The 107,966-nt window shown below is 48.0% G+C and overlaps 1 protein-coding gene across 5 annotated transcripts; it reads left to right on the forward strand.

Moving 5' to 3' along the window:
- Positions 1 to 8,072: 8,072 nt before the first annotated feature.
- NFIC (nuclear factor I C) lies at positions 8,073 to 88,927 on the forward strand. 5 transcript variants are annotated; one of them, XM_078378849.1, is made up of 12 exons: positions 8,073 to 8,348; positions 34,342 to 34,873; positions 57,223 to 57,297; positions 57,408 to 57,482; positions 58,712 to 58,835; positions 59,115 to 59,239; positions 61,868 to 61,993; positions 64,990 to 65,174; positions 65,466 to 65,681; positions 74,847 to 75,003; positions 80,203 to 80,285; positions 88,755 to 88,927. In XM_078378849.1, exons 1-12 carry the CDS (start codon positions 8,346 to 8,348, stop codon positions 88,770 to 88,772), a joined length of 1,719 nt encoding a protein of 572 aa, XP_078234975.1. In that variant the 5' UTR covers positions 8,073 to 8,345; the 3' UTR covers positions 88,773 to 88,927. The 5 variants fall into 5 exon arrangements, with proteins under 5 accessions (XP_078234975.1, XP_078234974.1, XP_072834225.2 ...); XM_078378848.1 differs by lacking the exon at positions 8,073 to 8,348 and adding an exon at positions 14,885 to 15,151; XM_072978124.2 differs by lacking the exons at positions 8,073 to 8,348; positions 74,847 to 75,003 and adding an exon at positions 14,885 to 15,151 and having other exon boundaries at positions 65,466 to 65,538.
- Positions 88,928 to 107,966: the final 19,039 nt, after the last annotated feature.

Genomic DNA, 107,966 nt, shown 5'->3' on the forward strand with positions numbered 1-107,966 from the left:
TCCAATTTGGTTACTAAGTTCTTGTGCCAACTGGTGTAAGGGAACGCCACCACCAGGGGGCATGGTTGCTTCCTTCCTTGCTTAGCAAAACTGCATAATTCAGGAGCAGTCTATCTGAGTGGTGAAAAAGGTTGAAGTTCATCATTTGATTTGAACCGGCAGCAATAAAGCAGTTGCTTATTTTGTTTGATACGTTTATACTAACGGCACCATCTAATTTATGCAATTGAGGTATTTGCGGCATGTGCATCTGGTAAAAACATCCAGGTTGTGTACAGGCCCCTCCCGCTTCCTACTTCAGCTTCACAACTATCTTATCATGTAAGTCAGAGACACACAGAAAGCTTTGGGCTGTAACACATTGGCCAGAACATATGGTGGTTGTTGTGGGTTTTTCGGAAGGTTCTTCCTAACCTTTGGCCGCCGCTTCAGAGGACAGGAGTCAGAACTCTGTCTGTGCTCTGGTGCAGTTTGTTTGGATAGCTGAGTATTTATAGCTGTGGAATCAGCTTTTGTCCTTTTCAGGAGATTGAGTGATTAGGCTGATCAGCGTGTTTTTCTTATTGTGGGTGTATTGTTATGATAAGGGGGAGAGATGATCTGTCACTGTGATTGAGGGGTGTCCCTAGCTAGTCTTTTGTGTGCAGTGATCACCGGTCCTTGTGGCTGGGTCGAGTTCGTTGACCTTTTGCAGGTTGTATGTATTTTTCAGTGCTGGGAGCCAGGCTTTGTTGAATTTTAAACTTTCTTCTTTTCCATTGAAGCTCTGCTGGTGTTTGTGGATTTCAATGGCTTCCCTGTGCAGTCGAACATAATGACTGCTGGTGTTGTCCAGGACTTCTGTGATTTGAAATAGAATTTCATGTCCAACTTGTTTCATGTCCAGAACATACTGTACGTATTCAAAAGCAATTATTCCCCCCCCCCCATCTTCAACGCTGGAAGGCCTTTTTGAACTTGACCTCAACGAACAAGGGAGCATTTTGTCTCTGTCCATGATTCAAAGATTTTGCCCAATTTTTTGGAACAGTCTAATTATGATGGAAAGAATTTCACATTAAAAAAAAAACAACTGAACACAGGAAAAGGTAAAGAATTCAGGGGTTGAGGTCTCTGGCTGCAGAGTCAGAGAGGTTGGGAGTTCAAATCCCCCACCGGGCCTCCTTGGCAGGGGGTGGACTGGATGATCTCTCGGGTCCCTTTTAGCTGTGCAGTTCTAAGGTTATTATTATGAAAAGTAAATGTTCTCTTCATCTCTCCTTCACTCTGAAGTGGTCTCCCTTCCGGTTGGCTCACTGGTGCATCTTTTCAATGCGCTGTTGCCGTTCGGTCGGGTGAAATAGCCTTGTTGATCTTAGATCAACTGCTCCAACGGCTACGAGGAGTGACCTCAATTCTGCTTCCCGATGCCCCCTACGTAGGCCATTTCGGGTCCGTCCGAGAAAGAAGGCTTCCTCTCGTGTTCGGCTAAGCTTAAGAAGCAAAGCAGCTTGTGCCGTGCCAGATGCGAAGGCACCAAATCCCACCCCCGGAGCTCCCTGCGGGTTTAAAAATAGCCGAGGGGCTCAATGGAAGAAGCCAGTCACGCCAGCGCTGGGGACAACGGACAGAGACCAGTGGCTCAGAACCACCATAACAGAACAGAGGATGAGAGAAGGGTGGGAAATAGAGAATTCAGTACCAGGGACAGCTCCACGGTAGGGCAGACGTTGTTCTGCTGTTCGGAGGACTGACACCAATAAATAATTCGTAGTTTTATAATAAATACTACTGTTGGGTTGTAAAGGTTTGATGTTATGGTAAGTTTAAAGATGCCAGGAAAGAAGATTAAGGCAAGTCATGGGATTTGCTGTCAAGTCAGAGTTGGATTCAACTTGGATTTCACTTGGTTCCGGCTCCCCAATTATTCGAACTCGCCTTGCGACTCAGAACCACTACCCCTTCCTTTTACCCTTTTAAAAATTTGGAACCACACTCATGAACAATCTGGGGCCCCACCTTGTCCGGTTCAGGGTCTGATATCTTGATTGCACACGTAGCAGGCATTGAGCCCCATACAGTGGTGCCCCGCTAGACGATTGCCTTGCAAAATGGTTTATTCGCTAGACAATGAGTTTTTGCGATTGCTATAGTGCTTCGCAAAATGGTGTTTCCTATGGGCGATTTTCGCTGGACGATGTTTTGATCTGTGCTTCGCAAGACGGTGTTTTTTTGGGGACCGTTTTTCGCAAGATGACGATTTTGATAGCTGAGTCTGCGCTTCACAAAACGGGTGTTTTGGGGACCGTTTTTCGCAAGACAGCGATTTTGACAGCTGATCCGCGCTTTGCAAAACGGTTTCTCTATGGGCAGTTTTCGCAAGACAATGACTATTTTTCCCCATTGGAACTCATTAAATGGATTTCAATGTATTCTAATGGGGAACCGCGTTTCGCAAGACGATGTTTTTGCAAAACAGCGATTTTCGAGGAAGGAATGAACATCTGTTCGGGGGCCCAATCAGGTCTCTGTGTCCCTCTGTTTCTTGATGTCCCCAGGTTGTGAAGCTTAGTATCTCATCCTTCCATGCTTCATCTGTTGGTAGCCGTCTTCCTTCCTCCTTCTCCACTCGGATGCTCCCTTGGGGTCTGGACCCATCTGGTGTCACACCATTGTCTCCTCCTCCCGGCAGCTCCCAAGGGCCAAAGAGAACATCCCGTCGCTGCAGAAGCTGGCCTTCTTGGTTACTACACCCAGACACAAAGGGAATCTTTGTGTGAGGCAGATCCTTGAGGGATCATCTGGCCCAGCACTGCTGGACCGGTGTCCATGGCAATCCAGAAATATCAAGAGCACTTGTTACTGGATTAATTAAAGAGAGTCGGGGCCAGGAGAAAACTAGAGGAGAGATGGCAGGCATGTATGAAAAGGTACCTTCTTGGCATTTAAGATCCTCAGAGGAGGCCCTCCGGTCGGTCCCATGGCCAGTGCAGGCATGGCTGATGGGGACACGAGACGGGGCCTTCTCTGTGGCAGCCCCCCCCCCCGGCTATATGATGCTCTACCTTGGGAGATCAGGATGACCCCCGTCCCTTTTATCCTGAGCCATCTCTACAGGCAGGCTTTTTAATATCACCACTGAGTCCCTGAATGCCTTTTTAAAAACATTAAGATACTTTTTTTAATGTTGACTTGCTTTGGATGAGTCAATTGTATTTTAATTAGCATAGAGTCTGTTTCTTAATGTTTAATTTGTTTTAATTCTATTCTCCTGAATGTTGTGAGCCGCCTCGGGTGTTCTTATTGGCACAAAAGCGGCCAGTAAATGTCTTTTGATGGTCTCATTAGTCTTATATAGTGTATTTTTCTTTACAGTTGTGTTGTTTTTATGGCTTTTGACTGCTTACTGTTGTTTTATTCTATGCCAGAGCGGCCTTCAGCCAGATGGGCAGGATATTTATTTGTTTGTTTATTTATTTGCTGGTTTGCAGAAAGAGTCATTCCAAACATAAAATAACATTCAGCATATAAAAATATAACCACAATAAACAACCACATATGAAAACATTAGATATTAAAATATTTTAAAAGGGCGGTGCAGTATGTAAATAAATAAATAATCAAATAAATGGTGTGGAGAAGGCAATGGAAAAGGTTTTCGCACTCTTATAAAATATGAGAATCCAGTAGGATCATCGGTTCAATCTGAATGATGCCAAAATCTGTAGTACCATCTTTAGTCACTAGATGGCAGTCCTCAGTTTTGGGGTTTTTTGAAAAAAACGTACTGGTGGATCTGGGATGTTGATTTTTTGAGAGGGCCTCTAGGCCGTTCCAGGTACTGCTTACCTCTGCAGGGGATGCCTGGAGACCACAAATGGCTCATGGACAGGAAAAAAAAAAGAGCAAGAGAAAACAGCCAAAAACTGTTAATGAGAGAGTGGGGGAAAGTGGGGGAAATCAAGAGCAGAGGAAAAGAAGAACGGCACCTGACGGGAGGAGGCTAAGAGGATCCTGACATTCCCATTTTGCTAGATTTCAGTGAGTGTCCACAGGATCCCAACGATTTCCTTTTTTCAATTAGATATTTTGGGTACCCAGGCCCTCTGGGGGTGGTGGTGGAAGGAGGGCAGGCTAAGAAATTCAGGCTTAGCCAGGTTCAAGCCATCCGAAGGCATTCGTGCATCTCACAGGGTGTCTGTGTGCCGTTAAGGGAAGCAGTAAAAGACGGCTTTTTGGGGGGGGGGAGGCTTGAGTGTGAGAGCACGCCTGCATTGAAATTACCTTGTAAAAGAAATCTAATGGGATCGCATTAAGATTCCTGCTTCCCATGTCGCAGGACCGGTGACGCTTTGAAGAATAACCGCATAGGGTTGGGGGTTTTTTTTGTTTTGTTTTTTGCTGAGCCTGGCAGTTTTAAACTTCAGGCTAAGTGGTTTGTGACACCATAAATAACGCTGAAACCTTCTCTCTCTCTCTCTCTCTGTTCCCTTCCATGCTTCCTCCCGGGCATGTTTTTTTTTAAATGAGCTTTTCCCCAGCCTGATGGAGACATGGCCTTCCATGCTAATTGTTCTAGAAACCTGTTGCCAGAAACTCATGTAAACGTTTATTTTGCAAACGTTTCTATCCTTCTCCTCCTCTCTTCCTTCCTTTCTGGCCTTCACTCATCTCCTGCCCACAATACGGAGCAGGACAATAAAGGCATTTATTTCTATCAAATGTTGCCATGGCCACCTTAACACTCTGTTGGTGAGGACACCCCTGAACCTTCTTGCTGACCACGACCAGGAGCAAAAAGCTGGTCTAGATCATTGGGTCCAGCCCCTGTCAAGGAGGCTGAGTGGGGGAATCGAACTCCCAACCTCTGGCTTCGCAGGTAAGCCCAAGAGGGTATCCTGAGTAGACCATCTTGACTTTAGAGCAAGAAGGGATCCTCTAGATCATCAAGTCCATCCCCAGTCTAGGAGACCCAGCTGGGGAATCAAGCTCCCAACCTCTGGCTCCGCAGCTTATTGTCATAAATTATGATGATCATCATCATCTTAGAACTGCAGGGCTAGATGGGACCCTATAGATCATCCAGTCCAACTCCTGTCAAGGAGGCTGAGTGGGGGATTTGAACTCCTATCCTCTGGCTCCACAGCTGAACGCAAAACAGCATCCTGTATACTATCTTAACTGCTGGCATGGGTCTTGCCAACTCTGCCCAAGGGGGGGGGTTGTTGCTCTGATCGCAACAAATCCATTAATCACCTTTTCCTACCAAGGGAGAATAAATCATCTTAGAATGGCAGAGCGAGAAGAGACTCCTAAGGATCATCTAGTCTAGCCCTTCTCAAGGAGGCCCAGTGCGGGATTCAAACACCCAACTCCTAGCTCCACAGCCAGAGACCTCAAACTCCTGAACTATCCAGCAGTTCATAAAACCACCTGGTTTTATGTTCCTGTGGGGAAATAGGTTGGATTTCGAACTGTGCCTGGGTACGATCCATTTCCTGGTGATCTCATCATGTATGGGGAAACGTGTTCTTGCCCAAACCTGGCCTATAGGGACACCACCGTTGGGGGCTGAGTTAAAGCAATTTCTAAGAAGGATTCCTTTATGGGAGACCACCTTGGCATGTTCTTGGCATGGAACTCCCAGAATTCTTGGCCGGCACAGCGAACAGTGAAGGTTTCTGGGAGTTGGAGTCCAAGAACCCCTTGGGGACCCAAGTCTGGGAACTATGGCGTTTTCAAAACCCTTTCCAATGTGATTCCGTGCACACTGTTACATCCATCTGATCACACCCAAAGTGACTGTGTTAAGGCTATCTTACGTGGTCCTACAGCCAAATTAATCTTTAAATTGATTAAACCTCAGAATTTAGATGATGATGATGATGTATTATAGAAAGCTTCTTGGAAAGAGTCGGAAAAGGAGGGTCCTTTTGGTATGACAAAACAATATGTGGGAAATGTCCAGAAACCCTTTGCTTCTATGGCAAATGTGCCATGGATCAACAGGGGGAAGTTTTAATTGTTGTTCATGGATAAATTCAGGAAATCAAAGAAAATTAAACTGTAAAAGGAGGGAGATACTGTGGCCTTTTAAAGAAAAAAGGAGCAAGTAATTCCAGTGACTCTGTATCTATGGATTCTGGTCAGCGAAAAGCTCACCCTAAAATAATGTTCTTAATTTTTAAAGGGCCATGAGAATTTGGAATCCTCCCCCCTTTAATTTTGCCAGTACGTACGGGGAGGCAGACAAACCCTTGCTTCAAAAATGTTTGCTTTTAATCTTATTTTTTGTAACATCCCTCACCGAGAGAGAGAGAGAGAGAGAGAGAGAGAGAGAGATTTCTCATGCCTCCCTCGAATGCTCCAATCACCACATCACACCGGCTCCTTGGGAGGATTTCTTAGTGGCACTTCCGGATCGGGCTAAGCCTGGTTGAAAACCCCCAAGCGCTGTGGCTGCCAACCAGAGCTGGCCATCCCAGACTGCATGAAACAAGGATTTTTTTTAAATTCCTACCACTTGAAAGTCAAAGCATGTCCAAGGTGGGAAGCTATGAAGCACCTACTTGAGTTGATATTCGGAGACTGTCCTTCTTTGGGCCCGTCATGAGGAGGAAGGATTCCCTAGAAAAGAGCGCCATACTGGGAAAGACGGGAAGCAGTAGGAACAGAGGAAAGGCCAAACGTGAGAGGGACAGACACCCTAAAGGAAACCACGACTTTTGAGTTTGCAAGAGCTGGGCGGTTAAGGACAGGGCATTCTGGAGACTGTCAGTTTTTCTGGGGTCCCCAGAAACCAGAGAGGAGACCATGGCACATAACCACTACCGACTGCCAGGAACTCCCAGCCGGGCCCAGGCAGAGCTAGGAAAGGATTCTGGCCAGCTCGAGCTGCCACTCAGAGTTAACAGTCCTGGGAGGGACGAGAACCAGGCTCTGCTTGGGTTTCAGCCAGCTCCGTGATTCCTCCTGGAAGCCAAATTGGCCTTTAAATTCAATTTCAAGGCAAGCTCTTCCCATCAGCCGTTCACCAGCTGCCTTCTCTGCAATACAGAGTTTTCCGATTTAGAGATGCTCTTTCATTCAGCATCCTTCCTCCCTCCCCCCTCCCCTCCAGTGCTCCATATCATCTTTGGCCTGCATCCTCTCTCTCCCCCCCTCCCAAATCTGAGCAGCTGGAAAGGGGGGGGGAGAAAGCAGACTGCAGGGGACTCCGAGATCTTCCCCCCCCCCAGCGAGTCACCTCCCGGATCCCCCCCCCCGCCCGCCCGCCTCAAAAGGGAGGAGCCAGAAACGGCTCAGGGAGGGAGGGAGGGAGGAGGCAAAGAGAGAAAAGGGGGGGGGTCGGTCATGGGTACCGCCGGAGATCAGCTAGCTAGGAAGGGGAGGGGGGGAGAGGTGAGGGTATTCCCCCCCTCCGTATTCTCTTGCCCCCCCAAAAAAAGCCCAAGGGGGGGTGAGACGGAAAGCGACTCTCGTGGCGGTGCGTCTTCTGATCCGGCTCCTCCTGCCTTGAGCCTCGCAGGCATCATCCTCGCCCTCTGTTTTGATCCGCCGCCCTGACTGCAACCAGCAACCAGAAGCTGCTAAAGATAATTTAAATTTTAATACCTCCCCTCCCGGTTCCCCCCCCCCCGTTTTCCCCAGGACGTCCCACCCACCTAGAGGCGCCCTCCCGGTTCTCTTCAGCCACTTCTCTCCATCACTTGTCCTGCTGCCCTGTTTGGGTATCTTCCCCCCCCCCCGCGCGACCCCCTAAATTCAGATCTCTCTCTCTCTCTCTCTCTTTTCCCCCCGCCTTCTCCCCCACCCACCCTGGAAGAACTCACGTTGAAGCACCAACTAATCTCAAGGAAAAGAAAATATATTTTTTTCCCTTTGCTTCCCCCCCCCACACCACCAAAAAAAAACCCAAACAGACGAGCGGATTTTTTTTTTAAAAAGAGAAACAAACAACTTTTAAAAAAACAACGGGCCCTTCTCTTTACATCTGGGGACGGCGCCTAGCCCTTAAAAAAAAAAAACACCAAACCGCTCCAAACCCCCCATACATAAAATACAAGCGCCCCTCTCTTTTTAAAACAGAAAACAAGGATGCTAGTCCCTCGGAAGAAGGGGTCTGAGAGATGATCCCAAGACGCCCGGTTTCCGAACCGCTGCCTCCTCTCTCTCGAAAAAGAAAATAAGCTGAAGCAGCAGCAAGAACTTGGTGGGACTTAAAAATCGGGTGGTGTGTGTGTGTTTTTAAGCACCCCCTCCCTCTTTCTCTCTCTCTCTCTCTGTTTTCCCTTCTCGCCACCCGCCTCGGCTTCCTGTTGGCATCCACGCGCCGCTTCTCCGCTCTGGTCAATTTCATCTGGGTGATGGTAAGTTTCACGTCAGTTTCACCCCCCCCCCGGTCTTTGGGGCTTACTCGGCGGGCTGTGAAGGGAGGCGGGCGAAGTTTGGGGAGGGAGGGGGGAGGCACGTAGAGGAAAGCGCCGTCCCCCCCTAAAAAAACAGGTGGGGGTGTCAAGGGTGGGAAGAGGCAGAGAAGACCCATCCAGAAGCCCAAGGGAAGGAACTAGATCCGAGCGGTGGGGGAAAGGCAGGACGAATGTTTGGCACAGTGTCTGGATTTGGAAAGACGCATCGGTTGGAGTTCACCCCGTCCAGATCCGGGGAGGGGGCATCTCTTCCCCTCCCCTCGGTGCAAACGTTAGTCAGATCGGAGGCAGGCATTAACGGGATGAGAGGAAGGGGGGGGGAGTCAGGTGGAAGATCTTGGCACGGGAAGTCTGCACAGCGCCGGCGGCGTCCCCTTCCCGGCCACCCACCTCCCCAAAATCTTGATGCGCTTTTACGCATGGGCTCGGGAAGGGAGGGAATGCGTAAGATCTGCGGAGGAGGGAGGGAGGGAAGGAGGGGAGGGCGACATCAACCTTCCTCTGGCGCTCTCCTCTCCTTCTCCCCCCCCCCCGTTCCACCTCTCTCCTCTCCTCCCCCCCCTTCCCACTCCGCAAGCCAACTCAGCAAAGGCGCCGGGGAAAATGGCCGCTCGGGCGAGGGAGGGGCGGGCAAGGGGGGAGGCGTGTTGAACTTGAAAATGACGCTCAGCGGAGGGGGAGGGGAGACAGAGCGAGCGAGCGAGAGAGAGAGAGAGAGCGAAAGAGAGAGCAAAGGGAAAGACGCGAGGGGAGGGGAGGAAAGGAAGGTTTCCCCCTGCTTGGTGGCTTTCTTTTCTGCACGGATCGGGCCCGTTCGAGGTCCAGAGGCGGAGCCCTCACCCCCACCCGGATCCTGGATAGGGAGATCTAAGCGGATCTCCCGGCCTCGGCTGATCGCTCTCTTTCTCTCTCTCTCTGCGCCCGCGCTCCGTGCGTAAAAACCCAGCCCGCTCCGGCGCTCGCTCTCCGCCGCGAAGGCTGCAGGGCCGCGGCCCTGCGGCAAACACAGGCCGCTTCGTCAGCAGGGAGAGCCCCGGCCTTGCGGCGCAGAAGGTGGAGGGCGGGTGTTGGGAGTTATTTGGGGGGAGGGAGAAAGAAGGGGGGCAACCCAGGCGCTTCCTTCTCTCCATCCAGACTCGGCCGCTCCCATCTCTTCCATCTTAAACCTCCCCGTCCTTAAAGCAACCTTCGCCGTCCCACCGGCTGATTTGACTCCCGAGTAACGCTTCTGAGATCAGTAGGCCTTCCTCCCGTAAGCAGCGCCCGCAGGACTTTTAAAGAGGGCCGGGTGGATTTTTCCCACGACCTATCTTTCTCTCGTGTTTCTTGAATCAAGTTGCTTAAAGTGTTCTCACACCTTTTTTTGGAAAAGCCACCAGCGTCGTCCGGATCAGTGGGGTGTTACTCGCGAGTTGGTTACCTCCCGGGATTAGGCTTCCTGTTCTGATGTCCGGACCTTCATCATTCATCCACAGGCGTTGCTGTTAGAATGAGTTCTTTGAAGACGTGATCGTTTCTTTTTCTTCTTATTATTGTATCTTCTCAGCCTGGCTGCTTAGGGAAGGGGGACACCCGGGGGCGAAGCCTCCAGCGTAGGAGTCGAGTCCTCAAAAATTTAGCGGCGAGGTGTCACGTGTGCAAAATCACTGATTTTCAAATTAATTACAGGAGGTGGAATTTGGGGTAGGGAAAGACCTGGCCAAATTCTTCCGAGCGTGAGAAAGTGGGCAATCTGCTTAAAAATTCCCGAAAGTTCCTAGTTGCTTGTCTTTGGCACGTGGGAGTATGCCCATTCTCAAGTTTCGCTTTTTTCTACATACACCCCTATTTTTTTAAAAGTTTTTCCGTCTGCTTTCGAAGATCGTCAAGTTTCCTTTCCTTGGTAAGGCCAAAGTTTCACTCTCTTCTCCAGGGAAGATGCAGCCCGCTTCTCTCTCTCTCTCTGTGCGAAACGTTGCGCATCAACCCGACTTAAAACAGCTCCGAAAGAGGAAGGAAACTTTGAAAAAGTTTCTGGAAGGTTGTGAGCTTGGGAGAGGCGGCCTGAGAAAGCGAAAGAGGCTGTTCGCTTTCGCGATGCGCAATAGCCCAGGGGCGAGGCAGTGTGGTGCAGTGGATAGAGCGTCGGACTTGGGAAGTTCGGGACCTGGGTTCAAATGCCTCTTTGGGTGGCCATGGGGAAGCCTCTCCATGAACTTCTCTCGTGTGTCAAAAAAAACAAAACAAAACCCACAACCCTCCTAGGGTTGCCCTAAATTGGATGAGACTAGTCAACCCAGTTATCTGGGAAGGACTACATCTCCCATCAGTCTTGCATACCCTGTGGTAGAGAATGATGGGACTTGAAGCTCCCCCGCCCTTGTTGGAGGAGAAAGCGCCTCGTTCGGGTGGGGTGCTTTCTTCTCTAACCCCATTAAAAGACAGCACCAAAGTGGGTCTTAGGAAATAATAACCCGCTCCGTGGGGATCCAGATTCCGGTTTTTGCGCCTGCCCCGTGTGAGGCCGAATATCGCGGTTTGAGGAGCCCGGGGTTCAAGATGTGAGCGCAATCAATCGATTAACCCACTGGTCAACTAAGCAATTAATCAATCAAGGCCTGGCTATTAGAATCCGGTCTGGAAAGGTGGGTTGCAGGCGAGCGGAACGGAAGGGAAGGGAGGTGACCCTCCCCACCCCTGAGTGGCTAGCTTTCTGCTTGCAGGTAATGCGCAGATAATGGGCAGCAGGGCGCGTTTGGGGCTCCGCAGGAGGAGGTAGGTGAGAACTTTCTCCCCGCTGCTTCTGGCACAAAGTACCAACATTTCTCTCTCCTTTGTCTTGGGCGGTAAAATTGCCCATCAGTTCGACGAGAGGGTGTCTCGAAGCGGGGGGGGGCACCCGGCGGTTGACTTAAAAATGTGATTTATTTTCAAAGTAGGGCTTTCTCACTTGGCGTTTCCCCGACTTTCCCTTGGCAACCCGCCGTCAAACGTCTGCCGCCCGGCTAGCGAGGAGACCCATTGAAACCAATGGCTGAAGGGGGAGGCGAGGCGTCGGTCTTACCCGCCTTGTGTCCAGGGGTCTCTTCCAGCGGGAGGTTGGCGAAAGATGGCAGAAACTCCTCCTTAACTCAGCCGGCGGAGGCGCTAGTCCTCATTAAGGAAGACCCAGAGGGACCCCCCCAGCGTGAGCTAGGCGGGTCGAAGGACGGGGCGGTTGGCCCCGTCGAACCTTCAAGCTTCCCACGAAGCGACCTGTGTAGCTTTGGGCCGTGTAGGGCGGGGGTTTAGGGCCATGACAGGGCTCTTAAGCTGCCTGGACGCCCGTGCGCTTTTACGCGCGCAAAATTGCAGCTTTTTGCGCGCTTTCCATACACACATACACTGGCTACATAGAGCCCGTGAAATTGACCGATGGGGTCAATTTCACCTGTTTTGATCAATTGTCTCTCCATAGGCAGGGCTCAGGCAGACTGTTCTGAGGGGCGGCACAATTAGAAAGCAGTAAAAAAACAAGAACCGAGAAGCATCGGTCTAAACCCAGACTGAGATTTAAGAGCTGACACCTAATACTATTATCCACCTCTTAGCTCTTTTGGGGCACCGAAGCCCAGGCTGCTGGGTCTGGTCCCACCCACCCCCCTTCTAAAAATTAAGATTACACTGTATATCATTTTTGGTGATAGCTTCAAGGGGGTGGGGGGAAAGTCACGTTTAGTTTCTTTTTCAAGAGGGCAAATAAGGAGGTAGAAAAAAATCTCATTGAAGGTGCTCCCAGAGGGAAGAGGAAATGATCTAACTTTTTTTTCCCCATGAAGGTTTCATTTTGAAACTTGTTTCGGTGCCTCCGACTCAACCCCTTCTGCCAGCCCATAATTCCCCATGAGACCCCCCCCTCCCAACACACAGAAATTAAGGCTAAAATTCTGTGCACCCCAACCTTGAGAATAAAACACAATGGGGGTAGTAGAAAGTTTCCCAAGAAACTTTCCCAAGAAACTTGAAACTCAGCTGGGAAAACAGAGTTTCACTTTGACTTTATGTCCAAGCGGTGCCTTAAAAGTTGGTTTCAAAAGCATCAGGACCACCTCATTATTCTGGAGCTGGAACTGGGTGTTTTTGAGAGGGTTTACCTCCTAAATAGGGTGGGGGGAGAGAGAGGAAAAAACTCAGCAACTCTGCTGCCTGTTTTGGGGCTCGGAGACGGGGTGTGGTAGAGAGAAATCAGTTATACTCAGTTTTTTTATTCCTTGTAAGCACCTAGACATCGCCTCCGGTGGCTCTCTCTGGGAGGGTGTTCTGTGGCCTCTTTAAATTCCATATTTTTGAAAGGAGGAGAGAGTGGATTGGATTTTGGGGTGGGGTCTAAGGTTTCTGGAGACTTTAAACCCCTAGAAAAGAAACTGCCCAAAATACAGCTTAATGGGAACTCAAAGACATTTGAAAGAGCCCCATATTTTGGAAAGGATAAGGATAATACTGTAAAAGCATCCATACTGTGCTGATATTTAACAGATGTTTATGTTTTCGGTTAAAACTGATATCTTTGAGAAAATGCCAGTCCATTTTTTAAAATAATTTTGATTGAATAAACCTGGTGTTTATAATAATAATAATAATAATAATAATAATAATAATAATAATAATAATAATAATAATAATAATAATAATAATAATAATAAATTCCCCTTTCCTATAAACTCCTGAGGGAGCTGCCCCCCCAAAAGAAAAAAGAGATAATGATGATTCAAAACCACCAGGCATGGTCAATCAGAACTATAAAAACTATTATTGCTATTATTGTTCTTGCAGATTAGGGATCGACCAATATTATCCTCTCTGCTCTCCTCTGCTCAGTTTCGTTTTCTGATTCTTCGGGAAAACCAGAAAAGTGCCTTCTGTGTCATCTTCTCTCTCCAATAACACATCCTCTCTTTCCCCCTAAGTCGAGTTCTGCTCTATTTCATGTTACTCTTCTGGCCTTTCCACTTTTCAGGGCAAAACTGGAATCAAGGATTCCCTCCCTGATGCTTTTTCTTCATCCGAGGCTCTCTCGCGGTCCCCTGGCCTAGGCACAAAGGCAGGCGGATCTGGGATCTTGAGTGTTTTACCTTGATTTTTCTCTTTTACTTTCTGTCCTGTCCTCTAGATATAAGATAGTATATATATATAAAGTTTGGCCTTGCTTTTGCAGTTTATAAGCTTTGGTACCTCTTTCTTTAAAACAAAGTTTGGGGTGTGTGTGTATCTGTCTTGCCTTTTTCCACTTTTCTCACTATGATGTAGCTTGATTTAAAAAAACCTGAATTCTTCAGTTTGATTTCAGCCCCTCTTTTAAAACCTCTGTGCTCAATGCCCCTTGGTGCCCTGAAATACAGACTCCCCCCCTCCTGATTCCAACCCCCACACCTCGTCTTTGGCTTTTGGAACTGGGTTGTTCCTTTCTGGGGAGGTATGTGATTTTCTCGCCCCCCCCCCCCCACGGGTCCCCCTCTCCTTTACAAAATGAAACAAAGCAAAAAAAAAAAAAAAAAACTTTGATGGGAGCCAGGATGTTGCCTCCTCCCTTCTTTCCCTGCAAAGTAAAATAAAGTAATAAGTTGTTGTTTTTAAACTTTTATGGGCTCCACCATGTTTACCCCTTCCCCCCCCTTTCAATGGAAAATAATACATGCATGCATGCATACATACATACACAAATACATACATACATGGATTCCATAGTTACCCCCCTTCCCCCTGTAAAGTAAATAAATAAATAAAAACTTCTATGGATTCCACAGTGTTACCCCTTTCCGCCCCCTGTAAAGTTAGATAGATAAATAAATAAATAAATACTTTTATGGATTTCACAATATTACCCTTTCCACACACTCCTGCAAAGCAAAATAAATAAATAAATAAATAAATAAATAAATAAATAAATAAATAAATAAATAAATAAATAAATAAATAGATAAAATAAATAAATAAAACTTGCACGAACTTTACCATGGTACCCCCCTCCTCTCCCCCCCCGGCCAAAGGAAAATAAAGACATAAAAACTTGTGTGAACTCCGGGGTGTTACCTTCACCCCCCGCCAAGGAAAATAACTGAAAGTTGCATTGGATTCCACGGTTTCTGATCCGCCGCTGTTGTTTTCCTCCAAAGTTGGTTCTGCAAACTTTTTTGGGGGAGGTAGAAGAGGGAACCCCCCCCCCTTTTGTGCCCCATCTCCTCCCTCCCCCCCCAAAAGGGCTTTCTTTTCCCCCTTCCTCGTTCCCCCCCTTCAAAAAAACGGCTTGAGGCCGGCAGGGCGCAGGATGGAAGCCGACTCAAGGATCGGAGAGAGAGAAGGGAGGGGAGGAAAAAATTAAATTAAAAATGACTATAAATCCAGGCTGCGGCTCTTAGGGAGGGAGGGTGAGATGTCCCTGGTTCCCCCCCTTTTTTTTCTTGCCTTGCTCTGGTCCCTCCCCCTCCCTCCCTCCTGCCTCTCTCCCCCCCCTCCCCATCATCATCATCCTGATCCATCGCCAGGAAAGGGAGGGAGAGAGGGAGGGTTAGAGTAACAGCAAAGTGTTCCAGCCGCCGAAATGACTCAGTAACTTTTGCGTTACGGGGCTTGGCTTTTTATTTATTTTATTTTTTTAATTTTTGGACACCTCCCCAAGCGCTTCGCCCCCCCCCCGCCCCATAACAGGAACCCTCTCCCCGGATTCTCCGCCGAGGGGTCCCGGACACTTTCAGGAAATGTACTCCTCGCCTCTCTGTTTAGCCCAGGTAATTATGAGCTTGCGGGTCGCCGTGTGTTTGTGCGTGTGTGTGTCTCCTCTCTCCCCCCCCCCCCCGTTTTTATTGCATTATTTTTCTGTGCAGTAACTAACACCCTCCCTTCTGGAGCCGTTGGTTTTCCTTTTCCTCTCGGCTTCCTCTTTTACAAACGGATTTAAAAAAAAATCCAAGCGGGTTGGCGGGGGGGGGGGGGGAAAGAGAATCGTTGCTGATTTAATGTAATTTTTTTTGGCCACACTCTGCTTTCGGAAGCTTGCGGGGGACCGCGATCGTTTGCTCCGTTGCTGTGCGTCCTTGGGGGGGTTGTTGCTACTGCAGTGGGCGCTATGTTGGGCTGCGGGTCTCCTGCTTTCTTCCTCTCCCTCCCCAGGCTTGACAGCTCTGTTTCCTTCCTTCCTTATGGGTTCCCCCCCCCGGCTTGAACCCCCCCCCTCCGTTTCTCCTTCGCGATCGGCTCTGGGAGGGGTGCGTTACCGCTGCTGGTTGGGCTCCTCTTGCGTGCTTGCCTGGCTGAGCGCAGGAGGGGGGGGTGTCCGACGGAGGTTTCCAAAATTGTGTCTTTTTTTTTTTTAATGTGAGGAGGGGTGTTTTGATGAGTGAGCTGAAAGGCCCCTCTCTTTCCTTTCTGGGCCGTTTGGACGCTGGAAGGCTTATCTTGGCTCCCTTGACACGTGTGAATGGGCCATCCTGTGCGGGTTGGGGGGGCACATGGGCGGGGGGGGGGGTGTCCGACGTTGGCAAGGGAAGGGGAGGGTGGCTCTCTGTTCTTCCACGCCAGCTGAAGTTTGCCAAAGTTCCTGTGGAGGAGCAAAGCACAGGCCGGAGAGCTTTTGTGTGTGCCAAGGTGGCGCATGGGTTCATGTGGCCGCCTGGTTGGGTCGGTGCGGCCCTGTCGGTCTCTGACCCCCGCCAGGCCGCGGGAGGGAGCGGGTGGTGTTTCAGGATGCCCGGCTGGCGTCCCTGCGTGGTGCCCACACCGGGGGAATGCGCAACTGCAGGAATGTGCTTCCATGTGTCCAAGGCTGGTTGTGGAAGCATGCAATGGGGTGAACGCCAAGGGGGGGTGCCCTGTGAACGCCAGGCTGTGTTCAAGGCTGCGCTGGAAAGTTATTTTTCCTGGGCACACGGGGGGGGGGAGGGAGAGGAAAAGAGCGTGCATTTGAGAAAAGCGGGTGGAAGGGGAAAGTAAATTAACAACTAGCTGGCTGCGGGCAGCCATGCGCGGCTCAGCCGGTGCACAGTTCCCCCGCGAGAGGTTGCAGGCCTTAGCTGGCAGGCGTCCCCCTCAGTGCACCGCTGTGGGTCAGGATCATTCCCAGTGTGCCTCTGACTGAATGCCCTCGGTGTCTTGGCATGCTTGAGTGTCCCTCGTGGCCGATTCACCAGGACTGCTGCAGCCATAAAATATTCACATGTCACGGTGGATATTTGATGTGAAAGCTGCGGGTTGGGTTCTGCAAGATCTCTTTAATTGGGCAGAGGGGTGGCTTCACTTCGTGGCACCCCAACTCTTCACTATGTGCCTGTGCGCACACAATGCCCCCCACACACACTGGCATCAGCTTACCCCGGGATACAAACCCACATACTGCATTTTGCTAGGCCTGCGTTGCACCTGCATGGCTGGGCTAGGGCATACCAAATTGTGCATTGCATTCACTGGGGATATTGTGTGTGTGAGAGGGGTTGTGATTCCCTGGACACCATGTGTACACGCACAATGTTCCTGTGAGTTTGTGTGGTACACTTCCCCCCCACCCCCAGCATCCAAAGTTTGAAAAATGTTCCATCGTTGTGCGTTGGAAAGGGTCAAACGGTATCAGAGTCTCTTTCCAAAGCTGTGTAACATAACTCGGGGCTTGGTTATGCGGCTTGAGTCCCTCTAAGAGTGGCTGCCAGTTGATTCTTTCCTTATCAATTCTTGATATTTATTTAATTATTGAACGCCAAGGCCCTCATTCGCCTTGATCGTGGCTAACTCTTTCCTCGCTACCAGGCTTTTACACTGTATGTCTGTAAGAACGTGGTCTGCTCATCTCTGGGGTTTTGTGTGTGTGGGGGGGGGTGTGATGGACAAAGTTGGTAACAGCAAAATTCACAAGAGAGCAGGCGGGATGGTGATCTTGATATTTTTGGGGGGGGGGATGGTGGTGGTTTGAACAGCCTGGGTTGATTTTGGACCACCCCAAAGCATGGACAGATATTTGGATGAGAAAGAGGGAGAATGTTTGTTTTGAATATCCGTATTGATTCAACTCAAGAGAAGCGTTTGGCCTTTGGGGGGCAGGATGATCGGCGCCTTTGGCCTCCCAAAGTGGGAGGAAAATGGGCTCGGCGCCAAAATTCGGTGGTTTGAATTCTGCATCGCTTTGCCTGGTTTCGTACAGGCGTTTGCAGTTCCCCGGGGTGGACCCCAACGTGTTAAATGCTCCCCGTGAATGGTAAAAGACCCAAGCTTCTCAAAAGCCAAAGGGCTCCTGGAAATTGTGGGCTGGTCTAAGGTTTTGCCATAGCAAAGGGTGGGTGGCCTAAAGCCGAAAGGAGCAAATGCCCAAAGACGAGATTTGTACGTATTTCATTTTTATTTTATTCCTCGGTCTCTGAAGCCGGTCTTCCGAGCTGGGGCAAGGAGTTAAATCCCAGCCGGATCATGGCTTCCTGATGAGAGTCGGGTTAGTTCAATGGGCTCCTTACAGAAAGATAGAGCGCACGGCTGTGATTCAGAGGAGGGTGCCCGTGGTGTTTCTGTATGAGTTACTGTTCTGAGGTTTGTTTTGGCTGGGAAACGGTGTCAAAACACACCGGGGGGGGGGGGAGAAACTCCCTGGAAGTGGCTTTTCTCATTTTAGAAAGAGCAACTTTCATTTAAGCAAAAGAAACAAACAAACAAACAAACAAAGTAACTCTCAGGGATGATTCTTGCTGCTGTTCTCCTCTGCGGCTTCTCCCCATCTTGATACATCTGGAAGCAACACAAAATTAAGAAGGTTTTTTTTTTTCAAAGGGATCAAAGCACATGCAAATATAGTCTTGAGATCTGGGAGAGATTTCCTGGTCTTGATTGAGAAAGTTTTGGAAATCTGGAAGATGTTTTTGTGTGCTTTTTTTTTGCAACACCGGCCTGGTGAGTGATGGAAAGGCGGCTGTCTCTTCGTTAAGCTGCTTTTGCGTGCAGGGGATCCCGCAGGAAGAAAACTGGTAGTCGGTCTTTTTTTTGGGGGGGGGAAGAGCTGGGGTCAATATCAACCAGCGTCTGATGCTCAAAAGCTGTCAAGAGGAGTGTGTGTGTGTGTTGGCAGGCAAGCACAACTGCAAAATGGGCCCATTTTGCAGGCAAGCACAACTGAGGCTGGGAAAATCTGCCCAGGGATGTGATTACTCAGTGGTAATCCAGGTGGGGTGGAAACGTATGGTTTCATGTCACTATGGATCCACTGGATTATCGGCTTCTTCCGTAAGGTTCACGCTTTATCCTTCTCTGCCAGTCACAGCAAAGGCACATTTTTCCAAAGCGGATTTCCTGATACCACCTCTTGAAGGCGTCTCCGCAACTTTGCCTGAGCCCACGATTCGGGCTTCCTCCTGTTCTTCCCAGAGATCTCGCAGACCCCCTGGCTAAGGTTGAGTCTGGGGGCCCTTCGCAGGGCAGAGACTCCAGCCCAAGACGTAAAAGCAGCCCAGACGATGCGGAGGGGGAAACTGGATGTTGCGGTATTACATTGCCCATCCTTCCTCATCGCAAGCTGTGTCGGCGAGAGCTGGCACAGTTTGACAACAGTTCGCTAACTTGCATGGAGGAAAGGGGGGGACATAGGAAGTGACAAGGGGCCATGGGAAATCAAGGAGGGGAGATGGGAAAGGACACCGGGAAGCATGGGAAATGATTTTTTTCAGTGGTTTATTTTTCTAGGCGTCCTGAACTCCTTTGAAGTCAAATCTTTCAATTTATTTTTCTGCCCAAAGGGTGCCTGTGACCGTTTTCTGCCTCTACAGAGATCTACTCACCATGATCCGGTGAGCTGCTGGATCACCGGACCCTGGCTCATCTTAGTACAATATATCCATTGGGATTTTCTCTAATGTGGTTGATCACTCTGCCTTCCCAGAACCTGGACTTCCCCACATGGCCTGTGATGGGGACAATAGGCACTGTAGTCAAGAGCTGAAGAGCTGGGCTGGAAAGCCTCCAGACAGGAAGGAGTAGTTGGGGACCCTGTGGAGGCTTTTGAATGGCGTTTATTTGATTCATTTAAAATTATTTGTATACATACTGTTTGTAGCTTTTAATTCCTCTGTTTTTTGAACGTTCTAACATGCCTTGGGTCCTTTTTAAGCAGAAAGGTGGGTAAAAATATTTCAAATATATAAATCAATGCATTAAATACAGCCCTAATATTAAACATGACCCCCTGACCCCAGACCCGAGTCCCAACCCACATTCCAATCCTAACCCCTAATCCTAATTCCCTTGCTAGCCCTAACCAGTATCGCCAACCATAAGAAGTTATGGGATTTGTAATCCAAGTCATTCCCCTCCTTTTGCTGCGCCCCATGCCTTAAATATTTTGGGCTGATTCCACCCTGCAGATGACGTTGGGCCATTTTACCGAGCGTGACCCTTCTTTTGAAAAACCACCAGCCGGCATTCCTGTTATAGAAAGAGTGCTCCTTGCCCACACCCTATCTGGTTGAAAGATCTAGAACCGAAGAGAAGGCGATCGAGAACCTTGAAGCTGTCCAGGTAGCTGCATCTGGATGTCAGATACCTGCCTTCTCCGTCTGTCCTATTACGGTTGTGTTTTAGCGGTCAAAATCATTTTGCATCCAGACCTTAGAAGTGTTGGCGGGTCAGAAACTGTTAGCTGAGACCATTCTGGCTTGCCGGTCTTTGAGCGGGATCAGGCCAGTGATTAGGAACAACAGAGCTTTTTCTGTGGTTGCTCCAAGCCTTAAGAACATGGTGAGCTGCTATGAAGTTCGTCCTTGGCATCTGGCAACATGTGACTGGCGTTTGTATCGTGCTGTTGTTGTGGCCATTTTTGTTCATTAGAATCACTGTGAACTGGATTTTAACAATGTTATTCCTTGATGGTGCTAGATCATGATGCTTTAGGGAAGGAATTAACAAGGGGCAGAGTGGTTAATTTGTGGGAAGTGGGTTTATTCTCAGTGGGGGAAATTTTTTACTAATTTTGCAAACCATTTTCGGAGGTTTTTTGATTTTTAAATTAACTTGGCTTGCGTATTTAGCCCCATCTGGGTTCTCCAAACTTGTGTCCGTTCAGAGAGAAACAAATAAACGAAGCTCCTGTTCCTGGAGACTGAATTTTCTGATTTCTTCAAATGTGGGTTCTCTTTTATTTTGATTTGACACTCATTTTCTCCCATGTTTGTCCCTCACTCTTGCAAATGTGGCCATGGAGTTGAAGAGATGGGTGTATTATTTATTGTTTAGCTTGTTTTATTTATTTATTTATTTATTTATTTATTTATTTATTTATTTATTTATTTATTTATTTATTTATTTCAACTATTTCTCCGCCGCTTTCATTCCCGGAAAGGACCCGAGAGGGCTTCCATCGTTAAAACAGTAGTATTTAAAAGCTCAAACGAGAAATCTACAACCATTTAAAAAAAAGAATTAAACGAGTACCATATTAGAAGGGTAAATAAGATCAATAATCAAGTCCCCTTTTCCTTTTGCTTCTTTTCGTATGGGAAGCTGCTTTAAAGTCCTTTAGGAGAAAGGCAGCCTATAAACATTTTAAATAAATGAATAAATATTGTATGGTGATTATTTGGTTGTGTGTTTTTTTCATGCAACCCATGTTTTTTTGCCACCCCTGGTTAATTTTTATTATTATTTCAAGAGCAGAAGTCTTTTAAGAACAAGCCGGCACCGACTTCCTGTTCTTTTGTTTTAAAAGTCTCTTTAAAAAAAATTAAAAAATTGGAAAAACAGACAAGAGAGGTGAGGAGAGAAAAGAACCAAGGTGTCTCATCCTTGCTTTTGCTACTGGTATTTTTTTTCCGGAGGTCTTGCTTGGTTTTCAAAAAAGTGCTGATGGATCTTCTGAGAATTTTTTTTAAAAGCAGAAAATAAATATTTGGAAGGAATTGGAGGCTAAATGATTATTTTAAGCCCGATTTGGTTAGATTCCTTGGGCTTGCCTAGGTATATATTTATGTGAAATCCCAGTGAATCCGGGGGTTCGAATTAAAAGTGGCCGCTCCGTTGCTACAATGGGGGGGGGGGTTTGCAGCTTTACTCTAGGAATGTACAGAGTGTTTTTTCTCCCATGCACTGAGTACTACATGAAAGGAATCTTTCTTTAAAAAAAAAAAGCTGTTAAGAGGCCTGTCCTGGCCAAGGAAGTCCTTCTGGAAGTACTGTAGTTCCCAAAACTAACTTTCCCCCCACCTTCCTGAAAACTCTCCGCTCTACAGAATCCAGATCACCTTTTCTCTACCTGCTCGTTCAGAGTGGCTGCCCTCCGGTTGATGACGCGTGCTTGCCAGGGGGAAGTGAAAATCAAGACATGGAGACACAATCCTATCCTTGGGTTTAGGGACCTCCATCTGGCTTGGTGAGGTGGCCAAGGCAGCTGCCGGTGAAGTGGAGCGGTTCAATGGGACCAGAAATAGATCTGGCAAAGTTAACCCCATTCTTCGCCAGACGTTCGGAGAGGCGGCGAATGACCTGGTTGAGATGCGTCCAGAAACTTGATGGCAGGTCTCTTTCCAGCTGTCTCTCCCCACACGAGACCTTATCCTTCGCTCCCTCCCTTTTCTCCGTTTGGGCTCAGCGTCCTTTCCCTCTCTGTCTGGCTTCCTCCTGGCTTCTGGCTTTTTATAAATGGTTTGGGTTTAGACCGTGTCCATTCCTGATGTTAAGCTACACTTTGCACAACCTCAGTTATAGAAAGTAGAATGTGCCGTATTTTTCCGTGTATAAGATGCCCCCCACTTTTTAAATCCAAAATTAAGAAATCTAAGTGGGGCTTAGCAAGTGGAGGGAAAGGCACAAAGCCCTGCAGGATCATTTCCTGCTTACCTTCCACTTGTTTTTGTTCTCTCCTTAGCTTGCTTCAGTGTATAAGATGACCCTCAACTTTTAGTCTATAAAAAAAGTATAGTCTTATACACAAAAAATATGGTATATTCTAGATTGCAGCTCTAGCCATGATTGTTCTTGTTCATTTCTGAGGTTAAGCTAACCTTTGCATAACCTCAGTAGTAGAATAGATATTTTAAGGGTAGGGATCAGGGCTCAACCTTAGAAAAGCCTCCCCTTGTTCATCATGCTAAGCTAACCTTTGCATACCCTCAGTTGTAGAAAGTGTAGGCCAGATTGCAGCGTTAGCCGTGAGCGTCCTTGTTCATTTCTGATGCTAAGCTAACCTTTGCATAACCTCAGTTGTAAAAAAATTGTATTTTAGATTGCAGCTCTAGTTTGTTGATCGATTTAAAATATTTTTATCCCATCTTTCTCCTGAAAAAAGAACCCAAGGCAGCTGTGACTGGCCTTACATATTTCTGATGCTAAGCTAACCTTTCCATAACCTCAGTGGCAGATGACCTCTTCTAGGTTTAGAGCAAATCTCAGCCCTAACAGTAATCCTTCTTGTTCAATTCTAAGGCTAAGTTTACCTTTGCACAACCACAGCGGTAGAAGTTATATTCTAGGTTTAGGAGTAGTTCTCCACCTCAGTCCGTATACATTTCTGGTTGTAAGCTAACCTTTGCATAACCTCACCAGCGAAGGGCTGACCAGACCTTAACGGCCTCCCTCAGACTCTTCCTCCAGGAAGCCACACCGGTCCATGGAAACATCAGCTGTTCCTAAATCGAAAGTTCAAAGCAAACCTTTTGCTAGATCTCAGCTGCACCAAGTCTTGCTAAACCTAAGGTGATTCCCCCTCTCCCACTCCAAACACTGGTGGGAAGGGAGGCGGGCTGGGCAGACTGGGGAGGTGAGAGGAACTGCCGTCTAGCGTAAAAGGGAGCCCGAGTGCGAGAGAACCAGGAAGAGGATTCGGAAATCAAAGGTCTAGTCTTTTCCTGAAACAAGGCATAACACCAGACAAGCGAGTGGAAATGGGTGTTATTTTTAATCTCTTGCTCGTTCTGTGTCTTCTGCCCACCCCGCATTCTGCTCAGTTCCCGCTCACACCCTGGAGAAAAATCCCGCAAAAAGTTCTCCAGGTACAGCCTCCACCCCGAGTGGGTTGAACCCAGTCGGTTTCCTCCTGTCTTGTGGCGATGGGTTCCACAGGCTTTTTGCAACAGCTGGGGTCTCCCCGGCCTGACCAACTGAGCTTGTCTAGACCGGCGGCTTCCAGGGCCGGACGAGGAGGTTTGGGTTCGGATCCCTGCGGGGGTCACCAGACACCCCAGGGGACCCTGGCCGGCCAGCTGGGTGCTCTGGACCTGTCCCCCCTCACAGGGTTCTTGTGTGTGAGGAGACCCACCTGTGTTAGTTGGATGAGAAAAAGGGTATGAATGCACCCAGTAAATAAGGAAACAAATACAGAGGTTGGGAGTTCGAATCCCCCACAGAGCCTCCTTGCCAGGGGTTGGACTTGATAACCATAGAGTTTCTTCCAGCTATGGCATTCTAAGAATATTATTATTATTATTATTATTATTATTATTATTATTATTATTATTATTATTATTATTATTATTATTATTATTATTATTATTATTATTATTATTATTATTATTATTATTATTATTATTATTATATTTTAGTCTCATAATTATCATCATTATTATTCAGTGGTACAGTGATAACCAACATATGTCAGTAAAGGCCAGAGAGGCTTTAAAACGTTGGTATTGGCAATGGATGGCCACAGGGTGCCTTTCATGGATTTATCGGGATTGTGTCCGAATGCTATTATTTGCACTGGCCCCTCTGCTCCCCTTTCCTCTTCTTTTCTACCTTCTGCCCTAAAGATCATTCCCCACCCACCTCCCCCCAACTTTGGGCTCTGTTTCTGAGATTCTCAGCCCCCAGCATGGGGTGGTTCGCTTCCTGTTCAGCGTCAGCTCGCCTCCTTCCAGCAGGCACGAAAGATTGCCTCATGGAGGGAACAGTCTAAACTTCTCCCCCGCCGGGCCACTCCTAAAACCACCCTGAATTGTTCTTATAATGGAGCAAAAAGGTTTTTGTGCTGCAGGTCAATGCAAATTTTGGAGGGGAACAATCTCGGTTTTGGGCAGGCCCTGTCCAGTCTGGAGACGAGATGGGGGGGTCACAGAACAGGATCCCTCTTTGATTGCCCGAGACGGCCTAATCTCGTTAACCGGCTCGGGGACGTTAGTGGGGCGGGCGGGCAGGGAGGATGACCTGCTCGCCTGGAGCTCGGCTCATAGCTATAGATAGCCGCCATTCGAACCCGCTCCGCAGAGAGCCAACTGCCTGAAGATATTTGGAGAATGGAGTCACCGGGTTGTGACCATCCAGAGGGTGGGAGTGTTGGAAGCAACGACGGGGAAGACGGGTTTGGTGTCCAAGCCAGAAGAGAAATAAACACGGTGGAAGGTCGGAGAGCGGCCTTTTTGTTGTGACGGAGAGGCTCCAAACACCCTCTGCCATGTGGAAATGTTTTTTCCTGTGCCTCTGCGTGGCCCGAAAGACAACTAGAACCCTGTTTCCAGTTTTTGAGCCAAGCTTCCCAGAGTGGTCGCCTGGGGAGGAGACTCGCTCACCCTAGGCGAGGGGCTTGTTTACCTCAAAGCTTGTTTACCCCAAACCTGGCTGATGGATATAACTTCCATTAGGGCTTGTTGCCAAAGGTTTTTAGAACTAGCGATGGTTTCTAACCAATAGTTTGTCACTGGCAGTGGCGAATTGCAGCTATTTTAAAAGTCACTGCTTTGATTTTCCGTGATTCGTGTACCGTGGAAGGTCGCAGGAATTGGAAGGGGGGCTCTTAAGGCCATCCAGTCTAACCCCCTGCTCGAGGCAGGTATCCAAGTCAAACCAGAGCTGACAGACGCTCGTCCAGTTTTCCCTCGAGTGCCTCCAGTGCTGGAGCGCTCACCGCTTCTCGAGGTCATGGGTTTCGTTATCTTACCGCCTGAACAGTTGAGAAGTTTTTTTCTGAGATTCACTCTAAATCTGGCTTCCTTGAGCCTATGACGACGTGTCTAGACCTCTGGGAGGATGGAGGACAGATCCTGCCCCTCCTCTGTACCACTCCCTGTAGGAGAGCTGAAGCTGTGTGCAACCTGAACTCGGAACGGAGGCTCTTCAATTAGAAGTGATCTGCCGCCACTGATGACGTCCTTCGGGTTGTGCTGCTTGGTGTAGCAACGCAATTTCGGTTTGAGGCCGAACCGGAAACAGATCACATAAAATCTCTTCGGACGACCCCGTCATCCTTTGCTGTCTTCTCTACTGGATGTGTTGCACCGATCTTGGATACTTCAGTTTTGCCCTGCCCGGTTCGTGCTGTCTTTTAGATTCGTGGAAACAACGCGTTGGATTCGGCGCACAAATGTTAAAATCCTCACTTTTGGGCGGCCTGGGGGGGGTGCATTGCAAATGGAAGCCATCATGTTTGGGAAACAACCTTGAAATCTTAGGAAAATGTATTTTAGATGCCATTTCTGCCGATGCACCCCTTGACCTTCACTCCAGTTGAATGGAAAAGCCACAGTTTTCTAACTTTGGCACCTCGAATGGATGCAATAAGCCGAATCCTTTTGTGGCACACATCCTGCGCCACTTCTTTCTTCTTTGTGGCTGGCTCTTGTGCACGCAACTGAGAGTGCGATGTGAGTAGATCAGTGTGTGCCACCAACGTGCGGTCCAGTTGGTTAATGCTCGATGCCGAATATGCCAACCCCAATGGGTTTTGGGGGGAGTGGGCTGCTCTTCACTCTGCCAGCCTCTGCTGTGCCAAGGACAGATTTTTCTGCCTTATTCTTCGCTTCCGATTTATTTCTCCCACCTTCTGATTTGGTCTCCAACCCCTCTATTCCTGGCCTCCTTCTTTGCTTTAAGGGTGTCAGGAGATGAACTTTTCACCTCTTGAGCTGCTTGGGGCCGGCCGATTTGCAGTCCCACGCCAGAGAAGGTGCCCTGTGATGTTTCCTTGCAGGGAGGAGTAAAAAATAAAAATAAAAAAAGATCTGGGCTATTTTTAAACCTGCCAAGAGAGAGCTGCTCTTTTGCCTCCTGGTGGTGGCTGCTTTTTACAAGACACCCCCCCGCCCCAAAGGGTGAGAGACAGGCTTGTAGAGGGTCATTGAGGCTAGAGAAGTCAGCCGGTGGCTTGGAAATTGGAAAGGAGAAAGCAACGTTTTCTTCCTGTAAGAAAGCCACGGAGTAGGAAGATTCTTGCTGACTTAATCAGCCTGTCTCACTGTGATCTATGCCCCTTCTTCGCCTTTGCCGTATGCAGACGTGCATGTGTGTGCTGAAAAAACTACACAATCACTCCTGGGTCAAAATGGGTCTCAAATATTCATTGACCGCACGGAGACTTTCCTCAGATCATCCATTTTTCTTGACCGGGAAGCTTAAGCCAGTTTGTGGAGGGCGGTGTGAGAAGGGGCACCAAGCGTTGAAACCTCGGATCAGTATTCGTTCCTCCAGCTCGTGAGGGGAAAGGGTCCCTTGAACATGCACAGAGGGCATTCGCTTCTCCACGGAGCAGCAGAGAAGTTTTTGATTGGGTTTTTTTATGGATGAGGGCTTTGGAGGATGGTGGTCATCATCCTCCAGCAGGTTTCGGTGAGAGGAGCTGTGAAATCAACCATTGTGGAAACCCCACTGAATCAAGAGGGTCTGTTTGAGTCCGGAAGAACATTCGGAGGTTGGCTTTTAAATTTCCATGCAAAAGGAGATCTTTCTGTGTCGTACATATAAGGATATTAAAAGCGATTTTTAAAAAAGAATCAATGCGAGGGAGAGATGTCAGAGTCGAGAATGAGAGAAGAGATCGGTCAAAGTCCCCATGGACCGCACCGTCAACAAAATTTGGAACAAACTGTGAAATCTACCTAATCTGGCCGTTCGGTTGCAGGAGTTAAAAGAGGCAACCTTGAAACGACTAGAACCCAGGAGGAGATTTAGAGAAGGTACCTTTCAGAAGGATCTCGATTTTGTCCGAATCCTTCTCAGGAGTGGAATGCCAGCCGTCCAACTCCTTTTCCTGCTGGGTCTATTTTAACGGCCATCTGTGTCCCAACCATGATAGAGCCGGAAGATGTAATCTCTATGGCTTCTCTTGGCGGGAATGACCCCCGAGATAGTTTCTCTCCCGCCTCCTTTTCCCTGTCTGCAGCTTTCTCCGTCTCTTCTGGCCCAGGGCGTTTGGGAGTGGATTATTTCCCCACCGTGTCTTTGGTCTCGGGCTAATCTGTTGGAGGGAAAGTTGTCGCAGGAGCTGATCGGATTTCAGACAGTGTCCCGGCTCGCGGCAGGGCGCTGATCCACACCTAATCCCGGTGCACCCAAATTGGCGCGGCGGCTTGGGCCGGAGACAGCTTTAATTTTTCCCCCCCTCTAGCCGTTAAGACTTCGAGGGAAGTTTGGGAGAGGGCGCGGAAGGTCAAACTCTGATAATTGCACACGTTTGTCCACTGTCTCCCCAGAAATGAAAAGCTGTGAAGGTATAAAGGAGACGATCTCCTCCCATCCCCCCCCCCAATCATCTGTGCCTACTCACCCTCTGGATGCAAAATGTTGTATCTTTTGCTCTTAGCGGTGGGAGCGAAAACTTTGCAAAACGTTTTATCTTCCCGCTGTGGGCATTTATGGCAGTTCCTGTGCATTTTCCTGCGTTTTACACACACAACCTTGTGTTTGTGTATCGGGGGAATAGACTTGGAATTTTCTCCCATTATTGCACAAAATTACAAAGCATTTAAGAAAGGACATGTGTTTTTAAAACATCCAGGGTTTAGATAATGCACAGCTGATGGAAAAGGACTTAGAACTGCACACCCGGAAGGGATCTCTAAAGATCATCCAGTTTAGCCCTTTTTAGGGAGGCTCAGTGGGAGAAATCAAACTCCCCACCACTGGCTCTGTAGCCAGAGACCTAAATCACTGAATTATCTACTCGGAAACCATCTCACAGCCGTTGACCAGTGATGCTTTGTTTTTTGGGTGTGCAAATTCACCAGTGTTTATTACAACTCTAATTAAACTCTTATCTGTTGTTGACTTTTTTCCCCCGAAGTAATTTGGGAAATTAATTTGGTCTTGCTTTCAGAGTTTCGCTGATTTTCAGGTCTTGTTGATGGTCGACACTGAAATATTGTAGCTGTTGAACGGCCATTAGTGGTGTAGTGGAACCAGGGCTCAGAGGGTCTAAGTCCCGGGATCGGCAAGGACTACTCTCCCATCTGCCACCCCTGACTAGTTTTTGCTCAGCCCTAAGTCGCAAACCCTCACCAGAACTTGGAGACCAACAGACATTCCTAGGAACGGTATGTTGATCCAAGCGATCCTTGTCATCAAACGAAATATTTGAGAAGTAGCTTTGAGTGGGCAGTTAAGAGCCGCCAATGTTACAAAACGCCTGCTCCTCTTTCATTGATCTCAGTGGATTGTGCAGATTGTGTTTTGGGACTTTCCTTACCCCGTGCGGGGAGTGTCACGATGGGCCCCTTGTACTGTACTTCCGGATGTATCCTGACCCCCACTGACCACCATTGTTCAACTAACAGGGTTCTGGGATTTGTAGTTGGGGGGGGAGGAGCCCTTCATTTCTAAGCGGCGGTGCTAGAAGGGTGTAAAGAAAGAATTCAAAGTCCGCAGGGGAGAAAGATACGGTGTTCTCTGTTGGTAATGCAAGACAGGACTGGGAACATCAAGAAAGCGTGTTTCGAGTGAAAGTCGGGGGAACTTCCGAATGAGAGGTGTTCCATGGTGGAGTATCAGGGGTTGAGGTCTCCGGTTGGGAATTCAGCTCCTGACTGAGTCTCCGCCGTCACAAGGACTGGACTGGACGACCCATCGGGGTCCCTTTCAGCTCTGCATTTTTTTTCTGAGGTGGTTGATGAGGATGGTGTTTCAGATGGGGATAGCGAGTGGCTGCTTAGTCGGAAGTATTTTGTCTCGGCATTCCGCGGTGGCCCGAATCCTACAGAGCTTGGAGCGCTCGCCACCTCCCGAGGTCATGGGTTCTGTTGTCGTACTCCTCTAACAGTTGGGAAGTTTTTCCTGATCAAAAAGAAGCATGGGCTGCAGGGAAATTCCACGCTGCCATTCAGAAGACGTTGGCCCGTTCTTATAAAACCACCCACCTAGGGATGCGTTAGTAGGGATGACCCAGCCGTTAAGAATCTCGGCTCGGGTGTGCGGTTTTGGAGGTGTGTTTTTTTTTTAACAGTCCCACAAGAATTTCAGCAACAGCCTTGCCTACATTATTGGTCCTTTTTAAATTTAACTGCCTTGGAGAAGCGGCCAGCTGCTGTGTATTATCTCCCGCCACCACAATGTGATCTTGAGTCAACCCTGTATTTGGGGAGGAGATGAGTCAATCTTATGGGCCTGGAGTCCGGTCTTATTTAGCTCCCCCAAGGAGCAAAATTAGGGAGAGCAAAGTGTGTGCCTAGAGACGGCTGTGGACTACAAGCCCCATCAGCCCCAGCCAGATGAGCCAAAGGTGAATCATCATGGGGAGTCCAATCCAGAAAGGCAGCCTTCTAATTCCAAAATTAACTTTTCCAATGCAAATATCCTCCTCCTCACTGTTGCATTTATTTCAGTGTTAGTTTGCCATTTAAAAAAGTGAATAATTCCCCCTAACCAGTAAGAGTGGTGAGGACTATTCTACCATCCCAGACAGAGTTTTCGTGTCTGAAAGAATGACATTTTGCAGGAAATGGCCCGTGTTTGCAAAAAGAGGGCCTTCATTCTGCGAAATTCTGCCATTTTCGAGCCGGTGAGAATTCGCTGAAATGTCTCGTTTGTCCAGAATTCGGATGACTTTGCTTTGGCAATGTATTTGAAGCACTTCTGATGGCCACCTCATTGAAGCGTTTGTTTGAAGCTTTCCAGAAGGAAAGGCTTTTTGGTGCAAACTTTCCCGGCTCTTGAGGGCCTCAGAAATGGCTGTTCATCTCACTTTAGGCGGAAGGCAAAGACTCTTGTGGAATTTCTAAGTTCAGGATTCGAGAGTTCCTTGGAGAGAGCCCGAATTGAGGCCCATGGGGGAATCTAGCAAACGACTCTTAGTGCCACTACTTTAATGATAGAACACGTAGTCAACCTAAGGGCAGAAGGCTCATTGAGGTGAGCTCCGTCTCCATGAAATTGAAGATTTCTTAAATCGCGAGCCCCTAAATTCTCCGACTGAGAAGGGGTGCCGAAGTAGGCATGAGGAGTGAGTTCTGATCATGTTGAAATGGAAGCCAGTTTCTAAATTCCGGTTGATCTCCCGTCAGGGCACTCCTGTCAGCACCAAAAGCTGTCTCTGTGCCTCACGGCCTTGCAATCTAAAACTGGAGTAAAAGTTGGCAGGAAGCTGCCCGTAAATACACAAAGAATCCTTTCAAGGTATGTGAAAATCTTCGGCCCAAACCAAGCGCGGCATTAGCATTGAGATATTTGCTTCCTCTTCCCTCCCGGCAACCTTACTGTAGAAATAAACACAATCTAGCGCTCTGGAGCTGGATTATTTTTCCTGGGGGGCCTACCAGCAGGCTGCGGTCAGGGTAATTTGAAGGGGGAAATTGCAACCCGCTGGTGCTGGATTCGACTTTTATGCAAGTGGAAATCCTTTGCTGGAAATAATTCAGAGCTGGCTGGATAGCTCAGGGGTGGAGGTCTCTGGCGGCAGAGTCTGAGGTTGGGAGTTTGAATCCCCCACGGGGCCTCCTTGAGAGGGGCTGGACTGGATGATCTCTCGGGTCCCTTCCCGGCTCTGCCGTTGGGGAGGTTAGTCTTACCTAAAAGAAAAACTTTTCGTTCCGCCAGGTTTGGCTGGCCATTGTGGCTTTCAGAGTGGGAAGTTGCATTTTGGCTCCTGGAGGATGATGAGGATGATTTTGGGGGGTTAAGACTGGCATACGTGGGCTCAGAAAAGATGAGCAGGAAGAGATGTGTAAGTCTCGGCATCTAAGAACAACACCGTTTGGAAACATTAACCCCTGTTAACCCCCTTCCGAAAAGCATCTGGAGGTCATCTACGCCGGTGGGGACAGTTCATGCTCTCCAAACTGCAAAGACGAATCCTTCTTAGCTTCTGCAGTCAAGCTTGACCCGTCATGGGGGGGGGGGTGTTGGCGGCTGAGGCCACTGCCATGCTCCCTCTTCGTGGCCCCAAGCCTGCCGACCTCGGTCTCCGAGGGCAATGTCTGAGCAATGGTGGTTGCCAACTTTTGGACCGTTCTCGGACGGCGGCTCTCGGAAATCCTGACCGCCAGAGCTTGGAGTTGTCGTCCGAGAACATCTGGGGGGGGCAAGCTTGGGGGCTGCAGCCCCAGCGCTTCGCAGGCGGGAAAGTTGGACCACCAGGTCCTTGTGCCATTTGAACTCAGGAGCGAAAGGCAAAGAGGAGGGATGCTGAGCAAAGCACACACCCCCGGGGAATGGGCGCTCTTGCGGAAAGCCGAAATCCAGTTACGGATTATTGAGAGGGAACACGGATGTACAAGCTGGCTAATGAATTACTTTCCGTAGAGCCCTCGCCTGGCTTGACCTCTTGCTCCACTTCCTCGGTGGTGAACAGCCAACGTCCTCTCGCGACCTTCCGACTCTCTTGGTCTGTCCAGATCCTCTTCCTACTCCTCCCCAATAATCCGCGCCGTAGCAATTATCTAAATCCGGGGATGTCCTGCGAGAAAGGCGGGGAGGAAACGCGTAGACATGAAACCAGAGGAAAGGAAGTGTTGACTTTGGACATAATATGAGAAAGCATCTGGAGCCATTCAGGAAGGGCTTTTCTTCCATGGCACCCTGCGGAACTCTCTGCTACATGATAGCCAGTGGCAGCTTCTCCTTGGATGACTTGAGAAGGCCATTGGCTAAATTCACAGAGATCAGGGCCATCTGTTGCAGTTGAGGACGAGGCTACATATCCCATGTGCCATATTTGGTGGATCAGAAATGGTTGGGGTTTCTGGAACTGTGCTAAAAATTCCCAACCTGGCAATGCAACAGCCGGGCATTTTCCAGAATAGGCAAAGTGTTTCCCACAAAATAGAAGGGGGGGGGGTTGCACCCAAAGGGTGTTGCAATGGTTGTTTTCCAAGGGGTGAGATGTTAAGTGGCCTGGGTTCGAAACTCTACCCCCCAGGACAACCCGTCAGGGCCCATCACAATCCCTCCCACCTGGTGTATTGTGCAGTTGTTGGTTTTTTTTTGCGAAAACCAAGAGGTGCAGAGATCCACCGAGTTCTTGTTGAAAGAAAAGCAGGACAGACATGTACCGAGGGCCCGTAACAACAAGAACAAATTAACGACTTTTCTTAACGGAAGCCCGTCGAAAATCGTCGTCTCGATGCACCGAATGTTTTGCAATATTTCAGGCTTTTTTGTTCTGTTTTGCTGCTTCCTTCCGGATGTGGAGCACAGCGTGCTTCCAAAATTGTCTTCCCCTCTTTCTTGTGCCTTTGGATCCGAGCCTTTCTCCCGGCCAGCGTCTCTGCCTCCCCGTCGCGCCAGGCCGGTCGAGGCCAGACACTGGCGTGGTCTGGAAAACCAGGCCTTCGCCGCCTTCTGGCAAAAATCTCAGAAAGTAACCAAACTGTTTCCAGGAACTCTCCGTGTAGCTCCATTTTCTTTGGCACCAGAGCCTGGTGGGAAGGACAGAATGTCCAATTAATCATAAAGGGGAACCAGATTTTTTACGATTTCCGCTGGGAGAGATCCAGTCCCAGCCGGTTGCGAAAATAATTTTGCATTCTCTATGCGTGCCAACGAGGGGCGAAGGCCTCGCTCGTTCGGGCACCGAATCCCCCAGATTAACGAGGATGAATCGACAAGCATCACAGAGGAGACATTTGCTGCTTTTGCCACCTTTATTGACAACTGTATTTTGTTTATTTATATCCCTTCTTTCCCCCAGAACTGGGACCTGTGGCGATTTACAATATACTTAAAAAAAAATTAATGCCATGGCCAAAATCTGGTCACACAGTTATGGAAAAGGGGTAATCTTCTGTGGCAAATTGATGGAAATGTTAAAAATTTCCATAGATGTGCTTGATTGCACGCCCGGTTATGCTTCTCCGTACGCAACAGGTAATGTCTATGGAGATTCTTTAAGTTGTAGTGATTCGCTGCTAAAAGTTACGCCGTTAACGTCCGTAACTGTGTGACACAATTTCAGCCAGTCACACCGTATCAGAGTAGAATCAAACTTATGATAGGATTAAAATTTTAAAAAATATATGTTTAAACTATTTACTGTATACCCAGCCTTTCTCCTATCTTCCAGCCTTCCCTTCCAAAATAAGAGGTTAAAATTTTCCACCGTTGTTGACTGCATTTCAACTCATGGTTGTCTAGCAAAAGTCATTCAGAGCTGGGAAGGAGGAGACTGGCATGCGTCAGCACCCTGGAATAGGCAGATTATTGATTTGGGATCTCTGCGCCAGCTTTTTGAGACCCACAGGTCTCTTCGGCAGGCAAAGATGCCACAAGAAGGAGGCCGTGTCCATGTTCCCGAAACACCGCCTCCCAGGACGGGCTAAAGTAATGGTTCCCTACCATGGGTTCTCAGATGCTCTGGGACTACATCTCCCAAGAGCCTCTGCCGCGAGCTGTGCTGGCCAGGATTTCTGGGAGTTGTAGCTGCCTGCGCCCAAGTTTGCACCCATTATAGTCCTCCCCACCCATCCCATGCTTGGTCTTCAAACCATTTCCGATTGGAAAGGGAGATATTAGAAATAACCATTTTCTGGAGACCTTGTCCCTACACTGTTAGAAGACAAAAACCCTCATTTCGCTCTATGAATTGTGCAATTTTGTCGCTGCTGAGACCTCATTAATAGTTGAGTTCTTTGTTTCTCCAAGAGTTTTCCTGAGCTTTTAAGGGGGAGACATGAGGAGAGGAAAGGGGGGGAAGTTGGCCTATAACTTTGCCCGGGTTCAGGATGGGACGTCGATAGGGATGAAGCGTAGAGGAACAAGGTGTTCTTTGACGCAAAGTTGTCCGTTCTGTGTCCTGATGGTCGTGTGTTTTTCTTGTCCTCCTGCTTTCTAGGATGAGTTCCATCCCTTCATTGAGGCCCTCCTGCCCCACGTGCGAGCTTTTGCGTACACCTGGTTCAACCTCCAGGCCCGGAAGCGCAAGTACTTCAAGAAGCACGAGAAGCGCATGACCAAGGACGAGGAGCGAGCCGTCAAGGACGAGCTGCTGAACGAGAAGCCGGAGGTCAAGCAGAAGTGGGCCTCCCGCCTCCTGGCCAAGTTGCGGAAGGACATCCGGCCGGAGTGCCGCGAGGACTTCGTCCTCTCCATCACGGGGAAGAAGCCCTCCTGCTGCGTCCTCTCGAACCCAGACCAGAAGGGCAAGATGCGCCGGATTGACTGCCTCCGCCAGGCCGATAAAGTCTGGCGGCTGGACCTTGTGATGGTCATCCTGTTTAAGGGAATCCCTTTGGAGAGCACCGATGGGGAGCGCCTGGTGAAGGCCGCCCAGTGCACCAACCCGGTCCTCTGCGTCCAGCCCCACCATATCAGTGTGTCGGTCAAGGAACTTGATCTCTACTTGGCCTATTTCGTCCGCGAGAGAGGTAGGTGATCCGGGAACGGGGATGCCCTCCGCCCTCCGTCGGCTTTCTAGCAATCACATTTTTTTTACGAGACGGGCCTTGCCGTCTGTTTGGATTCGTGTGTGACTTGGAGAGGTGGAGCCTCCCTGTTCAGGAGCAGTCAAATAGGCAGGGAATTGCCAAGAAAGAGGGGGGAGAGAAATCTGGCGGCTGTCGTGCTAAACTTAAGGCCTCTTAGAAGCCGGGTGCCGTGGAGCGCAAGTTTGTATATGTGTGTTTGCGACCCATTTCCCCCCATTTATCCCTTGACCTTTCTGAATTTTTTTCCACTCCCCACTGAAGAGCCGGAGAGAATGAATTATAATCAGCACATCATTTTTTTTTGTAAGGGTTAAGTCTTAAGGGTCTTAAGTTCTTCAACCAGAGAGAAGGGGACCCTGTAAGACCAGACTTTCGGGGGAGTGGGGAATTGCTCCTTTGGACTACATGCCCCCTAATCCCCAGTCAGCTCAGCATGCTGGGAGTTCTAATCCTCAAGTGTGATCTCCCCCCTCCCTCCGGCTTGTGTAAGATTGCTAGCAAAACAGATGTGGAACTTCTTTTGTGACCATGGTCCAGCTGTTCTTGAAAATCCCACTGCCAAAGTGCTTTGAACATCCAACTTCTATCTATTGGGTGTTTCCAGAGAGAGAATTTCAGAGCTCTGCGTAGTTCTGCTGGATGCCAGAATAACTGAGAGGGTTGGTTCTGTCACAGGTCCCCCCTTCTCCACTGTTCCCATCTTTTGCAGAGAGAAAATTTGCCGTGGCTTACAAAAAATGCAATGCAATGAAATAAAATATATTGCACCCATTATAAAAGAGAAAAGGGGATTTAAAAAACCCCCCAAAGCTCCAGGATTGTATCCTGGAAGAACGCTGGGCCTTCGTCCCTGACTCCTCCACAGGGAGGGAGGGTTGATTTCCTGCCACCCTACCTTGACCCCGGTTCATCTGAGACTCTCAGCCTGCCTGAGGATCACCTGATCCCTTTTAATTGGTAGCAAAACCCCAGGGCCGTAAATCTGCAGCTGATATGGGTTTCTTGCAGCTGTCACTTTCTTTAGGGGCAAGAAGGATCTTTTTTAGTAATTAAGGTGGATTCTGGAAGCTGATTTAAGTCCCCGGAGAGGGGGACTACAAAACTCACAATCCCCCAGCCAGCAAGAGCCAGGGTGCTGGGTCCTGTAGTTAAAAATGGGCTATGAGTTGTCTTCCTGCTTCTCATGCCCGCTCAATTTCCGGCCTGGACAGAAGAAGGTGAACGGCCGTCAAATGGCAATTATAAAGCCTGCCTGGTGGAATTCTTGTTTTCTGCAAGTGAAAGATGTGTTGAGTTCGAACGGGACGCGGAAAATGTGGAGTTTTAATTTTACATCTCCCTTTACTGGGACATTTTCCCTGCTTTGAATATCTTCCAAAATAAGGCAGTCCACGTTGGTTAAGGAAAGCCAGAATGCCTTATGGAGTCTCAAATCTTCCGGGTTCATCTCCCCCGCGAGGTCCGGCTGATAGCTGTGGCTTGTTGGGATTTCCACCCAGATTTTTCTCCTCTCCCTTCCAGGAAATCCCCAGAATGATCTTGTCAGTTCTCCCGTCCAAGTATAAAACCAAGGAGAACTTGCTTTTAACTGCTGAAATTGGATGAGAGTTGGGATGCTGGTGCGGGAATGGTGGTTTGAAGGAAAGGGCGTCTCTATAAGGCGCAGAGGCAAGATGCGGGGGGAGAGAGCTTTTGTAAGGGCTGGATTCTGCAAGGGGCCAGAATTGAAACCCTGTCTATCCAAGGTTTTGATTCTGGACCTTTACAGAATCCGACCCTTCCAAAAGGTGTCGTTCCCCCTCGCCTGTCTCGAAGAGGCCGGAGCACCGTTGAGCCATCCTTATTAAGATGCGGCTGCCGTTTTCTCCGACGTTATCAGCCTGAAGCGGCTGCTCCCATCCTGGCTCACCCTCCTCTTTCCAATAAAGTCCTCTAGCTCCCCCACTATCACCACTTCCAGCGTCAGCAAAAAAGAAGAGAGAAGGATGGGGGGAAAGCTCAGCCGATTTCTCTGCAATAAGTCAACCCCAGAGTAGGCGCGCAGGCGATCCGCCAGAGGAAACGGGAAGGCGGGTGGCGTGCCTTTGCTTCTCAAACATGGCTGGGTCGCTGGCTGCAGAGATGGGAACATTAGAGGGGGTGAAATAGGACACGGGCCCCCAAAGGATATCTAGACGAGCCTCTTTGGCACGGGGGGCGGGTTGCTCTTTCCCCTTGCGTAGGTTTCAAACCAAGGACGCTGCCCTGCTCCTTCGGAGAATCCTGAGCATGAGATATTGCGGTGCAGAAAATCGGGACTGCTTCTTGCCTTTTTTTTGCTTGTGGGACAGAAATATATATATTTATAAGGGTTTTCACAGAGAGAGAGAGAGAGAGACACCCGTAGTCACACGGATGGAGAAGGGAAGAAGGTGGCGGTGGCGGGGGGGGAATGGCGCTTACTTCATGAGCCGTAGCAGCTCCCGGAGAGGGGAGGTCGGGGCTGAAAGTCAAAAGCTTTGCAGGGGAATGGAAATCAATTGCTCGCATCGATCAGATCGTTGACGCGCCTGCAGTTCTGGAAGAAAAAGCGCTTGCCTACTGGCTGGCGAGGGCGGAGAGGGATATGTGCAGAATGAGTGCAGAGAGGGGCTTTTTGCTGAGCTTGGGGGTGGGCACCCTCTGGAGCGCTGGGTTCCTGGCGGTTATAAAGATCTTTTAGGATTCAGATTTCTTTGAGCCATCAGTGCAGGAGGAAAGAAACCCTAAATTCGCTCATGGAAGCCCCTAAAGCGGGTTTCTGGGCTTATCAATGGAGGCGACACCTTTTAAATTCAGCCACAAAGCCGCACAATGGATTGTTTTTTGGCCCTCCGGGCAGAGATAGTGCAGGAGGAAACGAACCCTAAACTCGCTCACAGGAAGCCCCTAAAGCGGGTTTCGATATTTTCAGGGCGTGGCAGGCTGTGGGGCTGCCTCCTTCTGAATGAGGAAGCCGTGGGAAGAGGTTCCCAGGAAGGAAGAGGAATGGAAATAATGAGAAATAATAGCTCCAAATAGTCCATTTGGAAAAGCCAAAAGATGGCCAATGGCCAACCCCATGTGATGGTTTTATTGGCCTTATTGCCCCCGCAGTGGTTCAGATCATTAGATCCCTGGGTGCTTTTTGCAGCCCCACAGTTACAGCGAAGTTCATACTAGAGGCATTTATTTTGTAATGATTTTGTCTTGTAAGTTGAAACGAGAAAATGAGGACGTTTTCTCTCTGCTGGGTGATTTTTGTGGCTTTTTCACATTCGTGGGTGGGGGTGGTTTTGGTGAAAAATTAGCAGGAGCGAACGGTTTTCGTCGTTTGCCCATTGCATTCCACGCACGATACAAAGTATGGGGAGGGTTTATTGCACAAATTTTGTACGTTCGTGGCTTCTTTCCTCCCTCCCCTCCAAAAAGAACGTGGGTCCTTTTTACTCTTCTCCAGACGTGTCAATCTCGTAGTGAGTGAGCGTTCTTTGATGGCATGCCTGAGAACATCTCGGCATGTTTTTGGGTTTTTTTTGGCTGGGATGAGAAAATCTGGAAGCTTTGGTACGCATCTGGTTCAGCGCTGCATCAATGAAGCGCTAATTCTTCGGTCGAGAATCCCAGAAAACAGCGTCCACGTTGGCTGGTTTGCAGCATTTTTTTGGTGTGTGCGGGCCAAATGAAGATGGTGTGGCAAACCAACCCGGAGTGTGCAACCCATCAGGTTTCCCCTTTACACACCAGTGGTTAGGATTTCAGGGACTTGGGGCTCATTCTGGGCTGTTTCTCTCATCTGTCTGCAAGTCCCCTCTCCATGTTCCAGGCTAGTAACGCCACCTCTCTCTTCCACCCGGCGACCCCCTGGGGATCAATGCGACATAGACTCAGATGGTGGCAAGCTGGCAATTTCCTCCCTTGTTCCTGTGCCAAGCACCTGGTGGGCGAATCTGATGGCTTCCACCCCCTGCATTACGGCGAGCGATATTCAGAATTCACCTCCTTGTGCGGGTGTGTGTGTGTGTGTGTGTGTGTCTTCGTATTCTGAGAGGCCTAATTCAGGCATTGTACTGGTGCTGGGTTGGAAGAGTGACCTTTCTGAACTACGCATTCCAGAATCCCCTTGTTAGTTCTTCTGGGTAGGGATGATGGGAACTGGAGTACCCCCCCCCAATGACTTTTCCATTCCTGACCCACTTGCGCTTTGTGGCAATCATTGGGTGAGATGGTTGGAGCATCACTCCAGGTTGAGCGAGGCCTGGCACCCAAACGGGGGGGATTCAGAGAAATGCCTTCTCCCCGGGTGGGCCCGCCTTGCAGGGGGGTGGTTTCCGGAACGAAAAACTTGATCCTGGTTTTTGACGTTCTTAGAAGCAAAACGATGAATAGGAGGTGGGTTTGTGAAGCTAATTTGGGTTTAACTCTCAGTACGGGGAATCCACGTTGTGGTCCCCCCTGAGTCACGAACCTCCCCGGAGGAGCTCGGGCTGTTCCTGAGCCCGCAGCTTGTCCTACCTTGCAGGGGTGCCGTTCGGAGAAAGGGAGGACGCATCTCGCCAGTGGGAAGAAAACCCACCAGAACAAAATAAATCAACCCAAACCCTCCTTTGCTGTACGACACGGACCATGTCCCATCCAGAGTCTCTCCAGGCCAGGCTAGAAAGGATCCAGCCCATATCTTTCAAGAGATGTGGCTGCCAGCCTGTGCAGGCAATATAAGCCCGGAGGGGGGGGGGGAGAAGTGACTTTTTAGTAGGGAGCTCTTGTGTGTGTGTGTGTGGGGGGAGAATGTCGGGGTTTCCCCCAGCTGAAAATCATCCATGTTCAGCCGGCCCGGCCTCTGCGCGGGGAGCCCCGAGACGCCCACGCCGCATGCCAGGAAGAGATGCCGGGCGGCTGCCGGCTGGCTCGCTCTTTGTGGCTGTTGCATTAAAGATGAGCCGGAGAGTCTGGCGTGCACCTGTTTTATTCGGCTCCCCTGCCGCCGCCGCCCTCGGTTTCCCTCCTCCGGCGCTGGCAACCTCCTTGCCCTCTAATGGGTTTGCAGTTACCCGCTTGGCGGGGTGCCCGCCTGCCTTTAGTGCCACGGTGGCGGCAGCTGCTGGTGCTTTCCTTCCTCACACCCCCTCCTCCCCGGCTGCATCGCATCCAGATTTCTTCGTGCCAGGAAGTCCATTAGAATCACTCATCCTGTTTCTTGGCAGACGGAGAGATGCCAGCTTCGGGGCCAGGGAGGGGAGAGTAGAAGGGCCCGGCCGGAGGGCGTGTAAAAATAACTTATCGCAGGCCTTTGTGGGCAGGCAGCTGTACTGTTTTTCGGGGGGCTTACGAGGGCGCAGGGCGATGAGGAGGCTGTTCCCAGATGCCCACGTGGCAAGAGCTGCAAACCGGACACCTGAATGGGGCACGCACACACAACCCCAGGAAGAATTAACGGGGATAAGAGCAAGGATTCGGATGGCGCCGGACTCACGCCAACGCGGTGCTCCCAAGCTTGCTCTCCCTAAGGGCCGTAAACGTCCTTAAACCATGTCTCTTTGCTGTCCACTTTCAAAGCCAGTGGCCGATTTAGCGATGTGGAACTTTGGAGGTAGACTGCATCCAAAGAGTGAGGCTCTATTTTTTTAAAAAAACCAAGCTAAGAGTCCATAGAGGGCACCCTTAGGATTGTCTGAGCAATGGGTAATGCTGCCACGTCTCACGACTGCCTAAGCCCGGTTTTGCTTGATTTTTAGGGACAAGCCCAGAGATTGCACATATTGAAATTGATAAATGTGCGTTTCTGAAATTCCAGCCTATATATGGTCATGTTAATTTTTTATATGATGCTTTAAAACTCGCTAAGTGCTGCCTGCGAGGTTGCCCTGTCGTTTTGGCCTCAATACCAAAGTGCTTTCTCCCCGTGTGCTCAATTGGGGATGGGAGAAAGTCTTTTATCACCCCAAATCCTCACAGTGCCTCCCCACCTCGCAAAATTAGGGGGCGCCCCTTCCACAACCTCTGAGTCTGTGTCTTCTGCACCCAAATCCAGTTGTCTGGTCTATGTAGAGTAGATCTATTCACCCAACAAGATTGCCCACCTTGAGTCGTCCGCCAGATTCTGTCGGTCTCCTCGTGTTAAGACTTTGGCGAATTGTGACCGAGGGACGTGGTGGCACTGCGGGTTAAACCGCAGAAGCCTCTGGGCTGTCATGAGATCGAATCCACGTGACGAAGTGAGCTCCCATCTCTTGTCCCAGCTCCTGCCAACCTAGCCGTTCGAAAGCATGTAAAAATGTGAGTTGATAAATAGATACCACCATGGTGGGAAGGTCATGGCGTTCTGTGTCTAGTCATGCTGGCCATGTGACCACGGAAACGGTCTTCGGACAAACGCTGGCTCTACAGCTTGGAGACGGGGATGAGCACCGCGCCCTAGAGTTGGATAAGACTGGACTCAAGGTCAAGGGGAACCTTGACCTTTTAATTGTGACCAAACTTGGGTTCTTTCCAGTCATTCCCTTTCCCCCCTCATTTTGATTTTAAAAGCACATTTTTAGATCAGCGTTTGCCTTCTGCTGTTGGTTGCATCTTGGCCTGATCCTGTAGTGGTTTTGGCTTGAATCTTAGATGCTCTGGAAACACAGAAATATTATATATGTAGATGTGTGTTTGTCTACCTTTCTGTTTCGGAGGCAGTGTGGTGTAGTGGGTAGGGTGTCACAGACAGACTCAGGAAATCTGGATTCATATCTTCACTGAGCTATGGAAAGTCAAGCATCTCATGTACTCAAAAATCTTAATCGGGTCGCTGTAAGTCAGAGTGTCATTTACTGACACTCAGCATCCATCCATCCATCTATATAATCATCTCCATCCATCCATCCATCCATCCATCCATCCATCCATCCATCCATCCATCCATCCATCCATCCATCCATCCATCCATCATTTGATCTATCCATTCATCTGTCCATCCATCTATCTAATCATCTCCGTCCGTCCATCCATCCATCCATCCTTTGATCTATTCATCCATCTGTCCATCCATCTATCTAATAATCTCCATCCATCCATCCATCCATCCATCCATCCATCCATCCATCCATCCATCCATCCATCCATCCATCCATCCATCCATCATTTGACCTATCCATCCATGTGTCCATCCATCTATCTAATCATCTCCATCCATCCATCCATCCATCCATCCATCCATCCTTTGATCTATTCATCCATCTGTCCATCCATCTATCTAATAATCTCCATCCATCCATCCATCCATCCATCCATCCATCCATCCATCCATCATTTGATCTATCCATCCATCTGTCCATCCATCTATCTAATCATCTCCATCCATCCATCCATCCATCCTTTGATCTATTCATCCATCTGTCCATCCATCTATCTAATAATCTCCATCCATCCATCCATCCATCCATCCATCCATCCATCCATCCATCCATCCATCCATCCATCCATCCATCCATCCATCCATCATTTGATCTATCCATCCATCTGTCCATCCATCCATCCATCCATCCATCCATCCATCCATCCATCCATCCATCCATCCATCCATCCATCCATCCATCCATCCATCCATCCATCCATCCATCATCAGCTGTCCCTCTGTCTGTGAGAGTGAGGAGAGAACATCCTTTAGATTTTATTTTTTAGCAGTGCTTTCTTAAAAGAGGAAAGAGAGGAAGAGGGGGCCCCATTTCAGCTCCATAACTGGGGCAACCCAGAATGCCCAGCTGCCACACGATGGGGCGTGAAGAAGCTCTGTGGCCAACTCTAAAACAAAGATCTCCTCTCTGTGTGGGCCCTCCTCCTCATGTGTGTGTGAGCGTCTGTTTCCCTCCTCCCTTCCCGAGACTGAAAATGGGCTGGTGAACGCATGCGAGCTTGAAAGGGAATAATTGGCGGCCACCCCATCCCACCTCGTTGGCATCCTTCGATGCCCACCCCTTTCAGAGAGATGCAGACAGACGGCGGCCCGTTTGGAGTGCCCCGACCCCTGGCCCAGCCGAGGAAAGCCCGGCAGCAGCTGCTGCTCGGGCGTTGGTCCCGCTGCGCCAGCGGATGGGGTGAAGCAGATGGCACTGCCAGCTTGGGACAGATGGCCGGCAGGTGGCACGGGGCCCCAAAGCCGGGGGGGGGGAGAAAAAACCCAAAGAGGAGAAACGGGGTGGTGTGACAAGAGAGGAGGACAGTCTGTCTGGTCTCCTTTTGGGGGAACGGAAGAATGGGATGGCGAGGGAGCGCCAGGTGGTCCCTTGGCATTGAGGGACGGTGCCAGCCGCTGGGCTGGAAAAGCCTTTTGTGGCACCGTCGGGTAGCTTTGCAGCTTGGGGAGGGGGAGGCTGAACCTGCATCTGAATGCCCGATCCTTCTCACGCTGTAGACGGAACGGCGCTACAAGGGAAATGGACCTAGACATGAAAATTCAACCATCTTCATAACAGTTGGAGGCGAAGGAAATGCACTTCTGATTATTTTTTTAAAAAAAGAGAAGGAATTGCCTTCCATCAAAATTTTGCACATTGCTCAAGCTGACGGGGTTCCCCTGTTGCATAAGAAGGCCAAAGTCCTGGGTTCGAATTCCAGCCTTCGGCTGCAAAAGGTATCAGAAGAATTTGTGTGTCGTGCTTCAAAATCAAAGGGTCGGAAATCTCCACGTATCCCATGGCTGAGGATTGGGTGTGGTTTGTGTGTGTTTTTGTTTTGGAAAAGTCCCTTTCCAAAATTTGCCCATTGGTTTCCTGAATTCGGGGTGGCGAACTTGAGATTTTTTTTTAAAAAAATTAAAATTAAAAGGAAGAGGAAGACTGCGAAGAAAAGAGAGGATGTGAATCGGAAGCCGTTTAATATTGTCCCCCAAAGTGACACCCCCAAATTCATGAACAGGACGGTGCATATCGAGGGGTTGTTTTCTGCCTTCCGAAGCTTCTCTTTTGCTGACTTTTCAGAGGGTTTGTCTCCGTCTCTCCCCCTCTCCTTCCCCCCCTTCCTCCCCTTTCAGCTTAACTTCCTGCATCTCCCTTCCTGCTTAGCTCCCTCGCCCAGACCAGGAATGTGGGTCAGGCCCGCCTATGGGTAGGCTTCTGTGGTTGCTCCCATCTCTTGGCCGGGGTCAACCAAGGACGTCTGTGGCGCTTAAAGGCACAAGCCGGGGCTGTCTGCCTGGCTCGGCTGTGCCCTTCCCCACTCTGCTGGAGCCAGTCACTCCAGCCCCCCTCCCTTCCTGCTCTGCCGTGTCCACTGGCTCAAGGACGCTGTTGCGCTCTATCCCAGCTTCCCTCTGATAGGGCCTCTGATGGGTTTTCCAAAACTCTGGCACACACCCCCCCAAGCAGACTCTCCGGCAGAGTCCAAAGCATCATTTCCTGACTTAGGCCACCTACCAGGGCTAGTTCTGCCTCCTTTTGAACGCCAACGCAATGGATCGCCTGCGTTGTTGAATCCCCCCCATGCCAAGTCACAAACGGCTGTGCAGAATTTAAGCAACGTTTACCCTTGCCTCTTGCCTGGTTGGGGAAGACCGTGGTGGCTAGGAGTACCTGCTGTCAAACTGGCTCTCCAGAGGCTTTTTGTGGGAAGGAACAGATTTCAGCTCTCGGATCGCTCTCAGAATTACCACCCACCCTTTCCCATCGCATTCGGGCTGGGTGGCCATTCAGATGCAAGATGCTTTCCAAAAGACAATTTTGCCCTGGACAGCCATTGAATGAAAGAAAGGTTCCAGGAAGGCGAACTAGTCCGATATCCTGTACAATGGAGGCGATTTAACGCTACAGCATTCCCATCGCTATCTGCACGGTTTTTTGCAATACCTTGTACAGCGCAGACGATTTAGCGCTACAGCATTCCCATCGCTATCTGCTCAGTTTTTTTGCAATACCATGTACAGCGCAGACGATTTAGCGCTATAGCGTTACTGTCAGTATCTGTGCAGCTTTGTACAGAGCAGGTGATTTAGCGCTACAGCGTTCCAGTCGCTATCTGCTCGGGTTTTTTGCAACGCCTTGTACAGTGTAGATGATTTAGCGCTACAGCGTTCCCGTTGCTATCTGCTCAGTTTTTTGCAACGCCTTGTACAGCGCAGACAATTTGCCGTTATAGCATTCCCATCAGTATCTGCGCAGTCTTTGAAGTCCTGTGGCTGTAGAGAATTCATACAACTGCCAGGTCCTAAATCTGGAAGAGGTTCAATGATAGTTAACATATAGTTCAACCTCTAAGATCTTGATCCTTCTCGAGAGAATATATCTGCTTATTTCTGTGTCAAAATATGAACTATTCCTTGTCTTCAAGGAGAAACTCAATTGTTTGCTCTTTGACTGTGAGATATTTTCTGTCATTCTAGACAGGAGTTTTTAAAAATTTTTCCCCATTTAGATGTGCATGGTGGGGATGGGGTTTTCAGATTTTCCAGACTACACATCCCATAATTCTGCTTTCTGGGAGTTCTGCCTCCCTTACAGTATCTTACAAATGCCTCAGTGTCATGCCTTTGGGAGGATATCCTAAATCTGAAGGCTCTGAGGTTAAGGCTAGGCCGAGCTCGGCCTAGCTTCCTGCCCAGAAACAAATCTCCCAGCTGGCTCTGGGGCAGGAACAGGAAGTCAGGGTGGAGCTAGGCCTAGCTAGGTGTCAAAAGTCTTACGGGTTAGGCCTTGCCTCCCAGGCGAGCCACATTTAGATATTTGTAAGATATGTGTAAGTCCGGTTGATATCCCAGAATGGAGAATTACGGGATTTGTAGTCCAGTAAATTTGAAAATCACACCCCGAGAGAAGAGACCCCAACACTCATATTAGTGTAGCTAAACTATGACAGCTGCAGACTAGCTGCATGGACTTTTAAAAAAATCAGAAATACCAGTGTTTTCAAACGTTTTAAGAGGAAGCCCATCTTGGGAAAGTATCTCAGTATGGCTACTGTGCCTCCGTTTCAAAGAGAATGGTTTCTTCTGGACCTCCAGTTTGGCTCAAAAATCGTAAATTTCATTTCTGCAGTTGTGGTTGTCAAATTTCAGAAACATGGGAGGGGGGCAATTGGGGCCATGTGGGGGCCGCCGGCAAATCCTGGCGGTGGCCATCATGGGGCCAGAAAGATATCTGGAGAGGGGGCCCTCTTTGCCCGTCTCGCCTGCCCCCGCCTGCCTTTCCACAAAAAAGCGCTGGAGCAGAGGCGGTGGGGAAAGTTGGCCACCTCTGCGTCCAAGCCGTCCCGACACCTCTCCCTCTCGGCTCCCCTCATTTTTTTTTCCCTGAGTCCTCTGGGAGCTGTGAGGTCGGACCGACTCTGACAAGTTCAGCCGGGATTTGTGGTAGGAACAAATTGTTTCCTTGAGTTTTATTATATAAGAGCCGATTATACAAGGGAAGCCTTTTTTTGGTTTTTTTAAAATTTTTTGTGCTGTCCCGTGTGAGGTTTATGTCTGGGGAGGCGCCCGAGCAGCTTAAGTTGAGTCTTTCTCTCCGTGGCGCACAGATCTCTGTGCTCCTGATTTTTTCCACCTCTTCTGTGTCTCCACTTGTTATCTTACATGAAAGAAGCCTTTAAACCATCCTCACTGAAGTTAGAAGGGGTGCATTCCAGAATTTTGCTAGCTGTTCTCTTTAGCCCCGTTGACTCAGAGGTTGAGGTCTCTGCCCCACGATGCCTCCCGGGGCAGAAGAGCCAGCCCCGGGTAGCCTTGGGCCAGCTGCACCGTCCCAGAAGAAGGTAAAGGGGGAAACACTTTTGGAGTACAGTGGTGCCTCGCATAGCGAGGTTAATCCGTTCCGGATTAACCCTCGCTATGTGAAAACATCGCTAAACGGAACGTAAAAACCCATTGGAACGCATTAAACATCATTTAATGCGTTCCAATGGGCCCTAAACTTACCGTTCAGCGGAGTTTCCTCCATAGCGGCAGGGGGAGGGCGCGAAAACGCTGTGCGCGGCCATTTTGGGGCTTCTGGTGGCCATTTTGGAACCGCCTAACAGCTGATCCGCGGGCATCGCAAAGCGACGATCCGTAAGCGAAACGCGAGTTTTGCCCATTGCAACCGTCGGTATGCCTCCGCATTAGCGATCCTGAAAAAGGGATCGCTATGCGGATTTGACATTATACGGTGCGCTCGTTAAGCGAGGCACCACTGTATTCTCTACTTAGAAAACCCTGGAAAGGGTTAACAAAAATCAGAATTGATCTGACAGCGCATGATTATCTGAAACTATCTTGTCTTGTGTGTTATGATCATACACTTAGAATCTTAGCTTATCAGGGGAGCCATGGTCAATGTCCAAATAAATCAAAAGAGCCAGGAGTCGAAAAACTTTGGGAACCACCGAGCTAATTATTTTACAAGGACAGTTGGGTTCTTTTTAAAAAGAAAGGTGGGATAAAAATATTACCCAATCCATCAATCTTCCAGTTTTGAGTTCATCCCTATTTAAATATATTCACCTCTGCGTCATTTTAATCTCACCGTCCTAGTGGTTCTTGGCTTTCTGTATCTTAACGTCACTGCTGGTCTGGGTTTCAGGTGCATCATCGACTAGAGGCTTTATTTTAAATTTGCCAAATTCGGAAGCCAATGGGTCTCACTCTCATCCAGGCCAATTTGTACCAGATCTTGATTGATCCCGGCAGAACAGCCTGATTCGCTCTGGAGGGGATGCAGAACGTACCAGTCCGTTCAAATCTGGGGTACAGAATATACTAGGCGTTGAATGTCGCTGCTTGCATTCCTCACCACACGCCCGTTCCTGGACTTAGCACGTGGCCAGGAATGCAAGCAGTGACTTGTTAATAGGGTGCCATTCACTGCTTCCTTTTAGGTTGTCACATGGTGTTAATAACCTATAGGATTATTAAGCCCTTGTGCGGTCGGATAAACGAGCGAAACAACTCCCCGCAAATTCTTGCCAACTCGGTCCAGAGGGGACCAGTGGCCCAGTTTAGTAGAAGACTACTTCTACTGAGTTCCTTTTCAAAACTCTTCTTATGTCCAGGGAGGGGGTCGGCTGTCTCTGTTTTCCACTTCTTGTACCTTAAATCAAGGAATCAATTCCCCCCCCCCCCGAATCTTGTCTCCCTTCCTTCCTTCCTTTTCTCCTCTCCAGTTTTATTTCAGTTTTTCCTTTTCCTCTCCCTGTTCTTTCCACTCCCCCCCCCACACGGTCCACCACAGACCTCCCCCAGCTGCTGTTGATGGTAACCGGTGCCCGCTTACCGTAATTTGCTCGGGCAGCCGGCCAAGGTACAAAGAGCTCTCCTTGGCCATGAGTACAGATTCCTCTTTCCTCCAGCCAAAGCCCAACCACTGCAGCCGTTCCAAAAATTAGACGTGGCACCCATCCAGCCTTTCTTTGCTGAGCTTCGGGCTCGGATGACGGGGTGTGTGAGCCTGCACACAGATCTCCACAGATCTCCCTTTCTCCCTCTCCTTTTTTCCTCTCCTCCTTGCACCGAGACTCTGGGTGTTTGCGAAGCAGCCTCCTCCGAGCATGTGCAGAGTGCTTGGGAATCCATTTCCAGACCCGCCACCAGAAACGGTGTGCCACGGCAGAAGCAGAAACCCGAAAGCCCAGCTGAGCTTGTGTTGTATTTATTATACTTAATTTTTTCTCCAGTGCACAGCCAAATTTTTAGTTCCATTCACAAGTTCTGTTGCTAAAGGACACAAGAACTAAACTTAAAATTCGTCCCGGAACATAAATGTCTTTGCTAAAGTTACGAATGTAACTCATTTCCCCTGTGAAGTTAATTTGCAATTTCGTCTCTGCGAAATTAATTTGCAGCCTGAGCAGCAGAACGAATATATGTTTATGATCCAGTCTGGTTTCTCCTGCCCGTAAACGAAAACTTAAGGGAAGTGGGAAGCAAATTTAATTTTCAGCAAGCCGCTGGCCAGAATCCTCTTGCCGATTTGCACATGTGTGAAGAATATTGCTTAACTCTTGATGGCCAATTGCTGATCGCTAATGAAGCGCTGGTTGCGTTCCTGGACATGAACCTGATTGTATTATGAGACACACCTTTGGGAACACAACCAGCGCTTTGTCATCAATTGGCAACTAAATCTTAGTTGTGCTAACAGAAATGTTAATCAGGAGTAGAATCTGAGCTTTCGCTAAAATATTCATTGCATGCACGTGGGTGTCTGCGAATCCTGAAATCTACTGATCACGAGGACTAGCAACTTACTTTGATTTTGTTTTTGTTTTTTTGTGTTTTGTTTTTTCAAACACGGTGGGCTGTGTGTGACCCGGCTGATCTTGTCAGACTGCAATTTCGCATAAAGAGCCACTGCCGAAGAAGAGATGTCCAGATGATTACAGGCAGGGAGAGAGATGGGGAGGTAGCCGCCTTGAAACACCGGGCCATTTTAGTGGTGAAGGCGGTATTTATTTATTTTCCATCTGCAGCAAAAGGATGGGTTTTCTATTCAAGAGGGTTGGTTAGCGGCTTCGATTCAGGTTGAGCAGATGTGATGTTGATTTCACCCTTCCCCCCCTTCTGCTTCCTCCATTTCCAATTTTTACAAAAGGGAATATTGTTGGTTTTTATCGGGGTTTTGTGTATGGTTTTTTTTTTTTTGGCTCAGGGTGTTCAGACCCTGTTCCATAGCCCCTTCCACACGACGTCTCTTAAGCTGCGCTTAACCCGCTTTCGCCCCGTTCATTTGGGCCAGGCCACGTTTCAGAGCCTGAGAAGGGCTGGTTTCTTTCCAAACTTGGAAAAGAATTGGAAGGGAAGGAAAACAAAACAAAACAGGGAGTCCCATCATGCAGCTTCGGTATCAGATCGAAGGAGAGTAAAAGGACATAGGCTTTCAAAACAGAGAACGAAAGAAGGTTCGGATTTTCCAGCCATAAAGGCTTCCGAGCTTTAGGGGGCTCCAGACTCCAGTCGCGGGATGCACTGGTGAACCGATGCATACTCGGGTTTACACCCACACACACCCATGATGAATTGGGCTCAACTCACAACTCACAATGCACACACCCCTCTCTTTTTAATAAGGACTCAGACTTGGGACCAAAGACTCGAACTTGGGACTCGGGGCCCAGACGCTTGCCAGCATCCCTGATAGGCTTCCAAGATGTGTCACCGAACCGGGTGTTCCCCTGACTGCAACTCCCATCGTCCCTAGGAAGTGAGGTTACTGAGCCACGTTGGCCAAGATTTTTTTAGGATTCGAACCTGAGACCTGGTGGCACACCATGTCTCAGGGGTGAGAAAGGCGATCTGAGACTGTTTCCAGGACTGTTGGGCCTAGAAACAGGGATGATGGGTGTTTGCCCGATCTTCCTCTTTGCCTCAAGTCCAGATGGGTTGGGACGGTCTCCCGTTGACTTGTTTGTAAAACCCAAGATGGTGCCGGCTTCTCGATTTTTTGGGGGGGGGGGCACCATTTCTACAGACACAACCTTCTGCACCGATCCAGAGATGGGGCTGTAACCATTTGGTGACATGTCCTTTTGGTGGAGGAGCTTTCTGGCCTTGAGTTTGTATCATCTTGTGCTCTCTTGCGAAATAAACTACACATTGTTCTCTGTGGTCTTCATGACGGCTGGGTAGCTCAGGAGTTTATATCTCCGGCTTCGGAGCCAGAAGCTGGGGGTTTGAATCCCCCGCTGGGACTCGCGGACAGGCTGGACTTGATCATCTATTGGGTTCCCTTCTCATTCTGCCCCTGTTGGTTCTGAGATGATGGCATTTCCCTTTGATACTTCGCCCTGATCTGGATTCCAAACAACTCTCCATTGCACCAGCCTCAAGATTCTGTCCAAACGTTTGTTGGCTACATTTTTTTGATAGAATTCAGTAGCTAGTACAGTAGTACCTCGATTTAAGAACTTAATCTGTATTGGGACTGTGTTCTTAAGTCAAAACGTTCTTAAGTCGAAGCACCATTTCCCATAGGAATGCATTGAAAACCAATCAATGTGTTCTAAGGGAAGAAAAAAGGCAAAAAGGCAGGGGGAAAAGGCTGGAAATTCTAATTTCCTGCCCCTCTCCCCTGCCTTTTTGCCTCCGGAGGTCTCAAAGGGCTTTCTCTCCCCCCCCCCCGACATCGGGGGGAAACCCTTGGAGATCTCCGAAGGCAAAAAGGCAGGGGGAAAGGGCGGGAAATTCTAATTTCGAGCCCTTTTCCCCTGCCTTTTTTCGTTCGTAGGTCGAGGCTCCGTTCGCAAGTCGATGCCAATTTTTGCAAACAGAGCTGTTCGTAAGTCGAAATGTTCGTAGATAGGGACGTTCGTAAGTCGAGGTCCCACTGTAACTTCCAGAAAAGCTCAGGCTGGGTATTATTACATGTTTGCAAACGGCTCCAGAATCAGGTGGAATTGTGACTAAATTCTCCACCCGTACCTAACTGTGTTTGGTAGGCAACCGTGAACTTCCCTTTTCATCCCTTCTGTCTTGAGGAACCACATGTCTCTTGATGAGCCTGCCAGAGTGTTAAGATCATCAGGGGAGGCCTTTTTCTCAGTCCCATCAGCCTCACAGGCACACTTAGTGGGGGGACATAAGACTAGGCCTCCTCGGCGGCAGCTCCCAGACTGTGGAACTCCCTCCCACTGGGGGCCAGCCTGGCCCCATCTTTGCCGTCCATCTGCCAGGAGTCCTTTCTCTTTAGCAAAAATTTCCTTCAATGATAGCTTGCTTGAGTGAATTTTTAAAACATATTGTTCTATCTTACTACTTGGAATGTGTTTTCAGTCTTGCCTTTGTTTACCCCTTTTTTAAGTGTAATAATTTTTGTTTGTGTCTCTTTTTAATCTTTCTAGACACTTTTTTAAAGGTTTTTTTAAAAATGGTTTCTTAAAGATCTAAGCTGCCTTGGGTCTTTTTTTTAAAGGGACAAAAGTAGGTTAGAAATATTTTAAATTAATAGTTGTGTGTCCCCCCCCCCGCCCTCTTCATTCTGTCTGGGCTTGGAGCCGTTCCTGCCCGTATTTTGAAGACACTCTTGGCAGCTCCTTCCTCTTTGCCCGGACCTGGCGGCCATGTTTGGAAATGAAAAAAAGGACGAGGATCGAAAGAGAGGGATGGGCAGAAAGGCCACTGCACCCGCTCTCCTCCACCACTCCTCGCCAAGGCGAGGAATCGGTCTTGGCACCGATTCCTCGCCTTGGCTCTGGTGCCCGTTTTCTCTCGGGTCGCTGGAGGAATTCATAATTTTCTTTCTACCTCCCAAAGCCTTCCGAGAGTGGAAAGAGCGGAAGAGTAAACCTTTTTCTGGAGGGAGAAAAAGAGTCCAGTCGGACAGGCTATCTCCCTTTTTCAAAATGGTTGCCGGCGGAGTGGAGTGGGGGGGGGAACGGCCGGGGGTTTTGGAGCCGCGCAAGAAGCAGCGGTGGTGGGTGTCAATGAACCATTGGGACAGGAGGAGCCTCCGGGGAATGTTTGGAGGCCTGGAGCAAATTTATTTTTTTGGAGGGGGCCACGTTGATCGTAGCAGGAGCCAAAACTTGCTTCCAAAATAAACAACTCGCGAACTTTGTGTTCTTTCCTTCTCCATCACAAACCCTGCCATTGTTTTTTACTTTCTTCCTCATCCCAGTTTTTAAAAATTAATCGAAAGATTAACAAGATATGAGAAGAAGATGGTATTGAATCCAGGGGGGTGGAGAGAGGTTTAACTCTGACTCTCCCTCCACCACCCCGGGCCAGATGTGGTCACTCTGTTCCTCTGCCTTTTCCTTGTTCCTTTTTTTGGTGTGTGCTAATGGAGAACTGATTTAAAAAAAAACATTTTGGGGGAGGGCAGAGGGACGAGACTCGGTTCCTCCGGTTTGGCCGTTGCATGCAGATAGTTATTTTGTCCGGAGCTGGATTTAGAGTAGTCTGTTGTGTGCATGGCGAAGGCAGCAGGGACCCAAAGGGGTATCCGATCTCCGGGTCTCCCGCCAAGCCTTAAATGTGGTTGCTTCTCTCCCGGGGGGTGGTGGTTTCCGAATCTGGCACAAAATGGCTGCGCAGGGAAATCCGGCAGCCAAAGAGAGCAAGGGGGGAAAGCACGCACAAAATGGCCGCCCCAAGACGTTAATGGAAGAGGCTCCCGAGCCCTCCTTAAGCACTCCGGCGCTCTGAAAACATTCTGTACGGCTTGAGTCTGAGTGTCAGCCTGCATGGATACGCACGATTTTGCACGGGGCCAGAAGGGAAAGGGCTCCAGAAAACTTTTCCCCGATCCAGGGCTCCATTGCTAAAAAAAAGAGAGAAAAAAAGAAATTTGGAAGGGAGGAACAGACTGCCTTGTGCGGTGGGCTTGGAAAACCTCTTGCATTTGGACTGGGTGGCCATGGGTCTTTTCGGAGGTGCCTTCCCCAGCCCGGATCCGCCCCCACGCAACGTTGGCCAGAGGCCGGGGAGTGAAATGCCAAAAAAGCCGAGGAGGCGGAAAGGGGGCGGGCGGGCGGGCGAGGGCGGCATGGGGAGACATGTTCGAGGGGGGGGGCGGGAGGAGACGGAGGCAGGAGAGAGGTGGTGGCAGGGAGCTTGGAGGGGAAAATTTTTGGCCAAGCCAGAGTTTGGCGCAGGCCCAGGTTCGGAGGCCAAGTGCGGGCTGTGACGGAGAGAGGCAATGGCGGGCCAGGATGGAAGCGAAGAAGTGAAAAAAAAAAAATTAAAAACAGAGAGGCTGGCTGTTTTCGGTTCATAGCTCCTCCGCCCATCTTTTTCTCCCCTCGGCAACGATCTTCATGTTGATTAGCCGTGACTCCGCTCGTTCGGGCTCACAAATGCCGTTTGCACAAATGAGCTCGTTGTTCTTAACCCTCTTCCATCCCGAAAGCACTTCCTGGGCGGTGGTAATCCCAAGTCCATGCCAAGAGGTCTGTGGCCAGACAGTGGCCTTGAGATTCGACCCGAGGAAGTGTTTGTGGTCAAGGTACGATGTGCCTGGATGCCCCTCTTGTTCATTCCCTATCTGGACAATTTACTTATGCAGCGCTGCTCTACGGGTTTTCTCTCTTAGGCTCTCAAAGCCTGTTTGCTTCGAGCAGCTCTGCCACCACGATAACCACTTTAACATCTGTGGCTGCATCTTAAGGATTCTTTGGGTTTAGACATTGGGGATAGTTCTTTTCATGTGCCATCAAGACACACACACACACATTTATGGCCACCACCTGAATAAGCGATCTCTGAAATGTCCTCTGCTACCCTTCTCAGTACTTGTAGACTCAAAGCTCGTGGCTTCCTTTAGGGCGTCAGTCCATCTCATATTTTGTTTCCCTCTTTCCCTGCTGCCTTCCGCCTTCGTATTCTTTTTCCAGAGAATGCGCCTTCCCCGTGAGGTGCCCAAAGCAGAACAGCCTCAGTTACCTCATTTTTGCCTCCAGGGAAAAGCAGCATATAAATAAATATAATAGATTGGAGCATCTCTCTTTTCTCTGCTAATGCACACACATGCATTAATTATCATCATCATGAGTCATCAAGTCAATTCTGACTTAGGGTGAGTGTTTTTTTCCCCCAGGATTTTCCAGGTAGAGAGTACTCAGAAAGTGGTTCCCCCTTTAACTTACTTTGGGACTGTGCAGCTGGCCCTAGGCTGACTTTTCTCCCCCAGGAGGCACCGTGGGGGATTCAAACTCCCAAACTCTGGCTCCACAGCCAGACACCTCAACCCCCAAGCTGTCCAGCAGTTTTATAATAATCTTAGAATGGCAGGGCTGGAAGGGACTGTATAGATCAATGGTCCCCAACCTTTTTCGCACCACGGACCGGTTTAGCATGCGGGTGGGGGATTTGCAAGCATCCATGCATGCATGGGTGGGGCATGCGGGCATCCATGCATGTATGTTTGGGGGGCATCCGTGGGGGTGCGTGTGTGCGGAGGAGAGGAGATCTGTTTCCGCGGCCTGGTCCTGCCAAGGCCATGGTCCAGTATCCGGCCGGGGACTGGGGACCCCTGATATAGATAACCAAGCCTAGCTTCTGTCCAGGAGGCCCAGTGGAGGAATTGAACTCCCAACCTCTGGCTCCACAGCCAGAGATTTCAACCCCTGAGCGATTGGGATGAGAATATGGACCTTCTCCCTTGGGTCAGATAAAAACTTGGCCACCTGCTTACAGGGCCCTTTCGTAGCTTTGTTCTGCAGCAGACGGACCCCGTGGCCCTTGCGGGAAAACTCGCACTCGCCTCCGTAGTTTTAGAAAGCCACTTAGAGGGAGAAGAGAGAGAGAGAGAAAAAAGAGAAGCTCCATCAATGATATCCAGGGACGTGTGGATTGAAGCCAAAGGTTGCTGCATTGGAAAGTGAGTTTGTGTGTGTGTGTGTGTTGGTGTGGAAACTGTAGAGGGTTGGGGGAAGCGAGAGAGAGAGAGCAGGGGGCTGTCTAATCCAGATAGTGCTGAGCTCAGCGTCTGCCTCTGACTGCCCAACGAGCCTGATTATTTTTAGATAAGATGGAAAACGGAGAACGAGGAGTTCTCGGGGGCTGTAGCCGGCGCGAGGAGGCGTGAGTTGGGTTCCTGATGAGGAGGAAAAGGCAGGGAGGGGGAGAGGATGGAAGAGGAACGAGGCTCTGCTGCAGTGGCGTTTCCTCGGCTCCCTCCCCGTGGCCCGGCCCCGTGGCACTTCCGTGGAGCGATGGAGATATGCTGCGGAGAGGCTGCCATTGGAAAGCCCTCGAGTCAGTTCATCCCTCAAACCTCCTGCTTCTTCAACTAGGCAGTGGAGGTCATGCTCTCTCTCTCTCTTTTTCCTCCCAGAAAAAGATAATAGAAGAGTTGGGGAGCAGGGGAAGGGTAGGGTCAGGACCCAGGTTCGAATCCCAGCTTGGCCATGGAAAGTCACTGGGAGGTGGGAAAACCGTCCTTGAACATCTCACATGCCCCGGAAATCTTATCCTGGTCACCGTCGCCTCGGAAGTGGCTCGATAATGTGTACAACGCGTGTGTAGAACGACACTGGGTTTAACGTTCCTGAGCCCGTACAGAGTTCCCCTTTGCTTTATAAAGAATGGAATCAAAGAGGGAGTCAAACAGATAGTGTCTATCAAAGACTGCTGTGTCCTTCTCATGATGATGAGACGGTTTCCGTGCATTGATACGGAGTAAGAAATGAGTGTCTCGGCAAAGTAGAGGGAGTGATATCTTTCACCTTCAAATTTAGGTTCATTCCAAGCGAAGCCTCCCAGATGTTGTATTTTTGAACCACTTGCAGGTTGAATTAGGGGGAAGTCGTGCAAGAAAAGAGGTTACGGATTGGGCCTCTTTGGGAACGATCCAGTGTGATCTGTTTCCTGTCAATCACACGATGCACAGAGAAATTAGCTTGCTCAGAGGCCCACATTTTGGGTCCAGCTTTCGGCCTTCTCCCGTTTTGGGGGCCGGGTTAGAATGATTCCCCGTCAGACAGATGGGTGACTTTCAGGGAAATCTCTCCCGTTTAAAATCACCCTTTAGGGTGTGATCAAGTGCGTGCCTTAACAGGAGCTTGCTTGCACCTTCTGTCTTCCCTTGAGTGATGCAGAGTAAATCACACCCTGGATCATGGCCGGTGTTCTTATCTTCACCCTCCTCATTTCCAGATTCTGGCAACCTGTTCTGGCATAACCCACCATGAAACTCAGCTCTTAACTGTGGCTTCTGGGTCATCAGAAGGCAGGAAATATATTGCAGCACAGTATCACCATTGGGTTTGTAAAGACAGGCGTTTTTCACCCCCAGGTTTTAGCAGTGGTGTAAGACAGCCATCTTTTGATATTTCAAACGATAGCGAGATCGAAAGATAGTAATATCAAAACACATGACTAAGGATAGTGGTCTGGGAAGATATTGGTGGTACAGTGGGGTCTCTACTTAAGAACTTAATCCGTATTGGAAGGTGGTTCTCAAGTTGAAAAGTTCTTATGTTGAATCTGCATTTCCCATAGGAATGCATTGAAAACCATTTAATCCGTATCTGCTCTTTTCCGTCCATAGAAACTACTGTACTGCAATATTAATCTTTATTCCCGTACCGCTACTGTGTTTTGGAAGATGAGATTCCTGGGAGAAGACAATAAGGTTAGGAAAAGTTGAAGGGAGCAGGAAAAGAGGAAGTCCTAATCTGAGATGGATTGACTCTCTAAATGAGCTGCCTTAAAGCCGTTGCGACTTGACACCGTGCACCACAAACGCGCCATGTTTAACTTACTGTAGTTTGAGCATCACCGTTTTTTAAAGTAATTTCCTAAGTTCCTGTGGGGGGGGGGAAAGAATCACACGCGAGTGAGCAAATAGAGGGCAGTGTGTGTTCGCCTTCTGAGCAAATCTGGAACTTGTATCCTGCTTCTCTTTCTTTTAAAGATTCGGATCAAAGCAGTAGTCCAAGGACGGGCATCGCTTCCGATCAAGAAGACAGTAAACCGATCATCACGCTGGGTAAGCGCACAGGCGGGGGGGGGGTTTCCTAAAAAAAGGGGGGTCTTCTGGTCGGGAGAGGGTTCATCTTGGAGCAGGCTTTGAATGGGTTCGAACCTTCTTTTTCATAGATGCCACCGATTTCCAAGAGAATTTTGTCACGTCGGGAGTCTTCAGCGTCACCGAGCTAATCCAGGTTTCCCGGAGTGAGTAGCCTGCCGCTGGTTCTTTACTGACTCGTGTTTCTTTGAGTCGAGGATAAGTCTTGTGTTCCTGGGAAGTGAGACACACATGTCGGGGGGGGGGCTTTTGCGTTGACTCAGGAAGGCCTCCCTCACAGGGACGTTGTGCATCTGGCGGGCAAACAAATACATCCAGCGGTGGCCTTCGGGAGAAAAGAGAACAGCGGCCTGGGGGCATCTCTCCCTTAAATTAGTTGGGCACACATGATTTGCAGGGTTTGAGAAACACCATACATTTTATGTGCCCAACTAAATTTAGTTGGAAGATTTTCGAACAAATCCTCATATCCAAGAGGGGGAGAAACGCGGAGCACAGTTTTAAATGAAACACTCTGATATTTCATGCTTATGGCCTGTTTCACTGCCATCAAACACCCCATGATGAGGGAGGTAAATCTTTCCTTGAAAGAATAGTATACAGTAATTCTATTTTTTTTAAAAAAAAATCTTACTGTTATGACTACAATTTTCAGCATCATTTGTGTTAAGTTAGCCAATGGGAACTTACCAGTTAAGTTACAACTGTGATCTCCCTTAGCTTGACCACATGATTGGAAAAAGATATGGATGACAAGTAAACTGGCTACTTGTGGCTAAGTGTTGTGAACTAGTTACATTTAACCAGTTGCTGCAAATTTACATGTAACCAAATTATTGCACACTAGCTACTTGCAACAAATTAATCTAAGGTAGTTACTTACGACCTTTTGTTGGAAATTAGTTACTTGTGACCAATTGTTGCCAACTAGTTGCCTGCAACCAGTTATTGCAAGCTAGTTACTTGTGACCAATTGTTGGAAATTAACTACTTATAACTAATTCTTGCAAATTAATTACTTGCAACAAATTATTCCAAGCTAGTTACTTGTGACCAATTGTTGCAAATTAGTTACTTGTGACCAATTGTTACAAACCAGTTACTTGTGCCTAATTATTGCCAACTAGTTATCTGCATCCAGTTATTGCAAGCGTGTTACTTGTGACCAATTGTTACAAATTATTTACTTATCTTGCAAACTAGTTACTTGCAACCAATTATTCTAAACTAGTTATTTGTGAGCAATGACTGCAAGCTAGTTACTTGTGAGGGCTTATTTCTGCACTGCCTACAGTACCCTGTACCCCACCCCCAAACTTTCGAGATCGACCACCACATCTGGTTTTTCTTACTACGTTGTCTGTGTCTCTCGCAGCACCGGTTGTGACCGGCACAGGGCCAAATTTCTCCCTCGGCGAGTTGCAGGGGCACCTTGCCTACGATTTGAACCCCTCGAGTACGGGGATGAGGCGGACGCTTCCCAGCACGTCTTCCAGCGGGTAAGTCTGCCGTCGGTGATAAGGATGGGTTTGCTCAGATTCTCAATGAGGAAGGAGGCGAGTTTGGTGTGGAGTTCGGTGCGAATTTTGAGCGAATTCTCGACAACTGGATGACACACTGAGAAAAGTGTGGCTCTGTTCCGTCTCACTCTTGTGCTGGAGGTGAGACTTTTCACAGGGCTTAAAGGATCCTCGGATCGGGTCTAGACAGCCCAGACCAATGAGAGATTGAACATTCTTTCAGGGTAACAATGCTTTTTCTTTCTCCCTCTGTTTAAGGAGTAAACGGCATAAGTCCGGGTCTATAGAGGACGATCTGGAAGCCAGCCCGGGAGGCGAATACTATACATCCCCGAGTTCCCCCACAAGTAGCAGCCGCAACTGGACAGAAGACATGGAAGGGGGTAAGTGAGGTGGCCTCCGGTCTGAGGACGGTGGGGTTCAGGGTTCATGGAGGGACTTCAGATTCACCTCCGTGGCTTCAGGGAAGTGTGGTGTGATGGGTAGAGCGCCAGGGGAGGTCTCGGGAGAGCTCGGTTCAAATCCCAGCACGTCCAAAGAAGTTCGTGGGCACGGTGAACTGGAAGTGGTCACGCGACCCAGAGGTTCTTGGACTACCACTCCCAGAAGCCTTCACTACCCTCTGTGTGCTGGCCAGGACTTCTGGGAGTTGGAGTCCAAGAATATCCGGGGACCCAAGAGTGGGAACCGCTGCTGTAGAAGGTCCCCAACTGTCTCGATTGCTTGAGCCAACTTGATCTGCCTTGGCTGCCTCTTAGAGGATGCTGGGATTTGTGGTCTGAGAAGGAGCTGGGTCATCTTCTGTTTGGTCTTGGGTCGAGTTACACCCTCAGGGGTGATGATACGTATTTTTGGAGTTTGGATTTTTCAGAACACCATGTACCAGGTGGCTAGTTTTGAGTTTTGATGTTTCTGCCATCATAGTTTAAGATGTTTAAGATGATGAGTGATTCTAATGGAATGGTTTTGCCCATAGATTTGGGGAAAAACCAACCCTGGTGGGCCACAAGTGGCCAAATGCTGTGGCCGGCCAGCCCTCCAGAAGTAGAGATTTGCTTCTAGAGTAAAGTGTAAATACTTCACACCTTTTTTTTTATCAGGAAATCTGAGAGTTTTTGAAGTAGGAACAAGGTTTGGGGTTTCTAAGATAGGAAGACCACTCCTGGATTCATGGGTAGACGATGGCGTGGTCTCCACCAGAGTCCAAGGCTAGAAGTGTTCCTCCCAAACTAGCCCATCGTGGTTGGTATTGAACAACTGACCCACAACCACCAACTAGCCAGTTAAGTTTGTTCCTCTTAACTTGTGGAATGCCCAGGGTTTTCTACAATGTTCCCAATTGCCAAGGTGGGTGAATTCGTATTCTGAGCCAGGTGATTGTGAATATCAGCAAGGTTGCTAAACCTCTTTCCAGGAGGTGGGGAAAAAGTGTTTTGGTGTGATCATCATTTAACGACTCATTCTTAATGTGTTTCGGTAATCTTTGGGGAAATGGGCCAGGGTTTGAAATCAGCCTGGTGTTCTTTTTGCTTTTTGTGTTTCGTTTTGGAAATTTTGTGGATTTTGGTCGTGGTTTATCTCAGAATCAGTGATTTAGAAATAGATTCCTCTTTTCTGGGGTATGGTTGTATCTGCCTGGGGTACTAATGTCAGATTGATTCCACTTTAATCTCCCGTCTCCGTCCCATGGCATGCTGGGAGGTTTTGGAATATTCTCATTTTTGGCTGGGAATCAGGGATATACACCAGAGTGAAGGATTTTGAGTCCCCTGCCAAACTACAAAGCCCAGAATTCCATAGGAGGGAACCAGGGACCATTAAAGCAGTACTGAACTGATCTAATTCTGTTACTGAAGATTAGAGAAGGAAAATACTGCTTAGTTTATTCTTGCAGAGCAAGAGCAAAAATTTTTAAACGTTTTATGCCTGTTGACTATAATACCAAAATGTAGGTTCTTCTTTATTTACTATCCTTCCTTCCTTCTTTTCTTCCTTCCTTCCTGGGATTTTTTAAAAAAAATTGTGGATATTTGTGCACATTTTCAGCCAAGCTCCGTATCTCCACAAATTTCTTCTTTTCTTGCTTTAAAATGTTTTTAACCCCACTTGTCTTCTTTTAAAAAAAGAGGACGGAAGGCAGCTATCATCATTAACAGCACATTATTAAAAGCAGAAGACAGTAGATTATCCATATATGTGGCGAGAGAAGGTGCACGATTTGTTTCCTGGAGAGAGGCTGTGTGTTTGGATGCTTTGCACGAAGCGGTTTATTTCAATCCTTGTACTGGATGTTCTGTCAAATCCTTCCAAATGAGCGCCGGAGAAAGACCTAAACCCTTTAGCGGTCCTGCCTAAACCCACTAAGCCGGCATGTGAGGGTAGGAGATGATCTCCGTCTACCCCTCTCTTACTCGCTCACACGCTGGTGTGCACCTGGGAGACTGCGAAAAAGGAACGTCTTATGGACTACTGGTCCCATCTGGACTGGCTGGAGGGGATGCTGGGATTTTGTAGTCACTTTCCCGGGCTTTGGTGGGGTACGCGGAACAGAAGCCTCCAGGGAGAGATACCTCCTAACTTTTGTTCCCCTAACGGCTGTGATAGGATGCCCCCCAATATTCGCAGTCATTGATCGATGGGGCAATGCAACAGCATGAGGGGGGCCCCACCCCAGAGGGATCTCGGCCGAGCCACAGATTCAAAGTGGCTTTCGGCGGCCCCGTCCAGCTCCCTTCCCTGACGAATCCAGCAATTTTTTTTTGGTGGTGCCTCATGCTTCCTAGCCATGAAATGGGACCGAAAGGAAGCAAAGCAGGGCCCATTCGATAGCTCTAGGATCCCAGTGCGAGAGACCGGACTCCGATAGCGGTTTTGTGTTAGGCCGAGCTCTGAAAAGCAAGCCTTGGCTAAGACAAGACAACCAGAATGTTTGTTCGCTGGGCAAGTCATTGCCGACCACCGCTGAGGTGAATAATGCTTTGTTCGGCTGATTCTTCCACTTTTCTTCCCAGGCATCTCCCCGACGGTGAAAAAGACAGAAATGGACAAGTCTCCTTTCAACAGCCCTTCACCGCAGGACACGTCCCCTCGGCTCAGCTTCACCCAGCACCACCGTCCGGTCATTGCCGTACACAGTGGTACGTCCGCCGTCTCTGGGTTGGGTGTGGGCAAGTGTCAGGGCAAAGACCCGCTAGGGAAGGAGCGGCTTGGCGCAGGTCGGTGGGTAAGGAGGGGCGGTTCTCGAGGCCGGCTGGTGACTCCGATTGTTGCGGGAGGGCCGGATCCATTCTGGCTTTTAGTCCAAACCATCAAGGGGGAGGCATTGCCTTTCCCGTTTCGAAAGATTCCCCCGTGTGGCGGTTTTGTTTTCATTCTCCTCAACTCCCCGCAAGTAGACAAGCAGCACCTCAGGAAAGTGAGAGGCTTTAACACCACTCCTTGGCTGTGCTCACTTTCCACAGCTGAGGGAATGTGGGTTTTGTTTTCTACCTCAGGTACAGAAAAAAGTCATCTCTCTCTCCCCACCCCCACCCCTTATGCTACGACCTTTTTGCCACCATTCTGACCGGTACAGGATTCAAGGGTTGCAGTGATAAGCTTTTACATTCAAGGATTTCTACCCAACAAACACATGGTTTATACATACCTAAGAAACACATCTTTCTGGCAACACACTCGCCCTTACCTTCAGATGTCAACTATTGTCATTGGGTCGCTTCCTGTTGCGTTCTCTAGTTGCATTCCTCTTTCACCAGTCTAAGAGGTATTTTAAAGATGAATGATCTGTCCGTCTCCTGTCTTAGTGGGTGGATCAGCTTACCAACGAATTAATGTTCTAAATCAGCACATTTCTGTAATGCTAAATGTGTTAGCACGAGAGTGCGAATTTCCGTACATTACAGATGCCATGCTCGGGCTTAACAGGGAGAAGTGCAAAGTTGTCTACCAAGAGAAAAACCCAAATGTAGTTACAAGCTGCGGGATACTTGGCTCAGTGATACTCAGAGTGAAAAGCATCTTTGAGTTGTCGTAGTCCGCAAGCTAAAGATGAGCCAACGGTGAGATGTGTCTGCAAAAAAGGCCAATGTGATTTTCAAATTCATTGAAAGTAGTTTCCAGATTCCATGAGGGGCTAGTTCCCTGATATTCAGCCCTGATCTGTTCTGGACAGTTCTGGACACCGCACTTGAAGAAGGATGATGACAAACTGGAGCAAGTTCAGAGGAGGGCAAGAACGACAATCAAGGGGCTGGAAACCAAGCCTTACATAAGGATGAAAGATGGAAAGAACTGGGTCTGTTTAGCCTTGAGAAAAGAGGATGGAGGGGAGACAGGAGAGTACTCTTCAAAGACTTGAAAGGCTGTCCTACAGAGGAGGGGCAGGATTTGTTCTTGATCTTCCCAGAGTGAAGGACACATCAGAATGGGTTCAAGTTACAGGAAGCCAGATTTTGACTGAATATCATAAAAAATGTTTGCAGACTTTAGCCAACAATACCCCAATACTTTCAGATGCCTGTATTCACTTTGAATATGAAATAATGGCTTCTCTTGGATGTGATGAAGATGGAGGAAGTGGCTGGGTGGGGCTAAGTGGCATGGGAGATGCAAGGTGTTATGGGACTGGTGGTTTCCTGAGACGCATCCTGCATGGGACATAATAGCCAGGGAGATCCCCCCCCACAGACCCATAACGCCTTGCATCTTCCATGGAATTTAGTCCCCACTGAGTCATCACCATGTCTGGGGGAAAAAACAAGCCATTTATATCTCAGCTGAAAGAAACTACAAGACTCCCTTAAAGGGGTGGTTTTTCTTCTTTTGGCTAAAACCTTCAGAAGTCTGGCTGGGCAATTTCTCTGAAGTTCTGTGGACATGAGCCCATGATTTCCAGAAATCCCAAGCCTACCGCCCTCCGGTGTCTCTGGGAAATGATCTTCTTTTTGATGTGTCTAGATAGGGAGAGTAATTTTAGGAGAAGAAACCTGAGTTTTTTTGTCCATGCAATGGCTTCAGAAATCTAACCACTCCTGTGGCCGAACTCCTGGCTCAGACAGAAGTGTTTGCACGTGACTCGTTCTCTCCCTTCTGGCTTGGCAGCCCCGTCTCTGTGACATTGGAATGACCATCCCAAGTAGAGAGATTCGATTGAATGTGTTAGATTGAATCAAGTTACAACGTTTGTATTTTGCTTTTTAATGGCGCTGTTGAAATCACGGCTTTAAAAAAGTTATGTATGAAAGGCATCCGTTGATGCGCCCTTCTGTTCGATGCAGAAGTAACCGTTGTGTTAAATAACATGCGTTCAACTAATGTGTTATTTCCAAGCTTTGCCCCGTGTCATCACTATGGCCCTGTTCTCTGACATCAGAGAAAAGCAAAGTGTGTTGCTTGTATACCATTCTATTGGGTGGCTCATAGTTTAATTATGAAGGTTACACATTGCCCCACTCCATTTCCAGTGTGCTGGGAACTCAGTTTACTGACCTCAGAGGGAGGGAAGGTATGCTGCGTCGACCTTGAGCTGACTACCTGAGCCCGTTGGGATCGAACTGAGGTTGTGAGCAGAGTCTTGACTACAGTACTGCAATTTAACCATTGTGCCACGAGGCTCACCATGGCCTTGCCCTCTGCTTTTAGGTTTAGATCCTGAAATTTCAGGGGATGAGATGTTGCAGGAAGCAGTAAACCTAACAGTGTGAGATGCAAGGAGCTAGAGGCTGAGAGGATGCAGAGGGTAAACCAAACAGTGTGAGATGCAAGGAGTGAGAGGATGCAGAGGGTAAACCTAACAGTGTGAGATGCAAGGAGCTAGAGGCTGAGGGGATGCAGATGGAGAGAAAGAGTCACATGCAAACACTTCTGTCTGAGCCAGGAGTGTGAGATGCAAGGAGTTAAGAGGATGCAGAGGGTCAGAGGTTGAGTAACTGGGTGATTGAGGGTGGGGTTTAGAAAGTGGCCAGCTTTGTGACTTCTTTGCCTCTAGAGGCAGAGAAGGTAGACGACGTTGGAGGGATGGCTAAGGTGCCCGCTTTGCCCCACCTTCCATGATCTCTGCTGCAGGTGCCCGGGAACAGAAGGGGCCGGTTGACGAAGGCCGCCCAGTCTCCTCTCTCTCTCTCCCTCCCTGCAGGTATTGCCCGAAGTCCCCACCCGTCTTCCGCGCTGCACTTCCCCACCACCTCGATCCTGCCCCAGACAGCGTCCACCTACTTCCCGCACACAGCCATACGGTACCCGCCTCACCTGAACCCCCAGGATCCCCTGAAGGACCTCGTCTCGTTGGCCTGCGACCCGTCCAGTCAACAGCCAGGACCGGTAAGGCATCGCCAGGGTGGCGTCTGTCCGGTGCCCCTGCCTCCCTATGGGGGTCGGGGATGCCGGGCTGCTTGGGGTGTGCTGCTTGGAATGCACAGGGGCAAAGAGAACCGACAAGTCAAACTAAAGTCTTCCCACTTTTTCTTGAACCTCATGAGGACTACAGCCTTAATTTATTTTCTGTTTTGGATTTAAGAAGTTTCCTGACTGTAAAATAGCGGTGGCGGGAACATTCGGTTTTGCTTTCTCCCTTTTTTTAAAACCCTTGATTCTTTCCCTCTTGAACGTCAGGGGGAAAATCTTGGCACCTTCCTCAGAAATGAACTGAAACAAGAGCCTCACCCGTTTGCGTTGGCCTTACTCTGTAAGCACAGCTGTTCACAATATGGAGAAGATCGCGCTCTATCGGTTGGACAGACTTGGGTTAAAGTCGAACCAGTGTGTGAGGAGGGAAAAGGCAACCCTAACTCATCTTTGGCAGAGACGAACACACAGGCACTTGAAAGAGTTAAGCATTCCAAACACATTATTACCATTATTATTATTTGCGCTCTCCAGCTTTTTCCAGGCCTAAGATTTGCGAATTTCTGAAAATTCGTTGTAAAAAAAACAGACAAATGGGTTTAGATTCTCTCCCTTATTGTTGCCATCAACCCCACCTTGTCCCTGCAGTGGGGCATAGGTGACGTGGGAGAAACAGAGCTGGGTGTGACAAACCCAGACCTATTGGGATATGTCACACAGTTACACTAAGCTGCCACCAACCATTCCCTATAAGAAGTCACACAGACCAGGGATGGATTTTTAAACAAATAAAAGAATAAGGTTTATTTAAATACACACAGGGAAAAATAAACAATCAGGTGAATAGGATGAAGTAACGTGGCTTATTCTCACTCATACAAGCATACAGTTTGGTTCACACAGAACCCTTAACTTGAAGCACAGACCCTGAACCTATCAGTTCTGGCTAACCAACAGACACCTGAACCTATCAGGTTGGTACTCTGACACACAGAAGTACCCTGTCTGACACACAGACTCCCACAACAGCTTCTTCTTCCCAGCTGCTGCTTCGTCACCACCCAGTGTCTCTCAGCATCTCTTAAACTCTCCACACAGGCATCACATATTTATACAGTACAGCCCCTCCTCCTGATGTCCCGCCTTCCACTCCCCATAGGATGGAACTTTCCCTCCAAACCCATGACAGACAGGTAACATCAGTGCTGTATGTAACACCTCCCCTCTTTATAAGTTGTTTTGTAGGGGGAAAGCTAAGGTGCTTTTCACCAAAAAAACAACCTGAATAAAACATACAACAACAGTTATACATACCATACCATATCATACTTACTTATACTTACACTCTAAGTTAACCATAGCAATTATGCATTTAAACATTTACCATATACAGTACATCAATTTACCTTTATTCATACAAACCAAATTCAAAAACAGGTACATTTAACTTTTTGTCACCAATATATACACATAGTCCATGTTTCTTTCGCCGTCTTCAATCTTCAGGTCTTCTTGATAAGGCGTCAGCAACACAGTTCACTGACCCTCTGACCACCTTCACTTCAAAGTCATAGTCCTGTAGGTTTAAAGCCCACCTCATAAGTTTGCTATTGTGGGTTTTCATTGTCTTTAACCATTGCAATGGTGAATGGTCAGTACACAGAACAAAATGTCTTCCCCAGATGTAAGGCTTGGCCTTCTGGATCGCGTAGACTATGGCCAAACACTCCTTCTCCACGGTTGCCAAATGTCTCTCACCTTTTTGAAGTTTCCTACTCAGGTAGGACACTGGATGCTGGTCACCATTCTCATCCTCCTGGCACAGAACTGCTCCTACCCCGCTGTTAGACGCATCGGTGTAGATGATGAACTCCCGGTCGAAGTCTGGAGCACGCAGGACAGGATAGTTGATTAACGCCTCCTTCAACCTCTGGAACGCCGCCTCACAGTCGCTGGTCCACGGGATGCGGTCATCAGCCTTCTTCCTCGTCAGATCGGTCAGCGGAGCCGCAATCTCGCTAAACCTCGGGATGAACTTTCTGTAGTAGCCCACCAACCCAAGAAATGATTTGACCTTTTTCTTGGTGTTGGGTCTAGGCCAATCACGAACAGCTTCTATTTTGGCCTCCAGGGGTTTTATTACTCCTCCCCCTACCATGTGACCCAAGTATTTTATTTCTGGGCTACCCAGCTGACACTTGCTGGCCTTTACTGTTAGCCCTGCTGCACTTAACCTCTGCAGCACTAACTCCAGGTGTATCAGGTGATCTTCCCAGGTATTACTGAAGATCCCTATGTCGTCAATGTAGGCCACTGTAAAGTCACTGAGCCCTGCCAAGGTCTGGTCCATCAGCCTTTGGAATGTGGCTGGTGCATTTCTGAGACCAAAGCTCAGGACTCGAAACTCATAGAGACCAAAAGGGCTGCAAAAGGCAGTCTTTTCTTGATCCCTGGGATCAATTCTTAATTGCCAATATCCCTTTACCAGGTCCAATGATGAGATGAACCGACAACCTCCTATGGTTTCAATCAGGTTGTCTAGCCTGGGCATTGGGTAGGCATCAGGAGTGGTTACACGGTTTAATTTCCTGTAATCAACACAAAACCTAATGCTCCCATCAGGCTTGTCCACAAGGACTATCGGAGAGGACCAAGGACTAGAAGAGGGGACGATTATGTTCTCCCTAAGCATCTCGTCCAGCTCCTTCCGCACCTTGTCCCTATAGGGTCCCGTTACTCGGTATGGGGATACTGCCTGCGGGGGTGCATCCCCTGTGTGGATCCGATGCATCACTCCCTTCACTATCCCCGGCTTGTTGGAAAACACCTGTTGATATTTACTAAGCAGCATTTTTAGTTCTTGCTGCTGGTCTTGGGTGAGTGCAGGACTGATCTTTACCTCCTCTGGGTTGTATTTTACTTCCCCTCTACCCTCCCAGAAGGGTAATTCAGCTTCCTCACTCTCAGCTGCTTTTATCGCGAATAAAACCCTCTGTTCCCCTCTGTAGTAGGGTTTTAGGGCATTCACATGAACCACCCTCCTTGCTTGGTTCTCCTCCTGCTCTATTAGGTAGTTCAGGTCTGACATCTTGGAAATGACCCTATATGGTCCTGCCCATTTGAGCTGCAGTTTATTCTCTCTGCAGGGCCTAAGCCAAAGCACTTCCTCCCCTGGGTCAAAGTGCCTCTCTCTAGCTTTGCGGTCATACCATGTTTTCTGTCTGACCTTCTGAGCTTGCAGGTTTTCTGCTGCCAGCTCTAGATTTCTCTTTAGGTCATTCATCAAGGTGTCTATGTATGTCACAACGTCTTGTGGGTCATCCTGGGTGATCTGCTCCCAATTTTGTTTGATCAAATCAAGGGGCCCTTTCACCCCTAAGTGTGCAGCAAACATGTCAGAGTGACCCCTTTGTAAGATCATGGGGCGATACTTTTCAGGTACCACCAGCTGACTTCTGATCCCATCTCCCCCTTTTGAGATATTCCTCAGGGTCTCTCTATATAAAATCCCCTTTTCCTCCAGAAATCTCACTGGGGTTTCAGGTGTTAGCTGGGCGTCAGTCACCTGTTCAAAACACTTTTGGAGAGTGGCGTCTGCCTTTTGCTCCTGTCCAAATCTGCTGTCTGTGGTTAAGGTTTCCACCACAGCTTCTGAACTCCCCTCTGCTTCCGTCTCTGGCTCATCATTACCCCCCTGAACTGTCCCCGTGGTGGCTTGTGAGCGTGTAACCACTAGCACCCGTTTCACATGTTCAGCCAGGTCATTTCCCACGAGCACGGCTGCTGGCAGAGTCGATGAAATCGCTAGCCGCCAAACTCCCCTCCAGCCTTGAAAGTTGACAGGTACCTCTGCTACTGGCAGAGAGATTACCTGCCCCTCAGTCCCTGCCACCTTCATGCTCTCATTTGGGATTATAAACTCCCTAGGGATGATATCTGGATGGCACAGGGTTACCTGGGAACAAGTGTCCCGCAGCCCCCTATACTGACGGTCAAGTATTCCTACGTCCACCCCTGCTGTCTCAAACAACTGAGAATCTGTTTTCACCAGCAAGCAGCGCTTTACCTCCACAAGAGGACCATTTTCCTCAGCCAGATCAGCAGCGGTAGCTGTTCCAGACTGAGTAGCCATGGCAACAGGCTCCCTCAGTGAGACTGAGCCTTGCTCTTTCTGGACACAGAACACAGCTTTTGGCTTGGTTCCACTAGACTCCTGAGGCACCATTCCTTTTAGCTGCTTTAATTTCTGACACTCTGAGATTAGATGACCCTTTCCCTGACAGAAATAACATTTTCTGGTGTATTTTGATTCTCTCTCATCTTGTTTTGGTTTTCCCTCCAAAATCTGAGGTCTTGGTTTCATGTCTGAGGGCTTCCCTTCACCATGGGCCCCTCCCCCTTGCTGGCTTTTCCCTGGTCCCTGAGAGTACTTGCTGTAGGTTTCTTTGGGTTTACCTACAGATTTCCCCTCACCCAAGGGCTTTCTTATTTGGGAAATAAAATCTGCGACCTCCGCGGCTTCTGCCACAGATTTCGGTTTCCTTTCCCTCACCTGGAATTTCAATTCCCCATGCAGGACTGAATAGAACTGTTCCAGCGCTATCAAATCTTTAAGCTGCTCATAGGTCTCTGTCCCCTCCTGCGATAGCCATTTCTCAAGCAGCCTCACCAATTGGGCCCCCACTTGGGTAAAAGTCTGTTCTGGTTTCTTGGTGAGGGATCTGAATCTTTGTCTCAGCTGTTCCGCATTTATCCCATGTCTGGCAAACACCAGTTTTTTAAACTCTGCAAAATCTTTCATAAGTTCCTCAGGCATCTCGGCATAAACCTCAGCCAGGCTACCACTGATTAAAGATCGCCTGATGGTCATCTTCTCAGTTTCCCTCACTGAGAAGTCCACAAACGCTCTTTCCACTAAGGAAAAGAACACCTCAGGACAATCTCCCTTGTGGTACACAGGGAATTTCTTCAGGTCAGCCTTAGACAATTGGCCTCCCTCAGAATCCCTATTGTTATTATTGTTCTGGTTCATCAGTTCCAGTTTTCTTAATTCAAACGCCATTTTCTCTCTCTCCAATGCCAATTCAAATTGTCTCTGTTTCTCCCTTTCCTCCCTTTCAATTTGCCTTTCCCTTTCCTCCCTTCTTTCTCTCTCTAATCTTTCCTCCACTTCAAATTGCCTCATCCTCAGTTCATGCTGTTGGGCTATGAGCAATTTTCTAAGTTCTGGGTTCTGCTCTACTGTGCTGTCACCCTGCACTGAGCCAAATTCATCCTCAGAACCTTGGTCAATCTGGGGGTCTTTCACTTCACTCATTTCGGCCATCTGGCTTCGAGTCAAGGGCATAATCCCCCCTCAGAACAGGCTGCTTTAAAAAGTCAAGCCTCAAAATAAAACGACCACTTTTTTCCTTCTTGCCTCAGAACCAGCTCTCCCTAGAGATTGCTGCTGTTCTTCAGCACTAACTTGTAACAGTAGCGAGTCAGAGCCTGCCCCCCTCTGCTGGGCCTCTCAGCTGGCAAGCTAGCTCACTGTTACTACGCAGTTTTGCCTCAGCTTTTTCCCGCCAAAACTAGGCTGCCTCAGAGCACCTTAATCTAAGTCTCCCCAGTTGGCACGTTCTTCTACTAGCGCACCTCCCCGTGAGGTACACCTAGAAGATTACCTACGCGCCTCAGACTGTCCCTGACTAGACCCCCCCTGCTCTGGGCACACTTGCCAAGGCTTTGCTGGACCGCTGGACAACTGGACCAGTCGTATCCCACACGCTGGACACCAATCAATGTGACAAACCCAGACCTATTGGGATATGTCACACAGTTACACTAAGCTGCCACCAACCATTCCCTATAAGAAGTCACACAGACCAGGGATGGATTTTTAAACAAATAAAAGAATAAGGTTTATTTAAATACACACAGGGAAAAATAAACAATCAGGTGAATAGGATGAAGTAACGTGGCTTATTCTCACTCATACAAGCATACAGTTTGGTTCACACAGAACCCTTAACTTGAAGCACAGACCCTGAACCTATCAGTTCTGGCTAACCAACAGACACCTGAACCTATCAGGTTGGTACTCTGACACACAGAAGTACCCTGTCTGACACACAGACTCCCACAACAGCTTCTTCTTCCCAGCTGCTGCTTCGTCACCACCCAGTGTCTCTCAGCATCTCTTAAACTCTCCACACAGGCATCACATATTTATACAGTACAGCCCCTCCTCCTGATGTCCCGCCTTCCACTCCCCATAGGATGGAACTTTCCCTCCAAACCCATGACAGACAGGTAACATCAGTGCTGTATGTAACACTGGGAAGCGATGGTTGTGGATGATGGGAGTTGTAGTGCTAGTTCCCTCCCTTTTCCCCAAGCTATGGAAGACAGGTTAAGAAATCTTGCCAAGCTGATGCTGTTCACGTAGCAATGAGAGTTTCCGGGGTTTCTGTGAAAAGAAAGGCTCCAATCTTGGCATGGGAGTGGTTTAATTTTTTGGCTTTCACCCTTTTCCACCTGCAAGCAAAAGAATTACCAAATGTTCTGTCCTTTCTCAGGGAATCCGGTGTGGTGAAAGACGCCATTTTGAGCTGGCGTCGTAACAATTCGGCACAGATTTGTGATTGCTTCTGTGTTGTTGTTTTAAAAAACACCATGCGCCATTTGAGAAATCCCACAGGATTTCGCATGAGTTTTTTGGGGGGAATTAACCAACACCCCCCCCAAAAAAAAAACCTTGCGTGAGGAGAGATCACTGAGATTAGAAAAGGGGTGTGTGTATCTTCCTCCCCCCTTTTTGGTTCCTTGCCCTGTGTGAGACGTTCTGAGATTCGTAACCCCAAACCACCCTGATCTCATCTCCGCCCCAAATGAAATTTCTCCCAACTTGGCGTCTGAGGTTGTGGGACAACAAATGATGGGGTCTCTTAGCAGGAGGCTCGGGGTCCGTGGGGTGTGTGTAGAGAGAGCAGCGGTCCAATCCTGCTCAAGCGGCAACCTCACTAATGTGGAGGAAATAGTCCGTGGGTGATAGATCAAGGCAGGAGGAGATGCAGAGGCCTCTTTGATCCATGCCGTTTTCCTCTGGACTCTTAATCGATCGCCCTCCCGTATGGCTGTAGCTTTCCCCTTTCCCCAGATGCACAGAGATGCGCGCACTCCTGTTTGATGTCCATCGGGTAGCTTTCTTAGCAGGCGGTACCATCAAAGAGTTCACTCGCATGCCGGCTACCTGCAGGGCAGCTGACACAAAGGGGGTGGGTGGTATCCTCTTGCTCCCCTCCCCGCATCAATACAGGCACCCTGGGTGGTTTGGCCAGCTGGCCTCGGTTTTTGGGCTCACCCTCCTTCCTTTGCACCCGTTTTCTTGCTCATTTCCGAGGCTCCCCATGGACTTGGAAGCAGGAGAAGAGCCGGTGAAAAAGTTGGGAAGTTTTCCGGTGTTTTTGCATAAAATCTTTGCATGTTTTTAAAAGTCCTGAAATATGAAAAAAAAAAAAAGTACACAAGAAGTCTCATCATAATCTCCTCCAGCAGGGAAAAAACATTGTATATTTTCCACTCATGTAACTGAGCAGTACGCGAGGTGTGACATCCCACGCAAGTGCCTGCCCTGTGTAGGTAGCCTAAATATTTTACTCCACGGTTGACTCTGTGTTTTATGTAACCCATGAGATCTAACACTGAAAGGACTCTGCCCGTCTCTGGGGTACCACGAAACGATTATCTGTTATATACACATTATTGATCTGAATGAAGCACTCCCTGGCTTGTTCCCATCTTTCTTCCTAATCACCCGGCCCTTCTGTGTTTTCTTCTTGGTGTGCTCCGTTTGGTTTGATCCTCGAAGCTGGCAGCATTTTACCAAGCCCTCGACGGGGCCCAGAAACCACCCTTTCCTTCCCTCTCAGCAGAAAGGGTGGCTTTTTGTGTGTGTGTGTGTGTTGGAAAGGAAAATTTAAAATTAAAATTTATCAGGGTGTTGCACCGGGTGAAAGCCACTGAGAGCCACACGAAGAAGAAATCCAGTGAACGTTCTTTGCTTAAAAACAGCACCTCCTTCAAAGAGAGTCTGTGTCAGGCCAGCCTTCCCGGGTCGCTTTAAATGTTCGTCTGTCTCCGAATTGTAACTGATGTTTTATAGCATCCTGCAAACGTTTTCCATATCACTTAGATAAACCTTGGAGTTCGGGCAAACTTGTGTATTTGGTATACGCTGCTGTTCCTCTCTGAGATCTGGGAAGCTTGCCATCTTTTCGCCAAGATTTTCTGCAAACTCCGGCTTGAATTCCGCGTGCGAACAGGCCCTTCGCTTGAACGCACTGAGAACAGAGATCACAAATGCCAAAAAGAAAAGGTGGAGATTTCTTGTGTATCTCTGCCACGTTAGCCCAGATTCCTTTGAAGGATTTTTTTTTCCCCCTAGGGATGTGACTGTCTCGGTTCCTTCCACCTCTGTTTAGCCCTCTTCTCCAAACACAAAAACAGAATATTAATGCAGATATAATTATCATCATCAGAAAGAAAAAAAATACAGCTGATATTCGTTTGGGACAGGGCCGGTTTCTATTCTTCCACTCTGGCACTGCCATGTGAATGGCAGTTGAGGACTTTAACGCAGTGGAGTCTGCTGTTCACAGAAGGGGTAGTTATATCATCATCATTATCATTATCATCATCATCTTAGAACGGCAGAGCTGGAACGGACCCTGTGGATTCTGGAGTCCATTGCCTTTTCCAGGTGGCCCAGTGGGGGATTCGAACCCCCAACCTTTGGCTCCACAGCCAGAGACCTCAACCCCCGAGCTCTCTGTCATCATTATCATTGTCTTAGAACGGCAGAGCTGGAAGGGACCCCTAAGGATCATCAAGTCCAGCCCCTGTCAATGAGGCCCAGTGGGGGGGGGGGAATTTGAACTCCCAACCTCTGGACTCCTCAGTCAGAGACCAAATTATTTAATTTTCATCTTCTATATTTGTGTTTTTAAAATCTTTTGCCCCTCACTTACCTTTATCTTACACAACTGCATCCCGCCCTTAGTTGAACAACGTGCCTCGGAAGTGTGAATCGAGGATTAAGGGGGGGAAAAAACAGAACTAAATTGCAGAGTTAAAAGTTACCTTTAGCATCACATGTGGCATTTTCCGTGTCCTTCAAGTTAAAGGCTGTTTTAAGGCCTTTTTAAACACCCTTTGGGCATCATTTTTAAATGCTTTTGGTCTCCCTCCTCTCGGTCTTAAAGTGGGGACAAGGGAAAATAATAACCGTAGCTTAAAAACGCAGCAAATTACTTTTCCAGCATCGCTACAAGAAATGACAACACTAAATAAATATATGCAAAAAGGGTAACTTTTGGGGCCCTCCATTAAACCACTTGCCCGCAGAAAACGTGCTTGGGGGTGGGATGGTGGAAAGAATTGAATGGAGGGAGTAATGAAAGGCTCTAGCCACGGCTACGAGCCGTGGCTGTCGGATGGAACCTCCATGTCCAGTGGCAGGTGAGCTGGCCACAGTTCCGGTGGTCCCGGGCAAAGCCTGCCCCTTCCCCTTTTTTGAGGGGGGGAGGTTCCCCCAGGGCGGGGCAGGCGGCTCCTGTGGGCGGTGCTAACGGCTTCCTCTGTCTCTTGTTTTATTATGTCCTTTAGTTAAATGGAGGTGGTCAAGTGAAGGTACCTGGGCACTACCTTTCCACCCAGATGTTGGCGCCGCCACCCCCGGGCATGCCCCGCCTGGCCATCTCTCCCGACACCAAATCTACCACGACCGCGTCCGAGGGAGGGAGCACTTCACCGACGTCTCCCAGTAAGCATGCCCACCCACCCGTCTCACACCCACCCACCCCGGCCTCTTTTTCCCCCCTCCTACCTGTCCCTCCCCAGCACGCCCGCCTCGCGCCCATCAGCTTCTCATCGATCATCCGTTTCACTCCCGGCCACCGTGACCCACAAAACCCAGACCGCCCTGTAGCCACGCTTTCCTTCAGAGGAAAGGAGGGGATCAAGGATTGTGTTTTAGAGGGTTTTAGAGGGCATGAATTAAAACTGAGGCCGTTCCTCATTTTAAAAAGCTGTTGGTTGTTCTATGCCATCCAGCCACCCCAGGAATGAACCATCTCCAAAAGCCCCCGTCCTCAACAGCGTTTATAAACACAAACTTGTGGTTCCTTTAGGGAGTCCGTCTGTCTCGTACTGGGTCTTCCTCTTTTCCTGCTGCCTTCCCCGTTTCTCAGCCATTGCTGTGATTAAACACTGTCCTTCAACAGAGACTGTTGAATATAAAACGCTGCTACAGTCCGGAGGGTTGCATCCAAACATAATTTCAAACAAGGATCCAGGCAAACATTTGTTAGAACAGGGATAAAATATTCTCACATTTAAATATTAACATTTGTTACGGCTTGTTACGTTTCTGTATTTTCTTCAGCATGTCTTATCTGGCATAGATGGCTTCTCTTGTCTGCGTTTTTTTTCCTCACAACCGTGGGGTGAGGTAGGATCAGGCGCAGAGAGTGAGCCTGGCCCGAGCAAGTTTCCTGGCCCAGGGAGGATTCGCACTTAAACGCCCTTGTCCAGCGCAGTAACCACTAGGCACCACTGGCCTAAAGACAGCTCTGAATTGTTTTCGAGGAGACAGGCTTTCTTGATATTTCTCAATGCCTGTTGTGAGTTGGTCAAACCCGCAGAGAATCGCTGGCCTCTGGCCTGCCGTTGAAAAAAACCAACAACAACGATTCTTTCTCTCACACACATACACACACATCTAAGTTTCCAAATTTGGGCAAAACCTACAGAAGGGATTTTTGGTGAGAAGAGGGAGCAGAAAACTCATCATCTTTTCCCCTTTCTGGAACAACGCTTGCACTTGTAAAAAGGACCCCAAAAGGACTGGATTCAAAAGCGTCCGGCAACCGCTCTTGAGGTTTGTGCAAAAATTTAAGCAGCATCTTAAACGTTGAGTTTCATCTCTTACGAAGGAACCGTTCCAGATTTTGATTGAAACAAGGCCTCAAACCCCAGGGCTGGTCCCAGCTGGGTTAAAGCTATGGTTGGTGGGTAAATGGTGGGCGGAGGCTTGGTTAAATCCTGGTCTACTCTGCTACTTGGGAAAATGCCCAAACATAGAAGAAGCCTGAATCAGGTCTGTCCGGGTCCTCATTTAAGCAGCAAACTCAGATCTTAGAATCGTAGAATCAAAGAATCATGGTGTTGGAAGGGGGACCCTATAAGGCCATTGAGTCCAACCCCCTGCTCAAGGCAGGAATCCAAATCCAAGCAGATTGGAAAGAGGGTTGTCAGATTTTCTCTTGAATGCCTCCACAACGCTGTAGCGCTCACTGCCTCCCAAGGTCCTGCCATCGTACCACTCTAAAAGTCAGGAAGTTTTTCCCGATATTCAGCCTCAATCTGGCTTTCTGTTCCTTGAGCCCATAATGACACGTCTTGCGCTAATGTTTAAGACTTGGTAGGCTTTGGATTTTAAGATATTAATGGTTTCTTTTTTCCCCCAGAGATGGTGATGACTCAGTGGGGACTAAATTCCATGGGAGATGCAAGGCGTTATGGGTCTGTGGGGGGGATCTCCCTGGCTATTATGTTCCATGCAGGATGCGTCTCAGGAAACCACCAGTCCCATAACACCTTGCATCTCCCATGCCACTTAGCCCCAGCCAGCCACTTTCTCCATCTTCATCACGTCCAAGAGAAGCCATTATTTCATATTCGAAGCAATTACAGGCACCTGAAAGGACTGGGGTATTGTTGGCTAAAGTCCCCTGAACCCTGCAGAATTTTTTTTCATGATCTTCAGCCAAAATTTGGCTTTGTGTCCTTTGAGCCCATTCTTATGGGTCCTGCACTCTGGGAGGATGGAGGACAGATCCTGCCCCTCCTCTGTAGGACAGCCTTTCTAGTCTTTGAAGAGGGCTCTCCTCTCGTCTCTCCATCCTCTTTTCTTAAGTCTTAACAGGCCCAGTTCTTTCCGTCTTTTCTCCAGATATAGGGCTTGGTTTCCAGTCCCTTGATCCTTCTTCCTTCCCTCCCCTGAACTTGCTCAAGTTTATTGGCATCCTTCTTCTTGAAGTGCGATGTCCAGAACTGGGCACAGGACTCCAGAGGAGACCTAACCGGTGCCAAATAAAGGGGAACTAGTACCTCGCAGGATTGTTCTCCTGAAACCACTTTAGGTTTGGAGAACCTTATTTTATTCCTCTCCCAGTGACGAGGAGCTGAGGGTTTGCTCGGGTGTTGCTCAGGGTCCAGCACAATGAGTTGTCTTTCATCACGGCTCAGCCGTGAGGCGGAAGGATTTAGTGTAAAATTCTTTCCATGGATCTTTCTTGCTGCCTGTGTGGGTTTCTGTCTGAATAAAACCGGGGCGGTGTCTCTGTGCATACCAGTTTGGGCGTGTGGGGGTCGAATTACCTATTTCCTACTAATGGGGAGCAGTCTGCAAAGGACTCCTGGTGGGTTCAAAATGTTTAGAAAAGCTCTCTTTTTAAAATATTCTGTATATCTTTAAGATATTGCACAGTGTTGTTTTGGTAGGAGAGAGGGAAGGAAGGAGTTGATGATGGTAGGTAGGTAGGTAGGTAGGTAGGTAGGTAGGTAGGTAGGTAGGTAGGTAGGAAGGAAGGAAGGAAGGAAGGAAGGAAGGAAGGAAGGAAGGAAGGAAGGAAGGAAGGAAGGAAGGAAGGAGCTGATGAGGGAGGGAAGCAAGGAAAGAAGGAGCTGATGATGGAAGGAAGGAGATGATGAAAGGAAGGAAGGACGGAGGTGATGATGGAAGGAAGGAAGGCTCGGAACAGAATGGTTTGTTACTATCTGAAACGCAAGATTGGATGATAACATTTTAGCTCAATCTAACACCAGCTGCAAGGGAAGATCACATTCAGCCTACCAGAATTGACTTCCAGACCTGTGCTGAAATTTGATCTGAGCAAACGATTTAGGTCATTGTGTACCGAAGTACGAGTGATGGTTAGGTGCGTGTGTGTGCGCGCGCGCGAGAGAGAAAAGAAATGTTTTTTAAAAGTAAGAATTTATCTGAAAAATCATTGTTCCTTATGATGGAGATAGCAATGTATAGTGGTACCCCCTTATCCGCAGGATCAATATCCAGTGATTCACTTATCCACGGTCTGAAACTATTAAAAGAAAAATCTCTAAAATATATATTTCTCATGGTGAAGTTACCAGAATTGGCCACTAGAGGAAGTCAAAGACCATGTTGCATACACTGGTTGTTATTATAATAGTGTTCGCTATTATCCACGGTTTTCAACATACGCGGGATGCTGAAAAATGGGAGCCGCTCTCTTGCGGATATGGGGGGGGTGTGCTACTGTATATTTTTTCAGGGAGAAAAAAAATGAGAGAAACACTTTGTATCCCTCTGGATCTATTTGCTGATGCCAGGTTTTCATACCTGAGAAATACTTCCTTTAATACTGAAATTTCTTATGGTCAGGCAGATTTTAAAATTTGGGGTTGAAGGGTTTAAAATAAAGAAAAAAGAGTTGTGTTAGAGGATCACACCTTTCTAATGCCCCCAGCCTCAGGGCTGGAGAGGTTACTACCCTCCCCGTGTGTTTGGACTACATATCCCATCTTTCTTGGCCCTGGGCCATGCTGACAAAGTGGTGGTGGAGGGGATGAGGCTTCGGCTGGCCCCGGTGTCTCTTTTGCTTTTCTCTGGTGGCTCAGGAAGTGGGAGAGTTGGAAACAGACACCCTTTCTGGAAACACTTATAAGGGAAGTTCCTTTCTTAGACTGAAGTCTCTTCCAGCTGGCTGGGTACAGTAATCTGAAAAAAGTAACTCGTCCCAGGGTATGACTGTTAAGTAAATGCAAGGCTTGGGAAGTTAAATGGACTGTTATTGAGCCGCTCTACCCCTTTGCCCTCCTGCCTTATTTAAGGAACAGAAAAGCCTGTCGTGTTCCGTTGGTCACCATTTTTAAATATTTGGGATTCATCTTCTGAGCAATTCCAATCACCCTTCCTCTCACCTCTGTTTTTGAGGAATCGGTCCCTTTAACTGGAAAAGCCCATTTGCTTGGTCTCCGAGGGCTAGATCACATGGGGTGTATGTGTGTGGGGGGGAAGGTATATTTTTCTCTCTCGGGGTGTTTTCCTTTCAGACACACCATTCCTTCAAAGCTCCATACCAGAGTGGCCAGAAGCTCTGGCTTGACCTCTCAGTGGCTAATCACATAACTAGTTGTCAAGATGCAGACTGGGATGTAATTCAGTGGTTTCGGCATCTGGCTGAGCAGCCAGAGGTTGGGAGTTTGAATCCCCCACTGGGCCTCCTTGACAGGGGCTGGACTGTTTGACCATTAGAGTCCTTTCCAGCTGTGCAGTTCTAAGATGATGACGACTGACTTTCATTTTCTATGAAACTCCCTTATAATGGCATGATGATGGTATCATGTAATTCTACCCTAAGTGTGTTTGGATTAAAACCTAGTGCAGACTCTCTACACTGGAATATTCCACTGGTGGGAATGATAGAAAGTAACTTGACGGATGGGGAAGGGTATCAAAACGGTGAAAATTGGTGGCCAGGATTGTGATATTGTGTGTCTCTGTGTGTTTATCAGCAGTAATCCCAGGGGATACTTAGTCCCACATAAATGTGGGAATGCAACTTGGAACAGCAAATAACCTCTAATTAACAAGTCACCGCTTGAATGCCTAGTTTTGTGCCAGTTGTGTGACCAGCTCCAGCTAGGTATTTGAGCAGCGACTTGTTAATTGGCGGCTATTTGCTGTTCTAGGTTATATTGCTGCCCTCAAGGCAGGTGTGAACATTCCCTTGCCTTCTGGTTGTTGCTAAATTAACTCACTCCTCCTCCCATTTCATGCAAAACAACACAAATATTTAATTTTAATTTTAAAAAAAGTTTTATAAGAATCTGAGGTCTAAAAGCTGTGGTGTTTCTTTTACCCTGTTCTTCTCCTGGCATCCTCTCATTTCCCTCCCTCCCTCCTTCCCCTTTTCAGCCTACTCCGCGCCAGGCACACCCCCTGCGAACCGCTTCGTGGGATTAGCGCCACGCGACCCGGGCAGCATCTATCAGGCGCAGGTGAGTTCCGGGACAACCCTCTCCCTCTGGGTCGGACACCCCAAAAAAGGGCGAGGCTATGATTGCATAACATTGAATATGCTCATTGGGAAGTCCAGATGCAAAATATAGGTTGCGATCCCAGCGTGGTGTCAAAAGGTTGCTTTCCGAGAGTCTGGAACATGGAAGTGATTTCCCTCGACTGCTCTAGTTTAGCGCTAGAACGACCCTTTTCACACAAGTGCTTTAGCGCTGATGTTCTTTCTAAGGTCTAGCTTTATTTATTTGTCTTATTTATAGCCCCTCCCATTCTCCCAATAAGAGGACTTGAGACGGCTTACGGTATTAAAAAAGAGTGCAACTAAAACTGCAGTGAGGTATATATTAAAGAAAAAAACACAACCCTATTAAACTCAAAAAAACCCGACCTGAATATACACTGAATATTTAAAAACAGGTAAAAACGCCAGAAACAATGTTAAATTTAAATCTTAGCACCTCTGCCGGCTGGGCTTTCTGACATGAGTCCTGGGGGTTGTAAAGTCCAACAGAAAAGTTATTTTCACAGCGCACTCCCCAGAATCCCGGCTGGGGACCCGCGCAGTGGTAGACTGCTCCTAAGTAGGGAGGCTCCGTTTTCTAGCTAGGAGCCACGGACCCACTCTCATGGGCATCCATGTGTGTGAACAGCATTTGGGAGATATGGGAGGAGCAAGAGGACAGCGTTTTATCCCCAGTTCCTGGGGTCCAGTACTTACTGTTGGCTGCCTGCTCTGGTTATGAATTCCCCCCCTTCCCCAGCTGTGTCTGGGGACGAATGGTCCCCATTCCCCACCCCAGAAAGCCTATAAGGAGCTACAGAGCCTCCCCTGTCATTTCGCCTCTTGTATCAGCTTGACTGCCCCTGGAGATGGAGGCTCCTCATTTGTTTTGAGAAAAGCAAAAGATTATTTGCCTCCTTCCCAAAGTCTTGATAACAGGAGGGCTTCCTTTTCTTTGCATCTCCTGAAACTCATTGCCACAAGGAACACGCTCTTCTCAGAGAATTTGTACTCGTGTGGATTCACACCAGTTCTTCCGAGCGTGACCCTAAACGACACACCAGCTGTAAAACCTGAATTATACATGCATGCATGCAAAGGGAGGAAGACCGGTTTTCCTCGATCCACTTATTTAATGGGGGGAAATCCTTAGAAATGCATAGTCAAATGTGCTAACTGAAGAGTTCCGGATGCGAAACAGGAAAATCCAGGGCCCTGTGGGGAGTAAAAGTAAATCCATGCAAAATTCATTAAGAAAAAAAAAGGAGTAGATTCAGTATGGAAACTGGATGATAGTTGTTTCCTTCCTTCTGAATAATTTCTTGGTCCTTAAATAGACCTGCGCCCACCCACCCCCCAGTCCACAGAGGAACTGTTTAATTAAAATGTAATTTAAAAAACGACGACTCGCTGAACTGTCCTTCGAGGTAACAAAGCTGTGCAAACCGAAGAGGTCAAGAGAGAGGGGACGATGGTCTGTCATATTCTCCTTATATCTTGCCAATATAACGCTGAGAAAGGTGAAAGGCCAACGGGGAAAGAGGGAGACCCTTGCGAGAGAGGCATCCACGCCATCAAGGAAGCCACGGCTTTTGAGGTGGCGAGCGGAGAGCAAGGTTTGGGTTGGGTTTGCCTTGAGGGTCAGGACAGGGTGAAATGAAACAAGCGATAGTGCTGGAAGATCAGACTCCCAGGGCAGGAGAAAGGATGGGGCATTTGGGAGGGAACACATTATTCATGGGATTGCTGGGAGTTGGAGACGACTGGACAGCACAGAACATAATTTAAAGGTGGCTTGAAAATCAGCAACCACCACCACAAAAAAGAAAAAAGTCTGACACGTGCTGGGAAGGAAGTTCGGAGACTTCATTGAATCTCTCTCTCTCTCTCTCATTTTGTTTTTCCTTCCACCTCCTCCTTCGCCCCCATCCGGTCCCGGATCCGTCCCTCCCCTCGTGGTACGGGCGGTGCGGCCGCTTCTTTAAGAAGCAAGGCCCTGGCCCCGTGGGCGGCCTGCCAAGGGGACGGTCTCCTCCTTCCCCTTTGCCTTGCTTGGCAGAGGGCACCGGCCGTTCGCAGCACGAAAGGGCTGACGGGTAACCCCGGGCGGTGCCACCTCCTCCCACCCCCTTTTCCCCCGCCTTCTGCTTGGGAGAGTTTTCTTTTTAAAAAGAAGCTCTTCCGGTTTCCTGCTGCAGGGTTTGAAAAATAACGGGTTCCTTTCTTTTTTTCTTTTTTCTTTCTTTTTTTTTTTTTGCAAGCCTGGAAAAATAAGTAGCTCCTTTATCTTCCCCACCCCTCCTTGCTTTCAGTCCACCCCCTTTTCTTTTCTTTTAGGGGAGAAACTTAGGGTTGGGAGTAGAATTTATTCCCTCCCTCCCTTCCTTCTTTTTATCCATCGTCTTCCTTCCTTCCTTCTATTCATCATTAGCTCCTTCCTTCCTTCCTTCCTTCCATCATCCATCATCCACTCCTCCCTCCCTTCCATCTATTCATCAGCTCCTTCCTTCCTTCCTTCCTTCCTTCCTTCCTTCCTTCCTTTTGTTCTTGGGCTTCTATATATCCCCCTTAATGTGAGGCACAATTCTAGCTGGTTTCCAGTCAGTAACAATCAATCAGGAACAGCAATAAACCCAAATCATAACAAACAAATAAATAAACAAGCAAACAAACGGGGGCACATTTACCCAAGCAGGGCGAACATCTTTTAAAAATTTTTTGTTGAAACAACCTGGGGAAATAACAACAAAAAAGTGCTAAGAAAGTTATGCAGAGCTAGAGATTGTGAGTTTGAATCCCCCACCATACCTCCTTGACAGGGGCTAGACTGGATGATCTCTAGGATCCTTTCAATTTGTGCTGGGTGATGATGATCCTTAATGAATAGCTCAGGAGTTTTAGGTCTCTGCCTGCAGAGCCATAGGTTGGCATTATTATTATTATTATTAAACAGCTTGTTTCTTTTTTCATCCTTGTTTGGGGGTGTGTGTGGGTGAAGTGGGCCATTTTATTTGGCGATAAACCCTGTTTTCTCTCCAAGCCTGAGCAGGAGACACCCGGGAGGGCGCGCGGGGGGGGGGGGAAGGGATCTGTATCCCTCTGTGGGTTTTGCTTTCAGTCCGCGTGTGCCTGCGTGTATCCATGGTGGTGTGTGGCCTGGCTCTCCCAGAGGGAAAAGACAGTGAGGGAGAGGCAGGAGGGGAGAGGGAACCACACTTCTGACTGCAGAGGGGGACCAGGTGCGAAAGTGCCGCATGGGCGCTGCGGTGGCGTGGTTCGGAGGGGCCGAGAGGAGGTGAGGAGCAAGGGAGGCAGAGAGAGAGAGAGACGGAATGGTTTTCTCCAGCGCGGAACTGCTGACTTGGCAAAACACGGCTGAACGCTGGAGAAATTATAGTGCAGTCTCTCTGCTGGTGCTGCAAAGGGCGCCGTGCAGATTACTAAATGCAGCACCACTGCAGCCGACGCAGGCTGGAGGCACCGGGGGGGGGCAGCATCCTCTAGGCTAGGAATTAAAAATTTACAAATCCAGCCCCCCCATGGCCTCACCGTGTGAGCTGAGAAAGCTTGATCGTGTGCGCGCACACGCACACACACACAAAATGAAAGAGAACAGCTTGGAGGGCAGTGTGGGGTGGACAAAGTCACCCCCGATGGTTTGAGAAGAAAGGGGCCACTGTCACAGACCGGGGAAATCTTGTATGATTTGATTTCTCCTGCATTTAGGGTTTTCCAAAAATATAATAAAATAAAATAAATCTGATTCTTGCCAGCTCAGAGGCAAAGGAAATTGAGAAAGGAACGGACTTCGCCTCGAGGGGCACGGACCGTATTTCAAGAGGTTGGGGGTTCCCAAAGTGGCGACAGTACAAGGACAGGGTTTAAACACCTGCTTTGTTGCCCTTGAACCCCTCAGACAAATTGCCCGATAAAAAAAAATGTAATGATTTACACCCTCTGGGGTTGATCCGATGGTGTTTATTGCCCTGCAGACCTGATGCTGAGATTTTGTCTAATCCAGAAGCTGAGCAGAGCACGTCTGGTCAAGAAATGTTATTTCACCCCCTGATTCTGGCTTCCCAAGGATCCAGCCGGGGTTTCCTGCACACTTCAGTGTGTCTCTGTGAAATTCGCGAAGGCTTAAGAGCCAGAATATTTAGGAAGAAAATTTCAATTCTCAGGAAACGGATGGGCCCCCTAGGCCTTTATTCTGCTCGATAAATTTAGCGCCGTAACTTTTTCTGGGTTTTGTTAGTCGTACGGCAGATCATGGCCCGATACTGGACATTAATTCTGTACTCTTAACCAGAAGAATTCCTATTGAGGAATAGATGGATGGAAAGAAAGGCAGATCAATCTCTCCTATTCCCAATGAGGAATTTTTAGCGGTGCCTACGGTCCGTTACAGCCAATGTGGAAACGAGGCTAAGAGTCTTTTCCTCCGTTAAGGTCTCTGGCAATTGAAACAAAATATTCATCGTATTCGCACATCTTGAGAAATATAGTACACATTTGTACAGCAACCCCAGGAGGATGGGCTGGTTGTTACAGAAGATGTAAATAACCCATCTAGGGCTTCAGGTTCATTCAGAAAATAAGTGTCATCTTTATTTTGGACAATTCGGCCAGTGCAGGCAATGGTGTGAATTTTACCGATTTTATGTCCAAATGGGGCAATTTTGCACAAAACCAAAAATATACAGGCAAATGTGGCACAAACTCATGCAAGAACCTGGGGGGGGGATAGAAGATTTCTCTCCATCTTTTGAAGGAGACAGCTGCACTCCTTCATCCTTGCCAGAGAGGATGGGGTAGGAGATGATTTACAATCTTTTGAGGTCTAGCCACTTGTGTGTCTTTTTTTAAGGAAAGCTCAGACTGCTTGATGGATAGAACCAGCCCCCCAAACCGGATTATAGTGCTACTTTCGGGGCATGGGTTTAACGGCTAGGTCTTCGTAATCAGAGCTGCAGGGAGGAGGATGAGATAAAAGCAAAATACTGACTACAGCATTGTAAAAAAAAAAAGAACAGATTTATTTCCCATGGAGGCTTTTGTGAATCAAAATTCACTTTTTCAGACACAAGTGGATGGATATGTTGCATTTTCTTTTTTCTTTGCTCTTTTTTACTTTACTTTCCTTTAATTTTGCCACAATGCTGAGATAGACTAATAACAGCTGCTTGTTTTCAATGTGTAGCGGAATAAATCGTGCTGGGAAATGCAAAGTCGAGCCTGCGCTGCCACCCACTGGCGATATGCAAGCACTGCAGGCTCCACTTGTCTCATTTTAACCACAACGTTCGTCTTATAAGCATACCAGAACTTGAAATTCTACATTTTAAGGAGAATCGTTGTGGTGGTGATTTGGGGGAAGTAACTTATGGTATCGTTTTGGCCTCAGCCACCTAGAGTCCTCGAGGCAGCATGGCATCCTGGGATTTGTAGTACATTTCAAATTAATTGGGTTTTCCTTGACTTTTTAGTTGCTCCTGCTCCGACCCCAATAAACCCATTTCAAAAAGGAGGATAATGGCCTAAATTTGAGGGAGGGGGAAGGAACGTCCCCCAGGGGGAAAAATTTGGGGCAAGGCAAAATAACAAATATATGTTGGTTTGTGAATAGAAGATGGAATGTTAATATTTTGCCAAAGGAATAGTCTTACACCCTCATTGCCATCAACGAAACAACTCAGCTACTTAAGATGTAATTTTTTATGATGATCTACGAATGTTTATTCTTCCCAACACCGAGATGTTTCCGGTGACTTCAAGTAGTAAAAGTTAGACAAAATTGTTGGAAAACCACTGCCCCACAAGTTTGGTCGAGACGATCTGCATACCACGTATGCAGAAGAGGTGCTTGCTCGTCTCGTTGAATCATGTCTGCTTGTCGCATATTCTCACGAATCTTGCATTTCTCATGCCTTCTTTTCTGACTTTCTTTTCTGGCTCCACCCTTGTGTGGTAGGGCCTCACTGGGCTTCCATCTGAAGCCAGTCAGAGCGAGGACTGAGCCATGGATTCATCGTCATGAATTATTTGTAACGCCACATTGTTTCAGCAGCATTCCCTGTCTGCCTGACCGAAGCACAGCACTTTTTCCATATTTATGACCATTCTTTGCCACCTGCTCCTTGGCCCCGTTGATAGGATATTAATTTGGAAAATGAGACCTCCGGGGTCTCTGTTCAGGCACCCACCGGGCTGGGAAGCACACTAGCTAAAGCCCCACACTTTAAACCCATAGACCCCTAGAATAAACAGAATTGTAACAATTTTGAGCACTCAGGTTCATGTCATATGCTCGGATTCTCCCTTCCCCGAGCCTCACACGGACAGAGAAAGCCAGATGCAAAGCAGAACCCACAATTCGCAAGAAATTGCAGCCGAATTGCAATTATGAGCCCTATCTCTTATGCGCCCGTTGAAGCCATTTCTAGACTGCCGGGAGATATCTGTGACCCACCCCATTGAGCAACTGGGCGTTAATGGATTTTTTTTTGTGCAAACCATGCCAAGGTTTTGTGCAAAACCTCCTCATTTTGCTAACGCGGCTGTTGTCAGCAAGCTAAAATGGATTTTTTTTTTTAAGGAGCGGTGCAGATGGGTAAAGTCTCATAACCATTGGGAATTTATTTATTTGTTTTGTCTTTGAGTCAAGACACCTTTTTTCATCCCAGGCAGTGAAATGTGTGTTTGTTGGTTACACCCCTGCCCTGCAGACGGATTTTGCCCCAGGTCTCCAGACGACACACAGGAAGACCCTGTCCTGCTTCATTTTCGTTAATTACACCCCTGAAGTCCCACTAAAGCTTCGTTGTGGTTTCGGTCTATGGTTCAACTTTTGCGTGATGGCAATCAGCCCCCCCCCCTCCTTTTCTAATCCTCTTTCTCTCCTGGGTGACCCGGCAAATTACAGGGCACCGTTCAAGGAGATCAGAGAGGGAAATTGTGGGTTTTCCAGAACTTCGGCTTCTTTGCTAGAGAGTGAGGAGGAGCAGAGGAAAAACCTCAGCGTTCGTCCAGTTTTCGGCCTCCCCGTGGTGAATCACTGGGACATAAACACTGGCGTGCAGTGTCTCTCTCAGAAAGGGCAGGGCAGAATAAACCTTTTGCCTATGTTTTTACTTAAGATTTGAATTTCATGGAAGTCCGTAGAGGAAGCCCCGAGCTGTTGATTTACTGCCGAACGCCTGATTCGCTTGCCTTCATTCAAGATGGGCACGAATCGGTGGTTCGTGCCAGTTCGTTTTTGGAGCGAACAAAAGTTCGGTGCTTTGTAGCCTCGTCGCCTCCAGTGGGCGCCCGCTCAGAGCCAGCACCCAGAAGAGGCGGGGCCAGGAGGTGGGGGTGCCACCTCTGAGTGGGCGCCCACAAGGAACAGGTGGGGCCAGGAATGTCTGAACACCTGTTCGTCCAAAAAGCGAACCAGCGCGAACCTCCAAACCAGCAGTTCATGCCTGTCCATAGCCCAAATTTTGCCATCTTGAGATTTTGGGCATCCTTATTGGAGAGGAGCTTTTTAGGGTGACTTCTTACTTTTGTACGTTTACTGTTTAAACTCTGTCCGTTTATGTTCCTTCATTATAGCTGCCTAGAGTATACGGATGACGAGATGGGCCGGTTAAGTATCCCCCAAATAAATAAGTGAATAATAAATAAATAAAAATGAATGAAAGGGTGTCAAAGCATCAGCTCCTTGTATGGTTCAGACCCCAACCTTTAAAAAAAGAAAAGAAAAGTAACTTCGTGAAAGCGGTGCAGGAGTGCGTAAAGCCCGTCTCGCTTCAAACAGGTGCTGTCTCCAGATATCGGAAAGTGGCCTTATTCCCCCTTTTTAAAAGTTACTTCGGAAAAAAAAAACAGATTTAGGTTGCAGTGTCTTTAGGTTTTTGTGGTGGTGGTGGTTTGTTTCTGCCTCCGTTCTCATAATTTGGGCGGGTTCTCTAAACCCTGGACAAAGTAGCTCACCAGCGAAGCAGTGAGTTAAAACTTTAAAAACATGGGAAGAAGGCCGGATGACAAAGGCCGCCTAAAACACTGGGAGAAGTCACAGGAGAGCTGTGACTCAGGTGGGCTAGCAGTAATTCGCTCCAGGGCACCCAAATTTGCCCACATTTCGTTCCTTCGTAGGTGAGGATTCTTACCCCTTTCCCAGAACGGGATGAGAGAAGGGGGGGGTAGTGAGCATGAGAGAATAGTTGTACTATAAAAATAAACTTAGAACGGCAGAGCTGGAAGGGACCCCTTAAGATCATCCAGTCCAGCCCCTGTCATGGAGGCCCAGTGGGGGATTCGAACTCTTAACCTCTGGCTCCAGCAGCCAGAGAGACCTCAGCCCCTGAGCTATCCAGCCGTTTGATTTGATCTGATTTGATAGCTTCTTTCATACATTAATTCTTCTTTTCTTTTCTTTTCTCTCTCCTTTTTAAACGCCGCACAACAGTCGTGGTATCTAGGTTAACCGCAGCTTCCACCTGTACCGACACCTCTTCTTCCTCCTCCTCCTCCCCCCCACCGGGCTTTGGGTTTCATTTAACGAGAACGCCGCAGCCCCCCGACCACCACCCCCCGGCCCGAATCTTGGTGGCGCCGAGAAGAAAGAAAGGAAAAGGAAGGGCGAGAAGAGAAAACACCGAAGGATACCCCAAAAGGACAGAGAAGGGGGAGTTACAAAAAAATTTTTTTTGGAGGGGGGGAAGGTTAAAAACAAAGCAAACAAAATGCCCCACCCACTGACCCAACCGAGCAGCGAACGGCCCCGATGGAGCGAAACCCGGGTGGCTAAATGGGGCTTTTTGGCCCGGCGGGGAAGACGACATCGACCCATTTGCCTTGGTGGCTCCTGATCGGCCGAGATCCCACATCCATGGTGGTGGTCTCGAAAAAGGATGTATATGCAAGCTTTCCCAATCTCATCTCCCGTGAGTAGAGAAGAGCGAGAGAGGTCGGGGTTCACCAGGTCCCCAGTGGACGCCCCCCCCGCTGTTTTCTGTGCCCGAGTCCCTTCCTTCCCCCCCCCTCCACCGCACCTTTGGCGACCAACAGACTGCGCCGTCCGGCTGTCCAAAAACTGATCACCTGGTTCAGCAGAAGTCTACCTTGAGATGTAGAGTTAGAAAAATGCCCTAAGAGGAAGAAAGAGAGAAATCGATGTCCAGCACCTTTTAAGCGGTCTCCCTGACCCCCTGGAAAACAAGAAAATGGTGTATGCTTCGCTTTCTTAAGAGGGGGGCTTTGCTGAACCCGGATCCTTGCTGACGTAAACGAGACCTCTTGGGTGGGGGAAGCTCCCATTTTTGGGGGGTTTGTTTGTTTGTTTTTAAAGCAGAAATCTTCCTTCTTTCCAGGAATGTTTTGCACTTTTCATCTCAAAAGGATGGGTTCTTCGGAAAGGGGGGGGGGAACAGAACCACGGCGGGTTGGGGGGAGAGTTCGGCCCAGCGACGGAGGGCTCAGACCGCCTCTAATTAAGGTTCATTGGCGAAGTGCAATCCGGGGTCTTGGAAGGAGTTGGTCAGGCGGCGTTCACATGGAAACTTGAGTTTTGTTGAGTTGGCATGGACCAAGAAGGGGAGATTGAGAATTGGGGGGGAGGGTTGACCATCCTTTGACGGCGGTGTTGAGGATCAGTTTGCGATTATGCTGCATTTAAGCAGCAGGGCCCCCCCCCTCCATCCGCCATGCTGTTAACCTTTGCCTTAAAGCTGGGCAGGCTTTCCTTGCTCCGTTGAGTCTGGGTTGCGTAAAGGGGGGGATTAAACTTGGACAGGCGGTGGTGGGGGGCACAGCATTGACACCCCTCTAAAAAACGTCTCCCTCTCCACCTTTAAACATCCTTTGAAACACCAGAAGCCAGTTGGGTGAGGATCTGTGCCATGGCATCTCTGATCAGGAGGAGGGGGGGTCTCTCCAGTCGGGGGGTGGTGGTGGTGGAGGAAGGGTGACTGGGGGGGGTTGTGGTGGGTTGGTGGGCCTTGTGTGGGATCCCACCGCTCGGCCCACTTCGAAACCTCATGTACAGAACTATGCATGCCGTAATAGACCAGCTATGAGACGAGGGGGGGGGTGGCGATGACGATGACGGATCTGGGTTGCACATTTTTTTTCAATTTTGTAGAAAATGCACTTTGAAAAGGAGGAGGGAGTCGGGGGGGATTTAACGTGAGGATGGTAAGCAAGTTATCTCCAAGAGAGTTTGAGTCTTTGTTTTGAAGGGGGGAAAGGGGGGTCCCTAAGAAATTGCCCACCCACCCACAAACGTGGTCAAGGTTGCCCTTTGAGTGGAAGTCCTTTTGAATGAGAGAAAAACAGAGTGGGGTTCAGGAGGAGGAGCCGAAGGCCGTTGGGTGGCCTGCTTCCTGGAGGCCCTTTTCCTCCTCGCGCCGGTTCCACCTGCAAAAGCCCTAAATAAGCCATCCAGGATAACTTCAAGTGCCTACAGCTCCGGTCCTTTTTCCGCTGCGGGACGGATAGTGGCGTTCTGCATGATGGAGACCCCACCATATGGGGGGGGGCTGAAGACGGGCTGAAGAAAATGACGTCCTGATCCCACCACTTCAACGCAGAACCTCCCTTCTTCCTTTGAGTTGGACGTGGAAGCTTTACGCCACCACTGATAGGACTTTCCTCCGTTTTTTACGGAGGGCCAGGATTTGGCCTCAAAAGCGCAGCGGAGGGCTGGGCCGAGTGGTGAAGAAAGGAACACCAACAAAGTTGGTTTCCAGACCACTGGGCCCTCCCCAAGGGCTCCGAGGACAGGCGTCGTTCCTGATGTGTAGAAGCACCCTTTTGTGCCAAAAATCGTACGGTTGAGGAAAATGGAGAGGGTGGAAATCCCCCTCCTGGGACCATCTACACAGGCTTGCTGACAAGCCCCTGCGGATTCCAGACCGTTGATCTTCTAGAAGTGCAGGTAACCTTCTGGAAACACTGAGGTGGAGAGATGTTCCACGCAAGGGGTTTGGTACTTCGGTGGCCCCCTCGGTCCCTACTTCCTGGGGAAAGTGTGTCTTCGAGATTCAAAGAGCATCTGCGCAGCACACCTTAAACCAGTTTAAAAGAGTTGGTCCGTTCCCTGTGAAGGAAGATTTGTGAACTATCGGTCTCTGAGGAGCTTCGTAGAAAGGTTCTCCTTGCCTTCCCTGAAAAGGACAGCTCTTTGGTGATGCCGGGGGAAGACCTCACGCCAATGGACAATGGAGAACAAAACTGTTTGTACGTCTAGATCGACCGTGAGGTAGCCAGATCAGAATCCAGTTCTCTCCAAGTTCAGAGCCGTACTTGGAGAACCAACAACCGATTTCCACAGTTCTGCACCTTGAGAGCTTCCCCTTCCAAACAGAGGCCACTAACGTGTGGAGGCATCCATTTGTGTGCACGTTGGTCCACCCCCGGCATGCAAAGCCACCTCCTGGATCTGTTCCTGTCCTCTGGCGAGGAGCGTCCCACTTTGGAATTTCTTTCCGGGAAGGCCGTGGGTCAAGGTTTCCATGCTTTGTGTGTTTGTGAGACAGGTTCTTCAGAAGAACTTATGAAGACAAAATCTGGACGTTCTTTTCGGGCCAAGAAACATCACCAGTGAAACTGAGCCGAAAACTTAATCCAGAATCTTCTCACTCTAAACCATGGCGGTGGCTCGGGACACTTTGTTTGACATCTCCTGCGGTTCCGTTAACTCTCAGACGGACCTCCTCTAATTCTAGAACTTTCCATCTCTGGCGCCATCTGGTGGCCGGAACGCTCCACTTCCCAGGCCCACTCCTCTGATTTTTACTCGGAAGGGTTGTACGGCTCAACCTCACCCATAGTCAACCCGGTAGCCCTTTGGAACTTGTATTTGCATATGCAAATAACTTCTCCCCCACCCATGTCTTCCCAATCAAGGCCAATGAGTGGCAGTGGGGAGGGGGCTCTTCCAGATATCCAAGACCTTGTGTTGAATTTGGCATTTTTAGGGGAGTTGGAAGGGGGTTCAATGGCACTTCTTTCCATATTTGCACCTTTAACCATGGGACATGTTGTTGCCAGCTTTAATGGGTGATTGGTAGGAGAGATTAAACAACTACCATGGGTCCTTCCACCCACCCCACCCCCCGTATGGTATGGTCTTTGTGCTGGGACCGTACCATACAAACTATGGAGCCGGTGGCTGGGAGTTCAATTCTCCCACTGTGCCTCTTTGACAGCAGCTGGACTGGATGACCTCAAGGGTCCCTTCTCAGCTCTGCAGTTCTAAGAGGACGATTCTGAGGGGCTCCAGGAAGGACGTCTGGGTGGGAGATTGGCCCGGAACTTTTTTTTACAAAAATCAAACAAAATGGCAATTGAAACACAAAAATGTCCAGTTCATTGGGGGCGGGGGGAAGAAACGATGGACGGAAAGAAAGGAAAAAAGCAACTTTTGGAAACCCGCAAGAAATGTAACCCTTTCAAGTTATCGACTTGCATGGTGCTTTGAAACAGGAACTCATGTGACTGAGCTCAACCAATCAGCTGGCTGAGATTATGCATGGCAAATATACATTAATAAAAGCTCTCTCCCTCACCGCGCCCCCCTCCCTCCTGGTCCCCCCTCCTTTAAATCCGCATTTACGGATAGAAGATGGGGAAACCAAGTAAAAGAAACCCCCCTTTTTTTTCTTCTTGGGGGGTGTGTGTCCTAATTTGCACGAGAGAGAGAGAGAGAGAGAAAGAGAGAAAGAAAATGTTTTATACCACAAAATGTGCCTTGCCTCCTATGAAAATGCGTATTAACTCTTTAAAAATGACTACACTGCACAGGTACCGTCGCATGTTTTTTTTTAAATGCGTGTATGGTGGGGGGGAAGAGGGGAAAGGAAGGAATGAAGGGGGTCGGGGAGGTGCAAGGGTGGGGGGGGTGTATTGTCAATTTTTTAAAAGCAAAAGACATTTTTTTAAAAAAAATCAGCATTAGGGTGCATGGGACTGTTTAAGGCAGGGTGCAATAGGGGAATGCCGGGTTCGGGGGGGGTTGTTTATTGTTAACGTGAATTTGCCCGTTCGGAAGCTCTGTATTGAGGAATTCGCGTGAAAGGAGAAGGGTATGGGAGAGGTTTTTTGCAACCTGTGTTGTGATTTCTGTGCGGTTTTGCGCAGCTCGAAGGCTGCCTTTTCCACCCCGAAACTGGACTAGGGGACTCGAGAGAGAAAGAGGTGACATTGCTTCGAAAGCCAGAGGGGAGGTTCTGTCGATCTCGTTTTTCTCAATGGGAGTCAACAGGACCGCTAGGTTTTTCCCTAGAACCTTCTGGCCCTGTTTGAGCGAGAGGAATGGGAACAGAGGATGGGGAGAAGGATGAGTTCGAAAGAGAACTGTCTTCAACTTCATTTTAGCCTTCGGAAAATCTAGGTTTGGTCCCCCGTTTTGGTCCAACCGCTCCCAAACCGATCTTCCCCCGTGCGACCCGCAGAGAATCCTTAGAATGTGAAACTTTAATGATAAGTTCCCTGAATTCTGGTGATCGAGATGTAACCTTTCCATAGAATTGTGCTAAAAGGGAGAGGGGAGAGAAAGAACGAGTGACGTATATTTGGAAAGTTTGGTGCATCCGCACGGCAACATTTCAATCAATTTCTCCTCCAGGGGAAACCGGTCTGAAACGAAAGGCCGAGAAGTCTCAAGAGAAAGGCTCTTCCTTCATGTGGAATTGATTTCTGAGAGGAAAATCACAGCTTTCAGCAGCTTTCCCTTTCCAAAAGAGAGAATCTGGAAATCTCAAAAGAATCCCAGAGGCCAGGCTCTCCCCTCCCTGCTTCTAGTTTGCAGGTAGACTGCCCTGGAACCTGGAGGTTTCTTGCAGTCGCAGCCAGCAAAGAAGGAAGGAAGACGGTTAGACTGTTAATCCTGCTTTTCTCTGCTTCGTGTGCCATCATTGGGCTCGCAAGAGAGAGGGTTTTCTCTCTCTGTGGGTCTGAGGTTCTGGTTTGTGTGTTGGCATTCTCCTTGTTTCCGATTTCATTTCTGCTTTAATGAACAGGGATCAGGGGGCAAGGTGGGGCTTAATCCTGCCTCCCCTTGCCCGCTGTTAGCCTTGTCCCACGTCTTCCAGTTAGAAATGAAATTTGTAATTATGCAATCCTGCAAACCCACTCCTGGTTCCTTTTGCAAACGCGTCTTCGGGGAAAGCGAACGTGCAGTCAACAAGCGATCGGAGAGGGTGGGGCCCCTTTTCTCGGGAGAGGCTCATCTGGTCCCCGCGGCAAGGGCAAATTTCGGAGGCTTTAATCGAAGTGCGCCTCTGGCATGCTCTGGGTTTTGCCTTTTGCTTCCTGGATCCCACTTGGATGAAATGGCGAGAAGCGAACTGGTGGAATCCGAGGCTCTTTGGGTTGGACGTGATTCTCGTTTGGTGGAGATACGAAACGTGCCCGAATCTCTGTGCGAATGTGTCTCAGGGCGCCTCCGTGTGCATGGAAGAATGTTGATATTATCTGTTGGGATATTGGTAGGTCTTTAGGTCTGGGTCCTGAGTTCAAATCCAAAGTCTTTGGTCCCAAGTCCTCAGTTCCAATTGAAAACAAACTTCCTTTCCCCCCCCCAAATTCCAAATTATTGGGGTGGGGGAAACTGAGTCAAGTCTGAGTCGAGTTAACAGTGCAACTTAAGTCCAACTTGATAGCTAGTCCTGTGACTTGAATCCACATCTCTGGCTATCTTGTATTCTAGGCGAATCAGGAAATACCGTGAATTTTCAGGATCATCCTTAAAAACCAGGCGATCCACAGGGATTCAAAGTCCAGTCCTAGCCTCTTTCTTGGCCGCTCTCTGACAAGAGTTGTTTCAGGGGACGGGAGAAAGGCTGATTCCAAGCCTTAGAAAGGTACAATCTGTGAAATTACTTTAAAGTATCTCCTGAGCAATGGACCTTCAGCAAAGTAGCTACAGCGGAGGTGGTGGGTTTTCCGAATCCATGCATGGTTTCGTTTTGCAAGAGCAGATCGGCAAGGTAGTGGCCAGACAATCACGGTGCGGCTATGCTAAGGTGCCTTTTTCATTCCGGCCACGTGACGTTCACACCGGGCTGGTGTCTTCCGGAAATCTTGCCCGCGATCTCCCGGCACGCTCATGGGCGAAGACCACACAGGACATTTTTCAGATCTCCCTCTTAAAGAGAGAAAGTTGACTCATGCGGAGAGGATTCTCCATGACATTCTAGCTATCTGGCTTCTATCGATCTTGCTTGCTTTTATTTTATTTTTTTCTTATTTCAAGGTGTCATCCGGGATCTCTGACAGAGCTGAATGGCATTACCCACCTCCCCAGATTGCTGCTAATGAAGGAGCTCCTTTTTCAAATATATATATATATATATATATATATATATATATATATATATATATATATATATATATATATATATATATATATATATATATATATATATATATATATATGTTTTTAGGTGTATGAGGGTTGCATGCAGTGATCCCGCTGAAACAGGAAAAACAACTCGTTCATTAAATTTCATCTGTTATGCTTTGTGCGATTGCAAAAGGATACGGGCCCTTTTTAAGCAAAATCGTTTAAAATTCCTCGGAAGTCTTCCTGAAACGAGGGGAGGACTCTAAATGTTCAGGGGGAAGAGATTGAGAAGAGGTTTGCTCTGGACCTCTCAAATCAGTCTGGCAAAATGTGCTGCTGAAAATCTTTTTCTCTCCTACTGTTTGCTGTTTTTCTGTGACTCCCCCCGAAATCCCATTCTCGATCTTAGGGGCCCTTTTTTTCATCCCTGGGAAAATGCATCACATATTTCATCTGCCGGTATTTTAAAAAGAAATGCATGGATCTCGTCTTGCAAGGATTCCATCGGAACGAGAGTTATCCATCAGACAGATAATACACTACGACGAGACGTTTTGTCCGCGTTCCATTGAAGACCCCCTTTCTGGCTGTTCACACCATAGCCTACAGAAAAAAATTTATTTGTTCTTTGTGTTCAAAATCTAGTGTGATGGGGGCAAATGATGATGATTCTGGACAGGAGAAACTTCCGACATGTCCCCCACTTTTTTTTTTCTTTTTGTCTGTCACAATTGATTCTAGTGCTGAAAGCAATATATATATATTTTCCACGCTCAGGGAGATTCACAGAGGGGACCCTGTCTGGGGGACGGTTTTGAGATGCAATCCCCACCAGGACTTTGGAGGAACAAATGTGAAAAGGCAGGTGTTTAAGGAAGGGAAAGGTTTTTTAAAAAGTGATGAGATGGATGTTAGATTTAAAAGGAAGTGTGCCAAGTGGAGGCAACTTAGATTTTGAAGTCGGAAAAGTCTTCAGTTTTTCTGTCTCCAGGGGAAGAAAGCATCAAGAGGTAGGTCATATCTGGTGAAATCTGTGCCTTTCCGGAAGGGACTGGCAGCACCTCTCAACCCTAGCCGTTGATAAGAATTGGAGCCCAATGCCTGGATGACAACCACGCTCCTCAACCCAAATTTACAGCTCAATTTTCCAAAAGCCTCAAAGGTTTTTAGTGGGACTGCAGCACCTATCAGCCTATGCTGTGGGTGGACACTACCTGGGGGGACGCCACAAATCTAGAATTTCAAAAGCTTTCAAGACTGGGAGTTGGACGCTTGAGTTTTCTAGATGGTCTTGTCCTGGGACTCAAAGACAAAAGATGCTTGGATCATGCCCGTTCCCTCCGGAACTGTTACGCGTGAAAGGGAAACTCTTTTTGTGGACTGGTGACACATTTTGGAACGATAGCTCAACTCACCGACGTTTTGGGGGGGGAGGCAGTGGAAGATAGGAGGGCCTGGCGTGCTCTGGTCCATGGGGTCACGAAGAGTTGGACACGACTAAACGACTAAACGAACGAATGAAAAGGCGTTTGGTTTTGGCACTTTGGTCTGTGGACCGGCAGGAGAGGTGAAAACGAGAGCACCTTATTGATGATGCCCACATCAGAACAATTGAGCAATGCTGCTAAAGGCTTTCTAAATCTTCCCTTTTTCACCCTCCATCACCAAAGTAGAAATGGTTCCTCCAGAGAAAAGTTACCAAGCTAAGAATCCAGATGGTTCCTCTTAAGTTAGGAAAGTTATCAAGGAAACCCTTCCGGCTTCCTTCTCTCAAAATTGGGTGAAATTTTGCACTATCCTCTCTACCGACACAATTCTCGGTTGTTGTCCTGGTTTCCAACTGCAGCTCCTCCGCTGAGACACGGTGGTGCCAAGAACACTATAAAGGCATTGCTTATCAGAACATGTAGAGACCAAGTGGAGAAAAAGTAAGGGGTTTGACCAAGAAAGTCTTATTTCTTCAAAACACTATAAGGCCGGATCAACTGTGATGATAACTGCACCGCAGAGTGTAATGCAGAATCCTCTCTGTGTGACCGTGTCTTCTCGGCAGATCTCCTTCCACCGACTTGTCCCACCATCAGGAACAGTCAAGATCTTTCTGGCTTTCAAATTACTTAAATGACCATTTTTTTATTTTTGGTTACCTGGATGGTGATATTTTCTGAGCAAACTGGAAACTTTTGTTGTTGTTGGCTTTCCTGACATGGAACTGAGGTCAACAAAGAAGGCAACTTGAGTTTGATCCCCAGCTTTGTTTACAGAGTCGGTCCTTGTAATGTTGAGTTTGGGATGTTCCTCTTTACTTAACCAAGTAGAAGCCACGTAGGTGAGAATCACCTCCTGAAATTTACTTTTACAGTGCCAAAATCTAATGGGACTTGAGTCCCAGCTAAAGTAGACCCATGGCAGAAATGAGACAATGCTTACTTAGGATCTGTTCTCAGTAGGTCTACTCTAATTGAGAGCAGCAGCTATATCTAGCTCATGGTTCCCTTTGCATCTCCCGGAGAAGAGAGGCAGATTTGATCTCCCACTCCTAAAAAATCAATAGTGGGTAACCCGGAGCTGAATGTTTTGGACCTTAGATTGATCCAGCAGAAAACATGGGGGGGGTGTAATCTTTCACTGAAGTAAACAGGTATGGAGGGAACCATCTCAGCTCCCTTCTCAAGCTGTTTCTTTTCTAGGAAAACGAGGTGGCAACCAGGATGAAGTCCGAAATACCATCCGGGAGGAAGTTCTGAAACCCTTACATGTTAGTCCCAAAGGCCCTTTTGTCCCATTTATGCAACTGGCCCTTCTCCGTGTATTCATGGCCCCGAGGGAAGCGAAACCTGACCCAGATTACGAGATTTTTGGAAATCTGTTGAGATCTTCTCCTTGTCTCCAGCCGGGAAGTTGGAGTGCAGAACGGCCAAAGCATAAAAAATGATTAAGGAACCGAATGGAGAGTTGAGAGAGGAGATAGTTCCATTTTCAGTGGCCTGAAAACCATCTCGGATCTAGATAACCCTCTCTGGTTACCCAGAGCTGACATCTGGCTCGCCCCAGGCGAACAGTTCTTGACCATTGAGAAGAGATGATTGGAGGAATCCAATCCTTTGATTTTATTTTAATCTGCAGGGGAAACAGAAGGGCAGTGATGGTACACCTCTCAATGAGTTCAAGCCACACCATGTTCACCCTAGAGCAGAGGATTCTGCGTGGCCTCCTTACCAGATCCTCAAGCGACAACTTCCCCGGAAGACGTTCCTTATTTTTCCTCCTCTGACACAAGGTGAAACCTGAGGCTCACTTGCTTTTTTTTTTAATGCACTACAGAAACAAGACACTTTTAAATGTGTACGTGTGGGAGATGTGTGTATGTGTGTGCATGAATATCGGGAAGAGTTGTACGGTAGGATCCCCGTATCCACAAGGAATCGGTTTCGAGCCTCCCTGTGGATAGTGAAAAGTGCAGATGATTACTTTAAGAGTGAATGCTATGCATTGCATGGTCTCTGGTTCCCTCTAGTGGCCAGTTCTGGTAAGGACATTGTGGAAATCTATTTCTCTAGCAAACGCTATGCATTGCATGGTCTCTGGTTCCCTCTAGTGGCCAGTTCTGGTAACTTCATCTTTAGAAATATATATTTCTAGGATTCTTCTTTTAATATTTTAAGGCCATTGATCATTGAATAGCGGATATTGATCCTGTGGGTACAAGGGTCCTACTGAAAATATATCTGGGAGTGACGTATTCTTTTTTTATCCATAGAGAGTTTTCTGATCATCTCCTATCCTCCGGGTCAGCCTGATCTGATCTACAGTGTTGCGCCTCTTCTGTCCTGTGGTCATTGATCCCTTCCTTGGGGAAAGTCACACCTTGGTGAAAATTTGAGATTTTGTTGGAAACAAAGTCTAGCAAGAGTTGTGGGTGCGGTGAGGCCAGAGTTGGGCCAAAAAAAAAAGTCACCTAGGTTAAGAAGTGGTTGGTTTTGGAGTTTTGTAAGAGACTCTGCAAGATTTTGATTCTGTCTGTCGTTTCGGGGGGGCAATTTATCCAGCCTTGGATAAATCGTCCGAAGAGGCTGAAGATCATGTCTCTAAAATTAGATTTAGAGGAGTTGTATGAGCATGTGTCCAAAGAATTCTGCCCCCCAAAAAAACTGCTCTCAAATTTTTGCAAATTCTCAAAAAATTCAGGCATTTCTCTTGGTGAAATTCTGCCGTTCAAAGCCTGGTTGCTCCAAGTCCTTGCTTGCTTTGATTTGTGAGGTGTTGGGGGGGGAGCAGGAAGCAAACCATACAAGAATGGGGTGGGTGCGTGAACCGTTTGGGGATGGGTGACACCCCGAGGGCTCGGCAGTTGCTGTAGGGTGAGGGCACTGACAGGGCCGGAACTGATATGTGAAGAAGAGGGGGAGGAATCCCAGTTGAAACCAGTTTCAATCTGGTTTTGAATCTGGCCATGTAGATGCAGGGATCCATCGGTGGGTGGTCCAAACAAATTCCTCAAATGAGGGGATGAATCGTGTGAGATAACACTTTTGGGATGATTGTGAAGTTCCCAATAGCTGGTGAGGGGGGACTTCAAACTCCCTCAGTGGGGGACAGTACGTGTGTGTGTGTGTGTGTGTGTGTGTGTGTGTGTGTGTGTGTGTGTGTGTGTGTGTGTCCATCTGTCTGTCGGTTGTGCGAGAAAGGACACTTTCCTAAATATCAAAACAGACCGATCATCATTTCCCCCAAAGTCTCCACGCAAATGCATGTAAGGATTTTGCACTTGCCTGCTGTAAACGGAAAAAAAGTTGATTTTTTAAAGGAATTTTTTTTCTGAATCGGTCAAAGCACCCCTTCAGCTCCATGGCTCATCACAAAAATACGGAAAAGGGCAATTGTGTATCAAAACACACACACACACACACAGGGAAGAAAAGCCAGCAGGAGGATGTCCAGAGATACCAAAAATATAACTTAAGCTGTGCCTATCAACTTTTTCTGCTGTTTTTACATATGAATATATATTTTACTCCACCTTTTTTTCCTTTCCAAGCTGCGGTCGGTGGCACCCTTTTTATTAGGTTCCTACAATTGTTGCTGTTGTTGATGATGATTCTAGCTCTAAAGGACTGAGTGGTAGACATGGGAGAGGAGAGAGGGGGAGTCTGCGGCGTCCTTTCCCACCCCATGCGAGATTAATGCGGTGCGAATCGATGGTGCGAAGAGAGGAAAAGGAGTAGGTGGAGCTTGAATGGGGTGGGGCCTGGGGTGGGTGGGGCTAACAAATGCCCCGCCCCACCCTCCAGAGAATGAGAGCCATCCCCATGTGGATGTATAGTTAATGCACTTTTATGGGGGAAATAACGCGTCTGTACTACACCGTTATGCCAGTTTGATCATGCTTGGTTCCACACTACGGATAATGGGATTTGTAGTTTGATGCAGTCCTTTGAATCCTCAGCCAGGAGTCTGAAAACTCTCCGGCAACCAATAACTAAGCCTCTCGCCAAACTGGGAGCCCCCGTCTCCTCCTGGATGGAGGCGGTGCCCAGTCATGGAACTCAAACTGGTACAACTGTCTGGTGTGGACGCACTTCCCCCAGGTAAGCGCGCGGAAGGTAATGCTTGGCAGGAAAACTCACAGAGTTCCCTTGTAGGGGAACGTGTGTCGGGAGACAGATTGTCTCTGAAGTTGGGGTTCTCCTTGGGGTTTGTTCTTGACCCGACCTCAAAGAAGAGGCGTAATGTTCTCCTGATGTTTCTAACTGCGGGGAGGTGGCCACCGTCTTAAATCTTGTGCGTCAACAGTTTCAGGAGAAAAGCCCACGCCCTGGTTGGGTCTCCTCTCCTGGTGCTGAGTGCGAAACACAGTCAGATTGTGCATATCAGCAGGCGAACGAAAAGATCACCCCGAACTTTCTTGTTTCGCCTCCACGAATTCTGTTCCCCGGGGACGGAAACCGACGTGGCGGATGCCCGTGTCTTGGCAGAGCCCAGAATTGAAACATTCAGTTTTCTCCTTTGGTCCTTGGAGGGCGGGAAGAGGTTGAGGTCTCTTTGACAGCCCGCCTCTGCCTTACATAGATGCCACGTGTAGCCATCTGGGTGTCACTGGTCACCCCACCCCACGTTTTCTACCACCTCTCCATCCGTGTCCCGTTTGAGCGGCTGCCATTTTTTCCCCGTTCAAGATGTCTCTCACTTTTTTTGCACAGGTTGGAGGGGGGATAAGTTGGGTGACGATGAAAAAAGGCATCATGGGACGGGGCAAAAATTAAGGCTGACATGTTTTTTTTATTTTATTTTAAAGTTATGCCAAGATCTGAGTGGGAAGATCCGAATTTCCTTTGCTATTATTATTATGAAATGATCCATTTTCTCCCTCCCTCAACGATCCGTCTCTCTTCATTTTTTTTGTCGGTATATTTTCCGTTCTTCCCCCAAGCTAGGCCCCCTCCCACCTTCACACACACACACGCTTTGTCATTTATATTTTTTACAGATGTTAACGATAATAGTTTTATTCTCTGTCTTGCTTCTCGCTTGCTACATCACGTTTAACCAAGACACACACACACAGATTCACCGCAAATGCACCAGGGAAGAGCAAACTGGTTGAAGATCTCCATTTGGCAACTGGGGCGGCCCTTCGAGACACCGGTCTCCACCACGGTCTTAAACCGGTTCGAACAGCCATGCTCAGAAAGGAGGACTGGCGGCTCTGAAATTGCAGGAGGGGAATCCAATCTGGCTTTTTAGCATTAACCCAGAGCTCTCCAGGGTGCTGAAATTAACTTGGTTTGGTGCGCCAAAGAGCTCCTATAAAGTTCGGGTTGAGCACCCTTGTACGCTGTGGACAAGAAATTTCTAGGGTCCTAGAAATTCATTCATTCTAGACAGATTTTAGACCAAGAAATGAGAACACACCCTTTTGAACATAGTCCTATCCAGTACCGTGGAAAATTATTGTTTCAACTGAGCCCTCCACTGCCCCCCGAGGCTTCGACCACTTTGCTTCCCCGGTGCCCTCACACCACATTTTGATTCTAGCATTTGTACATGTACCGTTAGCCGACGCTGCGCCTACCTTTTATGTACCTGAAAGACGACTCTGGTTTTTTTTTCCTTTTCTTTAAAAAGTTTTTTCCCCTATGCAAAAAAAAAAGAAAAAGGAAAATGAAATAAAATAACAACGACAAAAAATCCGAAAGGACAGTTTAAAAAAAGAAAAGAAAAAAGTGGAAAAAAAGAAAAGAGGAAAAAAAATGAGAAAAATGTATTAAAAAATTAAATAAGCTATGCTTTCAAAGTTTTGGCTGAGTCTGGTGTTTCATTTGGAAAACTACAAGTCTGTGGTTTGGGGGGAGTGTCCAATGGTTTGTGCTTATCCAGCTGCCTCAGTTTCCCTCCTGTTGACTGAATGTTTGATTGCCTATGTCTGTTTGAGAGAGCCCTGAGCCCACTCACGTGCACTGTGCCTTCTGCCCAGAGTTTGGACTTAACTAGTTACATGTAACAAGTAACTAGTTACAAGTAATCTTACTTCTAACTAGTTACTTCTGGGGAAGGGCTCAAGTGCTGAGAGTGTGATGTCCAGAATAGAGTGTCACAAGAGGACTCGAGAAATCTGAGTTCAAATCTTTGCTTGGCCACAGAAACTCGCTGTGGGGAGGTGGCACCAAGAAAGCTACTGCTGAAACATCTCAAATACCTTCAAAAGTTCTTTTTACTGTAAGTTATAAATTACTTGTTGACGCACAAGAAGTTACTTTTTAAAGTGGAAGCAGTGCATCCATTGTCAGATGAGGATTTAGGTAAGTACTCTAAGTTCATGAGTCTAGTTGTGATAACCGATAGGATCCAGACCATAATTAAGTTCAAAAATAAAGGATATTTTTAGGCATTTGGGAGTCATTTTTTATAACAAAAAAGTTATTTGCTATTGTCTCATCCGGAGACGAGAAATATTCTCTGGTTTTCTCTCTCTTTTTGCATCTTTCTAAAGTGCAATCTCAGAATTGGCCACTAGTGGGTAGCAGAGGGCATTCCTTTTATTTAGCTTGCCTACTTGGTCATGCCAATAAATTGCATGATTTGGTGGGCCACACCATGAATTATGTGACCCAGACAGTCGTAAGGATCACGGGAACATGTGTCTCAAGTAGTAATTCAGCAACAGATAAGTTACTTTTTTAAAAGGACTGTGCTAAACTTGGTTACAAAGATGGTCGGCTTACACCGGAGGCTCCTTCTTCAGAAGATTGTTTTATGCCTGGAGGGAAAAAAATGTGCAAAACATGAGCAAATATTCTGATCAGAGAACTCCTATATGAAGGAATGTTGTGTGGGAACTTGGTATGGAGGATGAGAAAGGAACTTAAGGTTAGAACGATCAGGATTCACTCATGACACCAAGGAAGTCACTGGAGATGCTGCAACGGCTTCGAGGTGGACCCCTCCTCACAAAAAAGACGTAAGCTTTTCAGACCGCCTGATCTCGTCAAGCCGAATTGGACGCAAACCCAGGTGCATAAGGGAAGTCGGAGAATAAAGCTTGAGTTAGTCATGACACCAAAGCAGGAAAAGGAAAGATATTTTTCCCTTTTTAAAAAATGAATCTGTCAACATTTGAAAACTTTTAATAGGGATCAATGGAACAGGGAAGGGGTAAAATCCGGGATTAACTCAGCATGGGGGAGTTTGGCGCTTAGTCGGCCACTGGCGAAGACGTCACCACCGCGGTGTGGAAACGGCCATGAAAAGTCCAGCAGAGGGATTGACTCCGGGTCCCATCCTCCTCTCGCTCAGCGGAGGCTTTGGAAGCTGTTGTTGCCAGGCGCTTGAACCCAGCCGTTCCAGAATGTTCTTTCTGGACATCGGCTCTTGCCGTACTGAACCAGCATGATGAGAGGTTGCAAATTTGGGGGGACATGGAAATGCCTGGAGGTTTGAATTAACGCTGTGAATTAACATGGCCGAGTCAACAGCATCCCAGGCCAAAAATTGGAGGCTAGTGTGATGTCATAGGATAAGTCCTTGTGATGTCACAGCAGGAGATCCCTGTGTTGTCACAAAGACAGGTCAGGGGGAAAAATTAAAATACACAGAAAAGTTTTACCTTGGCCCTACACATGGTAGTTGAGGAAGTCTCTAGGAGCTGGGGATTGATTGATCAATCAATCCATTTATAATCTTAGAAAGGCAGAGCTGGAAGGGACTCTTAAAGGATCATCCAGTCCAGCCCTTATCAAGGAGGCCCATTGCGGGATTCGAACTCCCAACCTCTAGCTGCCAACAGTATTGAATTGATTTATGTACCACCCCTTTAGTTCAAGTGCTACTCTGGGCGGTTTACTGATTCAAATTGAAAAACCCCAGAAAGAGAAGTCTCTTGCTGATACACCACCCCATTGCGCTCGAACCATTTTCCGAGTAGTTTGCAATTTAATTCTGCCGGTTACCCTTTGCGCATACACACACACACAGTTCCACATGCTAGGGGACTCATTTTCCCCAACTTCAGAAGGACGGACGCCTGTGTTGACCTTGATCGAGCCGGTGGCCACAGCCCGTCATGGTCAAACTCAGGTTGTGAGCAGAGTCTTGACAGCCGTGCGGCCATTGAACGGCTTGGCCGACAGACCCCCCCCCCCCCAGGAAACTCTAGACCAGAATAGGAGAGCGCACTCATTCTCAATGCAGTGGGTCTAAATGCTTGCCCTCCATCAAGGTAAATTCATTCCATTCACTCACTCATTCATTTATTTATTTTTTCAATCACTCATTCACAATTTATTATTCATTCACTCATTTCTTGTTTCACTCATTCATCATTCATTCACTCACTCACTCACTCATTGATTCTTTCACTTATTCATTCACTCATTCATTTATTCTTTCACTCACTCATTCACCATTCATTCATTCTTTCATTTATTCATTCACTCACTCAGTCATTCACTCATTCATTTATTCTTTCACTCACTCATACACCATTCATTCATTCATTCATTCACTCACTCACTCATTCATTCGATTCACTTATTCATTCACTCATTCATTTATTCTTTCACTCACTCACTCACCATTCATTCATTCATTCATTCATTCACTCATTCATTCTTTCATTTATTCATTCACTCACTCAGTCATTCACTCATTCATTTATTCTTTCACTCACTCATACACCATTCATTCATTCATTCATTCACTCACTCATTCATTCGATTCACTTATTCATTCACTCATTCATTTATTCTTTCACGCACTCATTCACCATTCATTCACTCATTCATTCTTTCATTTATTCATTCACTCACTCAGTCATTCACTCATTCATTTATTCTTTCACTCACTCATACACCATTCATAATTCATTCATTCATTCACTCAGTCACTCATTCATTCATTCACTCTTTCACTCAGTCACTCATTCATTCGAAACATTTCTACCCCATCTTTCTCCTTAAGGACCCAAGACAGCTTACATAATTCAAAGACAATATTTAAAGCTTAAAAACAACAAGCATACAAATACTTAAAAGAATCAGACTAATTCTAGCATCTTTCATCCAAATGACAAACCACTCAAATAAAAAACCTTTTCCCCATCTTCCCAGATACACTCATTTTTCCCTTGAAAAACAAGCATATAAACGTTCTCTGGGTGGGTGGGAGTGTAATATTTGTCTGTAGGACATCCAGAGTGGTTTTGGAGATAGAATGATGGATGAGGACTCAGGAAACCTGGGTTCGAAACCCCACTCAGCTGCAGAGGCTCCCTGTGGGGTTGGAACTGGTTGAGCCACTCTTTAAATATTTTGCTGACCTTGCAAGGAAGCTCTACCAGTTGGGTTCTGACTTGACGGCATGGAACAAGAATGAAGGGGTACCATGTTCCCCTCTTTTGGGGTGTGTCGGGGGCCCTGCCTCGAGATAAAGGGGGTGGAAGATGGTGCTGCTTCTCTGGGGGATGTACATTTTGTATTAAAACTTGGAATTTTATTATTTATTATTTTATTTTTTAAATTTATACCCCACCCATCTAGACAGAAGTTTACTCTGGGTGGCCAACAACAAAAATGGAATAAAAATAGTATAATAAAATATACTGGAAGGAATGGCTGGACAGCTCGGTGGCTTCAGCTTCTCGCTGTGGAGCTAGAGGTTGGGAGTTCGAATCCCCCATGGGGCCTCCTTGACAGAGGCAGGACTGGATGATCTTGAGGGCCCTTCCGGCTCTGCCGTTCTCAGAAGACGCCGACGATTCATTCACCTCTTCTGACCCACACTAAAATGGAGGTAGTAGAAATTGCTATTTTATTTCTCCATCTTTTCTTAAATCTCCTTATTCATGTCCATACCTGATCATGATTTGAGCCTCCACCGCCCTAAAAAAAGGGCAAACGAATGATGGGCTTCTAGCGCCACCTGCTGGCGAATGGGCAAAATGCTTCCCCTAAAATTTGTGATTCACACAAATCACGAACATTCCTCAAAATGCAAGAGGGGGGGAATAAGTCAGTTGCAAGACAAATTTCCAAATTCAAATTGTGGGGGTAACCTAGCTTCATCTCTGAAGAGAACTCAAAAGATCCCCGGATTGGGTTTTGTTCCAGAAAGGCTGTACATTTTCAATAGCAATTAAAGCATTTGGTGTTTGTGACAAATTTAGCAATTTGTTTATTTGTTCTCAATAAAGTTTTCCCTCATTATTGTCTGATCGAGTGGAAGTCAAAAACACAAGAAAAATTTCCTGCACATGCTCAGTAGCACAATGGAGGCCATCTTTGTTCCTGTCCCACAGCTTTACAATAAGGTAACAGGTGCTGGCGCCACCTTTTTTCCTGGCCAGGAAGCGCATTGATTTTAATAGGATGATGCCAGGCTGCACCATCTTTGTTTCTGGCTAGAAGCTCTGTTTTTCATCAGGCAGGATCTGCCATCTTTGTGGCTGGCAGTGAGGCCGTTATTCTTACTGGCAAAGCAGCCAATGCCGCCATATTTTCTTCTGGCACAATGTTCTCTTTTTGCTTTGTTTTTCATGTGCTTTTTATTTCGTAAAATAGCAAACCACCGAGCAAAAGGAGCATGGTTCCCCTAGTGTTTTTTTTAAAAAAGATGCATGTTAGGGGAGCGAAAGGCAAACTAAATACGTATTAGTAGAGTTTTTATTGTGACCAATGACAATAATAAATAAATACATGATTATTGTTGGAGCAGCTAATAATAATAACAGTTGAACAATAAATTGTAATTGTTATAAATAACTATAATTATTGTTATTGAATCATTATAAATGGTTATTGTTATTTATCATTTAAAATGTTTGTTTTGAATAATAACAAT

Source organism: Pogona vitticeps, chromosome 7, assembly GCF_051106095.1.
Source record: "Pogona vitticeps strain Pit_001003342236 chromosome 7, PviZW2.1, whole genome shotgun sequence".
Lineage (NCBI taxonomy): Eukaryota > Metazoa > Chordata > Lepidosauria > Squamata > Agamidae > Pogona > Pogona vitticeps.

Bases quoted from the DNA above. Each gene is read 5' to 3' on its own strand.
- NFIC (XM_078378848.1), top strand. From the start codon at position 15,122: ATGTACTCCTCGCCTCTCTGTTTAGCCCAG. The intron at 57,298-57,407 runs GTAAGCGCACAG...TCTTTTTCATAG, and splicing joins TAAACCGATCATCACGCTGG to ATGCCACCGATTTCCAAGAG. The intron at 65,175-65,465 runs GTAAGGCATCGC...CTTGAACGTCAG, and splicing joins CCAGTCAACAGCCAGGACCG to GGGGAAAATCTTGGCACCTT.